This window comes from Diorhabda sublineata, chromosome 5 (genome assembly GCF_026230105.1).
Source record: "Diorhabda sublineata isolate icDioSubl1.1 chromosome 5, icDioSubl1.1, whole genome shotgun sequence".
NCBI classification, from domain to species: domain Eukaryota; kingdom Metazoa; phylum Arthropoda; class Insecta; order Coleoptera; family Chrysomelidae; genus Diorhabda; species Diorhabda sublineata.
In genome coordinates, this window is record NC_079478.1 from 17,935,787 (window position 1) to 18,079,965 (window position 144,179).

The 144,179-nt window shown below is 32.3% G+C and overlaps 5 protein-coding genes across 6 annotated transcripts in view; 2 read left to right on the forward strand and 3 right to left on the reverse strand.

Annotated features, from left to right (window-relative positions):
• Positions 1-13,914: 13,914 nt before the first annotated feature.
• LOC130444166 (N-acetyl-D-glucosamine kinase) lies at positions 13,915-40,294 on the reverse strand. Its single transcript, XM_056779214.1, has 5 exons — positions 40,058-40,294; positions 26,902-27,085; positions 22,569-22,821; positions 14,163-14,720; positions 13,915-14,104 (listed from the first exon to the last, which is right to left on the reverse strand). The coding sequence occupies exons 1-5, from the start codon at positions 40,087-40,089 to the stop codon at positions 14,076-14,078; spliced, it is 1,056 nt and encodes a 351-aa protein (XP_056635192.1). The 5' UTR covers positions 40,090-40,294; the 3' UTR covers positions 13,915-14,075.
• A 1,083-nt stretch (positions 40,295-41,377) lies between these two features.
• LOC130444754 (uncharacterized) lies at positions 41,378-87,509 on the forward strand. The gene is made up of 4 exons (XM_056780035.1): positions 41,378-41,673; positions 78,827-79,165; positions 80,511-80,640; positions 86,553-87,509. Exons 1-4 carry the CDS (start codon positions 41,604-41,606, stop codon positions 86,743-86,745), a joined length of 732 nt encoding a protein of 243 aa, XP_056636013.1. The 5' UTR covers positions 41,378-41,603; the 3' UTR covers positions 86,746-87,509.
• Positions 87,510-101,980: 14,471 nt separating this feature from the next.
• On the reverse strand, positions 101,981-106,487 carry LOC130444243 (transcription factor IIIB 90 kDa subunit). Its single transcript, XM_056779307.1, has 4 exons — positions 105,541-106,487; positions 104,677-105,269; positions 103,205-103,699; positions 101,981-102,927 (listed from the first exon to the last, which is right to left on the reverse strand). Exons 1-4 carry the CDS (start codon positions 106,107-106,109, stop codon positions 102,665-102,667), a joined length of 1,920 nt encoding a protein of 639 aa, XP_056635285.1. The 5' UTR covers positions 106,110-106,487; the 3' UTR covers positions 101,981-102,664.
• A 668-nt stretch (positions 106,488-107,155) lies between these two features.
• Positions 107,156-109,588, forward strand: LOC130443903 (nuclear pore complex protein Nup88). The gene has a single exon (XM_056778794.1). It carries the CDS (start codon positions 107,362-107,364, stop codon positions 109,525-109,527), a length of 2,166 nt encoding a protein of 721 aa, XP_056634772.1. The 5' UTR covers positions 107,156-107,361; the 3' UTR covers positions 109,528-109,588.
• A 1,025-nt stretch (positions 109,589-110,613) lies between these two features.
• Positions 110,614-144,179, reverse strand: part of LOC130443901 (rotatin-like) — a 37,688-nt gene continuing 4,122 nt past the window's right edge. Inside the window, exons 9-28 of one of the 2 annotated variants that reach the window (XM_056778791.1) lie at positions 143,626-143,887; positions 141,267-141,469; positions 140,750-141,175; positions 137,827-138,136; positions 137,442-137,645; positions 136,804-137,077; positions 135,022-135,212; positions 134,562-134,825; positions 128,972-129,222; positions 128,275-128,431; positions 128,044-128,219; positions 127,838-127,958; positions 127,570-127,780; positions 125,109-125,305; positions 114,770-114,988; positions 114,141-114,680; positions 112,633-112,872; positions 112,331-112,542; positions 111,726-111,996; positions 110,614-110,956 (exon numbers count right to left, since the gene is read on the reverse strand). In XM_056778791.1, the coding sequence (XP_056634769.1) occupies positions 110,688-110,956; positions 111,726-111,996; positions 112,331-112,542; positions 112,633-112,872; positions 114,141-114,680; positions 114,770-114,988; positions 125,109-125,305; positions 127,570-127,780; positions 127,838-127,958; positions 128,044-128,219; positions 128,275-128,431; positions 128,972-129,222; positions 134,562-134,825; positions 135,022-135,212; positions 136,804-137,077; positions 137,442-137,645; positions 137,827-138,136; positions 140,750-141,175; positions 141,267-141,469; positions 143,626-143,887 (4,998 nt within the window). In that variant the 3' untranslated portion in view covers positions 110,614-110,687. The remainder of the gene's footprint in view (positions 110,957-111,725; positions 111,997-112,330; positions 112,543-112,632; positions 112,873-114,140; positions 114,681-114,769; positions 114,989-125,108; positions 125,306-127,569; positions 127,781-127,837; positions 127,959-128,043; positions 128,220-128,274; positions 128,432-128,971; positions 129,223-134,561; positions 134,826-135,021; positions 135,213-136,803; positions 137,078-137,441; positions 137,646-137,826; positions 138,137-140,749; positions 141,176-141,266; positions 141,470-143,625; positions 143,888-144,179) is intronic. The other variant, XM_056778792.1, reaches the window with a different exon arrangement.

Sequence of the window (144,179 nt, forward strand, 5' to 3'; positions counted from 1 at the left end):
TTTGACGTAGGGATGTGTTAATAGTGTCCCAATGCTGCTGCCATGTAACTCTGGATTTTCTTTTGAACTGTGATTTTAAATCCTTTCCAATAATTACATTGTCGGTGACGGTATATGTAGCTGCAATTTTTGCCTGTTTGTCTGCTAGTTCGTTGCCTTCGATGCCAATGTGGGAAGGTATCCAAATTAAAGTAACTGCTATTCCTTGGGATGAGATAAGCTGGTAGGAGTCATGTATTGATTGGACAATAGGATGTTCGGTAAATATATTTTGGATGGATAAAATAGAGGCAAGTGAGTCTGTACATATGGCGACGAGCTTATAAGGTGGAGAGATTGAATTGATGGCCTGTAGAATGCTGAATAGTTCACCTGTGTGAACGTTACAGGTTGATGGGATAAGGGAAGATTTTATTGCAATTTGTGACGTTGTAACAGAGCAGCCTACTCCTGTTTCATTTTTGGATGCATCTGTGTATAACACTAAATCAAAGTGGTTATTCATTATTATGTCATTAAAATCATTTATAATTAATTGTTTGGGTGTTGCATGCTTATTGTATCTCATAAGGGATGTGTTGAATTTAGGAATGTTGATAGTCCATGGGGGAGTAGAGGGGATAGGAAGGGGGCTAGTTTGTTTGAGGTTGACGCCGTCAAGCAGCTGGGATAAAATTAAAGGGATAGGTTTTAATAATGGCAAGGCTGAGGAGTTGTGTAACGTGTTAGAATTTGATGTGAAAAGCGAGTAGACAGGATTGAGGGGGTTAGCCGATACGGAGGCTGCGTAAGAAAGCAGAATTTGCTGCCGTCTGATCCAAAGAGGGGGCTCATTAGCTTCGCAGTAAATGCTTTCTGCAGGACTAGATCGAAAAGCACCTAAACAGAGGCGTAAAGCTGTATTATGCACCGAGTTCAGGAGATCGAGATCAGATTTTGTGGCCGAGATATATATGTGACAGCCATAATCTAATTTCGAGCGAATGATGGCCCTATAAATTTTGATAAGGGAGTTTTCGTCTGCTCCCCAGTGGTAATGCGAAAGGATTTTAATAAGGTTTAATCTTTTGCCGCATTCGCCTTTGATTTCTCGAATATGTTGTTTCCAGGTGAGCCGAGAGTCGAATGTTAGACCAAGTATTTTACAGTGATCAACAACAGGAAGGCGGTCATTGTTAATGAGGATAGTAGGAGATAATGTAGATGGTCGTCTACTAAATTTAATAATTCTGGATTTTGTTTGTGAAAAAGTTAATCCTAAGTGAATTATATTTTTACTTAGGGTGTTTACTGCTGACTGAATTAGATTAGTTGTAGTAGGAGTAGACGTGCCAGGACAGTAAATAAACAAGTCGTCTGCATATAAAGCATACTTGATGGGAGGCAGGAGATCAGAGCAAATATCGTTTATTGCTAGATTGAATAAAGTGGGGCTTATAACCGATCCTTGGGGAACACCATCAGTCTGGGCACAGGTTGACGAGAAAATTCCATTAGCAAAGACTTTGAATGTCCTTGAAGTTAAGAAATTCCGAATAAAATGAAATATATGTCCGGAGATATTTAGTGAAGTTAGTTTATTTAGAATTGACTGTCTACTGACAGAAGCAAAAGCACCGTCGATATCAAATATAGCTGCAATGACCTCATGTTTTTTATTAAGGGCAACAGAAATATGGGATTGGAGAAGAACCAGATTGTCTTGGGTCGATCTATGTTTTCGGAATCCCGACTGTTCTTTTGAGAATAAATTATGTTTATCGAGGAACCATAGAAGCCGCTTATTAACCATCTTTTCTAATAATTTGCACATGGTGCAAGTAAGTGATATGGGCCGGAAAGAGTTCGGGGAGGTAACATTTTGCTCAGGCTTTTTAATAGGAATTATCGTAGAAGTACGCCATTGGCTAGGGAATTGATTGGTGATCCATATAAAATTGTAAATTTCTAGAAGCTTGCGTAAACCTGTATTGGAGAGTTTTTTAAGAAATATGTACGGGATGTCATCGGGACCGGAGGCAGTATTTTTGCAGCTACTGAGGGCTGAGGTAAGCTCTAAGAAGGAGAAAGCGCAGTTAAGAGAGGTGATATCTTGCGTTATAGTCGTAGAGCATGGGTAGGTAGTTTTGTCTATAGAGGGTGGTGTGATGTTAACTTTACATTTAAATTTTGATTCAAAGGTTTTGGCCAGAATGTTGCTGATTTCTTCATTTTCACTCACTATTTTATTGTTATATAAGAGAGTCGGAATTTTTAAAAAAGTTGGATTTTTACTTACATTTATTTATCGAAAAAACACAGTACACAGTAACTTCAATAAAAAAAACGTAATGTTAAGCAAACAAGATAATAATAATCAAAAGTTTGATATGTATAAGCGAAAGAATGTGCCCTCATTAAGGTTAAATCCAGAAAAGGTGTGTAAAAAGGCTAGAATGAGAAAGAGTGCTTATACTCTGCTTTAAAGTTGAACAGCAAATATCGTGTCATGACAAAGGTTATGGACTAATAGTTGCATGCTCAGATTAGGCGTATGAAAATGAAAACCTAATAGGTTGTAATATACCATTCGATTTATCACGTTTTTCCTCAAATATTTTTTTCTTCACTTATTGTGGCTCAGTTTTTGAAGAAATTAATTTATTGTTGATCTCCCATTCTGTTTGAAAAATTGAAAAATACCTTCATATCGAATTTAAAATGTCCCTAAAGACATCACCGATGTCCCAACCTGAACCCCAACATCAACATATCAAATTCAACTCTTGTTGAGTTTCGCTTTTCCTAGAAAAATCCGAACTCTTATCTTTAATATACAGAGTGAGTTTTATATATGGAGCGCCTCAATTATATCGGAAACGAAAACAATTGTACGATTTTTATAAATTTTTGTGTACAAGGGTCTTGTGATACGGCGGTATTTACATTGTTATCAGATCTTTCCTTTTCCGGAAAAATAATGAGCTTTGTTATTTCAAATGGATCAACGTGTATATTTTTCGCTTTTCAAAATCGTTAAGAAATTTATAACTGATTAGTTATTAGTTATCCAAGAAAACAAAATGGTTTTCTTAGATACGCAGTTAAAGCGAATTTCATTACTTTTTAGTAAATTTATCATTCACTAAAACTTTGTTTAATGCAATAAATATTATTTTGGAGAGCCGTGAGAGAGAGAAGAGTCTCCAGCCGGGGGAGCAAGATTACAAGTTTCACACTCAACGTAGGGTTATATCAGAGGCAAACTTTTATAAGTATCTACATTCATGTAATTGTTCACTTGCTGTGATTAAAAACAATTAAATTCAATTTAATTGAATAATCTTCATATTTCACAATTTCAATTTATCATCTTCATTAACTATTGGATGAACTAAAACTTTGACAGCTGTCTTATGAAAGATGATAATTCAAAGTAAACGTATGAAAATATATTTTGTGGAGGCCTCAATCTGTCATACCAAGGACTTATTGATCGATATGTTAAAACAGTGTTACCGTACCAACAAAATTAAACATTCATAAGAAAAAATTGTCAAAATTCTAGTAAACTATCAAAACCTTTTCGAACCTCTTTCAAAATTAAAAGTGTTTGACAATGACTTACTATAAATTAAGTTATATCCCATATTGTTTACCTGATATGCCGTTGCAAATCCTATTTCAACCTCTAACTACTTTACCGGTCGTATGTCGACCTTGTTGTCCACCTACCCCTTGTCCACCTTGTCCACCTCCTCGTAGTTGCTAATTCTACTTTTACGGGTAAGTAACAGTTTTTATTTTTCAAATATTCACAAATATAAAAAAATATTACTTGTTGATAAGCTTATACCTATTCAAAACTTAACTGTTCTACACACGCACGTGTGCTTGTGAGTATGCCCGTCTCGTTGAGCATCCACCATAGGATAAACAGGACATTCCACCAGCACTTGGAATTCCGACAGGTGCTCTTCATCACTCAGGTTTAGAGTATAGTCTCCGGTGGTTATACACTCATGTCGTTTCGGGCGTTCTCTCGTCGTAATGTGTGTGTGTGCTATAAAATACTATCCAAGTGGTCCTTCTTCATAGATATCTCCGATGAATAACTTTTCACTTGCTTATGAAGTAAGTAGTTACCGTGTCGGGGGTTATTCTCATTTATTTTGCAATACCTAATCAATAGATGCTTCTTGTTCAGTTTAATTTATATTGTATTCTGGAATGCTGAATGCGAAATTTGAGCAAATGTTCCAAAATTTAAGTACACTTGCGTGGAAAAAATTCTCTTCAATTTAGCTCAGTCATATGTACGTTAAATCAATAGTTTACAGAGATTGAAGAATCTTTCAATTGAGACGAATTAGAAACGATGCAGCGATGAAAAAATGTGTTATCCTGTTTACCTAAATGGAGTGTATTTCGAGCAATAAAAATATAATGAATATAATTTTTATTGAGTTACTCTTTTCTAGCTTATTTGTAACGTTTTTATTTGTTTCAGTAACAACAAGGAGTACAAGAAGCGTCAACAATACTATGTAATGTATATTTTAAGTTGTAAGCCTTAAACTATCCGTGGTGAATATAAAATTGTACTTTTGTAACTATTGTATTCCTTTTTTTTTCTTTGTGTGAACATTTACACCTGTACAATTACAATACGGTCAATAATCATGTAAGATAATGACGAAAATAGAACCATTTGAGAAACTTGAAATAAATGGTGGGGTAAGGCAAGTTGATAGACTCCCAGCGGTATTGTTAACTTAATAATAATAATAATAATAATAATAATAATAATAATAATAATAATTTAAAACTAATACCAAGGGACCGAAGACACAAAGGCTGGAAAATATGAAATATCATATGAAAATATGAATCAAGAAAAGATAAAATATATGGAAATTGGAAAAAAAGGAGGTTCACAAACCAAAACAAAGCAACAAAATTGTCACAAAGTATGAGACAAGACAAAGACAAAGTGGAACAAAATTAAAGAATACACAGACATGTTTCAAAGAGAATTTACCAAATCGATAGAACTAACAATTACAACAATACACTTGAAAATGATATATACAAACAAATTCTTGGGTTGTGCTATGTGGGTTTCTATGTCAAGTACATCCATATGGTACAATTAGTAATGGAAGATCTTTATGAAACTGTCTTAAGCAAATATCCCATACTGTTTTGGTTGTAGATCATTGCATTACTTCTGTACCAAAACAAATCAAAAATTTAATTCTGATTCTAAAATCTAGACGATTTATTAAGAAAAATATAAAAAATGTCTAAGAAGTAAAAAGTAGTCGAATGTATAATTTTTTGATTAATGTTTCTACTAAACTATTTAATGAACAGTTGTGACTTCCTCATAGCTTATTTGGCATGTGAGAAAAGCTTATTTCATATATTTTGATGGTCTCCCGTGTGTGCTGCGTCATCGGTTCAATGGATGGACAGAAAAAGAAGAAGTATGTCGGTTGCAATTCCAATGGTATGGCGAGATCACATCAACTGTTTTGATGATTGATTGACAAAGACATTGATATGACAAAGACTGAAGGTTGTGCCAAAAAGAGAGCAGAAAATCGACTTCACAAATTTGCCATTTGTTTCTCACATTACCAATCTACCAAAATCAACGGCGCCTTTGGATTGACAATATATTATTTTTGAAAATAATAGAATCGTCAGGAAGTTCACATTCACGCCTAGCTCTAGTTCCTACGAGTCACATTTGATTGATGGAAAAGAGTTAAACGATTTAGTGCGTGATTTGAGGTTGTCAGAATTCTGTTTCCCATCTTAAGGACTTCAACTTACCAAAGAAACAGAAATTACAGAAATACCGCGGTTTCCACATTTTACAATATGGAAAATTTATGATCACTATGTGTAGCAAATTTAGCCGAGAAGGTCCTTTTGTCGCTGGTTCATTTTAAACTTGAACCGGTGAATAGTTCAAGAAAGCTATAAATAAAGAGGGTGAAGAATTGAAATATCTAAGACAACTTCCCAAGTTAAGTGACACCTTGAGGGTATTTTTATTGGACCACAAATCAGAAAGTTGCTGGACGATATTAATTTTACAGCAAAACTTACCAGGCATGAATTTGACCTTTGAACTCATTGGTAAGTTTTGAAAGGGGGTTTTAGGCAACAATATGGATGCAAACTTAGCTAGCTAAAGAACGTTACGTATTGCAGCTATTTTCGTTTTTAGGTTCGTTCTACTATAATGTTACGAACAAGTTCTCGAAATGGGTGTACGATTGAAATATCAGGAATCTAAAATTCACCTTTGATGTTTGCTTTTTATATAAATTTTTATATATATATAGCAGGCGATTCATTCATTGATCCTTTGGAATAATTTTTAGGAAGGTCTATTTATTTGTTTGTTTTGTTTCTTTATTTTCTAGAAGTTTTTAGAGTTCTTATGGGATACGTAATGAGTTTGTGTAGGGCAGTTAAGTTCAGTTTATATTAAGTAGTCGTAGTGAACAGACCGAAATAGAAAGTAATCGAAGAATTTAAATAAATTATTTAAGTGATAGGGATAAGTGAATTATTATAATTTAGTGTAGTGTATAGTGTTTAAATAAATTAATAACAGTATCTAGTAATTAACCCCAAGAATAGAAAGAGTATAAATAAATACGAAAAACATTACAATTTTATGCTATTCAGCTTTATATTACAGCAAGTGAAAATTTATCGAAAAATTGAATATTAAATAAGTTATTATTTATATAATATTATCAGGGGTATTAACGTACATTTTGGTAAAGTTAAAATTGTATCCCATAAACGTTACTTTCATTTAACGTTTATTTGTTCATTTTTTTAAATGAAATTTATTGCTTATGTTAAGAAGCATGCAGTCACTGATTTGTTTGACTATTACAATCCATTATTAGTTTGATTTATGATCAACAGAAAGCGTAACTCAATTCCTAGCTTCCCAATAGCTGACTAAGAAAAGAATATCTGAAAAATATTCCCATTCTTCGATTTCTTTTTAGTCCTAAAAGGCAAAAAATAAGGCATATCGTTTCGTTTTCTAAAGATTCAGTTGGAAAACCAGGTTAAAGTAAACAAAAATGTATTATCTAAGAAGAAAGAAGAACAGTATAAACAGCATCAATATTTTATTTTCGTACTACAGTTTTTCTAATATTAACTCACATTAAACCTTAACATGGTGTACATGGTTTTTTACGTGGATTTTCAGGAGGGCACGGACATGGACAACAGCAAGGAGTCATGACTGGAGTTAATACAGCAGCTTGAGGAATGCAGGGAACAGGTACCGGTGGACAGGGACACGGCTCAGATGGACAAGCTGGGCATACTGAAACGGGAACGCAACAAAAAGTCGGATAACATCCTTGACAGTAGGAAATGCAAGTTGTATCACTACAACACGGTTTACTCATCTTTTAGATGTTAATTTCTATACATAAATTTGGAAAATATTGACAATAAATTTGAAAGAAATTATTAATTTGAAAACAAATGGTCGTTAATATAAACAACGTTGAAATTTACGTCATTTTTATTACTATACGTCAAATCATTTTGTCAATATTTTATTTGATTTCAATATATCAAAATTACAAGTATGAGTTGTTGTCCGCCTTCTTCACCAAGTGACAACTGTTGCAACCCTGCACGCTGTCCAACTAGTTGTTCGCCTTGTGGTCCCATCTGTCCCCGACCATCGTTTTATGATAAGTTGGCTCGACCGTGTTTTCAAATACCATATGTACTTCTAGTCCCATCATGTAAATTGGACTATCTTTTAACGCCGTGCTGTCCTGCTCCGGATCCTTGTGCCTGTGTTCCCACTTGTTCGCCCTGTTGCGGACCTTGTTGATAATCATGAAAAAGTAAGTGTGATCTTAATATTAGAAAAATTTTTGAAATTATTCTCGTACTATACAACAAAACGCAGTGAAAAAGCCAATTATATAAAACAACAACTAATATTGTAAAAAACTTTTCTGTTGTATAATGTGTTTATACAGGAATATGGTTTTCGATCCCGATAAATACTTATTCTTTTCGAACAAAATCTTTATCAGTTTCCGAACGTTTCGTTCGTTTTGTCTAGAAATTTCAAACACAATATTCAAAAATTTTTTATTTTTATTAAGTAGTTTACTTTCACACACTAATGCATAACTTTGGGTTTTCTGTATTTATAGAACTCAATTTAGATCTGTAATAGATTTTCAAGGTGTAGTAATTATTTGCTAATTATCAGCGATTTACCAGTATTCATTACATTGTTTTCTTCACTTTGCTTCGTTCTTTGTTTGTGAGCGAATCCTCAATCTCGTGACACATTTTTAATCGTGAGGTACTGTAACACCTCAAAACCTTTTCAAATTCAAGTAAAATGAACGTTTTTCGTTGGTAATACCCTAACTAATTAAAAAAAAACTGAAATTCATTAATTGATTCAAATAAGTGCTGTCATTTCCACATATAAATGAATATTTTTCAACAAATATTAACTTTTGAGGATTGATATTAAGCTTTTTATATTTGACTCAATATTATTTATCATATGTTTAGGACCCACTTCGTTTTGAAACGACTTTAATTTATTTAACTGACTTATTGAAAGAGAAGAATTTTCATATCAATTTCTATACTTCTCAAGTCAAGTTTCCGTACGACTTTGAACTTGCCGAACATACATGAACAGCCATATTTTAACTTTGCGACTAATAATGAGAAAACATCACGGATCTCTATCGGACAGTTTGAATGAAGAATCAAAATTTCTGGATTCTATTATTTCTGTACTAATGTCAAATATCATTTTCATAACGATAAAGAGAAACATCTTGATCATCAATATCTGTTATCAACCACCATGATATCAGGTCCGCTAATCGTCACCTGTCTATCTGTGATTTGCGAACACCTTCTATGGCTGGTACTTGTAGTATTGAGAAGACTTGTTGGCCAGATAGTATTAGCTAACACACTACAAGCAGATATTATATGTTAAATGGTTGAGCTCGTAATGATATGTAACCTCCAATGCATTCTGTGACCATTGTTCCAGCTTCTCAGTAACTAATACTACCTTAAGTCAGATTCTGGCGAGGTTTAAAGGTGAGTAATCCTCATCCTCCTTGGATAAACTCCAATGTAGGGTTAAGTTTCCTGATTTCTTGTATAAAAATTCACGTAGTTTCATTACCTGTTGTTCTAATGGCAGATGACTTCATGTGGTGGTTGCTGTTCTTCGTCATCATTGTTCATGTTAACCTTTACATACCTTCTAACTCTTTTTTACTCCATTTTAGGATTCAAAAAGAGTACGTTAGCCAGACACAGGTGTTGATTACGAGAAATAGTTTGCCTGCATTTAATTCGGACTTCATGAGTGATTTTACTCTTTTTGTGTATTGTACCAATAACCGAGCCTGCTGAACTCCTAGGTATTTATTGGTTTCTCCGTTTTCCATTTCCTGTACGATATCTCCGTAGGGTGGTTACATAACATGCCTATCTCAATAAAGGTCTTTAATTTAGATAATTAAAATTTCATATGTACATCAATGCACAATCGATGTGTTATATCGACAAAATAATTGATTTGACGCTCATTTATCGCGTATAACTTGATCTAATACATGTAGATGAGCTGGGAGATTAACAGCTTTAATGTTAAAACTGTACTTTGTATCATTAAGTATGATAGATAGAGTATTCATTGAAAGGCAGAACGAAAATGGACTCAATGAGTCACCCTGGTATATTCCCCTACTTTATTTCGTCAATATTAATGCAACTTGAGCCGATTTGCAGATATAGGATTGTTAGCCATCCTTTCAAAGTTGTTAAATGAAAGCTGGGTGGTTTTTGTAAATCTGCAACACCTCCACAAGCCAGAAATGCTTTCCTGGTTTGTGAATACACTGATTATTATTATGCGAAAGACTTAAGCACTACTCAGCTTAGTTTCATTTACCTATCACGAATACAAAGTATCAAAATGATGAAGCTCGGATCACATAATAAACTTACGTACTGTGTGGCAAGTGCGAGTTCTGACTATTAAATAACGAGACGGTGCGCCTAGAGGGCGCCCTGGACGGGTGGGGTAAAAAACGAGTAGCGTGTTGAGTATCTAAATATCTTGTCTATGAACTTCCCAAAACACGTTTCCATCACTTTTATAGTATTTGCAGTTGTGGTTTGGAACGAACGTATTTTTTTCTCATGCCGAAAACCATGTGTGACGAAAAACAGGAAAAACGTATCAATCTCAAATTTCTCATTAAACTCAAAAAAATACTCGGACTGAGTGTTATAAATTGTTACGAGAGGCCAATGGGAGTAATTCTCTATCTCGTGCTCGTGTTTTTGAGTGGTGTAAACGCTTTAGTGAGGGCTGAGAGAGCACTGAAGCTGACCAGCGCTCAAGTCGTCGTGTTACTGTTTCCAACTCCGGAAACAGTGACCAAAATCAACCGAATTGTGCGTGCAGATCTTGGAATGGGAATCTAGATGATTGTCGAGGCAGTAAACGCCGATAAAGAAACGGTGCCAAAAAATCTGACTGCTGACCAAAAACTCTTGCGTCAACGGGGCTGCTCAGATTTTCTTGAAAGGTTAGAAAAATATCTGTTTTGAAAGGAATCCAATTTTAGTCGATGGAAACGATAAAGCAAATAACGGCAGAGCTCCTATAGGCCCTCACCATAGAAGAATTCTAGCACTGCTTTGTCTTAGTCACGATGCTGGTTTGTTATATAATAACTGGGACTATTTCCACATTTTCGCTATGCATTCGGTATGGCTACGTCAACGAGAAGAACTAAATTAACTCTTCTATCAACCATCATGATGTCAGGTCTGTTATTCGTCACCTATCTATCGGTTATAATGAACCTATCGCAATAGAGTCTAAAATTGTGATTTTTGAGCACCTTCTGCGGCTAGTAATTGTAGTACGATGTATATAAAGGTATTAAGAAGACTGAACTTATTATTATCACTAAACTTATTAGTGGTATCACTATAGGGTACATCTGTACTAATCCTAGTCACAATACTACGTGTGTCCAATAACACTGATTTGAATCTGTTTGTTAAGACCCATTCAATGTCAATTGCCATTAAGCACTGCTTCATTTTTTTGGCATTTCTCCTAAGGTTCCTATTCCAATTGGTATGGTGGTGGGGGCGTCCATATGCCACATCTCCATTAATTCGTCCAGAAGGGGTATTTTTTTTTTCGTGAATGTTTTCATAATATTTGTCGACATACTTTGTAAAAAATATCAGTCTACTTCGTTATTGTTGCATACAGAAGCATATAGCTAAAGAACCTCGAGCTTTAATTGTTTCAGCAAAATATATCCTCAATTCTTTCTATAGAAATCTATAGTTGATAAAATTTTGACGTGAAATAATTTTCTTTTTTGTTTCAGTGCAACTAAAGATTAAGGAGAAAAGGTGTAACAAGAAGTAATTTAAATACTAGTTTTTGTTTATTATTGTAAATTAGTTACTATTTTTAGAAGTTATACTTCTAACTTATTATGTACAATAAAATTATTTCGTATTTTCTAAACATAATTATTCAAAAAATGAAAGTAACAAAGTATAAGAAAGTTACTCTCAATACGCAACTTTTCATCCTATAGGTCATTAAAAAAACAAAATCTGTTATACAGGTTCAGCGAAAATAATTCAATAACTGAATTGGGGGGTTTAAAAAAAAGCAGGTAAATATGGGACTTCGAAACGTCAGGTAGATATATTTGTGACATTCTATTATACACAATAAAGAAGTATCAACTGTTTTTTGATACCTCTTTGATTGGCTATACAAAAAAAAATAAATTTAAAAAAAATATGCATATAAGGTAATTATCTAAACATCATCAAGAAACCCCCCTATCGACTTGGGGTTGTGGTGGGTGTTAGAGGGAGGTAATTCAATATATGGAAGGTGGAATTAACCGTCGGTCATTGTTAGGTTAGATTCTACTGAAGAACACTATTTCTACAACATTTTTGACATATCCCCTACCACACCCCTTGATACTTTTTTTATCCTATTTTACTATAAAAAAATAGTTACTGAATTTTCAATTAGTCCATATGTATTTTTCTTTGATAAAATAATAATTACTTATGGTTACAACAATTATAATTGTGCATAATTCCACTGAATTAATTTCATATATTTTTCACATATTATTTTGACTATTTAGCTGAATTTTTTCTTATATAATTTCAAATAAACTTTATAATTTGTTTACACACGTAATTCCGAAAATGTCAAATTTTTATTCTTTTAAGAATTTATTTTATTGTGTTCAGTACTCTTTTCTTTATTACTCCTCACAACCCCAAGTCGAAAGGGAGTGGGGGATGATTTTTAAATAATTACCGGATATAATTATACTTGTTTTACAGAATAAATAGGTAGGCAACGCTAAGAAGTGTAACCGAACTAGGGAGCGACAAAAAACAGCAATAAGTAAGAAGTAAGTTTTAAGATGAGAATAAAATATTGGCATCGCCGATAGCAGAGACTTGATAAAGTGCTAATTGTTTAATGTTTTTTTACACTAATGTATTTCAATTAGAGCATAAAATGCTACCTATTGGTCAAGTTCCCAAGCTGAGTGCAGTTTCACTTTAGATGAATAATGAGAACTGTACTCTAGGTTACCAATGAATAAATAGACAGAGATTTTATCATTCTTGTTTCGGCTAAATACAGGGTGTTCTAATTTCACCCCCTCATAATGTAACAGGAATATTGAAAAAATTACCCTTGGTTAATACTTTGAGAGTGCACGAAAATTACAGAATTTCAAGTTTCTAGCCTCACTGAAACTGAAAATTTTTAATTTTAATCACCAACTTTTAAGTGATATCTCAGGAAAGCGTCTAGACATTCAAATATGCTAACATGAATATTGACGGATTTTCACACATATTTTTATCCCCTGTTTATCGTTTTAAGAGTTGAATTTTCAAAAACTCGGTCATCATTTTTTAATATTGAGCCTAGACGCAAAATTTAAGATTCCAACTTCAAACTTGCTGGACCTTCATACAAATACATTTCCTCTACTAACCCTCGTAGGGATGGGATATCAAAAAATCCTTTCTTAATGGAAGGTTACGTCCAAACTTCATGATAATAGCTTTAGTCGTTTCAGTTCTGCGATGACGAATCATTCATTCAGAGAGTATACCAGACAGTCAGTCCGTCATTCAGTTAGTTAAATAATCAGTTAGTCAGTTAATAAGTGCGGCAGACATTTTGTCAATCATTCATTCACTCAACCAGTGAGTTTGTCGGTCAGTCAGTTAGTGAATTAGTCAACGAGTCAGTCAGAGTTAGTTAGTCGCTTAGTTTGTTAAACAGTCAGTCAAATAGTAAGTCCCGTCAATTTGTTAGCAGACGATCAGGCAATGCGAGAGTCGGTCAGTGAGTTAATAAGCCTTCAGTCTTTCAGTCAGTTACTTAGTTAATTAGTCAGTTATTCAGTAATATAATTAATAAATTAGTTAGCCAGTAAGTCTGTCAATCAGTTGAGTTAGTAAGTGTGTTAGTAAGACGTCAGTCAGTCAGTCAGTCGTTCAGTCAGATACTTAGTTATTAGTCAGTACAATTGAACAGTCAGTGAGTTAGTAAGACTTCAGTCAGTCAGTTATTAAGTTAATTAGTCAATTATTTAGTTAATCAAAGAATCAGTTAGTTAGTCAGTAAATGAATAAGTCCATCAGTTAGTGAGTCTACCAATCAATCAATCAGTCGGTTTATCAGTCAGTCAGTCAGTCGATCACTCGATGAGTCAGTCAGAGTCAGGACATATTTTTTTATACATTTAGATGTACTGAAATATTATCACAAAAAAAACGTAAAAAAGTCGAATTTTTTAATTTATTGTATATTTTCGATCTTTAACTTACAAATTTATACGTATACATACATATAAAATACTTTACAATAACCTTAGGTTATTATGATTTTTCTTACTAGAGAGAAAATTTATTCATAGAGTACCCGTTCTATAATCAAAATTTCATGAAGAAACTGTTGCTTCACATTGACCTAAAAATTATTGAGACTTTTAACCTCAATAATTACTAGAAACTATGAATATACTGACCTGGGCACTTATTCTTTTTATAATTATATAAAATAGTATAATTTTTTAAATAATCTCTCTGTAATGGCACTTCGAACTTATCTGATGCTAAATAAGTTGCTCCGACCCCGTGGGCAACTGTGAGTCTTATTAAAGTTAATTCTTCTATAGTGGTCGTCGACATAAATTTCATGAAACCAGGTTTTAGTAATTCCCAGCTGAACCATAACGATCCTACTGCAGTTACATGTATTCCACCTTGTTTGTTCTTTAATTCTGGACTAGCTTTTAATACTACCGCTGATATGGATTTGGCTATGCAGCTTCCAGCTTTTGAAAAAATATGTAGTGCTAGAGGATCCTTTTTTACTGAAGCTAATTCTGATAGATTTTTTGCCAAAGAAGCTATTAATGCTTTGTCAAATTTAATATAGAAATAGTCTAGAATATCAGGCTGGGTTGTGATATTGAAATGAACTTTTACTAGTTTCCAAACTTCGTCTATAGGATAAGGTGATTTCTCAAAATTGTCTAAGTCGTCGAAGCAGTACTTTATAGCGGTGTGGGACACGTACCAAGCTGAAAAATAGGATTTATATCAGTTTTGCTAGATCAGTAGATTAAACAAGATACTTTAACTAATTTCTATGTGTACATAGTAAGTAAGAAAAACTCTTACTAATTCTGACTGTTTGTTTATCCGTTATCTCCTCTAAATAACATCTTGTTTAAGAAAATTGTTTGCAATATTATCCACCTATGTACTGTGAACATTGAATTTGATTATTGAATTACTTATTTTAAAAAATACTAACTGTTTTATTAGTGTAATTTCATTCTGACTGGTTCTACATATTTCTTTCATTTCCCAATTCGTGAGACAACCTATTTAATAGAGTAAAATGGGGTAATAGCGGTCGGTGGCCAATACCGGTCACCCCTATATTTTTTTGAGAAAGATAGATCCGGCAACAGCGTTTGGTAAAAACGACTGCTTTTAAATCCGCAGCATCGAGAGTGTTTGACTGATTCTGCTACCAGCAAGCGTTGACCTGAAATAGTCGGCCATTTGTTTTTCTTCTGTTTCTTCTAATTTCATCATCATTGAAAATAAGCGGTAAGTTCTTATATTTATAATTTTTTAAGAATGTGTGTAGTTTGTCAGTTGAATGGTACATCATAGATTAGTTTTACGTTTTGAAATTAGTGATTTTTTGACATTTTAGGACCTAAATTATTTTTGAATGTATGATTTCATATGAGGGCAATGAACAAAAATGAATTTTTATTTTAGTTTTTCTCTTTATTGCAGATGCAAAGCCACGTGCTAGAGTAACCAATAGAGCAAAGTGGTCAGATAAAAACCTGAATGCCACCATTTCTATGCGAACTGACGCTAAAAGATGTGGAATTCCGTTTTCAACCTACAAGAAAGAATTCAGAAAGGAAAATTTGTCACTCCTATTTTGGGTAGAAAAACTGTTTTTACTAGGAACCAGGAAGTGGAAATGTCCAAACAGATAAAATATCTAGCATCTATATTTTATGAAGAAGTCAGCAGACGCATGGCATTTCAGTTTGCCGAAAAGAATGGCATAAAACATCATTTTAAGGTCGAAATAAAAATGGCAGATCAAGACTGGCTTGTAGGGTTTCAGAAGAGAAATAAAATTGCCGTAATAAAAGCAGAAGGAACCAGTTTAAATAGGGCCACTGCCTTCAATAAAAAGGAAGTCGATCATTTCTTCGAACTATTACAGCTAGTTATAGAAAAACAACTTTTCTCCCAGAAACATCTGCAATGTTAACGAAACTGAAATTTCCACAGTGCAGGAACCAGGGAAAGTTTTGGCGTTAAAGAGTCAGAAAAATTTTGGCTCGATGACAAGCTGGGAAAGGGGCCGCACTATCACAGTTGTTTGTGCAATGAGTGTCGTTGGGGGTTTTATAGATCCAATGTTTATTTTCTCTCGTCATTCATTCAGTTCTGTAGGAGAAAGATGGTTCTATTGGAGCAAAATACGAATGTTCCAAGAATTGTTGAATAACAGAGGATTTATTCGTTAAATGTCTTCAGCAGTTTGTCATCCATGCAAAACCATCAGAACACGAAAGTGTTATTTATATTAGACAACCATAGCAGTCATGTCTCCTTGGCAGCCTATGATTTTTGCAGAGCCAATAATATTATAATTTTATCTATTTCACCCCACACGTCACATAGGACTCAGCAATTAGACGTTGGACCCCTCCAATCATATTATAAGAATGAGTGCAATCTTTACATGAAATCCCATGTAGGAGAAAAAATTAATTCATATAAAATTGACAATTTTGAAAATATTTTGTTTTGGCTGCATCAGTAGGTAAAGGAGAGTCAGGCTTCAATGCAACAGGTATCTACCCAATTGACCCTTCTGTCTTTCAAGATGATGATTTTTCGGCGAGTGGTGCTTTAAATGACCCAGAAGAAATAACAGTCTTTGATGATGGAGGTGACGCTACGATTAAAAAAGATATCTCATCAGAAGGAATTCCAAAATCTACCCAAGAACTTTTACGAAGTTCTCAGCAATGCTGCTCTTCGTAACCTAAAGTTGCTGCAATTGCTTCGACTTCAAAATCAGCACCTTTTCTCAGTTGCAGTGTTGAAGACCTCCTTTCAAAACCAAATAAAAATACCGACAGAACCGAACAGGAGACCTAAACAGCATTCGAGTATTTTAACATCTACACCACTGATAAAACTTTTTGGAAGAAAAGAAAAAAGCAAAACTAGAGAAGACCAAGTTTCGAACAAATAAAGTCTCGATGAAGCCAAAAGAAAAATACTAACCAGCAGCACCAGCGCCAAAAAATCGAGGAAGCGCGTCAATACCGAAAAGAAGAGAAGAAAATAAATTCAAAACTAAAAAGAAAATCAGAAAAAGAACCGATGCATCATCTTCTGACACTGGTATTGAAATGGACGATATCTGTAGTGACAATGAAAATAATGAGACAGATGTCGCCTTTGTGTGTGATTTGTGGTAAATATGGTGCAAATAATGAAATGTGTTACAGGTGTGTGTAATATGTGGATAATGGGTACACTCTCTGTGTTCTGCAAAGGTCTCCCCCACCGGATATATATGTGATTTTTGTATTTGACCGGCCTTACAGTCGTCGACAATTTGGGTATTTGCCATATTTAAAAATTTTACTTCTTATTTATGAATTTAGGTTGTATTGTATTATAAATTGAAATATTATAAATCACAAATATAAATTAATGATAATTTGAATAAAAACATGTGGCAGAAAACATGTTTCTATTGGTTACTGCGGTTGTGACGTAGAAAGTAAGTAAATACTGAAACATGGTCGCCGCATGTCGCCTTTCAAAAGCCATTCTGTTGTTGTGAGTGGAGGTAATTGGTTGTTAAGTGCGATTTGTGTTTTTGTAAAGGTTTCATTGACTATTCTAATTGAAATGATGGCCGAAATAGGATTTATCGAAGCAAGATCGGGCAATCTACCTAAGGTATATGCCATGGTTGCTACGTTCTTTGCTAATAATCAATTATTTATTTCGTCTGAAATACGTCGAGTAAAAGCAGAATCGTGAGTAGTACTAATTAGTCTTCCTTATATTACGTCATTATCACATTTGTTTGCTTGAACTTTATAAAAATGTAGTCATAAAGATGGTAGCTTTGAAGGTTTTTTGTCGTTTTAATGCCATCGGACGAGGTTTTTCACGAAATGCCCTTTTCCGAACTTTCTGGCAATCGAATTTGGTTGGAGCAGCAGTTTTTTTTTAGAATTTTTTTGCATTGAGTTAGTTTCCACATCATATAATTTTCCAAATCTGTTTCAAGCTATAGTGAAAAATAAAAATAAGTTAACATTTTTCAAATAATAGATAAAACTTACATTGAAATGTTTTTAACAAACATATACTGGACTGCCTGCCTTCTTATAGCTTAAAACCATTGTTTACGTCGCTTTTCCTTGCACGAAAACTTTATTTGGTGTTTTTATACTTGTGTTTGTACATTCTGGTGTAAATACACCAAAGATACTTCATCTAGTATTTTACAAAATTGAATACTCACAGCCGTGCGAGTGTTTTTTTAAAAGAATCACAACAACTCTGTTTAAACTGTATTTACTTCTAACCTCACTTAAATCTGTTTACTTACTTTCTACATCACACCTGCGCGTCATTTAGGTATTTAAATTTATTTTTTTTTCTATGAACTAATATACCGTTTTAAAAAATTAAAAAATAGTGTATGATTAAGAACTATATACTAAACATAGTTAAGGTATAAAAAAAGTACGCACTAGAAGTGTCAAATCTTTCGATAAAAAGCTGGTGGCGTCCATTTAATATTGATTGTTTACTCCTTCTGAGTAAAGTATATAACTGAGGCCGAATACCACTTCCTGAGGAAGAATCTCCTTCCGGGAAAGTAAGATTACATAGGAATATAGTGTTTGATTTTTTTTCAGGGATTCAAGTTTTGGATATCACTCAATGCCAAATCTAAAGAATATTCAACTAGTTAGAAGCTTGTATAATGGCGAACTTTTGACTAGGTATAATAGGCACCTGTCACTGTGGCTTCTTTTGGCTACCAATGTACTAAAATCCTGCCTTATCCATCCTAAAATATGGTTAACATGATCTTCCCGATTAAAGTTTTCATTTAGAAGTTTTTCGATGGTGGTGAACTTCGATGTTCCAGATTGCGCCTTGTATACGCCAGTCATGGCGACCACATGGCAAAAAATACCCCCTACTTCAAATGATTCTACTGATAATCATCATTTGTTATATATTCGTCTACGGGTAATTAATTCAAAGCCATGTTAAAGGACAATATACTATCAAGTCCTTCAGAAACTTGATTTCCTAATAATATCAACTCAATAAATACATCTAATTTAATTTCTTCAATTTCTTACTTCTTAGGCTTCTTTTATATGGTTTTGTAAATAAGTTATCTCGATTTTATGTCTCAATTAAAATTTTGTTCAAAAGCATCTAATAACTATTAACGTTTCGACTACTTTTTCTTTATCAAAATAAGATTTGACATTGACAATTTGCGTATTTATATTAATCAATCAGATCACCTACATCCTGAATAACAAAATAAAATCTGCTTAACATCAAAAATTAATTTTTCCTTAGTTTTTACATCTGAAAAATATGTAGAATAGATCCATCGAATTATTCGTAGTTGCATTATAATTCATAAAATAGAACTATAAATTTTAGTTAAATTATTTAAGTCTTTTTTATCATTGATAGCTTTCTCGTTTTTATCCTTGTGAACCACTTCTAAAAATTCTCTTTCCGGTGTGTTTGAATCCGTATAAAAAATTTTCGATATTTTCGGGGACTGATACAGAAACTGGCCTTCCCGATTGGTCATCATCTTCAATGGAAAATTTACCTCTTTTGAAGCTTGCAGTCCAATTTTTTACGGTCGCATACGAAGGACATTGATCAATCACCAAGGGTATTAAGCATATCTAAATCTTCTTACTTGATGATGGCTCGATACTACAATTTTTTGATTTTCACAATTTCGGTGGTTTACTTTTTTGACGTCAAACTTCACACTGATACTTCTAATAAGTTATTGTTCGTTGCTATGGTAACGCAATATTTTGTTTATGCTTGGAACTGGTCTAGGCTAACTAGATATCAATACATCCTGGTATGTCTTTTTGATATTTCGTGGTTCGTTAATGCAATTTTTTTCTTTTTATCATATTGATGACCTCTTAGTCTATTTTCTAAATATTGAGATGTCTCCCCGTGTAGACAGCATCACAGTCATTGGTACCATTTGAATAATAAAGAACGTACCGTATCAATTTATTCACAAACAAGAAGTAGAAAGTCAAATCAAAAGAATGTTAGATCAAAATATCATAAGGCCAAGTCGTTTTCCGTATTGCACCTAAAAAGTCTGATGCTTGATACTTATCTTATATAATATTACTTCTTTTGTTTTTGGGCGTTTTAGATTTTAATTCAGTGAAATATTTGGATAATGTATTTTGTCTTTTATGACTTATACTAATATTATATTCATTGAAATATGTCGATTTCTATTTTGTTTATTAATTAATTATAGTATCTGTTTATCCTGTTCTTGATTATGTTGTTAAACATTTTTACCGCATAATCATTTTCTTTCAATGCACTTTAGCTTTTTGAATAGCTAATCATCTAAATTCGTTATCTGATAGTTGGATACATCTAACAGACAAACTTACTATCTTTTTTGAGATAAAGGATGACATGGATTGAGGTTCAAATATCTTGAGGACCATCGTATAACATTCTGTTATATTATATTCGCGGTTTTTACAAAATGAATCACCCTATATTTTATTATTATTATTTATTACTCTACCTGAAATTATAAGTTCTTGGAATGTTTTGATTTTTGGCTATGATTTATTTGTCAAAAACTGACATTTTATCATTGCTGTTTGGTACTGTAGAGGTTAGATATAAAGAAAAATCGAGTATAATACAAATAAATTACAGGAACGAAATAATAAAAAGCTATCTTATTTGCTATCATATACGTACACGTCTGATTATCACAAGAGGTGTTCGAATGACCTTCAAAACCTTCTATAGACACATTCCGAAATTCATTCCGCATTATCTTCATAATGTCATATATTGTTGCTGGAAATATTTTGTACACTTCATTCTTAATGTTACCTCAAAAAAATAAATCCATTTTATTGAAATCTGGTGACCTTGGTGACCATTTCTTTCGATCCATCTTTCAGGAAATAGATTATTCAATTAATTGATTAGCGTAAGCAGGTGCAAAAAACGAATCCTTTGACGTATACAAAGTGGGACTTTTTCCAATAACACAGGTAATTGGTTTACTAGAAAATCTAAATACATGCCAGCATTTCAATGTTCCTCAAGAAATATGGCCGTACTACATATTCACCAACAATATCTCCCTATACACTCAACGACCTTCTAGTTTGATTGTGTGTCATAATTAACCGAACCTGTGCAATTGAACAGCTCCATCAATCTCTCCAAATTTGCTTTTGTAGGAAAACGTTCCAGATCATATCAATCATATCAAATCTAGTGAAATTCATTTTTGTCCTAGTCCAAATTCTTCCAAAAGTATTTACCATGTCATACCAGTTTTTGTCAAGTAAATCATAGCCAACTCCCAATTAATTCTAACCTAACCCTTCTAAATAATTGATATAGGTACTGTGACGACCACGTCATGTGACCTTGCATTTAAAGATACTTAATACAGGTACACATTTGTCCGAACAAATTCCCTCAATAAAACGACAATCCATCTGTGTGATACTGTGACTAACCGATACTTGACCCAGGAAATTCAGTAACCTTCAATGTCCCAATAGTATAGAATTAAATTAATCCTCCCCAATATACTTGACTTTAGAGAAAATCCAAAAACCTTCTACCCGACCTTTGTTCCATACTTACACGAACCCAGGCGACGTGTTTGGAATCGTGGAGAAATTTATCCTGTCTCGAGGCCGCGTGTTATATTAAGTTCAAGTTATCGAACTTTGTTGTGCCACCTCTCCACTAACCTCGACACTAAGAAAAGCGCCCATAGTACATAATCATTGTTTTGCACAGAAAAATCAAAATATCTCAATAATTAAGTGTGTTGACAGTACTTTTTGATACACACATAAAATACAGGGTCATTAATTTTGAAAAAACCGCGAATATAATATATTAGTATTTTGAGTCACCCTGTATCAGATTCAATTAATATTAACGAAATACATAATTTTTCTGAATTTTCACTTATATTCGAATGCTTTGGCCGTAACGGATCTTCATTTTTGAATTTTTCTTACATTGTACAGGGTATTGAACTTGTTACGATTTTTATGGGAAATTGGTTGTAACTTTTTAAATAAAACATAAAACACATCATATCCCTATATTATTGAAATGAGGAATCAAACTAATTCCAAATATGCAATGATATTAGGGTGCTTTATTTGAAAAAATGTAACTTTGATATGGCACAGCATTCTGGAATACCCTGTAAAAGTTTAAATAATTTTCAAATGTGAAGGCTAATGATGGCTATTATCCCTCAAAATTTATATCTCAAAGGACAAAAGTATGCATTGAACTTTATTTTATTGCAAAGAGGATGTTGAGCTAATCCAAAATAAGTAATAAAATATCGGTTAAAATCAAAAATATAACTTTGATATAACACAGCATTTTAAAGATTGTAAATAATTTTAAAATGTGGACACTAACGATGTCAATAATTGCTTTAGTTTTCAAATTGATGTGGGCAAAGGAGACACTGCATTTTATCACACTAATAAATCAACCCATATGTATCATATTTAAATTTGAATGATACGTACCACTGCCTTCATCTCCAAGTAGATGGCCCCATCCTCCGCATTGTGCTTTAGTACCATCAGGATTTATTAATAGCGTATTTGATCCTGTTCCGGCTATACAGACTATTCCTCCTTTATTCGAGGTGGTCGCTACTGAACCTTCGGTATCACTGGCAACTATAATTTTTTCAGCTAAATTTGGATAATTTGATTGAAGTCCTTCTAATAATTTGTTATTTAATTCTTCTGCTTCACAGCCGCTTAAACTTAAACCCTATTAAACACAAAAAACATTCCAGGATATAATTTAATTCATTGTTACGATGCTTTTTTGATATTGTGTTGCAGTTCTTCCAATATCAATTGCAGAAGACAGTTATGCGAGGAATAATTAATATTTCATAATTACGCACGGCACTCATACCAAATTAAGAAATGAAAAATGTTTACTGCCCTTATGAAATTTAATTTATAAATTTTTTTAAATAAATAGAAATATGGCGTTCTCTAGACCATGGGCGAATGAAGACAATGAATTTGCACAGTATAGTGAGAATAAAGACAGATATGAATTTAATAATAAAGATTTAGATATACAAACACAGCAAGTTATTTAAACTATATTCGAATGTATAAAAAAGGAAAATATTCAGCAATCTGATAATGCAATCATAATAAAAATTGCCGAATTAACTATAGTAAATAAATTTTCTATTATCTATCTATCTATCGAGTAGTCATGAAAGGGGTTGCTGTGGATCATTCACATAACCGAAAAATATGTAAAGAAAAACTGAAATCAGTTGACAAAGCTAATCAAGGTTTTATACGTTGCGACATTAGAAGTAATACAGCAAAAGGTAGCAAATTATCCAGAATACAATCATATCAGTTTGGAAACAATGCGTCAAGTTTTGTCAACATGTGGTTTTAAACAGAAAAAACTGAATAAAAGGCAATCATCGAATCATCAAGGATAGTTCGGTGGCAACAAGATTATTTGGGTCAGATAAAACACTACCAAAATTCTAATAGATCAATGGAGTACAAAAAGGGCTAAATTCACGTCTGGTAGCCTGTTTAAACCAAACTTCCTTACGGGCAGGTATAAGTTCCAAGTAGGACTACAATTAAGTACATCTGTCTAAATAACGGCTGTCCAATTTATAAGGATTCTATTGCCTTTTAACGAATACTTTCTCGCATAAGAAACACATATTTTTAAAAGTATTTATAAGAATAATACATTTATAAAATGAGATATCTACGCCTATGGTAGATCAAACAAAAGGGTTTTTATATAAGTTTTTATAATCTGCAATTGATATTGGAAGAACTTTACATTGTATTGAGTACACAAAATTTAACACCAATAAAATAGTTTAAGAATCAATATTTTCGTACATATTTATTAAACATGACCAATTTCATAGTTTCCGATAAATTTTGAAAACCAGTATACTAGGATGGTTCCAGAAGTACCAGGCGTAACAAAAAACATTTTGGAAAAAAATATATTCATTTTCCAACGTAATCTTTTTTTAGCTCCATACACTTCACCAGCGATGTTCAATATGTTCGATACACTTATTATAATAAGAATCATCAAGCTCCTCAAAATAGCAATTAACTTCCAGCATCACCTCTTCATTGTTGGAGTAGCTTTTACCACCAAGCCATTTTTTCAAGTCTGGGAACCAAAAATATTCCGAGGGAGCTAAATTTGGCGAATAGATTGCATAAGGCCGCACTTCATTAATTGTGGTCATTGGTCATTGCAAGGATGTGTGGGCTGGTGCATTGACTTGATGAAACAACACTTTTTTTTGTTCAAACATTGCAATAAGTTCTTGCTGTTGATAGCTTTTATTTCAAGATAGTAAATGAAAATTATCACACGTGCATCCTAAAAAACCCAATATTTTACTGTTGATAATGAAGGAGCAGTCTCACCCAGAGTAGAATCTAGTTCAGAATATATATTGATTGGGCTAATGCCTTTGAAATAAAAATATTGTGGCACATAACGATGACCAATTTTGTCATTTTTACAGTGAAAACATTCGCTATTGATGGCTGCCAAACAAATACTAAACAACATGGTGTCTTCAAACTTGAAACATATGCTGTATAGATTGTGAAATTTCTAATACATTGGTATTTTTCAAGCAACTACTGTGATCTTTAGGTCAGGCCAGGTACTTCTGGGACCATATTGATGTATACAATTCTTCCGTATGATCACTATAATACGACACGGTGCGAGATCACCATTAAGTTAATTTCGTAAATCCACGATTTTATAAAAACATCGACATCTATTACAATGTCTGTCATTTGCTGTCAAATTAATTATTTATAAAATCCATTAGATTTGATATATGACATATATAAATTTAGAAAACTGTATGAAATTTGTAAAAATTATTTTCCCAGTGCCGTGGCTTCAGGGCAATCTGAGAGTTCTGTATGAATTAAACGAAGGTAATCCTGAGCATCGACTTCAACTTTGTGGAATTTGGTGACTTGTAAATGAGGCCCCACATTTTCATAGACGCTAAAATAGTTTTTGAACCAATATTTTCACCGGATTTCTGGCGTTTTGGATTCATTTTGTGGGGTCATCTAAAATCAAAAATATACTCCACTCTGCCTGCAGATTTTGCAATTGTCACAGAATATGCCAATTATCTGCCCTAGAGCAAACAATTGTGCAGAATTTGCTTGGAGATAATTTCAAATGTATATCAGTATATACAGGTCAGCGGGAGTCATTTAAAACATTTAATTCGTTAATTTCGTCAAATTTTAAATTCAACAAATGAATTAATTGTAACAAAAATATCGATAAACTTAATTCATGAATAAAAAAAAGATGGTTGATGCGGGGCTACAGCTTACCACGTTTAAAACTCTCCCAACAAAATTTGACCTGTTCTTTCTTGAAAAAATCTTGGTTTCTGAATGTTGCAAAATATGGAATGTATAGTACAAGTGATCGATGTGTATAGTTACCTAGCTTCATGTACTTGAAATACTTGTAATAACCAAATGAACTAGAGTACACTGTGCTGGTATTGTTAATTAAAAAAGTACGGAGAATGCAAACCCTCAACATTCACCAATGATTCATTTTATAATATAAAAACTGTATGAGAAAGCTTCCCAGGAGTGAAGTTTTAAATGCGGTGCTGTTTGAGCACGTGAATCTGAAGATACATCCATAAGTACCCAAAATAAAAACTTTTCTCTTGTATTTTGGCATCAGAAATTGATATCATTAATTACACAAACCGATACAATCAGGATACAGAACGAAGAACGGTTATCCCAGCAAATCAAAATCAAAGAGGGAGTGGGACAGGAATGTGTTTTGTCGCCAACCCTGTTTAAAATTGTAACTGATTAGATAATGAGAAAAATAGAGGATAAAAATCAAATGCAAGAAGAAACTAACAGGCCGCACCAGTTGGACAAATATCAACAGCAAAAGAACAAAAATGTTACAACACAGCAAAATTGATACTGAATAGGCCTAGCACAAAACACTTTTGCTACTATATAGATATATATAGTAGCAATCGTTCATCAACCTACCAACCTATATTTGCAAACAAAATAGGACAAGTAGTAAACATCTTTGAAACATAACTGAGGAAGAGGAAATAGAGGTAACGATTACAAAGCGAAAATACACCACGAAAACCAAAAAAATCAACCAAACAAATATTAAATCATAATACAATAGGCAATATAAAAAGAGGTAATTAAATCATAATACAACAGGCAATATAAAAAGAGATAGATCTGTACGAACATGGAGACGAACTATCGAAAAAGATCAGCAACAGATAAACCTAAATGGAGAGAGGCTACAGAAATAGCCAAAAATAGAAGGAAAGAGAGAGCAATAATCCACAAAATTGTTTCGGAAAAGTTGCTGAAACACCCAGAGGTGCCCTTTGCTATACTTTAGACGATTAGACGGTGATGATATAATGATGAATTAGCACAAACTGCACGACAACATTCATCTCCGAAATTGATTTGATTTTGTTGTACATATAAATAAAATCAAGAATTTCAACGCTTCAAATCAAAAATTTGTTAAAATGATTATCGTAGTATGTATAGGTCGACGAAAAAATGTAATGAGCACGTCGCTGTCTAATATCAACTTTGCTTTGCTTATCAATTAGCAGACTAAACTATAATGGACAGTTCTTTTTCCTTCTTATTTTTTCCATTTTATTAAATTTTGAGTTCTTTAAAAACAAGTTTTATTTTTATTGTTCCCTAGTTTAATAATATTGGATTTCAAGAAGCGATACGTGCTCTGGTTGACTATACTTACCAATGCATTCAACTTGGTCTCAGGAGATATACCAGCTTGATTTTTGGCTTCTTTTATAAGTTGTGCTAATCTCTTTTGGCATTCTTCTAAGCCTTGCTGGTATGGATTAGTCGATGGTCCTTTCGCCTGACCAATTATTTTTCCCGAAGAATCCATTATAACTGCATTGGAATGTGTACTACCACTGCAAAAAGTACCGTTGCTAATATAGATATAGAATGGGTATCGGTCATTCCGTCGCGATGGTTACTTCTCCTAATCGGGTAATTAACAACTTCTTAAGGGAACATGACAGTTGTGCACTTCTCCAGATTAGTGGGGCACACTAATCACGGAGAAAAAAGGTACATTTTCCTGTCTTATCAAAACTGTAAATGTAGAGATTGCGTTTTCACGAGGATCATTGGTATTCTATATTAATGGTTCCAAAATAGAAAATATACAAGTAGGAGCATGAGTATATGCCCAAGAATCAAGCTCGCTATACCAATGGGCTGAAAACCTTATGCACAACGCAAAAATTGAGTCAAAGTTACTATGGAAATGCACACAGTATTTGAACTAAATGGGAAAGAATCAAAAAGTTGGTTAACATGTAAGTTGATCGCTTGGCAAAGAAGATCATGACAACTAGTTTCATAGGGCCACAATATTTTAAAGGTTTCTCAAAAAGCAAACAATTTATGGTCATAAGAAAATAGGAAGATAAGAATTTACCAGCATAGAGTAAAGCCCCGGGTGTTCTTTCTTCTACCAGATCGTCTCAAAAAGCCATTTGATTAAGCAAATATGAGCTAGTGGTATGCTCACTGGACACTGCCCGGTGAGCTACCATCTGAGGAGCATCGAAGAAACTCCCAACAGCTCTTGTCATTTTTCCAAGAAACCAAAGGAAAGCACCGAACATCTCCTCTGTGACTGCGAGGGTGACCATAGAAAAAAGCTAAGCTACTTACATTCAAGCTTCTTAAAGCCAGAAGAGTAAACCAGACAGTAAGTTCATTTTGCAAAGTCGTTGCTCGCTAATTGGTAAACAGTCCGGGTACACAATAAGTCAAAGTCTTTCACGTCCTAGCTCATCTAATGTAATTTTTCAAAATTTGCTCCACTTCCGATATTATGTTGAAGATATTGTTGGTGTGTACATCATGGAATTTTTGTTGAGTACGCATGGAAAAATGATGAGCAAACAGTTAGTGGTGTGACGTATAGATAAACAAGAAAAGAAAGACACAATGTCTCAATTGGTATGGACAAATCAGAGTCTGTTGTTATCATTTCTTTTATTTCAGAAACTTTAAAATGTATTGAAACGGAGAATTATTTTTCAAGAACTTTTAGATGCAACTACCAAAGATATTATTAGAAAATCTATTTTTTGAAAAGTACGTAGTTTTCTACCAACTTCGCCACGGTCAGAACAAGTGTTCCACGCTCTGAATAGAATCGTATATACTAATAACAAAAAGGAACATTTTGAGGACTCCTGACTCCCAAAAGAGTAATTTTTTGAGAGCACTAGGTGTTATTTATCTGAATCCAGTGGGGATTTCCCCTAGACAATTGTGTCGATTTATTATACCACTCAAACAAATCGTTACCTCGTTTGAAAATTCTATACTATTAAGAAAATTTGGATTTTCATCACAATGTCTCATGAAGATTTTCCAAAATTCCAAACGTCCGTCCAGACCTTCTTCTAAGAGTTCATGAACAAGTTGCACTTTGTATGGGTACAGTTTTTCTTTCTTTAAAAACTTTTCTACAAATTACTGGAAAACATTTTGTTGCAAGGCAAGTTCTGTTGTAGTTGTATGAGGATCGACTAACGAGAGCAAAATATATAATTTGGAATTCTGCTCTTCCAGATTTTGGAAAACCGTTTCATAATATTTTTCAACAATTCTGCTCACTGTGCTTATAGTAATTAAAGATCTTTCTAAATGTTTCTCGTTGAATAAAGCACATGCTTCTTCATGATTTCAAAGTCTACGGCGGTAACCTACCATCACACAATCTATACAGCATATATTTCAAGTTTGAAGGCGCTACGTTTTTAGTAAATTTGTAAACATGGAAAAAATTGGTCATCGTTACTTGATACAACCAAAATAAAAGCTGAACTAGATTCAACTATGAGTGAGAGTGCTATTTCGTTATTAATAGTGAAATATAGGGTAGCAGAGTTTAAACGAGGACGTACAGGTCGCAAAGACCAGCACTGCAGTGGTCATCCAAATGAGGTGACGAGTCCAGAAATGTTGAAGAAAATCCACAAAGTGGTTACCTGGTAATCGTCAAGTAGAATTACGCTAGCTAGCATACCTAGTGCAGTACATCACATATTAACTGAAAATTTGGACAACAGAAAGCTGTGCTCAGGAAGGGTGTCGCGTTTGCTCACAAACGTTGGTCCATCACTACCCAAAACAAAAGAACAATCAAAACAATAGACTGAAAAGGGAGAACCGGCTCCAAAAGAGGCAAAAATTGTTCCATCCGGGTAATTTCCATTGACTATATTTAAAAAGGAAAAACTATCAACAGCGAGTAATATACGAGCTTATTGTAACATTTGAGGGAAGAAATCAAGCAAAAGCGGCCGCATTAGGCTAAGAAGTCAGTGTTGTTTCATCAAGACAATGCACCAGTATAACACATGCATATTGCAATGCCCAAAATTAATGAAATGAAGTTTGAAAATCATGCAAACTTTTCACTACATATAGCCTCCTCGGATTATTTCCTGTGTTCTCAGACTTGAACAAATGGCTCGGTGATCAAAGATCAAAGGGTATCAAACTTATTGAATTTGCTGGGAAAAGTATATGAAGCTAAAAGAAGATTACGTTGAAAAATAAATATATTTTTTTCCAATTTTTTGTTTTGTTTTCTTTGTTTAGCCATGTACTTCTAGGACCATCCTCGTACAACCACCTAAAGTTAAAATTAACCTTCGCGCCTAAATGACCCATACCCGAATGGTTAATAGTAAATTAGATAACGAGTGACAAAATTCACACGAAGGTGTTTGTTATCTAATTTAAATAAGTATTTTTCATGTTCAATGTCAATTGTTATTTTTTTTGTTACCTTAATTTTGCTCAAGTATTTTATTTGCCAGTAATCACAATAAAACAAATAATCCTTAATCATGTAAATCACTTATTTCTTGTGTAATAATATTGATAATGGCATATATGACGTGACAGCTTGTCTCATTGTTTATCGTTATATGATTCAATGATAAAGTTATCTGAAGAACTTGATAATGAATCTCACATGTGTGTGTCTATTTTATTTCTAGCGATAATATATTTATAGTAAAGGGTCAATGTCAGGATAAGGCGTATAAAATTTTATTCCAGAAGTTAAGTGCTATACTTATCTAACGATAATTAATGGTCTAAACATAATTATGGGGAAATTCATAATTTATGCACCTTTACCATGGAAATTCCACTTCTTTTTGTGCTCATGCAAAACTACTATTTTTTTTTAAATCCACATTATTGGCTCAACAATGAGCACAAAAAAATCGCAAACGACAGTGCCCCGATAGAACTCCTGTTAGTATTGGTAGATTATTATTATTTAGGTTGATACATTCAGCAGATCTACTCTAACTAACTCTAAATAACTATCGAACTTTTTTCCGTTGCTTTTTCTATTATTCTGTAGCTGATTCCACAGAAGAGTTCAGGTCCCATGAAAAGCTTGTCTGCACCCGGTTTGGCGAGCTTATCAGTATTTCATTTCCCTTCGCAGATGTATCCCTGAATCCATTGTAGGATAATTTTATTTTTCTGGTCTAGCTCGTTTAATTTTTTTAGGCAATTCAAAACGAGTTTGGATCTTATGATATTGAAGCTTAGATCTCTATTGGATGCTTGACTATCGGACAAGATAATAATCTCCTGTTTGCGATAGTTCCTCTCTAGATTGAACTTAGCATATTTCTCAATTGCACAGATTTCTGTACTTTATTACTTTACTTTTATCGTCTTAAATTGAAATTCACAATGTTTCAATTTTCAAGAATGTCCTAAACAACTTGAACAGATTCAACATTTCCAGTAACTTAACCATGTTGAGAGATTGTACTCTTACTTACTATTACTAAGAATTGCTTCGGGATTCAGGACTCAACCTTCGTTACAATATAACAATTTATTTCTTAAAAATTATGTCTATTATTTTCGGTTCACAAATTTTGTGATCACTTTATAATTAAAATTGTATATTTCGTATATACAGAGTGTGTTTTATATATGGAAAGCCTCAATTATCTCGCAAACGTCTTGTATGATTTTTATAAATTTTTGTACACAAGGGTCTTGCGATACGACATGCGGTGTATTTTTAGAAATCCTTAAAAAATACTGATTATTTTTCATCTAATGTTTCCTATACCTAAATGCCATAATTTCGGAGTTATAGCTACATTTAAAGTATTTCCACCAAAGTTAGAATAAATATTGTACATTTAGATGGCAACGATGAAATAAACTCGTTTAATTTGAATATTTTCTAATACTTTGTGTGCTAATACAAATCTCGTATCAAGGTTTAGTGTCAGTAAGTTATTAAAAACTGGTGCAGTAAAATATGTATCCAAATCATGGAGCAGAAAACCTATAACAAGTGAAGACAAATCTTTAAATGTTGTGTCATGTTAGAAGTGTGAAGTAGAAAAATTACGAATTTAAGAAAACAGTAAAGGCGATTATTTACTTCAATACAACAAGCCATGCGATTTTTGAAACTTTGCAATACATTTTGGAACATCACTGACTGCTCAATTCTTCTTTTCTGTGTGGTAATCCTATATTTTAATTCCTGAATATCGGCAGGTTTTGTTTTATACTTGTACATGATGGTTTTTGAGTGACCCCACAAAAAATAGTCTAAAGGATTCATGTCGAGTTACCGCGGGGGCCATTCGATAAGATCACGCCTCCTAATCAATCTTCTGGACACATTATTTAGATATTGCCTCACCACACACGCATATTGAGGTGGAGCAGCATCTTGTTGTAGCCAAGTTTTGTCATTTGGGATATTGTTATCGTCTGAAAATTTATAATACAGTTTTTGTTTTAAATATAACTGAAAATACTTATTTGGATTTGGAAATATCCGAACCAACTCAGGTATAATACTATATTCCAATAAATCTAAATACGCCGAACTATTTAAGATACATATTCCAACCCATACATTCAATTTTTCGGGATACTGGGTATGGGATTCACGCATCCAACGAGCATTGTTACGTGACCAGTATCTACAATTATGCTGATATACGTTTCCATCAATACAAAAAGTGGCCGCATCGCAAAACATAACATCGTTAAAAAAAATTGGTTGTAACATTTTTCCATCATTAGGTTTGCAAACTCTTCACGTCTATCAAAATCGTCATCTGACAACTCTTAAACAAACGTTACTTTGTATGGGTGGAATTTATCACGAAAAATTTTCATTATGGATGTTTACAAAATATCAAATTCCCTGGATCTTTGACTAGTACTCAAGTGTGGATCGTCTTCTATCAGGACACAAACATCTCTGACTAAACCAGTTTTGTTAAACTTTTTGACTAATTTACTGACAGTAGATCTTGTTATGGGATTTCGGTTAGAATATAAATTAATAAAGTTATTACACGTTTCTTGTTGACTTCTACGCCTATCACCATATTGTAGCAGTCATAGCCACCTAAATGTATTATTTCTAAGAAACGTATTCAATTTAGCGTAGAAAAATGTTGTTTTCATAAGAGTTACTACAATTTCTGATTATTTTCCACTTTCTGTGATTCTGCTCGATTATTTTTTATTAAAAATTCTAGAAGTAGAAGTGCGTTATTCGATGTACTGGAATCATTTCTTGAATAAGTAATAGACAATTATTCGATTCTCTATCGTTCTTTATCAAGTGTGGGATTATAGAAACACGCAGAAGTGAGTTTATCCCCGGGAAAATCGCTATAATATTCTCCAAAGTTATCAGAAAAGAAAATTGAAGTAACTACTACATTCTCCTCCGCATTCCATAGATCTACAGCACAATTTAAAATAATATCATACTTTCCAAAAAATACATGTACCTGCGAATTTGTAGAAGCAGTTTTAGGTATTTATCTCAAGTTGTTTCTAATTCAGTCGAAACTATAAGTTCAAGAAATATAACTTTCATTATATTCGCGGTAAACCAATTCAAATCAATAATTATTAACAATATATACCTATTCGCCAACACATTTAAGTCATAATACTAGTAGATCCTAATAGAACACACTACATGCAATTATGACTTTTGGAATTTTCATGTTTTTTTATCTTCATACTCAAGTGATCTAGATCGATGACCCTTATTTCCGTTCTAGCTTCATTATAATGGTTTTTATAGAAAAGAGCCCTGTTGCGCTTTCAATTAAAAGGTGGATAATTTAAAAAGACATGCCCTCGTCTCAAGTTGAGTTTACTACAATATATTTCAATTGCAACAATGCATATATATCCTAATTAGGTAATTGTCATCGTATGGAGTATAATAAGAAAAGAGGAAATGGTTGACGCAATATTTAAACTTGAGATAAGGACCAAGTTAAAAGTGATTCCCAATTAAATTAAACAACATAACAAGGTACTTCCTCCTGAGGTATTCTTGTTGAATTAAAATGGTCTCCAATTCTATAATTCTACTTGGTTTCAAATTGATAAGTCAAACAAATTTAACAAGTTACTCTTTAAAATTATCGTACAAAGCTTTTTTTGAGTAAATGCCTTTGTATAATAAAAAAGTCAGCAGAGTCTCTAGTAATTTTATTTTTACAGGTAGTGTTCAACTTTTTTTAATTTCTCCTTCACCGTGGCAACAATTACAACACAACCATTTCAACTTCATCATCATTTTGTTTCTCCAAATAGAGGATGGTTAGGGATCGTGTGTCAACTAATACACAAACTAGGATCTTTGCTCCAAAAAATCAATAGATGGCAATCTACTCAAGAAAAAAACCATTTGACCATTGCATACTACCATTCCAGACCATACAGATAAGAAAGTAAGATAGTGATAACTGATGTCATAGGAATTGTCTAGGTTACACAACATTCTATGGGCTGAAACAGGCAAGGAATAACAAAACGAGTTCGTAAGGGAATCGAGTGGATAAGAAGACAGTCCACAAAATAAAAGCACTTAAACAATGAGCAGGACATTTAGCGGGAAGAACTGACAATGGATGTATTACACGAACAACGTAATGGTACCGTTGAAACAAGATGAAGCAAGAAGAAGACCCAACTTAAGTTGGGATCATTATATTAGAAATTTAGCCGGAACAACATGTTAGCTCAAATAAAAGATGAATATATAAATAAGTAAGGGAAAAATCGTATGAAGAGTTAGCTATTATTTTCCGATAATTCGCTAACTAATCCGATATTGAGAAAAATTAAAATGGTTTCAATGTGTAAAAAATAGACAGTAACATTAAAAAGATTGGACGTTACCGAACTCACTTAAAAATGCCCACATTATGGTGTTACTATATTCATTCATTCTCCAACTAACGTTTCAAATATAATAAGTAATTTTCAATAATTTAAACTTTATCACATTGTACGTTATTATAAACTAAATGACTGATTTTTCAGCTAATTATTAGAATGCCGTATTCTGGATCATCCGTTATGTGTAAGAGAAGGAGAACAATATATGTACCTATAGAAAAAGTGTCCGTCGAAATGCATTAAACAGGGATGGCGTTACATTAGTATAAAAGTAAATTTCTTTTAAATTATATTCACTACATTCTACATTCATACCAGACCCTTTGTCGATACCATTATGGAAGGTTTTTGAACAGTTATTTAACGTAAACAGCTGCACATCTTCCTTACCTTTATCCTCCATAGTATGATTCTAAGGCTAATCACCAAGCGAGTTTCGCACATGTTTAAGTGGAGCAGTTGTTAAGAAAGACAGAAGGCCCCCAATTGATCTGGACCTTCTTTACAATCTAGAATAAGCCTAGAGCACACCGTTTCAGCCGTTCTAGTTTGTACATCAGCTGTCCTATCTGAGATTATGAATAAACTAATGTAAAATATAGAAAAATCCTCAATTTCATACGATTTCCAGATAAATCTCACGTATTAAATTAGAATTACAGTTCTTACAATGTGGTTTCTCAGGATACCTGCCCAAGCATTATCCTTCTTGTGAAACTAAGTCACTACAATTTAACGTGTCAACGATAACTACTCATAGGATTCTCAAGAAGCAACTTCTTTACCTCTTTCACATCCAGAAAGTGCATACCATGGAAATAGAGGATTATCCAGCAATACTGTCCTACGCTCGTTGGTTTCTAGATGTTGATAATACATTTGTTGAAAAAGTACTGTTTACTAATGAAGCTGGTTTCATATCAGACGGTTTTATTAATTTTCATAATGTTCATTTATGAGCAGATGGAAATCCTCACGGTACAATTGAAACAAAGAATCAACAACGATTTTGTCTTAATGTGTGGACAGGAATAGTGGATAATAATTTAGTACGTCCATATTTTTTAGATAACAACCTGAATGGTCAACGATACTTAAAATTTCTCCAAAATGATTTCCCACCTATGTTTTCTGATATTCCTCTAAACATTCGCAGAGATATGTAGTTCAGCCCCTCCCCACTTCCCAAATGATGTAAAACATTTTTCCTAATAGGCGGATTGGTCGAGGAGGTCCATTTACATGGCGACCACGTTTTCCTGAATTACATACAATGCTTTAATTTTTTAGGTATATCCTAACAGTTTGGTATATGCAACATCTGTAAACACAAGAAACGAAATGATCGATAGAATAAACTTCAATTATGATGCTATAAAGCAAAATATTCTGCTCTTCCAAGTTCAAAAAAATATCCTCCGTATACTACGGAAGTGTGTAGAAATGCAAGGAACCCACTTCGAATATTTATTATATTTTTTTTGTTTTAATTTGATAAGGCTAACCAACTAAATTTTTCTACATTTCAATTATTTACTTATGTAAGGAACATGAAGTTCGACAGTATGCTATTCAATTAGAAATGTTTAATTATGTTTTAATACCTTCTATAAGTATTCTCAATGAATAATTACAATTTGTGATGATTTTCTTTAAAAAGTCTCTTTATGGCTAACGGTTTCTTAGATATGTACAACGATCTAAATATCTACATATTTTCTAAACCATAAATTTTATCGAGTTAAACAAAGAGTATCTTTTTGTTAAAAAATCGTTGAAAAATTCATTTGAGCTATCTTTAGATTGTACGAGTGGTCCTTTTAAAAGTTACGGATTTTTAACCATTCGGCATGAGCCGCCTGGCCTTCAGATAGTAGTGTAGAATTATTTATTCCGTCAAACATATACGAGAAAATATTTTTATGCCACAGAATTATTTTCACATCATCTAATAATTTTAGAATTTTTTGCATCAAGTCCCGAAACATTGTATATTACATGAAATATCTGAAAATTTGCGTCATTCCAAAACCTCTGTGTATTTATAATGCGAACAAATTTGATCCGATTGATCAAAAAAAACTGTTTCCGTATTTTAGTACAAATCTCTAGGATCACCTTCAAAATCAAATATGTCAACATTTAATCCAATTTTTCTTGGAATGCATTGATCCTGAACCACATTGAAAAAATCGATGTATCACATTTCAGTACAGTTTATATCATCATATCCAGACTTTATAGATTTTTCATATTCCCTCGTTTCTTTTCTAATATTGCTTTACAAATTATCAATTTTTCTAACAATTACTGTTTAATTCGCATCTGGCTCAATTTCTTTTAGCAATTTATAAGCAGCTTCTTTTTGTCTGCATTCTTTGTTTTTGTCAAATACATAGTGACTGTAAATTTTAACAAAATCCTGCAAAAATTTCTTTGTTTAATCCGATGGCGCCATTTGAATGCTGAATAAATATGTGGATATACAATGCGAGCGACAAAAAAATAGTCTGAGATAATCGCTAGAAAACAACTGACGCAATCTGCACACACGCATAGGTACACCAAACGATGTCGCTCAAAAGAATTCAATTTAGATGTTATGCCGATCGCCTGAACAGATACAAAAACCTGCATAGGTCTATTTCCATAAAAGTTCTGATCTATCTGCGCAGATAGACCTCGCTGGTAAACCGTAATGTGTATGGCAACCATTTTCAGAGACAAGAACCACAAAAATAAAATCTAAAGTGAAAACGCTTCAGTATTATTGTCCCGTGAAAACTTATTAAGAACAAATAATGATTCTAATTTAGTAAAAATTGAAAGGTTCCGAATTTCATTTATTCCTATTTTTTATATGTGTTAGGTACCTTCATAATTCAGGTCGTTGAAAGCTTTTAGTCTGGAATTTCTTTTTACAAAAAAAATCTATTAAATATATAGTGTGGATTTTCAAATTTTCCCATTTTTAAACTAATTGCGCTTAATCTACATCTGAATAACCTCATGCAATATTCAAGTTGACCTGAATGTTGGGTTAATATTGTGAGTTATTCTCGAAAAAACTTATTAAACAATAAGTAATTAACTCAAAGTTATTTCGATCACAAAACTAATTCCATTTATTTCACTCCAAGCCTTTCAGACGTTAACAAAATTAATTATATTCGATTTTAGTAAGTAGAACAAAAAAGTTAATGGCATTTCTCAAATTTGTTAACATTTATATGTGAATCAAAACGAATTACAAAATCTTTTATAACATAATAATTATAAATTAAGTGCTAATAGAGTATAAAAAAACAAAATAATTTATCAAGGAATGTGTATAATAAAATAGAATGTTCTAACAAACAACTAATATTCTGTGTTACATCCATTTGCACAAATCACTGCAGTGCACTTTTTAGTATGCAGCGTCATTAATAAATGCACAAATTATGCTACGAGTTCTGTTTTTAATGAAATATATACTTCACTTAATAAAAATTTTATACGGCTTCGGTATTTTGTGGTTTCGATAAGGCGTTTGATTATGTTAATCATGAAATTCTGGAGTATATTCTAGAATGTATAAAACAACTGGTACAAGCTAATGGTAAAGTTTTTTTTTTTACTTTACCAGTCAGCAGTGGTGTACCTCGGGGTTCTGTTTTAGGTCCAATAATGTCACAGACTTACGAACTAATGGTAAAATCACTTTATTCGCGGAGTGTAACCTGGAGTGACCCAGATATACAAACTTTACATTCTACCATGGGCAAAGATCTCATTACTATTAAGTCCTGGTCTGACGCGAACGGGCTCTGTTTGAACTCTGTGAAAACTTTAGTTTTATTCTAGAAATGAGTTTTACAACTTTCCAAACTCAACAATGACATAATACGATCCTCAAATTCGATCAAATTTTTTGGTCTACATATTGACGGTACCCTTCGATGATCTTTACATGTAGAAAACTTGGCAAAAAAATCAGGATCCGCTTGTTTTGATATTAAAACTGTGTCTAAACAACTCGATGCTCGCACTGCTTCAACAACTTTCTAATCGTTGTTCGAATCGCATCTTCGCTAGGGTTTGCCTTTCAAGAGGTTTTATGGTTTGCAGTGCAAACTTTGCACCTCTTCGAATCTATCTCCAAATTAGTAAACTTTCACAACTCAACTGAGAGACCCATTCATAGTTACCCTACTAGAAGAAAAACTTTGGACATTTACTTAACAAGACCCACCCAAGAATGGAAAAACGGCATGATATAAGGAAAATTACAGAATGGAGATCGCACGAGAAAAGATTGTTGTTGAAAGTTGTGGAAAAATATTTCTCAGATTCTGTACGGTTTCGTTATGGGATTCATATCACGAGACCTAGGTGGAAGCGTTAATTGAAGGGAACCTTGACTTTCCCATTTCTTTTAAAACCTACTCATCTCGATGTAGTGTCGTATTTTTATCAATAAAAATTAACTGAGTGCCTATGGCGACATGAAATTGTCATGTTACCATCCAATACATTTAAACTCAAATTCATGCACAGACCATAACTATACTTCATAGAAAGGGATGAAATTATTGATGCAAGGGTATCAATGGGTCTCGTTTTTTTCTATTATCTCTGGAAACAATCCACCACGAGGCTCATTTGTGATTATCGCGTTCCTCCATTCATAATGCTAGAATTGGTGTTCCAATGCACAAGCTAACCATCATTGCTTATGCACAGGTATCAAAGGTATTGTCCTTAAAAGTTACCTGGATCTTAAATAAGCATTACGAATTGTCATTGTTGAAATCGATAGAGAAACACTTTCGCATTAAAACGTCTTTTTCTCGAGATTCTATAGGTGTAAAGAGGATTTCTACAAGCCGTTATCCCAAGTAACAATTATCAATGACGGATATTACTCTGGGTCTTTATTTTTAGGTAGTTATCTGGAACCGATTAAGCATCCTCGAAATGACATTTTGGGATACATTTAGTCAATTTGTGTCGACTGTGTTGAAACCGATTCGAGTAGTTATTATCGTTATTTGTATCCCTAGCATTAATAAAACTAACCAAACTCCTTAAATATTTTGTACAAACCTCAATATTGTCATAAACATAACCAATTCTGAATTCAAATCCAAAAACCAATTAAAAAAATTACCAAATTGAAACTCATTCAACTATAATAATAGCAAATTTCAATAAACAATTTCGAATAGATCAAAAAAAGTATTTAAAGTAAATAAATATATAGTGCTTCACAACACATTTATATGTACCACTCTGTATAGAATATAATTTCTAGTATTAATAATCACAAGAATGAAGCACTTAAAAATTGCATTCGAGTATATTTATTACTTTATGCTGGAGTGTGCATTGTTTATTTATGGATTTTAACTACTTAAATATTTTGTTGAACGATGTTCGCGCGCATTTTATTTCGAATTTCAAACTATCGTTTAGCGAATAAATTTAAAATTTTTGCAAAAACACTTAAAATCCTTATCCGTTTTCTATATAGTATGATATGATTTTTGAGAATTTTTATTTTTCCTAACTAAAGTAACTGAAAATGTCAACAGTACCGAAAATGTAATAGCTACCAATAATTTATTAAATAACATAAATGTCAAACTCACCCTTCGATACCGCCAATAAGTTTTATAGACATTGTTAAAGTTAATTATTAAACCTTCAAAAATATGTTAGACACGTCGCCACTTTCATACAATTTGTCTCAATACCTCAAACACATTCTAGTCAGTATACATAGAATGTTGTTATGTCAAAGGAACGTGAAAATCGTGAACTTGTACACTCTCCAATATTTCCGACAATGTCCGATTTGTAATACGTCACATTCGGTTACTCGACCATCCGCGAAAACCAGTAGATATTTGCAGCAACTAAAAAATTATGGAGGCGGGCAATTTATATTCGATCATGAAAATGAGATAGTATCTTATCATTGATAATAAAATCAACTAACAAACTCACGAACCCTCATTTTGATTATTGTAATAAAAATTGAAGTTTTATATATTTCCTTAATTACTTTTCTTCATATATTTACTAAAACTGTGGATAAGGTTCATTATTGTAGTCTTTGGTTAGGTACTTAGCAATATTTTTTTTCACTCTTTTGACTTGGTTACATTATATTTTATTGAATACAATTCATGTGACAAAACGTAAAGTACCTATTTATGATTTATAATTCCAAGTCAATTTATTAACTACTATCACATTACTGTAAATATGTACAACCTTGTTTAGAATGTATTATGCCATCTAATGAAATAAAAAACAACTATTATGGAATTCATAAAGAACCCATTCTTTAAATTTTTATAATTCACTATAGCATATAAAAGATGACGCTTTAATAAACAATTGCAGCAATTATAATACAATAAAAATATTTTATCAGCTAATAGACACAATTATTATCAATATTGTTTTAAATTACACATTTTCGTCTCTATATATCCGCGCTGCGTTGCCAACTAATCAGCATTTTTTTTAATTTAGGGATTTATCAGTTTTATGTATGTTTATTTTTTGAGCTGATTTCTTGTCGATAAATAGGTTGATTGCCAAGAAAACTGTCTTCTAGCAATAAACATATACATTATTTTGGCTTGCCACAATTACAACAATTACAATTTTCGTACTTTTTACCGCCATTTTGAGTTCATCTGCATAATTATATTATCTTATTTGTATTCCGAACTACCGCTTAGTAGGTGAGCTATTTAAGGTCTCAATTTTAATAAACTTAATGAATATCAAATGTGATCATTTGAATAATTTTTTACTATTTCTTTAGATTTACTAAACTATATATAAATTATTTGAAAATTATTCCTAATTATGTTCGTATTTTTTAGAAGCTTTTACGATGACTATTTTTAATATTGAATTGTCCTTTTAATAGTTTATTTCGATCGAAGAGCATAGTACTCAAAAGTAGATTTTCAGGTCATAAACTCGGCAACATATCACCGACGTTTGGAATGTTTTCATCGAAATTTGAAATGCGCAAAATCTGTACGATCTTAAGCCAGACAATCCCCATTACATATTTTATTACGTGGTATTGGTATGAGATTCAGTTTGTGAATGTAGTTGAACGTTAGGTGGTTAGTGATTAATTTTTTTTTGTCTGTTCAAAGTAATCGATTTATGAAAATAAATATGTTTACCAAAAACATTACTAATATGTGGGTGTTAGTTTTGTTTACAGTATTAGTAGGTGAGTTTTTATTCACTCCTATAAAATTTTAATTCAATTTGACATTTAAAGAAATCCTAATTTTGAAGTTGTATAAGATATAAACATTTTTTTGGATGCAGATTATTGTCACGTGGTATATGATTTAAAAACTACATCATCAAAACATTTAAAAATATATTTGAGGGGAATTTGTTCCATCATACTTTCATAATAACAATTTATTTTCCAGAAGTGTTTTTTCTCGTGTCATCTGTGAAAGATATATACTTCGCTTAACGTCTAATTAATATATGATGTGAAGAATAATGTTTTAAAATCCACGATTGGAATTGTTTTTAACAAATTATCTATGAATTAACAGGATTATTGAACTTTTATTTTATGATTTTAAAATAATGTTATTATCAGGAGGTATAAGTCGGTTATAAATCGATTTGGTGAATACCTATCCAACATAATAGTTTGTATCGTTGCTTATGTATTATAGTATATAATTTCCGACACAATTCATTAATAAACCATGTATTAACACAATAACAATGTCATTGTGGCAATAGGCCAGTAAAGTAGGTATGTTGTTTTTCAAGAACCCTAATTTTAGAGGTAGGTAACTTGTCAAAAATTGTATTAATACTTCACAGTACAACATTTTGAACTTATATAGGACTAAGATTGGAACAAAATTTCATAACAATATTTCTGCTATGATTTTTTTCATAAGGTCACTCACATGTGAGAACTTCAAGGATGGTATTTATTTTAGAAAAAAGAAATTATTTCTTAAATAAGATGTAAACACTATAATGCTGGAGGTTAGGATGCAGTTATCACAAAAACAAAGTGCATCAGGGCAGACTAATGCTTCACAAGGATAACTCCAATATCACCATATAAATTTAAATATTATACAGGATGATTTTATTTACTATATATAGGATTGAGATTGAACGAAATATATTGCATGAGACATGATGATGAAATCTAATTGTACTATATCCAAATCATTACGAAATAATAAAACAAGGGATTTCTCGAATTTGTGTTTAGTTTGGAATGAACTTATATTTATTTGATACGTATTTTGGAATCCGCTGACTATGTGAATATTGTTTATTACACTTTGGAATCCGCTGGTCGTGTGGCAGTGTCGGAGACCTTTCACATTTCTCCTCCCTCCTTTGGTGTTGGCTTCGTCCTCGAAGTCTCTGAGAACAAATCTTGGAGAATCTGGATTTGAGTAGGTTGCAGTTTGGGACCATATAAGAATCTGGAAATTCTTTTTCGTTTCTTTACAGAGACTGTTATTAAAATGGCTAAAATAATCAAAATTGTAATTAAGGAAACAATACTGAGTTCTACAGAATATTTATTAAAATTTACAGAATAGGGCTAAAAATTTTACTTAAATTATTTAGGTCTTTTTTATCATTTATAGCTTTTATTCTATTGCTATGACAAATTGTTAATTGCTATCATTAGTATTGCTACCTCAAACCTTAATAAATAATTATTTATGTCATAAAAAGTAAAATTAATAACGTACTTTCTACCGGCCATGAAGAAAAATCGTTTACACTACACGGGCCAAAAGTTAAAAACTCGATCCTGTTCATCGGCCCTTATAGTGTAATATACTATTTTTATCAAATAAGCACTATAAGTTGGAGGTTAGGATGCAGTTATCACAAAAACAACATCGTTACTAATAATGTATCAGGGTAGACCGATTAAAAACTGACATGGTTATGGACGGATGGATTCAGTTATTGACAACTTCTCTAGTAGGGACGCAGACGCAGAATTAGTTAACTTAGCTAACATTAAAATTAGTTAACAAGAATTTACTTAATTTGGCGCCCAGATTCACGATGGGAATAAATTGTACGCTACTTGTTCCAGTTCGCCTCATATGCTTAGTTAAACAATTTCATAAACCCAATTTTTGTTTCTATTTTCTATATAAAGTATTGATTCGTAACAAGTGATAAGTAATTTCAAATATTCGGTTCAAGCAGTTCTGGTCTTCTATTAATTCTATACAAATCGAGTATGATTTCAATCGTTCACTTTCTAATTTTTTATTAGTTTTACTTACGTTGTATTTACTACAAAATGGTGATTCCAAGTTTTTATCGAACTTGGGATTGCGCCAAAAGAAAATCGGGATAAGCAAAGAAAACATTTTGATGTCTTTCAATAATATTGTGATAATAAATTGTTATGGAAGATTTCCAAAAAGATGCAGATATTGAAAATATAAAATATATAGATCAATTTCGGCTGTTTGACATACTATATCTAAAATTTAGAGCCAATCTGGCAACAGTCACAAACATTACCTTGACCTCATTCGCCGATAACTTCTTGAGGTTTCATTTTAATAATTCTGTTCATCGTTGCCGTCTAGTTCTATGCAACTATATTCAACGTCATAGCTCAAGTCGTGTTCCACTACCTCTAGAATTAAAATTGTTTAATTTCTACACCAGAGTACGTATAGTTTTATTCACGGAAAATAACGTTTAAATAACAAATTTTGGAAGCTGAATGGTACTCAAAAAAGTTAGAAACACGTTTCAACATCATTTAAATAATCCTTATCCAGACCGTTTTTTTGAGGTGGTCAAAATATTTACAAAATAACAACTATATAGAGCTACTGTAGCACCACAAGGGAACTCTTTTCTGGCTACTCGTATTTTCTCATAAGCCGCTACTCAGTAATTACGAGGATGGTCCTAGAAGTACCTGACCTGACCTATATGTGACATTAGTTGATTGAAAAATACCACTGTATTAGAAAGTACCTACACAATCCATATATATTTAAAGTTTGAAGTGCTTCGTTGTTTAGTATTTGTTTGGCAGCCATCAATAGTGAACGTTTTCACTGAATTTGTAAACATGGAAAAAATTGGTCAGCGTTTCAATATAAAAGCTGAACTAGATTCTACTTTGAATGAGATTGCTTCTTGGTTGTCAACACTAAAATATGTTGTAGCAGATTATAAATGAAGCCTTCCGACCTGCGGAGACCAGCATCGTAGTGGTCAACCAAATGAGGTGACGACTCCAGAAATGTTGAAGAAAATCCACAAAACGGTACTGGATAATCGTAAAAACTGCAAGTGCGCGAGCTAGCAGACATTGTATACATTTCAAAAGTGCGGTACATCGCACATTAACTGAAAATTAGGACATGAAAATTTTGAAATCTTAGCCAAATTCTGGTTAATTGTAAATTTGAACAAATTTATATTTAGATTCTGTCTTTCGCATCTTTTGAGAAGATACTGAGAATCTTCGTAGATTTTTCATACAAAAATGTCTTGATTCGTTCTTGGCGTTATTTTTTATAATGTGTTATTTGTTGCATTTTGGCCATTCACACTATCCTGTGTGGAATTTCCCTAGCTACCTAAGAATTTTTGTATACAATTGAATAAAAAATTTTATTCGATATTAAATTACCATTTGGAATAGTTCTAAAAAATTTGAAAAAAATTTGGGGCTTCGATTTCCAAACAAACGATGGTCTTCAGCTCAAACGTAAACTTGATGAATTTTTTTGCGTTTCAAATCATAATTACATCATAATTTTTTGTTGGTAGAGTACTTATTAAGTATCTTTCGCTATAGTCAAAGAAAATTTGGAAAACTTTTGGGGCTTCGATTCTAAAACGAACGATGGTGATCTGCGTTTAAACGTAAAATTTATGAATTTTTTTGCGTTATAAAAAAAACTTACGTCACAATTTTTCGTTAATAGATTCCTTATAGAGTGTTTTTAATAGTTTGTGATAGTAAAATATTTTATTTTTTTTTTTGGATCTTCGTTTTAGATTCGTTAACTGGGTACAAAAACGCGTGTTCCCAAATTTTTATCTACTTATTCTTCAATTTTTGGTAGTAAAATTATGAAACCTCTTAAAATGTCATTATAGGTCTACTCTATCCCTATTTTTTAGTTTATTTTGTAAAAAAATAATCGTGGTTGGAATCCGTGGATAACTTCATACGGGTTAATGTTTCTTGATATTTATCAAACAATTTGATAATAAAAGAGTGTATTACTTTGATCTATCACAAAAATGTATACGTTCTGTCAACTATTTTGTAAATCTTCTTAAATACCTCGTATACTATCATCCTGTTTTTATTTGTCTTTTAAAATTTTCATTCTATAATGTCTACATGAGCCTCATTGATAAATGTAACGTTAAAAAAATATAGATATCTTTTTTTGGACACACCCAAGTTCAAATAATTAGGTCAATTAAACTACCTAGTCTATTCGTAATATATTCGCTGTTTTTTACGCAATAACAATAACTTGATGTGGATAGCCTTGTCAGTGCGTTATTACCGTTTTAAGGATTTAGGGACATTTTGGAATTGATTTTCAGAACACTGTCTCAAAAGGAGTTTCTTTAGATTTTGCTATACATATTTTTTTAATGAAACTATACAATAATTTTTTGCATAAGAATAAAATCACCGATGAGAAATTTATGTCACTATTATAAAAACATGGGGTTCTCCCCTATAACGTTTTTAAACTAACTTTGCGTTTTGTTAGCAATAAATATAAGTTTGATTCTTTGTCCGGGAAGGAATTATTTTTTCAATTACTAAAAGTTATTCACTGAGGATAATTCTCTAGGATAGCTCACCCGGTAGAGCTTATTTGCCTATTTACCTAAATCGCTCAAAATTTAGTACTCGATGTTATTTGTTATAATTTTTTTCTAGTTTCATTTCTATAGACAGAGCCTGTTCATAGAAAGCACCATTTGGTTTTATTATACAGGGTGCCGCTGTCAATTCTGCATTTTTCGAATGGCCGTGGATACGTAGAAAGTGGGCGAGAAGAGTTGTCAAGGTTACCATTATGCTCCCCACCTCAAAGAATTTCAGTCCCCATGGAACAGTGGTGAAAACAACACCAAGCATTTGCTTTGAAATCGGTTTACCAAATCGGTAGCTTTGTAGAAATTCTGCGTCGTTTTCGTACTCATTTTAAAGTTAGTCGCAATCAGCCAGTGCCTAATGTGAATTCAATAAAGTTGTGGGTGACACATTTTGTAAATATCGATAAAAAAACGAGCAAAAAAGGTGGCAGTACGTGATTCGTACGAACTCCTAAAAATGTTGAACGCGTGAGAGCTGCTGCACAAAAAAACTCACGTCAGCGCGTCGACAGAGTGCCGCACAGTGAGGTGGAATGGCCAAAAAGCGGAGAAAATTCAATATCTCGAGAAAGGATTAACATAGAAATCTGGGGTTGGTCTCATTACACCCACAGCCAAAAAATACATCTTTTAAATTGATTTTCCTGGAATTTCTGAGAAAATTAAAGAGCCGATGAGGAATTGAAAGACTATTGGTAAGATAAATTTCGTGTTAGGTTGTTCTTATCAAATTAAGTTGCAACAAGTATTTGTATTAATTTGAATTGCTTATAATTAAAAATTCAATGAAGCTTAAAAACAGGAGAATTTTGTAAATAAAAAGTAGGGATTCAAAGTCAAAATTTGTTCAATTTGAAAAGAAACGTATGATTTCAAATTCAAGGAAATTGGATTAACAGTTGCTTAGCTGCATCACTGATTTCCAGGTGTTTTTCTTTGGTTCAGGTCTCATGTCAGTGATAAAAGGATCCGAAGTCTCCAGTAGCTCGTGGACCACGTCTTCGTTGGTAAATGTACGAGGTATGTTCTATTATTTCTACTTTTTATGCCTCTTTCGACAAGATTCCGACTTCTGCAGTATCTCAGCAGCATACAACAAAATTTTATGCACTATGGATGGCATGTATTCCCATGGATACTTCTCAATAGCCATCTCTGCTGTTTCTTTCGAAAACATTTTGAATTTTTCTGGGTCCATCATTGCAGTTCAACAAACAAAGAGAGAATCTAATCATCTCCTTTCTTTGCGGTGTTCTGTTGTCAACTTTAATATGTCTAGTTTGAAAATTGACCTTCCACATCTTGTAAGAAGCCGGAGCTATTTTTTTGTAATCATAGCTGATCTCAATGCTCGATTAAAATCATAACTACTAACTTTGTTAAGTGTTCTAGTTTGTTTGTTGCTCAATGTGACAGATTTATAGCTTAGTTGACCATTGTAGAGCATGAAAAATTTGATAATTTTTCCTCCCTCTTTAAATATCAGACAGTTCTGACCAAACGATCTTGAGGTCAGATTTGCACTATAACCCTTATAAAATTCAAGTGGTTCAGGCATTAAACTAAAATTGCGTTGAAGTTGAAGTGAAGTGTGAAGAAACAAAAATCTTCATCAACAACCTCTCCCCTCAGCCAAGGTAACAGTTTGGTGTACCATGTTCTCATCGGGAATCATAGAATGTACGGGTCATTCTTCATTCCTCAACTTCGTCGACATGCAGTGAATAATCAAACCTTATTCCAACAAGACGGGCCATAAGCCATAGAAGCCTCGTGAGCATTAATATCATTAATAATATTTTCCCAACCTGTGTGACATCCCAAAAGGGATCGATTCTTTGGCCTCCCCGTTCACTCGATCTCACACTATGTGATTTTTCCTGAAAAATTAACTGTACGTAGAACGACCTCGTACAGTTAAAGAACTCAAGAAAAGAAACCGATTGGAAATCGTAGAAAAATTATTTTTTAGTTTGATTATGGTTCAGGGCGTGTTTTTTAGATTTATTCATTTCCATTAAACCCATTGTCGTAAAATTATAAACTGTGATATCGAATGTACAGATAGATCTATGATAGAACAATCGAAAAATATCAAAGAACATCATGAGAGAGTTAAATTAGGATCAAAATATCTATCTACATTTAAATGTTTAAATTTAAACCGTAATTTACAAAACTACTTTATATCATGTATATCTATATATATATATATATATATATATATATATATATATATATATATATATATATATATATATAATATATATATATATATTTATTAACTATCAGATCTAACACAGTTTTTGAGAAAACTTATTTGAATATACAATAAACTGCATCTAAATCAGAAATTATTGTCAATAATTTGAAAAAAATACCAGGAACAATCTATTCTATTTTGCACTTACGATACGCAAACGGGTGTCAAACTGAGTTCCAGTACGATACGCAAAATTTAAAGCATTAAACTAAAAAATTAAAAACCCTAATTTAAAATAGAAAATGGGGACAGAATAAAAAAAATTATTACACTTTTTTTATAATACAATTTTATCGCACTCGTTACTCTATAAAATGCGAGCGACAAAATAGTGTCGTGTAAATATATAGGTACAAATTTGTTGATGATTGTATCTAGATTTTGCAAGTCTTGGATTGCGCGCTTACGTTGTTTGCCTACTTATTCTCATGTAAAAGATATAGAAATGAGATATTTTGATGATTTATTGCATTGTCGTCAGTCTTTGACAAGTGTGCAAAGTTTAAATCTGATCACTCTAAGTATGGCAAAATCTAAGCCGAAAAGTCAGTTATACGGGTATAAGAGCGTGTAAATTAAAATGAATATAGGAAGCAATAATAATAATAATAATAATAATAATTAATGACCAATAGTACACGAGGTGGCTCCGTGGAATTTATCCGTCACCTATGTATCTTGCCAATACTATTTTCGTTAAATATAAATATTTTACAACGCTAACGTATGGGATTAAATATTTTTAGATGAATGCATATATCATCGTTCCGAAAGAACATTGACGTAGATGCAAAAACTTCAATGTTACAGAAACAATTTGCATTTGTATAGTAAAAAAGGGTGTGACAGAAAAACCTCTCTAAGGCAGTTACATTGTTACTCTGTTAATTGTCCCTTGTTCTAGAAGGTACTGTTAAGGTTTTTCAGCAATTTCATGAAAATTACGTGCAGGAACCAATAAAAAAGCAGCAAACAAAAACTTTGAAAACTATTTTAATTCGTCTGGTATACATTTACAAAAAAAGTACAATAAAATTAAAAATCAACATAACAAATACAGTACATTACATTTTTAGAAAAACTATAATTGAATAAGAATAATTTTGTTACGATACTCCTTAAATTTAATTAAAATATGATTTGGCCGTATTGTACAATTCTTTGCAATATAAATATTTTCCAGCTAGTCCACCCTGGCAATCAAGTTTTGTCTTATTTACATAAGGCATTTTATTGGAATATTCCTCACTTTTTAACATAGTGGATTTCATATATATTTGTAATATGGAAAAATCGTTATTTTTTTTTTATTTCAGTTTAACGTGCCTCGACAGCGCTGGTCATTGGCACACAAAAACAATCATAAGTTAAATACATTCGAATTAAATAAAAATAAAATGAAAGTTAAATACAGTTACATACAAAAAATAAAATCTGTTACAATGTATAAATTAAATTATATTTTCTTGTACAGCTTGGTGACTTTAAGGAACTGCACGATTTTCCTTATTTCCGTCGGGCAGTTAAGTGTCTCCTGTAGGTTGGTTTTCATGTCAAACTGCTGATATGCGGTAGAGTATTCTCTGCTGTCGGTGAGGATGTGCTTAACAGTCACAGGAACTAGACAAGTTCGGCAGACAGGACGACTTTCTGACGACATCAAATAGCCGTGAGTAAGTTTCGTGTGGTTGATGCGAAGTCTTCTTATTGTCACAGCTTCTCTCCTATTCAGAAAGTTTAGGGAAATGTGAGAAGTAGTTGGGTGGATTTGATGTAGTGCTGTAGTGCTAATGCTCCATGTATCGTGCCAAGATTTTTTAGTGAGGTGTTTGAAAGTAATCTTCAGATCATTTTTTTGTGGCTTCTTTGGCATGACGATCGGCACATTCGTTTCCAGCAATTCCAGTGTGCGATGGAAGCCATATGAGAGAGACTGTTATATGAGGAGCAAAGAGAGTTTGGTAGATGTCATGAATGTTTTGGACTATTGGGTGGTCGGTGAATATGGTTGAGATGGACTGTATGGATGAAAGAGAGTCAGTACATATGGCGATATGTTTATGGGGAGAAGAAATATATTTGAAGGCTTGAAGGATACTGTATAGTTCACCAGTGTAAACACTACACGTCGAGGGTAAACGGAAAGAACTTATGAGTTCGTGGTTTGTAGTGACTGCGCAACCCACACCGGATTCAGCTTTGGAGGCATCCGTATAGAGAATTAGGTAGTAGGAATTTTTATGCATAATTTCCAAGAATGCTTTATCTACAAGAGCGCTAGGGGATTCGTGTTTATTGTAGATGGTTAGTGATGTGTCTACTATGGGAATATTTTTTATCCACGGGGGAGAAGAAGGCAAAGAAAGTGGAAAGGTCAACGAGAGGTTGGTATTTTGGAGTAGAGGTGTGAGCAATTGAGGGATTGAATGGACAGGATTAGAAGGATTGGAAGATACTTTAGCAGCATATGACAGGAGAAGAGATTGTCGTCTGAGGAATAGTGGTGGCTCATTAGCTTCAACATTGACACTAGCGGCGGGGCTTGAGCGAAAGGCACCAAGACAAAGGCGAAGAGCGGTGTTGTGTACAGAGTTCAACAAGTCAGTTTTAGACTTGGAGGCGGACATATAGATAAAACAACCATAGTCAAGCTTTGAGCGTATGAGAGCTCTGTAAACTCTTAGCAGTATAGTTTCATTGGAGCCCCAGTGAAGGTGGCTAAGGGTTTTAATTATGTTCAGCCTCTTTAGGCAAATACCTTTTACATCATGAATATGGTGGTTCTAGTTGAGTCGAGAATCAAAAGTCATACCAAGGATTTTGCATTGATTCACAATAGGTAGAGGGGAGTTATCAAGGAAAATTTGGGGTGAGTGAATAGATGTTCTTCGAGAGAATTTTATCAGCATGGATTTGTTTCGGGAAAATGATAATCCTAGGTAGGGGGATCTCTCTTGTAGTAGATTTATTGCGTTTTGGAGCAGTTGGCATGTAGAGGGGACGTATTTACCGTGGCAATAAATGATTAGGTCATCAGCGTATTGGACATATTTTACGGGAGATGGGAAGTTGTCACATAGCTCATTTATTGTGAGGATAAATAAAGTAGAGCTTAATACTGAACCTTGAGGGATGCCAGTATTTTGTGGATGAGGAAGGGAGAGCTTACCGTTTGCGGAAACCCTGAAAATTCTATCAGTTAGGAAATTATGGATGAATGATAATATGTTACCATGTAGATTGTATTGAGTGAGTTTATTCATTATTGCACCTCTGGATATAGAGTCAAACGCGCCTTCAATGTCGAGAATAGTTGCAATGACGTCCTGATGGTTATTTAATGCAGAGGAGATATCTGTTTGCAAGAGAACAAGGTTGTCGTATGTCGATCGATTACGTCGAAAACCCGATTGTGCGTCGGGAATAAGTTTGTATTTTTCAAGGAACCATAGGAGTCTTCTATTGATTATTTTTTCAAGGAGTTTACAAGTAGTGCAAGTAAGTGAGATTGGACGGAAAGACTTAGGGGATAATGTGGATTTACCTGCTTTTTTAATTGGAATGATTATAGAGTTGCGCCATGCATCAGGGAATTGGTGAGTATTCCAAATAATGTTATAGATGTCAAGGAGCTTGGAGAGGGACGAGTCGGATAGTTTTTTGAGAAATATATACAGGACATCATCAGGACCGGCAGCAGAATTTTTGCAGGACGATAGCGCGAATTTTAGTTCATTTAAACTAATAGGAGCATTGACAGACGCAATATCGAGAGGATTTAGCTGTAGTGCGGAGGAGGGCTGAATATATGAGTTATGAAAATCGGATGCCGGATTATGGATGCTGAAATTTTCTTTAAAATGTTGCGCGAGTGTGTCAGAGATTTTTTGGCTGTCGGTGATAAGCAGATCGTTAGATATTAAAGAAGGAATTTTGATATTAGTTTTTTTGCCTTGAATTTGTGCAATTTTTTTCCAAACTTGACTGGGGTCTGTATTGTGGGTAAGGGATGAAGTATAACTTTGCCAAGCAGATTTTTTACTTTGCTTGACAATAAATTTAGCTTTAGCTTTAAGCCTTTTATGTGCAATAAGGTTTTCTTGTGTTTTGTGACGTCTGAACCTATTAAGAGCATGTTTTGATTCACGTATGGCATTTGCACAATCCGGACTCCACCATGGAACAGCCCTACATGCCGAGGAAAAGACCGTTTTACCAATGTGCACCTCGGCAGCCGCAAGTATGCTCTTAGTGAACATATCTAGCGTATCGTTTATATTCGTAGAAATGATCAAAGATGATAAGTATGCTTCGGAGAGAGAGGTAAACTCAGGCCAGTTTGCATTTTTTATTTGCCAGAAGCTTTTGGCAACAGTTTCTTTATTATAGGGATTGGATATAATAATAGGAAAGTGGTTGCTATCATGTAGGTCATCGAAAACTTGCCAAGAGAGAGAAAGTGCCGTTTTAGGGTCACAGAAGCTGAGGTCAATAGCAGAAAAGGAACCTGAGGAGATGTTAAAGTGACTTTTGGTTCCAGTATTTAACAGACAGGTACCAGTTGAATTTATGACTTTTTCTATTGTGTTGCCTCTAGTGCGAGTTTGGTCGGAGCCCCACATAGTGTGATGTGCATTAAAGTCTCCAACAAGAATGTATGGTTGAGGAAGCTGACGAATTAAGTCTGTTAACTCTTTTTCATCAAGGGGGTGGTCCGGTGGAATGTATATACTGCAAATGGTAAGTTTATTGGGGCACCAAGTAGTTATAGCTACTACTTCAAAGTTTGTTGATAATGGGAGGTGGGATGAGTATATGTCGCTGGATACAAATATTGAAGTACCGCCACTGGCTCTTATGCAGTTGGTACGGATGTAATGATATCCGTCAAAATTTCTCAAGTTGCGTTTATGATCAATTTTAAAATTGGTTTCTTGGAGACAAAGGAAGTCAGGTTTATGGGAGGAAATGATTTTCTGAATTCTTTCTAGTCGAGGATAAAATCCATCGCAGTTCCACTGTATCAGAGAGAATGTACTTGTTTAGGAAGAAGGGAGAGAGTATTTACTGAGATAATGTCGAGGAGTCAGTGGTATTCCCATCATCAGTAATAGACACTTCGGGAGGAGTTTTTTGTTCGGGGTGAAGTTTAAAGTTAATTCTATTGATTAGACGCGTAATACGGTTTTTTTAAGATCTTTCTTTTATATTAGGATAAATTAGGGACAAATCCTTCAGAAGTAGGGTTGTGTCGGAAATAAATTTGTTGGCTTCGGGGAGGGGGTCATTGATGCCATACGTGTTTTCCAGAAACGCAATAAATTGAGTGCCTGTGAGGGAAAATGCTTCAGGAGAATCGTTAAATTGTTTATGTATAACGGAGCGTGATTCAGGGCTTATGAAGTGACAATCGTTTTTAGTCAGTTTAGATTTTTTGGTCTTCTTTTTCGCAGGGTTTCCGGAGCTGGATGTAGAAAATTCGGGGGGAGGCATTGGATCTGGATGAAGATCAGTAGGAGATATAGACTGCGGCGAGTCAAGGCTGCTGTCATTTGAACGGGGACGTTTTTCGCTAGTTTTTGGTAAGGAAATTAGGGGGGGGGGGAAATGTGAAAGGGTGTCCTCCGAGGATACTATGGGAATAACCGAAGTATTAGTAGTGGCAGTAGGGTCAGCACAGGAGGTGGGGATCAGATTGACCGAATCATTTGATTTGGGAGAGGGATCTTGAGGGATGGGAGTGTTGGGGCATGAATCAGCAGGGTGCCCAGCCTGTTTGCAGAGAAAGCATTCAAGTTTGTCGGTAGAAATGAATATTCTGTGCGTTGTATTTTCATGACTGATGACAGTCGAATTTTGCAGAGAAAAATCATTATTGGTTGGTAATACGTAAGTTACTCGGCGGAAGCTGAGCACATGTGCGTATTCGTCATCAGGTGAGCCACATTTGACGTATGATATGGGAGAGGTGAGTGATAACCCTAGGTCTTGCAGTGCTTTCTCAATGACGGAATGGGGAATGGATGGACAAACATTGGAAATGAGTATTCTTTTGGTTGGAGATATAAGCCGACGTATAGGTATCAAATTGGAATTAACTAGGATACTTTGGTTGGTTTTTAGAAGTTCGTCGACTAGAGTCATCGATGATAAATAAATGCATATGCGTCCGTGTGATATTCTGGATGCGAAAATAACATTTTTAGGAGAGACGATGCTACCTATTGATTTGATGTAGTCAAATAGTACAGTGTTGGGGATAGAAGGCATAATGATGGCCTGATTTCGTGAGGGCACAGAAGGGGGTGGGGATTTTGCTGAGGTAGCTGCAGCATATGATAAAGGTGGAGAGTTAGTATTTGGATTGATTTTTGATAGTGAGGGAAGGTTAGACATATTGCTGTGATCTTGGTTGCCAAAAACACAGTCAATAGTTGAAAAGAAAAAAAAAAGAAAGAAAAACGGATGAAATATATAAATAGATCTCAGCTCGAGAAAAACCAAACAGTCTTTGTCTCAGTGATTGGCCTATTGATATCCGGATACGTAAATAATTTTAAAGTATATTTACCAATTTCTATGATAAAAACGCTGCTTCGACAATTTGTGGTATCACATTTTAATTATAACAAAAAGCGAATAATTTATTATTGTTAGGAGTTAACTTAACGATCTGAACCTAACGAGGTATACAGAAAGAATGAAAAAATCGTTATTAAGGGTGGTTACTTTTAATTTATTAAATACTTGTCTAATTGATCAATTGTGTTTGGCGAATCTTTATGTTGCAGCGCCTGTGTGTAGTTAATAAAACCCAAATCAAGAATGTTTAAATCGTGGTTATTTGCCTATTGTATAATTATCAGAAAAATCCATTTGTATTATTTTGCTGCTCGGATTTATATATATATATATATATATATATATATATATATATATATATATATATATATAATAAGAGCGGTCAATTTTAGTAAAATAGAACCATTTTTCATTAATATGAACGTAGTCATACTAATTATAAAAAAGAAAATTTTCATTAGTAGCATGATTCACATTTGACAAGCAAAAATCTGATTTGTCCGTTTTGTTTTTATCCGATAAAGTAGATTTATTTGTAGATTTTCTTGTAAAATATTTTCCCGATTTAAATATATCAAAGTTGATTTTGGAATACCAACTGCGAAAGAAAAACTACGAAGCAAACAACGTCATTAATTATTGCAGCGTGTTTTAACTTTTTCTCTTCCATGTGCAGTAGTAATTTTTCTAAGATACCATGATGTTGTTCTGTGATCAATTTTTTATATTTTAAATCTGTTCTTTCCTTATCAATTCATCTTTTGAATTTTCTCTATGGATTTTGCAGAGGTACCAATTTTGTGATCGTTATGTTTTAAACTAAGGAACATGACACATGACAATTATATTACTTTTAGTATATACTATAATAATATAATGAATGTTATCATTTGTTTTCTATATTCACGATAATCTATAGTTGATTTCAGATATATATAGAGTAATAAAATCTCGTTAAGTATGCAAAAGGACCACAGAGTGACCCAACGAATATTTAAAACATTTTCATAGTTTGGCATTGATTTCATTGTAAAAAAATATTTTTTTTATCAAATGCAGGTAGTACCACCCGGGTTGTGGTCAATATATGGGTTTAGCCTATTGTTATCCATTCACAAACACTGAAAATAGTGTGCCAAAGGCGTGCCGGTAGGATACTCGTAATAAGGAAAGAATAAAACAGAATAAAAATTAGACATTATGTACATAGTATTAGGGACACTTATTCTTTATTGAATATTATACAAAAAATACATTATACAGAAATTAAGTTATAAAAAATCACAATAATCTTCGTCATCTGAGGAACTGTCATCTCCTCTTGACGTTATAATTAACGAGTCGACGGTCCGATCGAATAAGGAGTCAAGATCCCACATTTTCTCCTCTTATTTAATGACATGCTGGACTGCTTTACGCCAGTTCTCTGTTGTCACTTCCTTAATGGCTTGATCAAACAGTAGCTTAACGTCTTTCATTTTGAATGTCATGTTATGTCTTTCATTTGCGCCCATATAAGTTCTATAGGATTTAGTTCGCAACGATATGACGGTGTGCGTAACACAGTTACCCTATGTTTTTCTGCTATATATTTCTCGGCGTATTTCATAAAACGATGATTTTGTAAATTTGCTATAGCTAATAGTTCTTTTTTTATCAAATTATCTTCAAATTCAATACTTTTGGTGATTAGTTGGAGTCTTCTCTGTGCGTTGGTCGAGAATGATAACTTGCGGTATACATAACTACTACTGAATCAGCCGGAAAATATTTTATCATTTCACCAAAATAGTCTTAAAAACATCCCAATCCATGTCTTCGTGGTAATCTCCCGCATGGCACGACTGAAAGGTTAGCAAACCTTCTTTTAAAAATCCCTCTTCGCTTCCAATATGGACGATTATTAGTCTTTTCCCTTTACCTGAAGGCATCTTAATACCTGTTGACAGGCCATGAAAGCTTGGCGAGAACTGGTTATATTTTTGCCTTACCAAATTTTTGGTTCTGTATAACCTTCATTAATCCACGTCTCATACAAGATTTTCTGTTCTGCTTCTACTTTATACATCTATTTTCATCGCCAGCAAATAATTTCATCGCTTTCCAGTAAAAGTGCTTTACGGTTATGCTTTTCCCAGGCAAAATTCATATTTCTCAAAGTGATCCATAAAAGTTTTTTAGTTATTAACGGAATACGGTCATCATGGCCAGGCTCCATTAAAATCTTATCTAGGGTGGGTACTTCTTTTTTAAAATAAAAAGAGTGAACTTTTCTCGAATTACACTTTTGGTGTCTTCATCAAGAACTTTTACTGGTCTGCCTGGACTTTTCTTGGGAGGTTCCACTTGGCCTGCTATCTTTCTCCCCCGCAGTAATTTAAAAACGATTTTCCAACTCCAGTCTTTCGGGAACATCGCTCGACAGTTTCTTGTACAGTAAATTTCGGGTAATCGTATTTTATGCAATCGTATACATTTAAAATAAGTTTTCCAATCACTGATAGTGGAGGATTATTGGAACATCTTTTCGTTGGTGTAAATGTCGCCATTTTATTACTAATCTTATGAACACTGTGAACACTATTTACGGCTTAACAGCAAATACTGCGTTAAACTAAACAAATATACTTATAAAGGTCTAAAAAAAATTTTGGGTAAGGCACCATTGCCCTTACGGCGCATGGTTAAGCCGAATCCGAAATAGGGTTGGAATTAGGCAGAGGGTCTAATAGAAAGTTAAACGGTACCTGTTTAACGCAAAACGTAACTGTATAATCTACTACCTAAGTAATCCCTACACAATATTTCAAGACCTACGCTTATGGCCGACACCGAAATTGAGCCAAACTGGACGGAATTCCCTATTTTATTGCTCTATACATTTCTGAAATAGACTATAAGATTTTTTTTAATGTATACCATATTTTCGGACAAAGGTGTCCATTTAAAGAATGCACGCTGCTCGAATCAATTGTGAGTCAATCCAGATTTTCGTCAGAAATGACCCATGAGTAACTGTTATTCACATGTCACTTTTTAGCGCAACTAAGTCATGTGATGTTGTTTCATTGGATGAAGGTAACAATAGTTGATATTAAATCACTCAATAAGTCGTGTGACTGATAAACAGATGACGCTGCCATTGTCAAACCTACATGACGTTTATGAAGTGCCAACTTTTAAAAGACTATGTGTAATATTTTGTGACATTTCGATTAGTTAGAAAAAAGTATTAGCCATTTAAGTGAAGCTACTTTTGTTATTTTCAAAAAAATTTGGTATGTTAATTTCTCATTGCTTTTTGATGGAAAAAAAATACTATACAAGCCCAACAATAGCTTCAAAAGTGTTATCTGAACTCTGCTCGATCGAAAAGAACCATTTGTTATTGTTTTGCTGAATTTAAACTTAGTCGTACAGACATCGAAGATGGGAAACGTGGTTACTCCAGAAAACATCAAAAACAAATTGGTTTTTCGATCAAAAACAACGTGACCTAATAAATAAGAGTTTTTGCGTCGGTATGTGACAATGGATGATACATGGATCCATCACTACACTCGCGAATCAATTGGGATGCGCATAGAATATTGTTCATTGTTCATCGACTAGCTCTAAAAGTTGTTGGATCGTTTTAATACAAAAATCGGGGAAAAACGGCCTCATATGTCAAAGAAAAAACCACTGTTTCACCAAGACAATGCACCGATTCACAAGTCGATGGCAACGATCAAATTGACCGATTCACGCTTCCTCTTCCCCCGTATAGTCCAGATCTGTCCCCCAGCGACTACTGGCTATTCGCTGATCTCAAAAAAATGCTTGTCGGTAAGAAATTCAACTCAACTGAAGAAGCAATTGCTGAAACTGAAACCTATTTTATGACAAAAGACAAATCCTTCTACAAGCTCGGCATCGAGAAGTTACAGAAGCGTTTGAATGATTGATTACATTGATGAATAAAATCTATTTCTGTCAAAAATATGTATTTATTTATTTCCATTTGACACATTTTTGAAGTTACTTCCATGTTCTTCTGGAAAAGCGATTTGGGAAAAACAACATACAAACCAACACTTTTACATTCAAAAATTTACCACATTAATTACTTTCATTGTAAAATTTGTCGATTGATTTAAATTAGTTCATTATGTTAATAATAACGCAGATAAAATATTTAGTGGGCAGAAAAAATAACAAAACTATTTTTATTTCTCCTCTGAAGGTTTTTATACCGATTGGTTGATGAAGTACATATATAATACCAACTTTTCATCCTATAGATTCTAAAATTAGAAAAATGGATCTTGTCTGACATTCGAGAAACATAGAGGTCAAATTTTACCATGGGACAAAGTACCAAGTATCCAGTCGCCGGTTGGCGCTCTTAACGAAAATATTTGATTTTATCGTTATTTGATCATAGTTCTACAAACAATTGGTTTCATTATCACAATGTTAATGTGTTGCGCAATTAAAGTCGATTGTAATTTATTTGTTGGTTGTTAGGCGAAGTGAAATGAATTCTGTCTAGAAATTCTTCGTGATTTTATTTGAGTATGGGTAACCGAACCATTTTTGCGTATTAAAGCGGAACGTCTGTAGAATTTTAAATAAAAATATAAATAATATATTTAGGGCAACTGTACTATAGTCCAGCAGTTTCTGATACTCTGGACTAACTGAAATAATAGAATTTTTTCATAGTTGCCACTCGAATTCTGTGAATTTAACAAAATGAATAAATTTTCACAATAAGATATTCACATATATATATATATATATATATATATATATATATATATATATATATATATATATATATATATGTATTGAAATGATCAGAAATCTAAAAGCAAGTAGGTACATAGGTACATAATGAAAATTTATAATTTATTGAGATTAGTTTTACTAAAGATAATAATTAAACTAAAGGCAGAAAATCGATAAAAAAATAAAAGAAATTGAATTGATATTTGTAAGTTAATTAATTATAGTTATTATATATATGTATAAGGAATTATTTATTAAAAATGATATATTCTAAAAGGATTGCATATGTACAAATCATAATTTGTATCATAGAATAATGTTATTAATTATAAATTAATATAAAACTTAATGGAAGATTGATTTTTTTTTAAAAATATATGAAACTGTTGCCAAAATGACCCATAATAGTGAAAATTCATAAACTATTAATGAAATAAAAGTTTATTTAAAAACATAAATATAAGAACTGACAAGTGTTTGAAAAGTGAAGGACATTGTGAGGAGACAAGAGCAAAAGTCTAGTCAGTCATATTATATGGTTGCTAAGGAAAAAAAAAAGAAAGAGGATTACTTGGAAAAAGAGTATCAGCAAAAAAGAGAATGGGGAGTGCAAAGTTATAAGAAATAGAGTTAAATTTGAATCAAAATACAAAATAATTGCGAATTATTAAAGATGAATGGAAGATAAATATCTGGACTGAAGAAAATCCAATGAGTTGAAGATTTGTTACTAATCCAATGAGTTGAAGATTTGTTACTGACAATTCACAGAAGTATATGCAAGTTTTAGATCTGATATTGCAAGATATTATCATCTCAGGTCAGTTCCTTCACGTATTATTGGCCAATAATAATAATAGTAACAATATAAAATAATTTAAAAAAAAAAGGAATATTACCTATACTTACGTTGACAATGAATAAAATTCCTTATTTGTGAGGTTAAGATTCCTTTTCCGTAGAAATAATATGAATTGTGTAGTATAATTAAATTTTGTTCAATGTATCATATGTAATCCTTCCACAGAAATAGAACTTCTTGATTATATCATATAAAATTGACATAAATTTTTAGTATTTTCCTTATATTGTACATCTAAATAATAGAATATTCATCTGAGTCGATTTATAACAGAGAACTGTGTAGAATTATCAAATTAGAGGAACGGCTAACTTCAGGTTAGACTCATAGGCGTACTCAACTACATTTTATTAAACTTTATTTGAATTAAAAATAATACAATTAACTTTTAACATAAAAATTTTATTGATTTGTTAAAAGGAAAAACATCCATAAGTTATTTATTTATGCCAGAACTCAAAGAGAGAATGAGTTTCATGCCCGGCAAATAACGTGCTAGCGACAACAATAGAAAAATAAAAACAATAATAGAGGTAGAAATAAATAATTACAATATATATATATATATATATATATATATATATATATATATATATATATATATATATATATATACAGTGCTTTTCAGATAAAAGTATCCACCTTTAATAACTTTTGTAATACTGGTATTTAGAAAAAATCCAAAAACACGTCAATTTATGTTGGAAGGAGCAAGCATTATGGCTTATTTAAACTTACTGGAAAAGCCACCCCCTCACCCCTAGCAGCATCCCCTTTATTTTTTTAAATTACTTTTCATATTTTTTATGTAAAATTTGGATACTCCTCTTTGAGCTGATTTCAAAAATGTATAATACTTGTAGGTTAAAGTGGTTAGTTTATGAGATAAACAATTTTTCTTTTAAGAGCACAAATTTTACTTATTATTTACTTTCACCTTATTTGCCTGTACTAAAATGGGTTGTACAACAGTTCAAACTCTTTAATCTTTTAAACTGTGCTATTTATTCTACTTAAAAAATCCAAACAACAAAAAACTCTACTTTTTATTAAAGTTTGACATTGTCAACTAGAATTTGTAGTCACTATTGATAGTGTAATTTGATACATTATTTATTTTGTTTCTCTGAAATGGTTTACTCTTTGCAAGAAAGAATTGAAATTGTAGGTTTATACTACCAAAATAATAATTGTGCAAGAGCTGCTGCTAGAATATTTAACGAATTACACGACGGAAGACATGCAACTCATAAGTATGTAATTCAACTGAAGGAGAAATTTACCACCACAGGGTCTGTTTGCAATAAAGTGCATAAACGAGAGGGACTCGTAAATAACGAAGCAATCCAAGTGGCAATTTTAGGGCAAGTCAGCTTAGAGGCTCAACAACCCCAATCGTTGTCAACAATAAGTAGAGCGATCGGTGTTTCATCTTCTACAGTTTTCCGAGTTCTACATAAATTCAAGTACCACCCATACAATGTTAAGTTGGTGCACGAGTTGAATGAAGATGATTTTGATCGTCGTCTAGAGTTTTGCGAATCAATGACGCAAATTATCAATAACAATCCACAATTGTTAAACAATATTTGCTTTTCTGATGAATGCTCATGGTCATTAAATGGCTTAGTAAGTAGGCATAATTGTAGATATTGGGCTGAAAGTGATCCACATATTATGCGTGAATTCCATACACAACATCCCCAAAAGTTAAACGTTTGGTGTGGTATCCTAGGTGACCACATTGTCGGACCTTTCTTCATCAACGGAAATTTAAATGGTGAATCATATCTTGAGTTACTCAGGGAAGGGGTTGACCCACGTATTACAACAATAATAGAAAATGATGATAACCTTTCCGAAGATTTACTGGTATTTCAACAAGACGGAGCTCCCCCACACTATGCTATGCCTGTCCGACAATTTTTAAACGAAACATTCCCCGCTCGTTGGATAGGTAGAAGGGGGCAGATGATGGAGTGGCCACCTAGGTCACCGGATTTAACACCCCTAGACTTCTTTTTATGGGGGTATTTAAAAACAAAAGTTTATGCTACCCAACCAGAATCTCTGGATGATTTACGAGAGAGGATAGAAAATGAATGTCGACAATTAAATCCAGCCGTATTAAGCAATGTCAGAGAGGCATTTCAAAATAGATTATACCATTGTATGGAAGTGAATGGTACTCATTTTGAACACTTTGTAACTTCATAATAAATAGCACAGTAAAAAAGATTAAAGAGTTTGAACTGTTGTACAACCCATTTTAGTACAGGCAAATAAGGTGAAATTAAATAATAAGTAAAATTTGTGCTCTTAAAAGAAAAATTGTTTATCTCATAAACTAACCACTTTAACCTACAAGTATTATACATTTTTGAAATCAGCTCAAAGAGGAGTATCCAAATTTTACATAAAAAATATGAAAAGTAATTTAAAAAAATAAAGGGGATGCTGCTAGGGGTGAGGGGGTGGCTTTTCCAGTAAGTTTAAATAAGCCATAATGCTTGCCCCTTCCAACATAAATTGACGTGTTTTTGGATTTTTTCTAAATACCAGTATTACAAAAGTTATTAAAGGTGGATACTTTTATCTGAAAAGCACTGTATATATATATATATATATATATATATATATATATATATATATATATATATATATTGTTATGGTATGAATATATTCAAAATAAATTATTAAATAATAATAAGATATAAATAAAGCAATAAGTTCAGTTCTGTTATTCGGTTACTTAGAGCAGTTTATCACAATAAAATAAATAACATTCTTTATATTAAGTTTTGGCCAACACTATATTCTAAATTATTATTTAATTTTGACAAATCCTGTATAATCAAAGAATTTAATCCATAAATTGACAGATAAAAACAGGAGCACCAACTTCAAAAATTTGTGTGACATACCAACATAAATTTTAAGGTTATAAATGATAAAATATAAAAATTTTGACAACTGCAATGATAAAATTAATAACATAGGAATGAAATAAATACAACAAAGAAATTATAGAATAATATTATTTGAATAAAGTCACAATAATTAAAAATTTAGAAATGACAATTTAGTAACTAACTTTTAAAATAAATATCATTGGTTAAAAGAAAAAAAAAAAAGTTTGTTTAAAAAAAAGGAAAGAAGAAAAAAATGAACAACGAAAAAAAAATTTTTTTTGGCAAGAGAAAAAAGAGTAAAATAATTTAATTGAAATTTAAAAAAAAATTAAAATCTTGATAAAAAAGGCATAAAATATTCAAAGGATTGATAATTAATAATTGTATAAGTGTAGTAATAAGAAATTAGTGAAAACAATTAAATAAAGTGAAATAAGTGAGAATACTCACAAAGGGACAATTTCCAAGATAAAGAAGTTGTGAAAAGGAAAAGAACAGGAGTGGAACTACAGCGGAGTATCTGTTTATTCTGCAAGGCCGTAACAATTTCCAATTAAAAAAAAAAAAATTAAAAAATACAACATAACAAACACTTAAGGTACTGTTCTATTAAGTTTAAGTATTTCTTTTAGTATATAATATTTGAGTTCACATTTCCATATAATTTAGTTTTATGAATGTAATTATGAGTATGAATGAATGAATGAATGTTTGTAAAATAAAATAATTGTAATAGCTAGTTAAGAAATTGTATATTTTGAATATTTTATTCATTATAAAGAACAGACCCGGTCTTAAAACTATTATAATCTGACCTTATAACCATAACAATTTATCGCAATAAAATTTTTTAATTTGACCTCACAATATAATACCCTGAGAATAAAAAAAATAATAAAATACATATAATACATATAATAAAAAACATAATAAAATAAAGAAATTCAAATAATTATTAATGGCGCCCAAATTAAAATCTGATTTTATTTAAAATAAAAATTTTATAAAAATAAACATCATCACACTATTAATACCATAACAATATATATATATATATATATATATATATTGGGTTTTGATTGGGTTATATATATATATAACCCAATCCCAATGGGTTTTCATCCGAGTGATAGGTCCAGTTTTACGGAAAATTTATTAGCAAACGTCACATTTTTCATAACCTTCATATGTTAGTTATGAAAAGTAGTTATGTAAAAACTTTACATAACTGTTTAAGTTTCAAAGAATAATTTATTAATTACTGTAAAAATTAATTATTTTATTATTTAAACTGTCATTTAAGTCATTATTTTAATTCAATAGTATTTTATGATTTACAAACATTGAAAACATTTTTTATTCAAAGTAAGTCCATTGTGTGGGTGAACTTCTCTTGAACTTCTTGTCTAATGTTAATTTCATTTGAAGCTGCGACATCTACATGTATGCCAGGGGCTTGGCACTGAACTTTTTCTCTTATTTTCTAATGAATTCTCAACATAGCCTTCAGCTACACTGTTGGATTTCCATCCTAAGGGTTTATTTTCAAAATGTCCGCTAAGGTCTAATATTTCTATACTTTTTGAGGGGGTCAACGAGATTAACACCAGCAATATTTCCAGCAGTGACCACAAATTTGCGAATACCGTGGGTTTTGCTTTCTGGAATTGTAATTTTTAAAAAAGTGCCTTCATCAAATACGTATCCTTCTCTAGAAACGGTAGTTCAGACTTCCTGCAGGCTCTTGCAATCCCTATTATCATTGCGACCTAAGGAACAGATTTATTTAATCTTAAATTATAAACATATCGTAAATTAAGTCGTACTTCTGCAAATAGAAACACTCTTTCAACATTCTCCTTCGTCAATATCTCCTTTTTTTGTATGGTATCCTGCTGACTGTCTCTTCAACCAAGACAAAAGCATAATGTACTTCTTGGTATCGACATCAAATCTCAACATTGAATATGTTGTCCATAAAGTAGACGCTTTTATTGTTTTTAAATTTTCAAACAAAGCAAATAGTACCTTTTCAATCATGTTCTTTATGTTTTTTAAAACGCAAACTTCTTGATTTTTTAAGTATTAAACTACCCACTGCAGCATGTGCAGACTTTCTCACTTCAAATGGAATGTCTAATTTCCAATCAGAAGACATTTCAAGTAATTACTTCAGACTTGTTTTGACTTATTTTGAAATATCCTTGTTTGCTTCCATAGAAACAATACTTCAAGATCTGCTTCCATAGTAACAATACTTCTAACACCATTTGATTCCACATTAATATTTTCATTGTAATTGAAGATACTATTAAATGTTATAAAAGCGCGGAAGTAGATAAAACATTGTACGTAAACACGTTATTTGGTATTGGTGTTATCAACTAATTTGTTAACCGAGTGGTCAAAATGTAGCGCCTTTGTAGCTCTAACAAGCCACACTGATTTTTTGCAAATATATTAACAAATTTAAATAAAAGTGTTTATTCAATAACATACAAACACATTTCAAGCTCACATCAAATTGTAGGTAGCCAAAACTTCACTGAAGATGGCAAAATTTACAACGATGTGACTAGTCTCTTTTCGTATTTAACTATTATTTTCACTTAAAATGATTTCTAACAAGCCTGCGACGTACTTGATGTAGTGGCGCGTAACCACTCCATTTGTCAACCACCTATTATTAAGAGCGATGTTGTTCAACAAGCGTAAAATTTGCCAAAACGAGCGGCAGCTAGTTTTGCAAATTACAAGAATTGAACAATATCGCTCTTTTCATACCTAGTTACGTAAATATTCCTTTACTCTACCTTCTACCGAAATTGCCATTCATATTGCAGATTGTTAATTTCTATCGGTTTGCAAAATTTTTCTAAAATTGACACAAATCAAAGTCGTGTTATAATTGAACGCCAAAATATTTGTGTTTCTTGGGTGACGCTATATATTTTGAGATTCAACAAAAATGTTTTTACAGAAGGTGTTTTATAAGTAATGTCGTTTTGTCATCATACAAAAAGATAAGATATTCGAAATATAGATTGTATTCAATGGTTTCAACCCAACGTTCAACAAACTCTTTAGGACTACATGAAAAAAATCGTCGCATTATATTTTCAGCATCTTTGGTTTCAAATTGTTCCCGCGCAAGAATTTTACCATGTATCTGATATTAAATAGTAATCTGACGGTGCAAGTTCCGGACTAAAAAATACTATATATGCTAAGAGTTCAATACCACCAAATGCTTCGATCTTATTCTTCGTAACTTTCGCAGTATCTGGTTTATCACTGTCTTATTATAGAACCCGCTTCTAAATGACGATGTATGGTATCATTAGAGAATCCAATAATCGGCAAGTGATGAGATTTGGTTGGCTTGTTTTTGCTTTTCTTTCGACCTCAATATCCCCCCTTTTCACATATTTTCCTCTGCAGCTAATTTTTATTTCCAATAATTTATTAACATTGTATGAATTTCATATTTATCGCTCTACCTACTGCTTACTGCGCCGACAATAAACAAGAGAAAATGATCAAATGAAAGTAAAGCAATTATTCTCTTCTCTCACATGTTTCATTGAGGCGTAGGAATTTTCATGTATGAAAACCGACATTACTAAAGACACCCCCTCTGCACTTTTCCCAAATAATTGACAACTATATCCGTTGTTTCACCTGACTGCTCTCGAAACTCTAAAATATTAACTTTAACGCCTTAATAAGGTGAAAAATAGCGAATAACAACATGGAATTGTTTTATAGAGATTCATCCATCGGCATAGGGACCAACACATCTTCAATAATAGCCTCATGTTGTTCAATTAAATTAGAAATGTAGTCATTTGTACAAAAGCTGTATTTTCCGTGCACTGTGGGATACACCCATGTGCCTACCGCTATCCAACACTAAAATCTGTGCGGCACTTTTCACACTTCTGATTCATCACTTCTTTGTTTGATGAATGGGTAATTATTTTTCAAATTAGTTTTAAGTTTACGTGCGTGTCGGTATTTTACTTTAATTTTTTGAATATAAAAATGTGGAAAAACTTTTTCATAAGGGTCATGCACTGGACTATGTAATTAAAACAAAATAATGCTGAGCGTTTTACATTCGATCGTGAGGCCCAAATAAATTGCGGCCTACGTAAACAACTGTAAAGCTATATTGTCTTAATAACGTTCAATATATCAGTATTCGTGGAATTGTATGGATTCGCGTGATTTACTTGTTCTCTTCATTTATCGTCTATCCCGTTATTGTATGACATTCACTTGCACACGCTTCTTTTTGAGCCTAATCTCCCCATCTACGCTGCTCTCTTCCGCGTGATTTTAGATATATTTTAGGGTAGACAATAGCTGCTTTCCATTTTCATTCAAACTGATCTGAAACAACCAGTTACGTGAGTATCTCAGATAATAACGTTATTGCTCAGTGAATAAAAGGAACGTCTAAAGTGCGTTAATATTCACAATAACCACATAAAATTCACCATTATCATTGGTGATCCAACCGTCTGTTACTCACAGCAGAAAAAAACGACATTACTAAAATAATACTAGCTTTTACCCGCGGCTTTGCTCGCATCGAATCCATTAAATAAGTATCAGGAATCATTATAATAGAAAAGAACGAACTCTGTAGCTATATTAGAACCTGAGATATAGATCTTTGAATGTAGAAAAATTGCCAAAAACCTACAAAAATCGATAACTCCACATTGAATGTCCGCGCCTAGCTCCTCTCCAACTCAACCGATTTAAGTGTTCAAAAACTCAAAAGAAAGAAGGTGTTTCAGCGAGTGTTCTTAAACCAAAACGAAGTCTCTTATCTTGAATAGAACCAGGGGAAATTGAGGATAGAACGTGTGTATGTGAAAAACTCCCATAAGTAATGTACAGGGGGAAATCGCATTTGAGTATAACTTGAGAATGGTGAAAATTAGATGAAATCCGATGGTTGATGGCTGATCTGTGCATCGATACCTTTCATTGAAAAAAAAAATTAAGCAAATCGGTTGGGTAGAACGCCTGAACGGACTCGGAATGGAAATCATCAATTTTTTTAATGTATAAGATTATTGATAAGATTATTTATCAATAACTGTTTACAACAATTTAGTATTGTATAATTACTTGCTTATTTTGATGACAAGATCTGACAAAGTGATGTCCACAACTTTACTTTCAAAGGCACACGCTTTTAAGCTTGTGAAGATTGCGGGTAAAAACTTAGTTAGGTTTCACTTGTGATACTGGAAAGGAACGTGCATTGAACTGAATTTTGACGTCGCAAGTGAGAATATTCTGATTTTAGGTGTAAATGGAAAGCAGCTAATGATTAAGAAAGTATATAAAAGATTGTAAAAGCAGGACATTTGTGTTATCTTCGATGACGGCGGGACAGACAGTATCAAAGCGAGAAGTGGAAATAATTGTCAAGTACGAAAATAAAACTAGTCACATCGTTGTAAATTTTGTCATCTTTAGTAAACTTTTAGCTACCTACAAGTTGATGTGAGCTTGAAATATGTTTATATGTTATAGAATAAACACTTCTATTTAAATTTGTTAATATATTTGCGAGAAATCAGTGTGGCTTGTTAGAGTTACATAGTTACAGATCTCAAAAATTTTTGTAATTTCATTGCAGTGGAGAATCGAAATCATTGGTCGAGACTTGCGCGTTTTAAAGTGGGTCTTTCACATGTTTAAGCCTCTTAAAAGGTACTTATGCGAATTATTCCGTTAAATTGTTATCGTTAATGTCATTCTTTAATGATCCCAAGGGAGAACTCTGGCTTTGGTTCCTTAACAATGTTGTATCTTTAACGTTTCATGATGGAAGGGGGTTTCATTGCACGTAGCTCATAGAAAAATGCACCATTTAGTGAAAAAAAATTCCTGACAAACATCATTACATTCAAAGTCCAAAAATAAATAAATATTTGCTGAAACATTCTGCAATACAACAGAATAATGTGTCTGATAAAGCAATAAAAACTTTAGTTGTAGTTGTTTACAAACATATATTCCAAATTTGACTTCATTTGAGACTATATAAAAATAATAACTTTTGGACGGAAACCGTCCACAACAATATGATTTCTTCTTATTGTAAAATACACGTTTAAGCATAGAGATAAGATGAACAAAATCAATATAATTGCATCCCGAAAAAATAACCAAACTTCTTACCGAAGGTTGTATTTATTCTTATATAAATTAAAACACTCGCTCTCAACTTCTACTGGCGCCCGTCAGGCGACTAGAAAAATGTTAAAAAACATCAACACAGTTGCCCTGGTGATATGAGTCATCTGAAAGTTACGAAGCGTTTAGTATTGACGTTGTTGGTAACGGTTTTACCACCTGTATTTACGTCATTTCCCCTCATACCGTCATAAATTAAAAATCATTCGTTTGATACCTATTATCACTGTGATTCCGTAGTTGCGTTCAACTTGTTATACACAGCCATAATGAGGAAGAATAGAGATTGTATTTAATTTATATTATAAATAGTCGGATCAATATAGACATTTAAAATAACAAAAATTCCCGGAAAGCCAAATATTGGTGGAGAGCTGGTGTTTACCATTACACATGTGTGCTACAAAAGTTATTCGGGGTCAAAGGTCAAAATTTTAACAAAAAGAGTCCTCAAGCCAAAGATGCAGATCTTGAAACTTCTCTACAAAAATGCTCTTCATGATCAAGAGTTACCATTCTTGAGATAACGCGATTCAATGTAGTCTTCTCGGCGCGATTTTTACCGTGGTTTCCCCGGTAGGCCTACTCCATTAAATGTCATGATAATTTTAGGATAATTTAACGGAGCAAAACCCGTTCTAGATATTACCTTATTATTGATATTGCTATTGATTATTGGGTTAACTATTGTTTTGATTTCTTTGAATATTTTAATCAGATTCATACTTTTGAAAGTCTACTTCAACAGTCATGTCTTCTTCTTCCTCTTGCTGGATGTTCATAAATTGTTCAAATGTGGCACAGTTATTGGTCTCTTCATTAAAAGCACAGGAATCTTCCTCTATTGTACTCAACTGGACATTTAAGTAATACTGACGTTGGCAAATGGTACACGCCGGAGAACACAATAACCGGACTATTTTACAGTCACATTTGGAACTACAAACTTTTTTGCAATTGCAAAAAATTGAGTTGAGTAGTTTTTCTAGAGCAGGTGGGAGTAAATTTTTAATCGGTTACAGAGTATTACCTTTCAATTTCCAACCCCAGTTTCTGGGTTCAGTTGATTGCTTAGCCATGTTTTAACTTGATAGTATACTCGATACAAGTGTTAAATAGCAGATGCCTATGTTGAAGGAAGACGTGATAATTTTACTTGTTTCTTCTTTCGAGTATTTTTTAAAAAATTTGAGTTTCAATATTCGATATATCGATATCGATCAATGCTAGTAACTTTTTTTGCAGCTCCATAAACCGCAAAAAAGCGAATTCCTTCCGTAATTATTGTTTGAGGTGTAGAATCAATTTCTTCAAATGCGATAATAAATAAGAGAAACAAATAATTATTTATACTTGTCTTAAGTGCCTGACGACATTAAATAGCCGTAAATAAGTTTTGTGTGGTTTATGCGGAGTCTTCTTATTGTTCAGTTTCTTTCCTACTCAAAAAAGTTAGGGGCAGGTGAGAAGTAGGTGTTATGTAATTCTCTGGTACTCTTGCTCCATATATCGCGCCAATATTCTTCCATAAGGTTTAACTCAACACAATGTGCGACAGTATGAGTTCAATTAGAAATGTTCGATAGTGTTAATAACTCCTGTAAATATTTTCAATAAATAATTACAATTTATGATAATTTTCTTCAGTATATCTCTTTATGGCGAACGGTGTACAACGATCTAAAAATCTCCTAAACCATAAATTTTACAAAAAGTAAGTACAGTTTCGTTAAAAAGTTGATTGACAAATTCATTTTTGCTATTTTTAGATTTTACAGGTTGTCTCGGTAAAAGTTACGAATTGTTAACCAGTGGGTATGAGCCGCCCCTGGTCTTTAGATAGAATTATTTATTTCGTCAAACGCACTACATGGACATACGTAATCATCCATTAAAAATTCATAATGCTCGAATGTATAATTTACAAAATATACTTAAATATGATTTCGTAACTTTAAAAGCCTATAACTCAGAAACGAGGAGTCACCAACTTACTTATTTATTTATTACAAACATATATCAATTCCATTATCCATTAATAACAAGTTTGTTTGTCATCGGTTTCAGAATGTATTGTGGTTGTCGAAATTTTTGATAAATTCCCATCTTAGATGTAATCCAATTACGTAGTGAAAGCTACTTGAATAGGCTTTAAAATATATAGGTTATTCCATCTGAAGTAAAAAAGAAATTCATGTTTGAATTTGGCCAACGGTGGTAGAAAAAATTCTTAAAGCATTAACAACAATAAAAACATTGTTCGAGGTCAACTGCTTCAAAATAGAACAACGCTTTTTGGCAGTCATGTCACGGCATTGTCTAACAAGAAGGGTAACGCTTGGGGTCGCCTCTGGTTGTGGCTGAACGTAGTGTAGCGCTGCCTCAAATGTACAAATTCGTCTGTGAGATTTATCACTATTACACTAGTTATCACTTCCTTTATTTGGATCATATACAATTTTGATGATAGCAGAATCAGTCACTTCTTTTTTCTCATCATTGTTTAACCACTCAGCAGCGCTGCTAACTCGTTAACAGTTAACGCCCAATTTATTTATTTTTCAAACGATTTTAATGAAGATTACAGAAAATAATTGGGAGTATGAGCCTATAAATATGTATTATGACAACTGTATTAATGAAGCACAAAAAATGTAATATAAGACTTATATGTACAATTTTCAGGTAAGGAACTGTAATTTGCCTCCGGAAATCTTTTATGATATAGAGTTTTCACCTTTTACTACACCATTACCACTTTTTTCCTTTGATTGATATTGAGTGCTTTTCTAGCCACGAATCTACAGCTACCATATGTCGTTTGTAATTATTCACAACATTTGATTGTACAAATGGTATCCGCTCCTTCCTTTGTCGACTAGATGAGTATACTATTGATGAAGGAACTACTGTGTCAAAATCGGAAGTTACTGACACCTTTATTGCTATTCTACTTCAAAATGAATATCTCATTTTTCTCATCAAAACTGTAAACTGTAAACTACCTCTTTCAGACTTTTGGATTTCTTTTGTAGTTTTGAAAGAACACTTTTGAATTTCTTTAATAGTTTCCGTTGATCGCAAACCCAAATTTTAAAAGTGGCTACTGAAGAAGTTGTCGAAATAGACAGCGTGGCTTTCGGTATTTTCTACAACGGATAGAGTCTTAGAAACGACCCTAATTCCTATAGGTTCACCTGCAGCTTCACCACTTTTTTCCACCATACAAGGAGAAATTGTAGCGTTATCCATCGACTCCTCACGTTACCCAAAGTTTGTAGCCAAAACGGGTTTGGCTTTAATAATGATTCATCTATTGATATCTATTTTATATGAGTGGACGAATTTTGAAACTTCTGTCTTCTTTTTTCTTGGCAACTTTTGCATTATCTAAAATATTAAGCATTCAAGATAATCATTCCTACTAAAAGCGTTATCGGTACACCTAAGTCTTCATCGTCGGACTGATAGTCTCTTTCCGTTGGAAGTGAGAAATCCAATAAAGATTTTTTCAACGCAAATGTCGTGCTTATTTTTTTCAGCGGTTGCCTGGCGACTTGTTTCTTCAATGATCATATCGTACACAGCGGACGAGGACTACAATGTGGAGGAACTTTTTTCTAGTTAGACAAAATTATTTTTGGTAATTATACACTTTCACGGTCACCTGGTTCTTTGGCTCTAGAAAATCGAAAAATGGATGGATTTTAATGATCTTGGTCACAAAATTTTACGGCGGATTTATAAAAAAAATTAGTAGAAATAGCTGGAATGAAAATTTCTCATAGTTTTACTGTTTTAAATCGTAAAAAAACGATTTTCAAAATAATCCTTTACAAAAAATTATCTCATTATCAGATAAAGTTCTTATATTTTTTTGTATTCTACATAAATTAATAAACAATTTTAAAAAAATCCAAAAAGAATGATTTTTTCAGTTTTTATAACTTAAAATGAAATCGATGAAAAACAATCAATTTTCGTGAATAGTTTCGTACTATATTCTTCAATGTTAATAGTTTTTGGACCATTAAAAATCGAAAAATAGATAAATTTTATAATTTTGGTCTCAAAATGTTCCATTTTATGACGAATTTATTAAAAACACGGGGGTAGTGGCTGAATTTGCGGTTTTTAATAGTTTTAAACCTTAAATAGTAGAAAAACTTTTTTTTTCAAAATATTCATTTTTTTATGTAAATTGCGAAAAAAATATACGAACTTGATTCCACGACGTTAGAAACAGTTACGAAGGATTATATGTAGAAAGTCATTTTTTTTGCATTTAAAGTCATGAAACTAAAAAATATTTATTTTTTTTAATTTTCGTATTTTTTTTATAAATCCGCCGTAAAATGGAATATTTTGAGATCAAGATCATTAAAATCCATCCATTTTTCGATTTTCTAGAGCCAACCTGACCTAACCTAACCTAACCAAAAAACCAGGCGCCCGCGAAAGTGTATAATTACCATAATTTTTTGCAAAACCGTTTTTTTTTACGATTTAAAACAGTAAAACTATGAGAAATTTTCATTCCAGCTATTTCTACTAATTTTTTTTATAAATCCGCCGTAAAATGGAACATTTTGAGACCAACATCATTAAAATCCATCCATTTTTCGATTTTCTAGAGCCAAAAAACCAGGTGACCGTGAAAGTGTATAATTACCTTATTTTTCTTTTCTTCACACTTTGCGAATAAGTTTACGGTGTTACAGAGCAAAAGGTACATCGTCATCACTACCAAACTGATCATGACTCCAATCCAATCGAATTCAATATGATCAGCAATATCGCAGACATTGGGAACTTCCATATCGCAATCATCAACATCCTCTTCGTCGGTGAGATTGTCAACCGCGAGAGATAAAGCGATTATGTCGGCCTCGATATATGCCGAGTATAAATAAATCACCTCTTCTTCTAACTTCTTGAAAGGGTGTTCGTCTACCACTCGCCCTGCAATTTGTCCACTCGTCCAGTAAAAGACCACTTTCGGGACTTGTTACGTAAACTACTATTTTTCATACTGTACTATAAACTTGACTAAACTAAACTAACTAAACTAAACTGAATTAGTACTTTACTAATTTTAGTTCGAAAAATGGCACTTTACGGTATCCTTGTACTTTACGGTACCAGTCGCAAAACATAGCATATTATTTTCCGAACCTTTCGAAGACTTAATTGGAATAATTTGCCCTACTGCTTCCGCAGTTATCTCAGCAATTTTATTTGAATGATCGGAAAATATTTTTTGTATTTCTAAAAATTCAATGTCTGCCTTTGTTAACAATAAATTGTCAAATATGAAATTTCATATTTGAATATAATTTTACTTTTTATTTAAAACCGAAAACAGTATGAAAAAAACATTATTATGGTACTCGATTAGTTATTCTTGACTCGGCTCCTTCGTCGCCTCGTCCATAAACATTTATCTCGTACCGTACTAAATCACTTCTCGGAATAATAACGTAAATAACTATTAGATGGTAGCCGTAATCGATATGATAGAAATACAGGTGACTCACCCTGTATGGGTTAATTAGATATAAATTTATTTTAATTATTTATCACTTTAATTTTATAATTAAATGATAAGTTTATTTGAGTATAAAAATAACACAACTCGAGCTTATGACGTAAACTAAACCGTGGTTTTTTAACAATTTTTGGTCATTCATTTTTGGGTCAAGACGATAGTCGAAATTTGTTTTGTACAGCTATTCATTACTCACTTGCATTGATTGAAAATATACATAGTTATTTATCAAACCATTTCTAATCACAATATTATAAAAATTAATTTTTGTCTATAATATTCATGTGTATGTATACAGAGTGAGTCGGAGGAGTGCACCAAACTTTAGGAGTGTATTGGAAAAAACTAATATGTTCTTATCCGTTTTTCATTTGTTTCAGTTATAGCATAGTAACAAATTATCATATAAAAATTTTCTTAATTATATATATATATATATATATATATATATATATATATATATATATATATATATATATATATATATATATATATATATATATATATATATACCCTCCGATAAGGAGAGAATATTTATTTTTTTGCAAAATCATTATTTCAATAAGAAAATATTTTCAATTCATTCGAATTCATTTATCAACGCTTGTATACAAATTGTCGACGTTTTTTATCTTGTTTACACAAAAAACATATGTATAATACAGTGATTAGTATTTTAATTTGATATGTATATATTAGCTAATTAATATTCCACATTATTGGATGTTGAAGTTTGTCCCCCAAGACTTAGACAATCAAGTATTCAAACTTCACATATACGAAGTCCAGGGTGTCTAGGAACCTTGAAAACCGGGAAAAAGGCGAGAATTTTGCAAAGCAGGGAAAAACCGGGAATATTCAGTAATTTTGGGTAAGCCAATCGGGCATAGCAAATTGGTGTTGCTATAACTCAAAGACCTTCCGACTGATTATCGCATTATCGAATGAAAACATTAGTTGCTTTCCATTTATACCAAAACTCAGAGTATTCTCACTCAAACGTCATAACTCAGTTCCATGCATGTTCTTATTCAGTCTCACAAGTGAAACCTAACTGAGTTTTTACCAGCTTGCCAGCTTGAGACCGTCTGCTTAAGTGAGTTTTGTGAACTCCGATTGAAAGTAAGATCGAGGACATCACGTTGTCAAATCTTGTCATCAAAATAAGCAAGTAATTATTGATGTAAATAGTGTTATAAATAATATCATTATATTTATGTTGTTTCTTTTGCTGTGATTAACAGACGATTAGATCACGATAATGGTGAATTTTATGGGGTTATTGTGAATATTAACGCACCACATTACACGTTCCATTTATTCACTGAGCAATAACGTCATTATCTGAGTTTTAAGATACATAACTGAGAGTCTCAGATCATTTGAATGTAAACGGAAAGTAGCTAATATATTGCACATCTTTCTTAACTACAATCTTAGGGGCACAAGTATCTATGGTTGCCTAACTAACGCGTTCTGATGTCGCCTGATATCGACAGAGGTTTTGGCATTCCCCTAAAGCTTTTAAGGTGTTATGTTGTTTTTTAAAAAATTCATTTTTAAAGTGAAGCTTAGATTTGGTGCAAGGTTACCTACCAATAAGTTTTAGTTATTTAAGAAGTGTGAAAAAGTTTCAAACATTTGAAACACATAAACAAGCGTTTTTTTCACAAATTCTGTACTTAAAAGAAAAAAATCATAATCGACTATTTAGAAATACATTACGTTTTTAAATTACATTTTTCTGCTATTTAAATAAAATAGTGGTAGAGATCAACTGGAGTCATTTCGGTTTTCCAGTCGCCCTGCATCTGTACCAAAAAATATTTTGTGAATGACTCTTTAATTTTTTTTTAAATTCCTCCAAAATACATAGACTTCTCTCAGAAGAGGCTGTTTTTCTGAGTTTTTTGTCCCACTAGCACTACACTATGTATCTAAATCTTATGCTGGAATAGAAACGATATTCGCCGAGTATCTGTCTATATGGCTAACCCGCAGAAACTGCAGCTATCGTTCTCTGTCATGCCTAACGTCTTAAAGTGGTATTTATCGGGGCAGTGACCTTTCAGAAGACCTAGCACCAGTTCATGTCGTTTCTGGATATCTTGAGATTCTCTTCATACTTCTTAACTGATTAGATTATGAATTTTATGGATTGTCTTAGGCACGGAGTTTTTTTCCAGTAAGACTTCGTCTAATCCTTCAACAATGCATTCATTCAGTTCGTTATTGATGTGACCCCTCACGAGGCCACAGTAGAATCCCAGTTTAAAATATGAAATCGTTGCCTTTTTGGAAAAGCTGTCTGCATTAGGGTTAGTTTATGTTGGTTAGCTAGTACTTTCAGAGTTTGTTTACACTCCCATGCTAATTTGGACATGCGCTCAATATCTTCCTGCACCTTCAAGACCGGTTAGCTATTCGCTCCGAGTGTGACTGCAGCGCCACAATAACAATAAGGTTATGGTACTACTTACTTAAACCTTAACTGCAGCTATCCACCGATTTCGTTGATTTATTTTCCATGTAGCGGTTGAAAATTTATAAAATTTGCACTTACTTTTTCTGCTAGTATTTTTACACTTCACTACACAACAACTCTGGTGAACCATTTTTATTTATCATAATTAAAACAAACAAAAATTTTTAAGGTGTATTTGTTTATAATGTAATGCTCAAAGTGACCACTACAAACGCTTCAGTCGATTTAATTTCCCCTACCATGCCTTCCCTCAGAGCGAATAGGAGGTAAATGTGCTTTCTAACGAGCACACGTTTATTGCTAGCAACGCAGCCTAAAAAATAGTACTATTCCTAGTGGTATAGATAGCTTGCATTTTGCTCTAAAAATTCCCAATCCACCTATTGCTTCGGACCATCTGTATACGAGAGAGAAGCATTTCGAGCTTGCAGAATATCTTGACCCATGACCCATGGTTAGCGATCATTGATTACCACTTGGTAATGGGATATCTATATCAATCATGCCTTGGATAGTTACTGCATCTAGAATCCTTAGGTAACCTTTTAGATTCCTTGATTTTAATTTTTCTGCCTGGATTATCCTGCAGGCGTCACTAAATATCTCTTTTTCACTATAATATAAAGGAGAGGCAGAGTTCCACCCAAGCAGAATAGGTATTATTCCACAAGATTTCAACGGTGGATCCACTTCATAAGTAATCAAATATTTAAAAGTATAGAAATTAATATTAACTGTTAATGTCATTACAAATATTTGATCTGCTTCATCATCATTTATTTTCGCTTATCAGATCATTTATAATTGGAATTTCATATTTTTTTTTGTTTCAGGCTTAGCAATGGCCCAAAACGATCCATACCAAAAACTAAGCGATCACTGGTTCAACAAATGCTTTAATCAAACTCACGATATCAATAATTTTGATAAATTGTATGCAGACGGTGTGGAATTTAAAAGGTATCTAAAATATGCTTTCAAATTCATCCCCGAAGGAGAGAAAGTATTTTGTGATAGAGAACGTTTTATCCTAGAAAACAGAATGAAAGAATTCGCGAAGGATTTGAAGCCTTGTTTAGCACAACAAGAAAAATTTTTGGAAGATTTCCTCAATCGGAGTTTCAAAGAACTCCTTCATTTCTTATGTCATAATGATGGAGAACATATTAAAAGTAAGTATTATAATTTAAAGCTTATTCGAGATATTATTTTTTATATAAAATACTTTTCATGTGTTTCAAAAGGTACTTTTGTATCAATATCAGAATTTTTTATTAAAACTTCTTAAGCTCTTCGATTTATTTTTATTTATAGATTTATATTTATTTGCCTTTTATTTTATCTTGACGTTTCGCTTCTGACTAGAAGCATAATCAAAACACTTATAATTGGAAATAATTAAAAAATGTTATATGAAATCGATAAAATATGAAATAAAATTTTTTTTATTTTAAATTATATTTTAAAAAAAATTCTAAAATTTATAGAAAATGAAAAAACAAAACAAATAAATAAACTTTCTTAAAAACTATTCAAAAGAAACAATGTTAATAAACCGCCTGCTTGGGTCGAATTTTAAAAATCCATTAAATCCAGAGAGGGCCAACCCGCAGCACATCACCAGACCTCATGAGCCAATAACAATTTGTATTCGACACATTTTACATAAGCTTAGACCATATTTAGCTTAAAAATTTTTTATTTGGAGCATAAAATCTCATTGAGTAATTTGTTTTTTAAAAATATTTTAGTTCCAAAGCATAGGTTTGCTAGGAAAATAAATTTAAAATCTGAGAAAATATTGAGAAAACAGAAGCTTGATTGTAATAGAAATAATTAATAGAACTCATGTAGAAAAGGTTAAGCATTATATTTCAAGTGAAATTAATCTGTCAGTCGTAGATATTGTATAGTATTATACTCACATTTAAAGGCATTTATTTAATCAAAACCTTAAAAACTTCATATGTATATATAAATAGTGCTAGTTGAATAATGTAATGTTTTTCTTGTTTCTTTCTACGATTTCTATTCGTCGGTTGACTGTCTCTTACGTTCTTAATTTATTTAAATACCTTATACTACATTTAACTAATCTATATAATTCACCTTATTAACTTAGATGATTTATTCATTCTTCTGTTACTTTTCTATTTCGTTCCGTTCACCACGACTATTTATTATAAACTGAACTAAACTGCACTACAGAAACTCCTTTATATATCACAAAAGAATTCTCAAAAGTTCTAAAACATAAAAAAAACAAATAAATAAATAGACCTTCCTAGAAATTACTCAAATGAAACAATGTAAATAAACCGCCTGTCGAATAAAAAACATCAAACGGATTCCGGGTATTTCCAACGTATATCAAAGGTGCCGCGCTTCTGCCGAATTTTAGAATTCCACTACAATCGGACAGGATCGACTCTAGGATCCATATTGCGTTACAATAATATACCGTTTTTATTGAAATTGCAGTAATAATACTAAACGCTAATCAACGTTTTCTTCCAGCTTTCTACAGTTCAAAAGCAGCTGAATGCCGTACCAAATTATCCAATACTAATTACCCCAATTTAGATAACTGTTTTGCAAAAATTATCAACCCCACATCAAGGGTTCTAATGAAAAAAGACATTTGCAGGTACGTATTTGATTGATTATTTATTTTGTGGGTGATCATTCGAACTCATCACTAAAATGTGTCCATTTTTCCTGTTACGATTTTTTTTTCATTCTCATTTATAAATCAATGGGACAATGAGCCATGGTGAAATATTTCAACAAATCGTTGACACGAACACATTTGGTTAATCACGAGATTAAGCGAGGAGTGCCACATAATAATTCACATCATTGTTGGTTAGTTTATATCTGATAGTGATTCATTTGATTCATTACGTAATTCATTAACAGGGTAGCTCTTTATGAATTACCCCTTTCTTATGATCAATAAAGAAAACACACAGAATTTAAAACCCACGTCAAGATGAGATACGCTCTGTGGGGAGAATGATGAAACTGCAGTTCTTCTATTGTAGAATGCACCCATATGGCAAGCATACGGAAAAAATGTTTCAGGCAAGAAACCTGTAGAAGTAAAGATCTCTTAAAGCTAGCACAGTAACTCTGATAGCCCAACCAATTTATAAGCTGAACTAGATTCTATTTTGGGTAAGACCGCTTCTTCGTTATCAACGGTAAAATATTGGGTGACACAGTTTAAATGAGGCCGAACGACCTGCAAAGCCCAGTATGGCAGTGGTCGACTAAATGAGGTGAGGACTCCAGAAATGTTGAAAAAAATTACAAAACGGTACTGGATGATCCTCGACTGAAAGTGCGCGAGCTAGCAGACATAGTAGGTATGTAAAAAAGCGCGGTGCATCATATATTAACTAAATATTTGGATATGAGAAAGCTGTGCACAAGACGGCTACGGCGTTTGCTCATAATGGAACAAAAACAGCGTTGTGAAGAAGTTTCAAGATGGATCAAATGTGGGTTCATCATTTCACACCCGAATAAAAAGAACAATCAAAACAATGGACTGAAAAGAGTGAGCCGGCTCCAAAGAAGGTAAAGACCATTCCATTTGCAGCCAAGATCATGGGATGCGCGTGGGATAATTTTCAATGACTATCTTGAAAAAGGAAAAACTATCAAAGGCGTGTATTATACGAACTTATTGCAACGTTTGAGCGAAGAAATCAAGCAAAAACGGGTTATTGCAATGGCCAAAATCAAAGAATTAAAGTTTGAATTGCTACCTCATGCACCCTATTCACCAGATTTAGCTCCTTGAACATGACTGGCTAAAAGGAGATTATGTTGGAAAGTGAATACATTTCCAAAATTTTTCCAGGTACATCTGGGACCATCCTCGTATATAAACTAGACTAGACCAACTAAGTTGAAGCAGAAAAAACTTATGCTAGGTAATATTGCATAATGCAATGGCTTCATTCATACATAACAAACATATAAAAGCTCATGACTAATTGTATTTTGATCTTGCTCGAGAATGGATCTCTCCTCAAATTATCCGAAACACATTAGCAAATGAGGCACAGGAAATGCAGGAAGTGAAAAAAATATGGATTGCTATAGCAGTAAAAACTTAGGTTGCATATATTTTCGCCAAACCGGTGACAAATTTGGATGGATCCACTCAAGATTTTCAGTCTGCTACTATAACCAGTTCAGTCAGATCTCGTGTTTGCATTATCTGTCGTTATACATGAATCTTCAACAACGCATTATCTATAAATTTGCTTTCAATCTAAGCTTACTACAAGTTGTATGAGCGATTTAAAAGTGAAATTAGGTCCTTAGATCCTGAAAATATTAGAAAATGTGCAAAAAGTTTGCACAACAAACTTGTTCGTTCAATATCGATTGATTATTTCAAATCTTGTAAAGACTTAAAATCTCATGTAGGTTTGTGCAAAGCATTTCAACAAATGATTTGCGAATAAGATTTTTTCCTAGAATTTTAATTGGTTGGATTTTTGGCTAAGAGACAAAAATTAAGAGTTCTCAATAGAAAATCCACTTCTCAATAAAAAAGACCAAGATCTATTAAAGTCTAACATCAAGTTATTGTCGATTGCGAGAGCATAGTGCAATTGGAGTTGATACGGAGGAACAACTGTAAATTCTGAAATTCTATAGGATATACTGGAACGTTTATAGTTCTTCCAATATCAATAGCAGAAGACAGTTATGCGAAAAACAGTCAATATTTCATAAATATGCGCAGTACGCATACCGAATTAAGAAATGAAAAATAATATTTACTTCCCGTATTTAAAATTCGGTAAACATCTAAAAAACCAACAGTTCACGTGGACTCATCATCTACACTGTTTACCAATGAAAACATCGCATTATAAACATAAATGCAATTCTATTGGCCGAAGCTGTCGGAAAGCGTATGTACACAGTTTCTTCGAAATATTCCTACCAGACAATAAGTGGCGTCGCTTCGTGAGATTAAATTTAATTATGTCTGAAAAATGCCCAATAAACAAAAAATGGCTTACTATTATTGAAGGTCTAAAGTTAGAGAAAATATATTATATTGACCAACTGTGCAAAGAACAGGGTCATTCTCTTCTCTGACTTACTATTGCATATTTATCCTTATAGATCTCGGTGTTCAGTGAATAAGAAACCTTTATATTTAAAAAATTTTCTACTTTTGGTTAAAATATCTAAGCAACAAATTATCGAAATTTAATTTATAAAAGCTTATTTTGAAGATTTTTCAATTCTCTACAATATTGTCCATAGTAACAGTCGAGTCTTGCATAGGTTCAGCGCAAAACGCAAAAAACAAAATTTGTACCGTTTTTGGTGTTTTTATTGTTTAGAAAAATATCGCATAGACAAAAAATGTTTGAATTTTATACACATAATTTTTATTTAACCCCTAGAACACGATGGCGTTGTTTTTTCTAATATTAATTTTTGTAAGTTCCCTGGCCTATGAAGAAAAATATATGAAAAAGGAACTGACTGCTTTCTTCTTCATAATAACAACGTGCCGAGTCACGTCTATTCACTTCGTTACTTACCATTTTTAATAATGTAATGGTACATTGATTTTAGTAAAATAAATTTTTATTAAACCTTGTGTAACAGGCAGCTATGGCAACACACAGACCACCATGCGGTGTCATTTTTTACTTGGTTAATATATTTCTAAATATCTTAAACCCAAAACTGTTATCAGCAAACTCTTAGTAATAGGATGTATTTTGGTAAATTAACGATTTAATTGATATTGTATTTATAATTGTAAATATTTTAGAAATAAATCCACAGGAAAGATGAGCAAGTGTCAGTTTTAGTATGTAGCAACAAATGCTGAATTTGATAAATTAATTAAACGAAAATATTTCTCATTTTATCTTATTTAAGCATTAAAAGTAAATAAGATGAAAGATAATCAAACTTCACTATAATTACATCACAAAACTCAAACAAGATATACAAAATGGGAAACCAAAAGCAAACATTATTTTAACGTTTGATTTTGTTTAATGGAAGTTGTAGTCAAGGCACAAGTTTTAATCTCTTTTTAAGTATATAAAGTAAAAAAAAATTTATAGGTTTTTCCTCATTTTGAATCATAGCAGTAATTTCTATTGTTTCCAAGTTGCATAAGTGGCAGTACTAAAGTTGAAATAAAAAACTAACCAACATATTCTAAACAAATGAAGAGGTCAATTTCTATTATAGCTAATTAATTATATAAGCTTCATACAATTAATCATAATTTCTATTATTGCTCGACGCTCTGCCTACTATGAGCAGAAGAGTTCTATGCGGTGATTTTAACATTGACTAATTATTGTGCCATTCGGAAGTCTCTGGTAAATATTTTAGAGTCATTTCAGCTAAAAATGCACGTGGATTTACCAACTCGAATTACTAAAACAACTTCCTCAATTCTAGATTACATTCCTCAATTCTAGATTACATAATGTTCGACTTCCTACCTTATGATGTGAATCACTTAGTAATTAATTCAGGTCTCTCTGGCTATGAATCTGTTTTTGCCGAATTTGTAATGCCTTGTAAATCTCTTAAGAAACACACCCATTTGGTGAGGATTTTTTCTAAATAAAACTTCACCAAATTTCAAAACGTATGTTTAGCAAATGATTGGATGGATCTTTCTGACGATATTGACTCGAACTTCTCGATAAAGCTATCAGGGGCTTTAATACATTTTTTCGCCCTCGTAAAACTAAACATGGACTATGATAGAAATACGTACTCCATTCAAGAATATGAGATCACTCTTGTATATTGAAAAGTTCACAGACCATCCTCACATACTCAATTATATCAACTATAGATCATTGTAGCGGAAAACTATAAAAAGGATTAAACAAAACCTACAATAATCGCCTCTCGAGAGCTAAAAATTCGTCAAAATAAACTTGAACTTGATAAGTATTTCGTGAACGTTAGTAAGAATATTAGCTCTAAAATATCCCCAAGTTTTAATGCTCTTTCTTTTCTCGTTTTTTCTAAAAGAATCACTGACAGTCTCATCCTTAGACGTGTAAATAGATCTGAGCTAGAGCAAACTATACCAGCACTTAAAACAAGACTTCCTACGACATTGATGGGTTATCCAGCTAAGTTATTTTTGAGTTTTCCAGAAGTGATGATTAACGATTTATGTCATTAAATCAACGAATCCTTTGAAAGGGGGCTTTTTTTTTTCTAAACATGAAATCTTGAAAGCACAACAATTTGGTTTCCTACCTAATAAATTAACTAATGACGCTGTGTTTTCTGCTATTATTGAAATATATACCTCACCTAACTATAAATTTTATACGGTGATTTGTGATTTTGCTAAGGCCTTCGATTGTGTTGATTATGAAATTTGATTAACAAACTAGAGTAATATGGCATCCGAGGTATTCCTTTAAAATGGTTTGAATCTTATCTTGAATGTACGAGCAAAAGGTAAAGTTACAAGTAAATTTGTAGTTGGCAGTGGTGTACTTCAGGGTTTATTTTTGAGTCCAGTTTTTTTTTGATATTTATTAATGATGTGACAGACTCACGAATTAATGATAGATTCACTTTATTTGCGGATGATACAAGTGTAACCAAGAATGATCCAGATATACAAGCTTCACATTCTACCATGGGCAAAGATCTCATTACTATTAAAGCCTAGTCTGATGCGAATGGTCTCTGTTTAAACACTGAGAAAACTTTAGTTTCATCCAACAATCACTTAATACGATCCTCAAATTCGATCAAGTTTCTTGATCTAGATATTGACAGTACCCTTCAATGGTCTGTACACGCAGAAAACGTAGCAAAAAATTATACTCTGCTTGTGTTGCTAATAAATCCGTATCTGAACAGCTCGATTCAACTTACTATTCGTAGTTTGAATCGCATCTTCGGTATGGTTTGCCTTTCTGGGGGTATTGTAGTTTGCACCTCGAATCTATCTTCAAATTACAAAAAAGAGCTATTCGTTATATTTATGGTTCCAGTAGTAGAACGCATTGTGAATTCTGTTTTAAAAAACACAAAATTTTAACTCTCCCTGCTCTTTTAATTTTATAATCTGTTTGGTTCGCATATACTTTCGCAAGAGAGAGACCCATTCATACTTACCCTACTAAAAGAAAGAATTTGGACATTTGCTTAACTATATCCTCTTCTGATCTGGTAAAAAATGCCATCATCTTCAGTGCCAAAAAATTATTCAATCGGCTACCTTCAGAATTAAAAATGGCAAATACATTTAATAAGTTCCGAAGATTGACCAAGGCATTTCTGCTTGAAAGACCTTATTATTATGTGGCAGAATTTTACAATTTACCATAGACTCAAAAGACTGGCATAATCCAATTTAGTATGAAGTAAAATATTATATGTATTATAATCACTATTATTAAGCCAAATTGTTATTTTATATGTTTATATTATCTAATATAAAATTGTGTCGCTTTGTCCATAAAATTTTCTTATGACAATAAAGCTTATCTCTCGCTCTCTTTTTATTTTTAGTGATCTTGGAATAGTAAAGAAATGCTTCGCAGAGGCGTTGGAATTCCAGTGTCCTTCTTTTGGATCCTACAAGAAACTTAATGAAGATTTTTTCAGTTACGTTAGCAAACCATGTTCGGGCTGTGTATTCAATATCAACTCTTTGTTATTTGCGGCATCTTTACTAATCTCGTTAATGTTCAGTAGAAAATAATATTGTTTCTATTGAAAACGAAAATAATTTCTCGGAATACTTGCAGTTGCTGCAACTAAATGTTTATATATTATAAGTATTTCCGTTATCTTACCTCACACTACTGAAAACAACGACTAGTTTGGTGGTAAATTTGAGAATCTGTAACCCCAATAACAAATAATTACAAAATTCCCACCCGTTTCCAATTGATTGCTTTTTAAACAAAACATTTTTTTGTTGTTTAACTTTTTTATTTTTTAAATGAAATATGTTTTAAACTCAGTTTATGATCTCTTTTGGTACAACAATTATAATTGTAGCCAGTCTTGTATTGTTGAAACAAATTATTTTACAATTTTATTAATTACTCAATTGTTTTGTATAAAACAACGATAGGTGGATTATTTACATGGGCGTTAATATTCTCAAATATCAATTTACATGGAAATGTTTTTAAATTTTTTTGTATATATTAATCATTATCAAATCCATAGGGTTTTTAAATATTTCCAAATAATAATAAACACAAATTTTGATATAGTGATAACTATAATATTTTATTTTTTTATATCACATTATTTTCACTGTCTTAAGTTGAACTAGGTTCCTCTTTATGTGAATCAACTTTTTTTAGTATTTTGGTGCAAATTTAGGTATTAACATGTTTTACTCAATATTAAAAAATCAATGTTATGAGAAGTGGTGTAATTAGACCTACATAAAATATTTTATGCTAAAAATAATTGTTACATTTTCCTAAGAAATATATAAGTAGACAGACATTATTAATATTTATTGTGACCTTTTATGAAAGAAAAAACAATTGCTTCTCTTACTATGTACTTAGACAAAAAAATATTTTTGAATAATAGGAGCTATTAGTTTACTAAACATTTATATTAAACCTCCAAAGTTAATAAAATCGTGTTTCAATAAACAGGTGAATATTTGAGGTCATATAAGCAATAATATTATAGAGATTGCAACATTTCACATGCTCTATGATTTTGCAGTATTCTAACATTAAAATTTCTAAAAGGTGACCTCTATAAAAGTTTGTATAAATGTAGTATGTTAATTAGTCTGCAGTAGAGCATAAAAAACTTTTATGATATCAAAATAACGATCGCTCCTTTCTGAACATACTGTTTACTACACACTAACATTGCCTGACACACGTTACAACTACTTTATCTTTTCCAAAAAATTTTGTAGTCTCTGATTGCAATAACTTTGATCAGTTTATCAACTCTGGACTCTAAAGATAATCAATTAGATATGATAAAGAGACTTGTGAAGAGCGTGATGTAAATCAACCCCCCGTCGGCAAAAACATCCCCAATAGATCGCAATTGCAAGGAGAAGCTGTAACTACTGATTAGTTTCGACGTTATTACGTCTCATCAGAGCAGTTTAACAACCCTGCAATTGCGAGCCATTGAGAATGCTGGTATCGACGGGGGGATCGATTGACATCGCGCTCTTCAGAGGAGTTGTAGTTCAAAATTCGTCGAGGCATTGGCCAGGAGGCTAGTTGCTTTCTCGTTTGAAGAACGGCAAAGTGCATTTTCGGAGGTGGATAGCGGAGGTCCTTTCTTTGTCAATGTACCTGCTGCTGCAACTTTCGATTACTTCCTTTAATGAGGGTACTTGAAGGTCTTTCTTCTAGAGATGCTGATGTAACATACCATGGGGTATTTACTGTAGCTCGGAACACTTTGTGTTGAAATGACTGTAGTATTTCTAGGTTGGAATTGCTTGCAGTCCCCCACAGTTGGATGCCATAAGTCCAAATTGAAGTATAGCAGTCTTGTACAACACCAGTTTGTTTTACAAAGTCAGTTCAGATTTACGGCCAATCATCCAATACATTTGTTTAAATTTAATGCCAAGTTGCTTCCCTTTCATAAGTATATGTTTCTGTCAAGTTAAACGTCTGTCAAGATGAATACCCACGTACTTCGTATCAGTTAACTGGGTTAATTGTGTAACATTAATTGTGATTAGTGGACATGGTTCACGTTTCATTGTGTAAGTTATATGAGTGGACTTGACTTCGAATGTGGCAACTTCGGTATGATTGCTCGCTGAAGAAGGAGATATAGATTGGGCCACTTCCTTGAGGAACCACAGCTTTGATCGAATACAATCTTGTGAATTCATCTTGCTGTTTTACCAAAAAATGTCTCTGTGTTAGAAACGATTTTAGGATAGGTTAAAAGTAATGTAGTAACTGTTTTTTAAGTTTATTATATAAGGTTTTAATGCCATACTCTATCAAACTTTTGGCTAACATGTAGGAAAGCTGCTGAGAGGTAGGATTTACTTTCCAAAGCTGAAAATATATTTTTCAGTACTTCATGTACCTGTTCAATAGTGACATGGACAGATCTAAAATCTAACTGGTGGTCTGGATAAATTTGTATATGATATGGTTGATTTCAGCAATGACTCTGATATGGATGAACTTTTCTCTACAGAGCTGGGGTTTTAATTATTTTTAGAAGGGCTTTCTTTCAGAATGTTTTCAATTCATTGCGTGCATGTTCTCGCCTACCACCGCGTGAGGGATAAATAGAAAAAAAAACTGAAATAATGGGAGCAAAAAATGGAATAATGAACCCAAACAGAGTTATATATAGTAATTAATTAGATTTGCTTTGTAGTGGGGGCGGCTAAGGAATCGGTTATATTATTCCCTATAACAGACCATTTGGTTGAGGAACGGGTTCACCAGGTTACAGGAAAGCCGGGAGCACCGACAATCGATGAAGTGGGGTTTCGGAAGGGGATTCACCTTATGGCTATGGGATAAATATCGAGGTAGGCAAGGTAATTTTCCGGAAGATAACTTGGATGTCAGACAATGTAATTGTAAGCTTTATTGTAGTTATAGTAAACTATATGTTTAGTATGAATATGTCCAACAGTTCCATACCATAACTTCCAACTTACATTACTCATACCAGTGGTTTGTTTTCTATTGAAATGATTTATACAATATAGAACATTTAGATGTTGGTTTAAATTATTTAAGATGGATTCTCAAAAACTAGGATACTAGAGGGAAATCATTGTTTGAAAATGTTTAACCCTTATTATTATATACCGAGATTAATTTTTAAAATAAATGTATTTGATCTTTAACTGATTAAATTTTAACTAGAAATCCGTCGTAAATGATTTAAATTTAATTTTATGTAAATGTTTCAGGTATTTCAAATTATTGGCTTAATATTGTGCCTTCATATTGTACATTAATTATGATCAAATAGAACCCAATTTATACAAATAAAATTAATATTGTGTCCTATAAAAAAAGTGATATGAAGCGTCCAATTACTTCTTCTTGCCTTAACTTTAAGGTTAGATGTCAGATTGGGTCTCCGTGTTCTCCTTTATCCTTTATTTTATCATGTTTTTTTGTCTGACAACTATTTCTGCCTTTATTTCGTCCAATTTATCTGGTCATCTATTATCTTCTCGGTATTATTTGCTTTTTTCCTTACCTATAGGAGAAGTTGGGGCAAAGTGGTCACCTTAACAAAGCCTTCCTATAAATATTTTTTTAGTAACTGAGAGAGTATTTTGGATGACTGAAGTCTCTTCTTCCATGATTTAGCTGTTGTTTACCGACATATCCAGTGATTCTAGACCAGAGCTATGAATTTATAGAAGAAAAAGTGAGTTAATGCAAAATATCCGCTTTGCCCTCCCAAAGCTTCCTTGAGAGGACCAAAGACATGGAAGTCGCAGGAAGACAGGTCTGGACTGTATGGAGGGTGTTCCAGTGTCTCCCAACCCAGTTGCTCCAATTTTTGTACTGTCAGGGCTGCCGTATGGGGGCGAGCATTGTCATGGAGGAGAATCACTTTTCTCATTGGAAGGTGTCGTCTTTTGCGGCGATATGCAAGTTTGACCTCAGTCATAATTTTGCAGTAGTACGCCGCATTAATTGTTCTGCGCTCAAGCAAAAAATCAAGGTACAGCAGGCCACAACTGGTCAAAAAAACGGTAGCCAAAACCTTGCCAGCCGATAATCGTGACTTGGCTTTCACTGGTCCGGTTTCTCCTTTCTTCCTCCACTCCATACTCGCTTGTTTCGACTCAGGGGTGTAGTGATGCACCCACGTTTCATCACAGGTGACAATGTGAGAAAGAAATGGGTCTCCTTCTTCCCGAAATCGAGCAAGAAGACGCTCACACACTTGAAAACGATTCAGTTTCTGGTCAACTGTCAGAAGACGAGGAACCCACCTGGCACACACCTTGCGATACCCTAGCTCCTCTGAGAGTATAGAGTAAGTGCTCCCATAACTTATTCCAACCTTAATTGCAATATCCGAAGTTGTTAGACGCCTATCACCTTCAACAAGTTGACGAACACTGTCGATGTTGCCCGCTGTAATGCTGGTGCGGGGTCTGCGGTCATGGCTCTCATTTTCAACACGTTCACGGCCCTCCACGAACTGTTTATGCCAAGCAAACACTCTAGCTCGCGACAGCGTCTTTTCCCCGAACTGTGCAGTCAATCTTCTCAAGATTTCGGCCGGTTTTACACCTTCTGCAGCTAAAAACTTTATAACAATACGTTGCGCAATAGAGGGAGGTACATCCTGCTCGGACATCGTAACGATGGACACTGAGCGAGTCTATGATGATGAGTCACGTGCTTCCCCCACTCCTGACAAACCAACCTAACAGCCAATAACAGCGAAACGTTCTTCCATCACTATTGCGCGCGCAGGTCCAAAAGTCTCGTTTATATTTGATTCACCCTCGTATCAAAGAAAACCTTAAAAGATTGTAGGCTTTTTACTATGAAGCACCACTTATTATTGAAATGAAAGAAAAATAAACATTTCCTCTATAAAAAAAAGAAAGGAACAACTGACATAAACATAAAGATATTCCTAATAAAAATTTAAGAAGGTTATTAACAAACTTTAATTTTTGCGTGCCTCAAAATTTATTTCTACTTTAACTTTTTCTAAAATTTCGTTAATAACAACTACGCTAATGTCTTTCACTTCAGGGAAAACAAAAATATCTCTCGATTGTCTATATTGTCGCAAAAAGGAAACAATAATCTTAGGTTCAGAGGTTTTTTCAATGCTAACTATTTGGGCAAGAAACTTTTTTTTTGTCAATTTGTCAGATGTTAATTCTGTTAATATAAATTCATTACTATTTAGGTTTTTGATGTCAACCTCTTCAATATCGAAATCCTTTGTCTTAGGATAAAATTCTAGATCGCTATCTGTATCACTTGAATTTGCCAACTCAACCAGAATTGAACTGTCTGACGACGTATCTTCATCCGTGTTTGTTCCCTTTTGTATCTTTGTTTTCTTCGTTTTTACCAATATTTTTTTAACCGCTTCTTTTTTGCCTTTTGATATTTTAATTTCTTTTGCAACTTTTAACTCTTCATAATTAGGGGTTGATGTTAGCACCATGGTTTTCCCCCTTTTTAATTTTCTTTTGGGCGCTCCTACATCACTCACTTTGGGTAAGGGTAATATGTCTTGCGGTGAATAATATAGGTTTCCAGAGATTTCTTTTGAAATGGGATCTACAGCTTGTGATTTTTTTAGTACTGAATGGACTATAGGAGACGGGGATCTAACTCTAGAGGGCCTTGGTTGTGGAAACTGATTTATTTCATTAAATATATTCTCAAGTAGAACTGATTGCGGAGTGTTTGGACGCTCATCCTCTGGTAGTCTGTCAGTAGTCTCTGCCGGTTTGAATAGTTCCTCTGGAAATACATCCGGATTATATGGATAAATTCCAGTGGCTTTGAAGCCATTAATAACATTTTGTGCAGTTGCGGCCCGTTTAAATGCGTTACCAAACAGTTCTCCGACTTGATATAATGTTATCACCTTCCCAGGATTATTCAGTAACTATTTCTTCGTTTCTTGTTCATAGTACGTATTGAGCGGAAACATGAAGGCAACATCTAATTGCTGTAGCCGGTGGGATGTATGTGGAGGTATTACAATTATGTTTACATAATTTGCCCTTGCCTTTTCAACTTTAAATTCTTAGTGTGCGTTGCATGGCCATCAAGAATCAGTAACACCGGGTCAGTCTCAGTGGGTTTGGTATATTTCAGGAAGTGATTAAACCAAACATCAGAAAAAAACTCACTCTGCCTCCACCCACTCGGGTAATATTCGACGATCGATTCCGGGGGAAGCCCGTGCTCAAGGGCTGGGCATTTTCTTATTCGCGGGAAAATTACTAGTGGAGGAATATAGAATCCAACGGCATTGAAACAAATTTCTGCAGTAGTTAAGATGCCTCTTTCCGCGGAACTAACACAACCCACCTGTTTTTTCCTTTACTGGAGAATATTCTGGAGGGCCTATTTGGTACCGTAGACACAACTGTTTCGTCGCAATTAAAAATTCTGCTGGGTGGATATTTATGTTTCTCGAACATTTCTTTCAGAAGCTTAAAGAATGAACTTACATTAAATTTGAAAGACGAGACCCTAGCAGCTGACGTATATTCTGGCAATCTTGGAGAAATATTTTTGTTTCTGGTTAAAAACTCATAAATCCAATCACGCCCTGCAAGACCTTTGATGGCAAGATTATGAGCAATCTTATTTTTTTCTGCAAACTGGAATGCAAGGTGCCTCAGTTCCCGCGTGCCGAGGCCAAAAAGCCTACTTTCCATTTCTATGATGAAACCCGCAAGTTCCTTTTCTTGCTTTGCCGAAAAAACAGGTCTAAATCGCCCTAGATATTTTCTTGAAGCTGCTTCAAGGTCCTTGTTCGATTTGACTCGTCTTCGAAGTGTTGTCAAATAGACTTGGTACTGACTTGCTACCTTTTTTGCACTAAGTATATTATTTCTGACATCCTGTATAGCTGCTATCATACTGTCTTCCGACCAAGATTGTTGCTGAGTTTTACGTATATATTTACGCACCATTATGGAAATTCTGAAAAAAAAATTCAACTTAATTTTTCTATAGGGCCAAAGTGGAACACTTTGCCCCATAATAGGAAACCCACTTTGCCCCAATACGTATCGAAGTAGTATTTTGAAAGTAATAAAAAAATTAGCTTGTTTTGTTTGATTGCTTATATGTACGTCTCAGATATATATAAAATGTCATTCTAACCTTATATGATACCGAACAAACAATTTGTATTTTCAGCTAAACTGCTACTTTACTTACCAATGAATATTACAAGCACGTGGTTCAAAACTTTTCACTTCACGAAAAAATTGCGTACAGTCCCGACCGTGGTTAAATGCAGATTAAGTTAGCTGTACATACGTAAGGGGAATGATATACGCGAAGATACCTATAGATGTCGTAACCATGTTGGAAATACCATATAAAATCACTTTGCCCCGAGGGGCCACTTTTTCCCAACTTCCCCTACTATACTTTCTTAACTATTTTTGGTTGATTTATTTGGGTGAACTTAAACTCAAAAAAATAATAGGCAGTGCCACCGTTACACAGGTAATCGCTTTCTGAAATTAATATAATCAAAGCTGTGAAACTTCTACAATAATTGTTGACTAATTGGAGATGGAAATTTTGCTTTTCCTTAACGTTGTAAATCACTTAACCAGCTAACTCAATGAAGCTATATGCGAAAAGAATATACAAAGAAGTAATATGATATCAAAATTGTAACAGCAATTTATGAAACGAGAATCAGAGGAGAATAAAAAATATATATTAGGTTTTTATGGCCAATAAATTTAGAAGAGCTATAGAAATGCACTTATCCTATAGGAGATATAAAATACACAATTTGAGATAATATGAGAATCAAATTTGTTACAGTAAAATCATATTAACTTGGCAACTAATTAATATAGTACCATGTTGAGATATAGCACCATGGAATTTTGAAGAGTGCATACCATAAGGATGTAGAAAAACTTCAAAAAAGCTAAAATGAATGACTAAAAAAAGACATCTCATGAGGAGAGAGTAAAGAAAAGATCCCTTGATATTAGAAATTGAACAATATAATCTAACACAATATGATGATATTGGGATTTTAAATTCTTTGAATTCTGATTTCGACTGAAATGATTTTATAAATTAATATGTGCCAATGATAACTCTTTTATAAATATAGTAGTGCCTAAACTAATTGCTGTGATAATGTCAGTAGCTTAAATATATTTTTTGTGAGATTTTTTAACTGTTATGTTTAGGATATCAAAAATATCCAATACTGTCTATTCTAAATGTTCTATTTTGTATATTATTATAATATTTAGTATATAGCAATCTGATTACATTGCAATAATTATTAGTAAATGCTGCATGATAATTTTTTTGAATCATAACTTTGTACAAATTTTGCCAAATTTCGAATATCTGCCAAATTTACAAGTTTGTAAGAAAGCACACATACCTTAACTTTATATGAGACAAAAAATAGTTGCTTAGAATTATTCTGGTTGTTTTTCAACAATTTATCAGTAGATTGATTATATTTGAATATATTTACTACTCCAAATTTTTATATCTTGAGAGAATCTACTGCGCGTCGGCGATAACGGCCAACCCCAAAAATTTGCGAAATTATCCAAATGTTTACATGTAGTTTATCACTGCAGTAGTCGCATCTCTATATGGAGCGTAAGTAGTCGCATGACAAGATGCCTTTTCTATTTTGTCTAATTATACTCTCAATACTACTTTAACATTATAGATTATTGGTAAAATGGTTGAAATAATTAAATCTTAAGGCCAGGATGTTTATTTAAAAGCTTTGTGAAGAAATAAGCAAACATGTTGAATGTATAAAATAATGAGGAGAGAGGTGATTACAAAAAATATTGTATCAAACATTTCACAGACAAATAAAAATTAATATAAAGTATAAAAACTTTTATGTCTATATATTTTATTTACATTGCAAACTGATTATCATTAATTTATTTTCGTAAAAAAATGTATGTCTTTTTCACGACTACACCTATCCGCACAAATAAAGGAATAATGTGCACTTATTGAGATCTCACCCGGTATCAAAACTAGGACCCACATAAATGATTTATTATGAATTAGGAGTAGCAAATGGAGATTGTTACAAAAATCGATTGAAGTAAATCCTGACTCTGTTGATAAACTAATTAAATGCATATACCTGTTGCAAGATTATAATTGCTAGAGAAAGAGAACAGGTAACTGGTGCCTTCGAGCAAATTTCCAAGGAAACCGATTCACCAACAGCAAATTATGGCACCCTAGGTGAAAACAGAACCGCCAGCTCAGCTTATAATATCAGAGATAAAATTAAAGCTTACTTTTCATTTCAGTAACTGAATAATTCATCACTCCAAACATTTGATTCACTTCCATAAAATTTATGCATTTGTGAACAAATCTCATTATGTTGATAAAAAAAGGCGTTAATTTAATTTATTTCACTTAGTTGTCCGTACCATTAGCGTTTACTTCACCTGCTACTTCTTGCCACAATTTTCTTTGTATATCCCTCATGGATAGGGTTTATCACTCATATCCCACAAAGGTTTTCTGTCATTAACTAAGCTGATTAATTTCTCTACTTCCATTTTTAGGCTAGAACGTAATAACAATCGTCAGAATAACTGCGAAATATCCCAGTTTGGCGGATACATGATTTTGTCCGAAAACGGACAAATGATTCCGACGCCAAGTACGACAATTCAATTACAAGAAATTGGATTATTCGCCGTTATTCGTACGATTTCAGACGAAAACGCATCTAAAGGACGTCCGACCTAATTCTCTTGACAAAAATCATGTCTCTATCGATACCAACAAGAAACTCCTGCTACCATATGTTTGCTACCAAAGCACTTATCAAAATCTTTCGATTTGTTGACGACTTTATGTTATCTATAATGACAACATCACAAGGAGAGCTTACAAATTTAATTCTTGTTTTCTTAGATTATTTTGATGTGCTTTATTTTAAATAAGATCTTAAATTTTCAAATAAATTTTATGTTATACTACGTTTTAAATGTTATATGATTAGGTCTCGCGTCTATAAGAATTTGTATTAAAAATACTATAAGAGAATTGAAATAGCAAAATAAAATAATTGACATAATTCTCTGAATGATTCTCTCATTTTTTATCTAATTATAAATTAAAAAACTTTTTCGACCGTATAATATTCACAACTATTTTTATTTCTTTTACTAATATATTATCCAATGTAAATGATTAAGAATAATTTTTTTACAGCTTTCATTTTAAAAGCGACATTGTAAAATATATTAAGCTCATACGAACAGTTGTTAAAGAGTGAAAATAATTAGTGTATATAAAGAGCCTTACCGTTGGTATAAGCTTAATGTATTTAGTAATTAAAACCTCAAATCATTTTAGTACTTAACCAAATTCGTGTGTCAAAATCTTTGCTAAAATTTTCCAAATGCAGCTATGAGATTATTTCTGGTACTACTATACTTGTATTTTTTATACCTATATACAAGAGTATTTTGTATTGCATACAGAGTATAATTACCTCTTAAATGTTATTGAGCTTTTGCAGGATTGTACATATTTTTATCATTAAAACATATGTATGTATATGATTAATTTAATAAAATATTTATGCTCCTTATCCGCGGTTTTCTATGTATTCTATTTTATCTAATTACGTTTATTATTATTATTACACATCACAGACTATGAAAATATCTGGAGTAAAAATTAAGTTTAATAATAGTCTGGAACCTCGACAAATAAATTCTGCGACTCCAAAATCGCAAATAATAGTTTTGTGTTTTTATTATGATTCTAAACCGGGTAGCTACGAAGTTTAATTGGTGTAATAATTTATATATTGACATGTTCACTTAGGTTGAATTTCATATGTCAAACAATAATTTTACCCTCGGTAATCAAAACGTATGAACCCCCCATTAGTGCCATCCCTTTCGGATCTATTTCAAGTTTAATTAAAGAAAGGGACTCAGTTGGAATGTACTATATGTATATATGGCTTTAAAATAAGTATCGGCCGCTCTTGGAAAGCTTCTCATTCATTTTTCAAAATTGATTAATCCGTATATTCTATTTACTTATTTCTACTATAGAGGGAAGTGGTTTTTTACCTTGCTTACTTTATTTATGTTTTCTGTCTCACTAATTCCTTCCAATTGGCTACCTAGAGTATTTTCAGATCATATATTTTGCCTACCAATCTGGATTTCGATGATCCTCTCGGACTATTTTCCACTTTATTATTGTTTCTAACAGGAATGAATATTCTCATTTTTTGTATATGTCCGAACTATTTTAGTATTAATGCTTTTATGTACTTTATTGTGTCTTCTTTATCCATCTAGGTCCTCATTTCTTGGTTCATAAAATAACTTTGAATATTTGCTTGTAGATTTTTAAAGATTGTTTGAAATTTTGAAATTTTTCTTTCCATTATTGTAAATTTCTTTTTTTTTTCTACTGTACTATAAAGTCGAATTTACGGTACTAATTTGAGTCCGGAAAATGGCACTTAACGGCATCCTTGTACTTTACAGTACTCTTAAATTCTCCCAATCCCGTTTGAAAAAATTAGAAATAAAAAATTAATTAACAGTAATGGTGGAGACACATTTATTGTAGGAATTACTGGTTGTACCACTTTATTTTCAATAATGCTGGAAGATGTGTGTTTTTGGTTTAACACTTGAACAAAAGTTTCCCTTCTATCATTCTTGCTATTTTCTTTTTGCTCTCAACGGATTCTTCCACATATTATTCAGCCACTGATGAACTAGTCTATCCACCATGACGTTTTAAAACATTGATATCAGTCCCTGCGTTGACCAACAGTTTGTCCTCTTGAAGCAATGTCCGGTGTACTTTTCTGGATGCTCAAGGGATTCAGCAATTGTTTTAGGTACTCCGCCAAAAGTGTATATTCCAGCTCTTTGACCTACGCATTTTCCTTGTCTGTAGTCTACCAAAAGTGTTTTTAGTGAAAGGTGCTTTCGCAAATTTTCGTATTACGCTCCACGCTCTCACAATCGTGGAAGTCTTATCGATGGTTTATATAAAGCTCATAATTGCTTTTACTCTGTTGACCCTCATACGACACATCTCTGCTACACCCATTTCAACTGGTTAAAACGAAAAATTTTCTGACGTTAGGTTTAAATGTTGTTTGGAATAAGTGTCATATTTGTAACGTCCAAGAGTTAACATATACAAAATGGAGAAAAATGAAACTACCTCACGCTGGTATGTTTTCTTTACATGAACTAAGCAAAATATCAACTTGGATGAGCTTTCTGCAGTCCAGATGAAATCTACGATCTGCTAGACGAAATCGGATCCGATTTTGAGGATGACGATATTTTTGAACTTTCAACCGTTGTTTCTGAAAACACGGACGGAGAAGAATACGAAGAAAGTAGCAACGATGAAAAGTAAGGTCCGTCGAATGTCAGTAAAAAAGACCTACCAAAAAATATCACAAATGACAATGTAGCCGAATTTTTTATTCCTTAGGGTTACTTCAGCAAATATTTAAATGACGATTTTTGCTATCACGGGTTGTTTTAAATTTCCTAGAATTCATCTTTACTGGAGCATTAAATATCTGCTACCAATTATTGCCGATGTAATGAATCGGGACAGATTCTATAAACTTAGTACAAATTTGCATGTAGTAGATGACCTTGCAGTCTCCGAAGATGTCAAAAAACTGAACCACCTGTGGAAAATTCAACCGATGATTGATCGAGAAAAACACATGTAAAGATATTGTCAGGCTAATTAGGGGATCTTCCTCAATAGATGAGCAAATGACCCCATTTTTAGAACGATGTCCAGAGCGGCAGTTTTGTAAAGAATAAGCCAAAAAAACTTTGTTCTACAACGTCAGATAGTCTGATACTAGATTTTGAGATTTATCAAGGATCCTTGACACCACTGGAAAACAAAGAGTTTGGTTTAGGGCCATCAGTCGTTTTGCGTTTAGTAAAACTTTACCACAAAGCTCAATTTTTTTTACAGATACTTTTCACCATTACCTTTGCTTTATAAATTATTGGAGTTAAAAGTAGAAGGTACAGGGACGATAATGTCTAACAGAATGAAAGGACGTATCTTCAAAAAAGATTCAGAGATGAAAAGAAGACAGGCAGAGGAGTATGTCAGAAGTGACAAAAAAATATGTGTTACAAAATGGAAAGATAATAAATCCGTTATTATAGTTTCTACGGACTTTGGAATAGCTCCTGAACAAAATGTGAGGAGGTAAAATTACGAAGAAACATTGTTAATTTCATCTGGTCCTTCTGTCTTATTTAATTTTAATGGTTCTATAATTTGGGTGAAGTGGAACTATAGCTATTTTTTAGAGACAATATTGAACATCCACCAGGTTGTTTTAATTATTCATTAGCACCCCTTAAGGGACATAAATCAAGGTTCATGATTTTCTACTTTAAATTTGCATGATTCTCCAAAGTTGTCAGTTTCCTCCGTCTGAAAGTGCACTGTCTAATAGTTAATCTGATTCTTATTGAATACAGTCGAAACGTTTCACGATATTGGATAACTGCGTAAAATCCTAAATGGTGAAGGCCAAGTTACAGGGAAAAAAGAATGAAGGAACCAATTGAGAATTGAGGAATAATAAAACTATGGAGTATAGAGAAGGAGGAACATCTCTTATGGACGGTACGTTTAAAATATGGTCTGAATTCTGTAGGGATAATACGTGGCGCTGATTGTACTATGGGATTGAGATCTGAAGTTAAACACTTACTATATCTGAAACTAGCTTCAGATTCTATAAACTAACGAAAACAGAATATTATATAGGTGGTGAAAAGAATTAAAAAATAGTAAAAAAAGAATACAAAAAATCATGGTGAAAACTTGTTGTATTTCTGGATGTATAAGTGGTTCTTTAAAAGATCGTGGAATTCGTTCATCTTAAAATATAAAACAAGCAAGTCTCTTTGGAATACCAAAGGTAAGTCATGTTTGAATCTGTTAGAAAGCAAAATTCATTAGAGGAAAATCAATAATTATTTATCCATGTTCCCAAAATATTTGTTGATTAACATTGATTTCTCATTAAATTTGAAAAATAATAAGTAACACAGTGACGTTAATTCAAAATCATTAAATTTATTCATTATTGTTACATGATTCTACTTTTTTTTCATATTAGAATATATGTATTATCTAAACCAAATAAATAGCTAAATAATAAAGTTAATTTAACGAGATTCTGTTTTGTTAATCGTTTAATTATTTTAATACTACTAATTTCATTATCACGGTACATTATTATATTACTATACAGTTATTTTCAAATCAGCGCGTAAAATTCAAGCGAATACCCTCTATAATCAGCGCCACCTATTTTCCCATCAAAAATCAGCTCACATTTTTTAACCCAGAGATGTTCCTCCTTCTCTACACTCCATAAATAAAACCTTAAAATATAGAATGGTAATTGTAAATAGGTAATAGATTTATCACATCCTTTAGATAGCCAACTCGTGTTCACGTTTCAGCGCCATCATGTGGTTCTTTAGTAGTACTAAATGTACATGGAAAAAAAAATAGTTTCCTTTCTGCTTTTGGCAGCATATTTCAGGTTCAAATCTTTTTGGAAAAAATTTAATGGAGATGAAAATAATACAAAATAAACATATAGGTAGATACACCGCGACCCTAAAGATATATTCGCTTTTATTGCTGCGATACTAGGAAACAGTGTTTACAGCTAATCTGTTAATTCCACTCACCTTAGAAAGTACAAAATGTGGGATTGCTGTAGCTGGTAGAAACTACTATTTTATGCAGATTACCTGGTTCTAACTGCAGGGGAAATGAGTCACATAATATAAAATCCTTGCAGTTTGTGAGGATGCATACAATGTAAAAAATAACAGGTTGATTTAGTACAAGACAGAGAGTCGTAAAATATGAATTTTTTCAAATTTTTATTTTTGATTTCAATTCCAAATTGATTTTTTATTTTTATGATTAATATATGTTAAAATTATAGAATTTTGGGATTTATCTTAATCTAAAAGATGAATTTATTACTTCGGTATGAACAACATTCAAATTTCTCATAAATATTAACTTTTTTCCTGTATTTTCAGACATACGCATAAATCATTGAAATTTAAACTCTCTCTAGGTTGTGTTACAAATTAGTCACAACAAATAACATAGTGAACTATCTAAATCTAGGTGACCAGTAATATATCTCATAATGAAACAACATTCAAAATACAATAAATTAATTTATTAAAACAAGGTTTCGACAAAATAAGTAAAAATATGTCAATAATAACAATAAAAAGAATTTTCAACTTGCAACATTTTGGGCTATTTTGTTTGTAGTCAAATCACTATATAAAACATATGTTACATAAATGCAAGAATAATACAATGGTTTTTCAAACTAAATTCTTAAGTCCTGGTACAAGAAATTGAAAAAAAAAAGTAGAGAGCTGAACATTTTTAAAGGCTATAGATAAAATCCCTTTTCGCCTATCAATTCAAATAATTATCTTCCAATACAAAATCAATCTAATAATAATTCCAAATATACAAATCACATTTTCAATTTTATATTTTTTTAACTAAAAACTGATTTACCAATACACCAACACTTATAATTACATGGAAGCTCAAAGGACCAAACATTATAATTTTAGGTACTGGTAGTAGGTAGTAAACAGTATTGTTCAGTATATCACCAATGGTAACATAGTAAAAGTAGAAAGCCCTAATACCTATTGGTTATATATTCAGTCTTGAAAATATATATACATTTTTGTTAAAAAATTGGATCACAAGTATTAATGTAGTGAAAAAAATATATTTTCATAAATAAATATTATCTATACAAGTAAGCCATCACAAAAGCAGTTTTGAAGCTAAAAGTTGAAAATACTTATATTATTAATAATCTGGTTCTTCGAAGTACCCGAAATTATAATCAGCTTCATCCTCGTCCTCCCTATGTTGACGAAGCATCTGAAGTACTCCAATTTCATTAACGGACTCTTCAACATCTTCCCCTTGTTCTTCCTCATAATATTCTTCTTCATCTTCAGATATATTAACATCATCTTTCTTTTGTAATGATTCGGTTTTAGAATCTGCTTTATCCTCAGTTTCCTTCTTTTTCTTATCATCAAATACTGGCAAACCAATGGAAGCTCCTAGAAAGATATACTGATATACAATTGAAACACAAATCTAATTTATTAATTAAATTTAGTATAATTTATTCTACTGAAACTTATCTACTGCTAGATTGTAATCCTATGTTCCACAAAATATTTTCTAATACTGTATAATAATTAAAGACTAAAGGAATTGGTTATGAAGAATTTAACTGAGAAAGGGCATACTAAGAAACAGGGATATGTAAATAGCAGCTGGAGAGTAATGTAAAACAATGTGTTTAAAAGACTAAATATATGATGAAAAACCAACCTGTCTTCCGTTTTGATGTTTTCTCAGATGATTGTTTATGGACTGAAGAAAGCCTCCTTCGTTTAATAGATTCCGAAGTAGTTATATCTTCTGCATCAACAGCAACTGTTTCATTTGGAACAGAGACTACATTCAGACTTTTAAGAACATCATAATTAATTTTTGTGGAAACTTTTTTCTCTTGAAGAATTTTTTCTATGGCTTCACTAGCAGAATTTGCTGGTCCTATAATTTTCTTTTTTGATACTCTTCTCCTTTTCTTGTCTGGTTTACCTTCCTCTCTCTCTTTTTGCAATTTATCTGCTTTAATTTTTTGTTCTTCTAAATATGTTGCATTTCTTTTATACCATAAAGTTTTTTTACTCTCAAATTCATGCTCTGACATTATATATGTATCTAATTCTTCATCGTTCAAATCATCAAAATTCATATCAAGATCTAATTCATCTGGAGGATGATAAGCATTAGATGTATCTTCTAAAGAATTTGGCAGACCTGCAATTATGAAACAAATAAGAGAAATTGCAAGTATACATAAATATATCATATTATACAGTAGTGGAAAAATTTTTAGAGAACATAGAACTAACTTACTTTCAATCTACCTGTTTTAATAGATCATTTCAATAAATTATAGTAAACTTAGCTATTGCATTGAACCTCCCCTTGACTTCACCAGAGTCTAGTGGGAATGTGTGAGTCAAGATTTCTTGATTGGCTTGCATTTGCTTTTGATGATTAATTTTAAGGTTATAGTGTCACAAGTCAGGATTTTGTAATTCTAATAGATGACATATTGATTACTTTGTTCTAAAGTATATTTAACCCAGGTACAATTTGCCAATTATAATATGAAAGGTATGGAGTTTTGTAAAATTTTGATTCAAACTAAAATCAAAATTTTCCCAAAACCTATTGTTTGGTAATGAATGTACAGTTTCAGTGAAAGTTTGTCTTGTTCAAAATAAATATAAGTTTTATATATAAGAATTATAATGTATGTATGTATTGTTTTAAGCACGACACGTCTCCTCAGTGTCTGTCTTGCGCCAGTGTTATGAAAGATACTAAGCATGTGCTGTATGTGTGCCTTCATTTCGAGTAATTCCAGTTTTTGGGAAACTGTGTTAAAGCAGGCGGTTGAAGAAGAAGTAGCTGTGGACTTTAAGGACCTGAAGGAAGAGTATGATTACTAGATCCTCCCCCTGCAAAGTAATTCTTAACGGCAGTCTAAGAGAGAAAGTAGGTTTTTAATCAGTAGGGGAAACGAGTCCAGCATAGCAGTCATAACATCTTGTACCGATGATATGTAAAAAGTATTTTCCACACCTTTATGAAAAAAAAAACACACATATATGTGAATATCCATATGTAATTTTCAGTTTTTGTTAACAGAGGTTGTTAAAGTCAGTAAGATTGTTAGTGTAATTAGGGTCTGTTGAAGTATTCATTTGATTTTTTCAAATACTTACCAATACTTGAAATATCTGGCCCCAAACCTCCACCTGATGCATCAGAAATAATTTCATCATCCATCAACTTTTGTAATGTTCCTAAAGTAGACTCTTGAATAAATAAATCTGTTTCTAATTGTTCATCAACTTTTGAAGTCAGTTTCATTGGTTTAATTCTTTTTCTTTTTTTATTTTCCAGTTGTAACTCGATTTCTTTTTGCAAATCTGTGAATTGTTCACCTTCCTCCTCCATTAACTTTAGCAATCTCTCCTTATCCTTTTTACGGGCAGCTTTAAAAGATGGAGGATCCTGTTCTTCTTCTAAATCTACTGTCATAAATTCATCTAAAGTTAATGCACTACTTGGGGTTTCTCCAAACTCCATTAGTCTTTTTCTTAATGTTGATTCATGTACTTTAACTATTTTTACTATATCAGCTGGTGATCTGTTGAATTCATGAAGTCGACTAGCCATTAATAATGCTGCTCCACATAATCCTGATGGTCTTCTTCCAGAATGTATTGAATCTCTTTTCATCCTTTGAACTAATCGTAAAGCAGTATTAGCAACCTGTTGTGTTTTTGATCCAAATTGTAGTTTTGCTGCAAACCTTTAAAAAATAACTATTTATTACAACATACAAATATTAATAGTCCAAAATAGAAGTAAATATGTAGAATCACTTACAATTTTGTTGGAAATACAAATAACTTACTGTTGTATAGATCATAGGCATATTAAATATTATTAGTCATTATATTTTTCATTGAGAAAAAACTTAATGAGATTAAATATAAGTAAAGAAATGGGATGATATAAAAGCTAACCAAATAAAAGTTTTAAATATGATTTTATGTAGCAAAATAATAATTAAATCATACCTTAAAATGTATAAGCAAGGATCCACTGCTGGTATATTGATACACAAGGCTTGAGATAACCTTAAATATGTTCTTCCAAGTTCATAGCAACATATTTGTAGTACGTCACTTATATCTATAAGTAAATGTGCTGTACCTTCTGTTCTACAAGTTAAATAAACACATGCAGCATGTACATGAGTATACCTCCTGCCTCTAGTAAGGTTTCTGGATAGGGCCATTTTAAAGAAACTACATGCTGTATCTATACAATGTTGATTTAGCCTTAATTGATTGCACAGATGTGTTATTCCTGTTCTAGCCTTTTTTATTGTGATCTCCCTTGATTCAACACTATCTCCAACATGAAATGATGCTCCAAATTTTGTAGCACCTCCTTTAGATTCTGTGGAGACAAATTGACCAATAGCACTGCTGGTGCCATGTCCACTTTCTTCAAATTGGATTTCAGCAACGATAATACTATCTTCAAGAACAGATCCACATGTTGTACAAACAGCATCCCCTCTAGCTGGATCTACTTCAATATCTGAACCCCCACAATTTTTACATTTCCGACCAGATGACATCTTTACTTTTATAAGTACTTGAGAGATTAGATATTATACTTGAATACGGATTGCCAATATTTTCAGTTAATAATTTTTCTATCTAATGCTCTAAATATTGCTTTTCAATGTGAATCTTTCAAGTAAATCAGAGTTTACTTTTAAAACATGCGATATGCATATAGTGACAACTATATACATACTAAAGGAAAATGAAGCAATATATATTTAAATTTGTTACCTCTACCCTCATACAAAATAAAACATTTATTTCAATCTACCACACATATAAATATGTAATCTTCTCCCTTCCGTCCCTTTGCGGTCACATAAATAATGAACTAACCCTAACCTAATTTTTGAAGTACTTGAAAATATCGATATATCGATTCTTCTCACGAAATCATTCACAAGTTCGATTTTAAATTCACATATGGTCCATTCCACTAAGCGTTCACGGTGCCTGAAATACAATTTTGGGCGTTCCACATAGCGACTACGATTGTTGTGGTCACGGCGAGCCGTCATGACTTTCACGCCGATCATTGTCAAGAGGTAGATCGAAGTGAGCATTGAAAGAATTGGCGAAGAATTTCCAAGACTCAAGCAATGCAGATTGCAATCATGAGAATCTAACCCATTATTTGATGCGGTATGGGATAATACAAGTACTTTTAAAGCATTCTTGTGATGTTCCATTAAAAATTCAATAACTTACAAATTATAACCTCTTAAAGCTTTCGCTGTATTTTTTCAGTTTTACTATTCGTTAATATTTATCTCAACACTCAAAACGCCTTTTGAGCCATTCCAATTTGGTTTATGATTATAATGCTCTGGAATAAATGAAATGAGAAAGATCGTCGTGAACGTGATTGTGGTGAGTGGAATGCACCCATAATAATTATCCGTTTACGTATTTTCAGCGTTGGTTATGCGAAAAAATAATTAAAAATAAAGCTTAATCATGAGATAATAAAATATTTACCATTATCCTGTTAGGTTCATAGATAGAGAGACACAGTAACGCTATTACATGTCTATGATCCCATATAAGTGCCATAGCTATTTTGTTTATCTATGATTCTAGCTTTGTATAAGTTATAACCTTCAATTTAAATCTTTCGTTTAATGTTTGTATTTAAGTTACAATGTTTTATTATATGAAAATTGTAATTTCTAAGTGATACATGCAGACAAATATAAAAGTGTAGTCATTGTTTGGATAGGTTGAACTTTGCTGCATAACAAAATTTTATGAACTTTCTCAAAAATGAATTCTACAGACTTCCTTCGGTTAAAAGAGCATAAGATATTTAAGGAAACCTGTGAATCGTTGCCTAAAAATATTACAAAAACATTGGACTTACTGGTAGTCCATGATAATATACTCTTCAGTTGGGACTTCCAAATTAACTGTGTGTTAAGTCTGAACTTGAAAGCAGCAAGAAGTAAAGAAGGGGACAATGTTATCCATCAGAAATTATTACCATTGCATCCACCTTTATTTTCTGCAGAGTTTTTAATTATCAATGATATTGGTACACTGCTAGCAGTAGCAGGATCCAGTGGAATTTTAGTATTGGAACTTCTCCCAAGATGTCCCCCTTATGGAGCATTTGATAATAATAAAGAAGTGGTCTATTGCACAACTCATAGCTTAGATGAACGTTTGTTATCGTGTAATGAGATGATTGAGCTGAGACAGGCAAAGTTTCATCCAGGAAGTATTAATCACAATCATATATTAGTACTAACTTCTGATAATATGTTGAGGTTATACCAAATAAAAAATGGTGAAGCTTTAAAGGTGGCTGTATATACTGTAGGAGAAAAACCAACAAGTTTATTTCCGGGCACCAAGACTCCTTTTTTGGACTTGTATGGAGAGGTAGCTGTTGACTTTGATTTTGGACAACCACAAATTATTGATATTCTAGAACAGAATGAAAAATCACTTAAGCATCCGAAAGTTGAAGAAAAATATATTAATGCTGAAACACAAACTATAGAAAGGATAGTTCCAAAAACTTTTGAGAAACCAAAAATTGAAAAAGATGAATATAATTTAGTGTGGCCAGTTTTCATCTTGCATAGCAATATGAATATCTATTATATGGAAATTGATTTACAAAGACAATGGAAACCAGTTTTGCAAGGGCCTTTGCCATTGATTTCATTTGAAAATGAACAAGTGGAAGCATGTTCACTTATTTGTCTTAACACACAACCACAAATAGTATGCATTGCAATATCAGATGGTACTTTATGTCATTCTATACTGTTGGATGATACAAATGAATTTCAAAATAATATCACACAAAAAACTAGTAAGCAGCTTTTAGCTTTTGAAAGTGTCGAGTTGGAATTGGGATTAACAATTAGTGAATGTATTGGTAATAAATTTAAGTGCCCAATTATATTGAAGAAAGATGAATCAAAATCTGACAGATATTATGCTACCCATAATGCAGGAGCACATTCTGTTACACTTTCCTGTATTAACGATCTTCATGCATTTTTAAATGTGCCTGAAGATTTAATTTCTATAGATGATATTTTTTTGAACTCCAGTAAAGCAGAATATTTAGTTTGTACAAAGACAGCTACTTCAGAAAATAGTAACCCAGTAATAGGGTTTGCTTTGTACTATGAACCTCCTTCAATTATTACCCTTCTCAGTGATGGCAGTGTGGTTACTCTAGGTGTATTGTTAGGCAGTTCTTTACCCAATGTGGAAGATATAATATTAGAAGAGGATGTAACTTCCCCACTAAAAAAGATGCTGCAAGAACCTTTTGAAAAATATATAGAAAACATTTTGAAGAAGACTTCAACTCAACCAATTCTGAAATTACCAAACGTAAATGAAAATAATCAAGAAAATTGTTATGAGCTCCTTCAAAGAACGGCTCAAGTTTTTAGAGATGAATATTTTAAAAATCACATCAAAGCAAAAGAAGAATTGGAAAAAAGAATCCAAACTTTAAGTATGATGAAAAGAAACCAGCTCAAAGAAATAGAACATATGAGAAAAGAGAGAGATGTCTTGAGGGAAAAAGCAAGTAATTTAGCTGAAAAGTATGAAGATATACAAGACAAGCAAGATGAACTTTTAAAGAGGTCAGAAAATTTGTTAATGTTGGTATCAAGAAAAAAAAGTTCACCTTCTGAAGCGGAACAAGCATTTGTTAAAGAACTGGAAAATTATGGTGAAAAAATTGGTCTCTATGGGGACAAAATTGATAGAATTAAAAATAAAATGAAGTATCAACAAATTCAGATGGAAAACTGGAAATTACAGGAAATTAAGAAAATCTCTACAATAAATGAAACACATACCAACACGATTAAAACTAATCTTCAAGAGACAACACAAAAAATTACCGAAATGATAAAACAAATTAATAGCTTCAAAAAAAATTTAGATTTGAAATAACTTATTTAAGAATTGATATTTTTTGTATTGAGAAACGAAATTAATAAAACAATCTATTTGTTATTTTATTTTATTTAAAACTTATTCAAATATAATTATAAACTTCCAACAATCTGCTGTCTGCAGCATTAGTAAAAAGTTTTATCAAATTGAAATTGAATGTACAATATAGAAGATATAATTATAATGAAGTTTTGGCAACTAAGTTGAAATTTCTATCCACATTTACTCTATTTCATGTGTTTTTCTAATCAATTTTTACATATAATTGTGTGTTAGTGTACTCAAAATTTTGTTGTGTGGCATGTTTCAATAACCCAAATAGACCTTTAGTAGTCTCTAAAGAGAGTAATAGAAATGCGCTTCATACAGTGTAATTGTAAGTGAGGTTGTAATAGTAGTAAACAGTGGGTAAGTATATGGTAAGCTATTTTATATTGAGCTGCAGAATAGAAGTGATACATAACAGTGGCTCCCGAACTTGTTTATCTTACAGCATCAGAGCTCCATATATATTTTTTGTAAATTCAAATGAGAAACATAAATTTTTCGAATTATGAAATTTTATTATATTCAGAGTAGGATATACAAAAATAATTGAAACAGAAACCATTTTAATGGGATGTACCTTATTTTGTATCCGAATTATTGTTAAAAAATTTTGATTTTAACTTTCAATTAAACATTTCTCCTCCTGGGGTGGAAGAGCTCACTTTGATAATAAATGGTATAGATATAAATGTTGACAAGTTATGGAGCTTATGTGTTAATAAAGCCTCTTCTCTTGAATTTTTGGTAATGGTTCCAATTAATTAAGTTCCATACCAAATTATTCTCTCCAAATTCAAATGCAATAGTATTTCCGAAATATATCTAAGATATTAATTTTGAAAGCAAATGGGGAAGTAGGAATTCTATACACATTACAACACCCAATAGAGATACTAAGATCTGGTGAATTGAAATCTGGAAAAAATGGTTTATAATTTTGAATTGTAATTATCCAACTGAATTTCAGTATTTTGAAAGCTATTAAAAATATTTTTGGGACTCTAGGGTTACATTTACAATGTTAAAAAAAACAAATATAAAAAATTCAAATTTATTTAAAATATAAAAAATAAAAAAGATATATTCATTTGATTGTACTAATATAAATATCACCTTATTTTATCGTTATTGTCTCTTAACAATCCTAACACGTAAAACATTCTATCTATATCCTCAGCATTTAAAACTGACTCTTTAGTTTTCAGCAACTGACAATGTTTTATTACGTTTTGAAGTTTGTCGTCCAAATGTACAGATTTTAAAATTATTTTAGCTTTTTGACTGTTGGCAGCTAATGCCCACATTATGATAACGACTGTATTTTTCTCTTGATCGGATCCATTTGATAGTTTGGTCAATAGAACATTTAAGAATTCAGCTGAAAAACAAAGAAAACCCAATTTTGAATAGGTATTGAATTTAAAGTAAAAAGCTGATAACAGAAGCAGAAGAGATAGGCTTACACTTCTACTAGGTAATAAATGCCAAGAAGAAAAGGAAATCGAAATAACAGCTGTGCGGGCATCTTTAGAGGAATATTAACATCGAAAGATCGAATTTATAAGACAATTTTGAGACCCATCCTGACATACGCCTGAGAAACCTGGAAAGTGATGAGTAAAAATAAACCGAAATTGGAAATCTGGGAGAGTAAAATACTAAGAAGAATTTTTGGAGGGAAGCAGACAGAGTTAGGATGGGAGAGAAGATCAAACCATGAAATTTACACACTTTTCAATGTGTCACCAATCAGCGCGTTTATAAAGTCAAGAAGGGTACAATGGCTAAGTCACTTAGAACGAATGGACAACGAAGACTCCTGAAACGAGTTGCATGGAAGATACCAGACGGCAAGAGGAAAACCAAAAAAGGGTGGAGGGAAGTAGTGGTAGAAGACCTTAGAGAGAAAAACATCCAGACTTGGACAGAAAAATCAATAGACCGAAAGAAGAGAGAAATTATAAGGCTATGAACCTAAATGGTCTGCATATAATATATTGAATAATAAGGAAATAAGGTTTGACTGAAAAGCAAGTACAAAAAAGAAATACTTGATTAAATCTCAATTGATAGTTCAATGAAGAGCATATATTCACACTACTGGTGAATTGTATTATAACCTATATTTTCAAATGGTAAATATTCACCTGATCCTAACAATCTTGCTTTATTTGGTTGATAAAAAGCCAAATTTCTCAACACCAACAAAGCCATTAATTTATTTTTCATTTTTGAACTATTCGTCAATGTTAAAATTAATTCCAGCACATCTGGAATTTTGGCTATTGAAGCTTGTCCTTCGGGGTGAGCAGTAAAAGTTTGCAGAAAATCTAACCATATTAATTCAATATGTTCCCAAGGTGTTTGGCGTTTTGTGATTGCCGGATGTAACCGAGAAATACTCTGGAATAGATTACTCTGAAACAAAAAAATTGAAATAAATATTAGATAAGTTGTCTCCTGAACAATTTAAGTGGATAAGTAGTTTAAAATATTACCAACTGTGTTGGAATGTCTGGAATCGTTGGTGATATTCATACTACCAAGTTATCGTCTTCAGAGACTGAAGGTAACCTAACGTAACCTTCGGTCTCCGAAGACGATAACTTGTTTATCAAAACGCGCGTCAAACAGTGTAATCGTAAGTGGTGGTGTAAACAGTGTATTCAGTATTACCAATTGTGTGTAAGAAAATCGCAGTTCAATTTCAAGAATTTAAAATATATATCAAGTTGATAAAAAATATAATTACTTTAGATATTAAAACGCGACATTCCAGTGACTGACAGGAATTATGTAGTATATTAAAAGACAATTCTAAAATGTTCCTATCATGACTTTTACTAATCTGATCCATTTCTCGATTTATCAATCCCATTATCGCATGAAGTAGTGATACAGTTCCGGGTGATTTTCTAGGACCGCCACCAGCAACAGGACTTGTTAGAGGCAATGATTGACATGCTGGAATAAATTGATTTATATAAGGTTTCAAAATTTAATGGTAGTTCTTTATAATATATCTAACTCAACACGAATTTAAAAAATACTTACCGATATCACAATTCGTTGTAAAAGTGCAAATCAGTTTTAATACCCTAAGCAGCATTCCATTCTGAACCAAAAACCAAATCCATAATTTATGCACCACGTCTGCCAAATTCAAAGAAGCTGCTTCGACCTTAACTGGTTCATAGTCTATCATAAAATTGGTAAGTAGACATATTGAATCTTCTAGTTCTTTTAGTAAAGGGCAAAGTCTCTTCCTATCTGCAATTCTTCGTAAACATTCAACTAAAAGTTAGTAACATTTATTACACCTGTATTTCCATATACAGTATGATCAAGTATTGTGCGTTTATTAGAGGAAAAGCAAAAAAATTGTTCACACATATAGTAAATAGTGAGCTTCAAATTTCAGATTTTAGAATTATCTGCGAAGAACCTATCAAATTTTTTAACGAATCACTGTATATTATTTCAAATTACCCTTCACAACAATATGAAGTTGTAATCTGTTATATAAGGTATTCAAAAAGTTATAACTAAATTGTATCAAATTCAATTCCTTGTATAATTGAAAAGGCACACAAGAACAATGACAAATAGTAATAGTAGTTTTTCATAGATTGTAAAAATTTCTAGAAATGTTCGGTTTTGCTGATATTCTTCAAATCTTATACTGGGTAAGTCAAAAAACATTTTTTGATAAATCAGTTGATAAATCAGTTGAGAAAGAATTGGGTCTAAATTAAATTGAATTTTCTTGTTACAATTTCTACAAAAAGCAACTATTTTTATGTGTGATCTTATAAAATCTTGACACCATTGTAGCATAATTGCTATTCATAGCAACCATATTAGCTATATGAAAACATTCTTGGTTATAAAAATAGGATGAAGGAGAGGTTGACAGAAGTGGTCGGAATATGGAAAAAACTATTATTAGTATCTATATATTTTTAAAGAAAAACAAATTTCATTAAAAAAATATTGTAATACATTGGGGTTTCAATTATTTTCTATTACTTTGTACTAATTTATTTGTTTTTTCCATATCCTTTGCATCCTTTGCTTAAAAGCAAGGCTCTTCCACTAGGTCTAATTATAAGACTTTCATAATTGTGTCTATTAGAGGTTGATAGTTACACAGAATATATTATAGTTGCCTCCTTTATCCCCCCCACAATCCGGATGGGAGACCCTTGCCTGTCTGAAGGTTTTAACTTGTGTGCAGCCTTATGACTAAATCCATGCCTCTGTTTTTCCACAGCTTAAGAGATTCCCACTGCAGGTTTGGACCCTGTCAGTGGTTTAGTGGCTCTAAGCCTGGCCAGGTCTTTGGTAATTCAATTGCATCCGAGGGATCCAGAGCATCTCTACAGTTATTTCACTGAGTGCCTTATAACATTTCAGAATCAGCATTAATTCGGTAGTCATAATTTGCAGAGCCATTAGTGCATACTAATGTTAGTATTAGTATTACAGGGTATAAGTATAAATTAAATTTTAATTTAAAAAATTAGTAAATATTAAATAATGTTTTGTATATTTCAACATACCTGATTCTAATCCTAATCGTATGTGATGGTTTCGTAAAGATTTTAGTATCACAACAACCATTCCTTTTTCTAAGGCAAATTTTTTTGCTTCTTTGGAAATACTTAATAGAGTGGATAAAGTTTTAGTTACAATCGATTTTTTACTGTTGATTACATCGTTTTCTTTCAAATCACAAATATCATAGAGATATAACAAAATTTTACATAATTCAGCACCTAAAGTAAGTCCTTCGTTAGGATTTTCTACAATAGTAACTTCTATCTCGTCATTATTATTTTCGGGAATTGGAAATACTTTTTCGTAATAAATTTCTTCTAAAAGATTTAGTTTATATGTTTCCAATGATTTTTTCGAATTTTTCGTTAAGTCTTTGTTAGAATTATTTGATATAACGATGGTTCTTGATGTTTGAACCGAATCAAGTAAATGTCGAATGGATGTATCTGAATCCGTTTCAGTAAGGTTGGCAAATTCAAAAAATCTATAAGCTTCGATCCTTAACAGGCAGGTTAATAAATTCAACGCAGATTTTTGAAGATCTAAAAAGAGGTCACACTAATATATGTAATATTTCAATTCTTTAATAAATAGTTTATTTCATGTAATTTTTAGGTTATACAAAATATACCGTGTGATCCTAAAGTACTGATTGACTCGCAGATGGTTTCAAAAAATGGCCCGTTGCCTAAATCAGCAATTGTGTCTGTAAAAATATTAATAACTTCTATAGATCTATCAGTCGATTTTTCACTCGATTCTCTGCTGCATTCTACCAAAACAATCAGTAAATTGAATATGGATGTCCATAATCTATTTCTGAGATAAATTAATTGCGGGAAATTCATGTCTGAAAAAAAACAATGTTAATATAAAGAATATTTATTAGCTTTTTGTTGATCTTAATCTTAAACAATCATGATGATTTCCTGATCTTTTTTACTAGGAAGTAGGAAATTCTGGAACCGTTAGCGATATTCATACTGAATGCACTGTTTACACCACCACTAAACCAACGCTCACAATTACGCTGTCTGACGTGCGTTTCGATAACCAAGTTATCGTCTTCAGAGATTAAAGGTAAACTAAAACCTAATATCTTGAATTACCTTTTATATATTGAATTTTTCCATCAATACAACTTCTCCCACGAAAATTAATTTCAGCTGGAAAACCTTGTTGGCGGGAATCTTCACATTTATTCCTTGACTACTAAACATTATTAATATTTATATCATGATTATGACTGGCAGCGTGATTGACAATCGATTTTTCGGTCGGTCCATATTTTAAATGAGCTATGTACTCTTTAAACCGGACAATAACGGACCTCTTAGTCTGCCCACTATTTTCCAAATTTGGTATTCTATCTGGAATGATTTATAAATCCAAAAAATACATTAACACAATTGTGGGGTAATCATAAGGATAAAATATCAAATTTGGAATAGAGTGGTACCTATTAAATTAGCTGTGGTAATTGTGATGGGAAGTATATTGGAGAGAATAAGAGATCCGTTATTGTCCGGTTTAAGTATTGCCAATCACGCTGCCAGTCATAATCATTATATACATGTTAAAAATGTAAAATTGTTAAAAAATGTATCCAATAATAAATTGTAGGATGCATTTGAAAGCGTTGAAACTGCTAAATGTAAGAAAAGCTTAAATAAGGACAAAGTGCCAAATCCTGATAGCCGACTGTATAGTTTAGTAGTCAAGTAATAAATGTGAAGAATATCGCCAAGGAGTTTTTCCCCGCTGGAATTAATTTTCACGGGAGAAGCTGTATTGGTGGGACAATTAAGTATAAAACATGTTAGTCAAGTTGTTAGTTTCCAGTTTACCTTCAGTCTCTGAAGACAACTTGGTTAAAAAGTTCAGACAGTGTAATTGTGAGTGTTGATGTAGTGGTAGTGTAAACAGTGTGTTTAGCATTTTTTACAAGTGGTAAGTTTAACTGTTACTTTTCCTTAACAGGTATAATAACTATTACTGTGATATGACTTAACAGGTTTTAACACTGAAGTTATTAAATCAAGGAGCCGGTTTTGTAATCACTTTTAACACCTATTAAGATCTCAAATGTATAACGCAAAATAAAAATATTTTCGATTTTAAAAATAAATGTATACTGCTGTAGTAATGTTATTACACATAGTGGCAAATGCTGAACAAATTAATGTAATTGTTTCCTCCTATCAGTTACTATTTGTTACTAAAATCTTTGTTTTTATGTATTGTTCTTCTTTCCTTGTATTATTTTGATTCAGGAGCATCAATTTTTGTGGTAATATTGCTTAGTCCCTTAGTCTATTTCTTCTGCCAGTGATAAATGTACCAACCTTTCATAAGGAACGGAGGTAGCTTGACAAAAAAAATATTTCAAAAATATAGCTTTTAAGGTACATTTTTATGAACACCGGTTTTTATATTTTTTATGGTTGAGTTTCATTGGATAGAAAAATAAACGATGAATTTCTTCTCCAAAAAGACTACTTCAGTGTGCCTGTGTCATGCACGATACGAAATGCAAAATTTTAGAGCTTCAAACCTCTGTGGACCATGTCAGCATGGTTTTTAGCCTTGAATTGCATTAGAAATGTACCCTTAAGTTGCAGCCTCCAGTCTTCCACCATAACAAAGTGTCGCTCTTTCTATCAAGGTTATCATCTTAATTATTTCGGTCCCCCTCCCTTGCTGCGATACCAGGGAACCCAGTGTTTACAGTTGATCTGTTAATCCCACTCCTCTTAGAAAGTTCAGAATGTAGCGGCTTAAGATTTTCTTTTTTTATTTTATACGCTCTCAAGTGTAGTCCTCTGGAGTTCCTTATTGTTTCACATTTCGAGAGAATGAGGATAGAGGTTTCATCCTCTGCGCTACAGAATCTGCACGCTATATTATCTGCTAAGTCTAGCGTCTTCAGATATCCATTGAGGCGACAGTACCCCGATAGGACTTCTGTTAGTATTCGTAGGCTGTTTTTACTTAGGCTGATACTTTCAGCAGATCTTCTCTGGTTATAGTGTCCCAGGAGAATATCTGCTCCAGTAGGTTGTCCCAGTTTTACCCCTATCTACTTTCTTTTCCAATGCTTTGTCAATAGATGATTTATTCAATAATTGCTCAGTTAAATTCTTAGCTTAATTAACTAACTAAGATTTAACATCGTTAAAGTTAATGATAAATTACTGAAAATATTTAGCTAGTAGTTCATTCCACTTTTCATAACCCTAGTAAACAGCTGATAATATAGGTAAAGGTCTTTATAAAGCTAAACAATATTTAGTTTTGACGCTGCATCAATTTAAAATGACGCTGCATCAATTTATAATGACGCTGCATTAATTTATAATAACGTTCCATTCAAAATTACACCACATAACCTCATTAGAAGCTTTAAGGAGGCGTCGAGCATCAACATGAAATTGCACCTTTCTGAACACCCTTTAGCAGTTAACATATCACAAACAACCACAAGTATATTTAAGTATTGAACGATAAGAGGAACAGTTCCATATTTTTCTCCACTCACAGTAAAAAATAGTTTCAAATAAAATATTAAGTGAGAAACTATTTTCCTTTCATGTTAACTTAAAGATAGAATCTTGGCTAATGAGTACATTTGTTGCCCTCGAAGGCATGTAGCAGTAAGATGTTAGACTTGTAAAGGAAGAGGTTCCAGCAACTTTTATGAACTGTGAAAGAGTAGCAGTTCTTTTTTGCAATTACTACTATCACGCCCCAATCCAGCAGAACATGGAGAACTTCACCCGCTTTGGTACAAAATGGCAAAGATAAATTATTTAATAATCACTGTTGAGTTTTGGTCTATTCCATACCAATTTAAATGAACTTCTGTCACTAAATGACACATTTTTTTGGACAATTCTAACCTCATCATTTGAAGGTTATTAACCTTGTACCCAGTGGCGGATCTACGGCTAAGAAATTTTTTGTCAGAATGCAAATTTTATACAAATATAATAAGTTTGAAACTCGTAAATTATAATCATTAGCAAGAATGAGCTAATTCCACTATTACGTCTTCAATTGTATGATATCCGTTAATGCTTTAATACTTTGTATAATGTTTACATGCCTTCAGCCTTCCCCAAAATAAAATTCTAGATCCGCCAATGCTTGTATCATATTCTTATAGAAAATTGCAAATTGAATTGAAAAATCGAATTTTTTCATCATAATGTGTATAATTGAGTGTATGATAAATTTGTGGGTCACTTTCTGGACACACTGTATAGTATAATGACTGGGTTGCACATCAAGTTTAATTAAATCTTCTTATTTCCGGTCACAAAATTTTTGTAATAATCTAATTTCAATTTATGCCGAAACAGGAATAGGCTTATTTTATTAAATTTTGAATGTGAAGGACACAAATATAAATCCAAAAGCAATTTTTCAATAAAAATTTAATGGAAATTCACTTTTAATATCAGCACTTCCGATCAATATAATCCGTATAAAACAGTCGCTTCAGGAATTGTAATAACTATATCTAAAATAATGTCTAGTAATAAACATTTTCTAGTGCTATTTGTTATTACGGTAAGTTGGATTATAAAACTAATGCCAATAGAATTCATAAGTGGATATTTTATTTAAATGTTTTGATGCAGTTTTGACTAATTTTAATAATAACTTTTAGACTTTATCACAATCTACCAATGTAAATTTCAATAAAATATATTTCACTGAATTTCCCTTTTCTATATTTTATTAGCATCGAAATCCATCGGTATCAAAACAAAAGTTGAGAAGTGTACGTCGAGTCCACAAAAGTGAGAATATTCAAACGGTAACTTATTGAATAACAAAAATATACTGTGATAAAATATTTCAAAAATAATTCAGATTAAAAACTTGTTAGACCTTTATGTCATAATCACTAGGTATCAAGAGAAAAAAATCAAACGAATATTCCAAAAATAAACTTGAAGATAGTTCCAAAAAAATAAAAATAAATATGAAAAACAATAAAAAACACAATGTTACCGAAAAAGGCTCAAATATCGCTTATCAAAAAGACAAGTCCCCTACAAGTACTCTTAACTACATAGAAAAGGCTATTGACAGCAAAGATATTGCTCTAGTAGTCTTCATTGATATAGAGGCCGGTTTGACACTTCATATTGATCTACCAACAGTGTATTAGATAAACGGGAGGTGGAAATCCCCATTTTCAAATGGACTTAGGCGATGGTACAACAAAGTATAGTAAAGATAGATAGAAATAAACGGAAACATCTCCACTATTACTAGAGTAATATGTTGTCCACGATGCGGTAGCATAGTATCTACTCTGCGAATGTCGTTCCCATTTGTTCCAGGTTCTAGCATCATTCGGAATACCTAAGAAAATACTACATTTGGTGAATAACACCGATAATAAAGTTGTCGAAGGAAGCCTTTCGGAAAATTTTGAAACAAAAAGAGGTTTAGAGTAAGAAGACCCACTATCAACAGTGCTCTTCAACCTTTTACTAGATATGATCCGGAGAAGTAATGGCATCCGAACCCAGGGGATAATATACAACACAACCTTCCTTCGCAGATGATCTACTTATAAGTAGAGCTAAAAATGTTTCTACTTTTTGAAAAGAAAAGAATATGGACTACACATAATTAAAATTATATTATATGGAGATGGGATTTGAACAACTTAAAAGTGACGACAGAGCAAAACAGGAAGTATAGATTTGATAAAGTCCAGGAGTTGGAATACCTGGGAGTGACAGTGACAAACGGAGGAGATGAAGCCAAGGAAATCAACAAAAGATTGGAGAGAGGGAATAAGACAGTTGAAGCCCTAGATGGACTATTGAGATAAAAAGATGTTTAAGAGCCGCCAAGTTGCGCATTTATAAGACATTTATACAACCAACGGTACTATATGACAGCGAGTGCTGGACCATGAACAAAAGAGAAGAGAACAAAAAAAAATATATAGGAGAGAAAGGTATTAAGAAGAATCTTTGGAGGAGTGCAAGACCAAATGTGTGGAGGAGAAGAACGAACGCAGACATCAAAGCACTGTATGGTCAAGCTAAAATGGGATATGTGGTTAGAGCAAAAAGCTTCGTTGGATGGGGCATATAGCCAGAATGGACGAGGATAGTTGGGTGAAATGATCCTAATTAAGGGGATAAATAGCGAAAAGGAAAAGAAGGCGTACATGGAAAAAATGGATAGAAGCATGTAGAAAAGATCTAGAAAGTATAGGAATTGAGAACTGGTGTGAACAAAAATAAGGCTTGTTCACGTGGAGAGTGGCTGAAAAGCTAAAAGAACAACGCAAGCAATCTTTTCTTTGTACTTGTTTTGATTTTCAATCATAATTTCACTACATAAAACTTTGCAGGTTATATTTCAGTTTACAATGTAATATTAACATCTAGATTTAAGTATGTTGCAGAAGTAATGCAAATAATTTTTTTTTCATATTTGGAACACAAAATGTTTTTGAATTTACAATTTCACTATTTACCTTTATTATAAAGTTTATAGCAATTGAAAAAGTGCTTTAGATTTTCCGAAGGGGAAAAGCAAGAATACTGTATAATAGTTATTGATCAAAGTCTTCGAAAGTGAACTACAAAACTTTGTATAAAAAAATCTGCAATTTTTTCCAGTTAATTGAGGGCTTCCATATACACATAGATAACTTTGAGTTATGCGACAAAGAAGAACAGCTCATTACGTTCGATATAAATGTTAAAAACGATGGAGACAAACAAATATTAGAATATGGACTTCTTGACACTAAAATTGATATGAATAATGATATCCAGGTAAATAACATTGTGAAAAATTTACTTAATGATAAAGTAGCCCAAACACACAGTGAATATTGTATTCTTTCAAAGATACTTCACATTTATCACAAATACACGAGTAGAATTTTAACGCTATCAATTGAAAATTTCTGTTTTTCTCCAATTATTAAAATATAGGATTCATTCGACTGCATTGGTTTTAAAAGTTGCCAAGGAATTCACAAGAGTTTTTCTGGACTATAGTGCGAAGAAATACAAATACAAGGTGTCTCAAAAGAAAGTTTACCTTTGTATTACTTATTGCGTGGACGCAACTATTCGAAGGGGCGCTCTATGGAGCGTTTATCAGGAGCGGACTGTGTGTTGTACGAGCGCGAGTTTTACAAAAACGGTAATTCGGCGACTGTAGCGCGTAGACAATTCTGCAATATTCGGGCCTCAGGGTCTTCTACAACGATCGAAAACATAGACAGTGCTACTCGCTACTTTGTTCGTGATGAGCCTAACTTTAGACGTGCATAGAGCATAATTACTTCGCATATTACACTTGCTTGTCCGTTTATAAAATTCAGTTGGTATAAAAATTCAACCATTAGGATGTTGGTCAGAGGCTTGACTCAATTAACCAGATGATTGAGGGCTTTCCAACGTTTACCAACATCTTTTTTCGGATGAAGCTGATCTTCAAGTCAAGAAGCAAATGGTCGCTACTGGAGTGCAACCAATTCAAAACACAAACATCGGAAGCCTTTATATTCGCTTTAAGTGACCGTTGATGTCAGCGCGAAGAAATTTTCAAAGATTAAAAGGGGACCCAAAGTTACAGTGAATTCAGAGCATTATGTGCATATATTAGACGATTTCTTTGTGCGTGAACTAAAACACTTTAATATATATAACCAAAGAACATGGTTCCAGTAGGACGGACGGAGTAATTTCACACACTTCCAATAGATCTCTGCCATAAATTGGACATGTGGACGATATTGATTTCAAGAAATAAATCTTTAGCTTTCTTAAATCTTTTTTTTTTTTTAATGAGAACGTCTTTTGAGACACCTTGCCGCTGTGTTCAAGAGGCGTTTTCGGGAATCAGGGCTATTGTTTCAAGGGATTACTCGTAGAATAATCGAGCGTGGATAATAAATATTAAAAAACCCGAACACGAAGAGCCAGCCGCAGAGGACGAATGGTCAGAACAAAAGAAAGCCAAGATCGTCGCCTTACGTAAGGTGCCTACGTCAGGTTGTTGATGCCGGAGGATGTGGCCTCCTTGCTCCTCTTTCTGTGAAACTCCAGAAGTCACGTACGCTTAGGTTTACGGTGTTCGATCCAAAGAAACCTTTTCCGCATCATCTTCGGAAATGGTGCAAACTCAGCCGAACAATCAGATGCTTCCTGCCTCGTATGCTCTTCTCGTTTTGTGTGCGGCGAACGGTCACCCGCTTATTCTCGAAACATCATTCAATGTTAAACTTTCTCCGTGAGTGCACCATTTGCTTTTACCCAGGAGGCTGAAGTTAGGATCATTGAGATAGCTAGCAGTTTCTCCATCGCCTTTACAGCAAGGAAAGCTCTAGGTTGAAATTAATGACGAAGAAAAATCAGTTTGTAACTTGAGCGAGTCCTTCCGAACAGTTCAATGGTTCAAGTTAAATTGCGCCGGCATATTAAAGGTACAAAAGAAGAGCATTGAATTAGCTACTTTTTCACTCCACCGTGTGAGGTGACTTTACTTGGAGTTATATACAGTCTTCATCTAAAGCAATATGAATGCACATAGATATAGAAATTGGATTCTCATGTGCTTATTTACCTCAGGACACTTCAAAATTTAAGTGTTCAACAAGATATTACCAGAAAAATATTCACCAAGTTCTAGTTCATCTTTTATTTTGGTCCTAAAAATCCCCGGGTTTATTCTCATTACACATGTATAGGAGATAATTGGAAGAAAGTTACAGTATCCTCCTCAAACTCTTGACATTATGTAGAAGTGAAATATGAGATACCCCTAGAGGATATTAATCACATGTTTATAAGCATGCTTAGATGATAAAAGATAAGAAATCGTGGAGCTTCAATCCATTATTAAAGTTGGTGAGTAGAAAGTGATTATTCTCTATTCGAGTGAAATTTCGTTAATATTTATCATCTATTTGAGACCCCCCTCCCTAATAAGTATATATTACTAAGATAATTTTCATTGAGCGTTCGGATTGCTATATCACTTAATATATTTTCAAATTAGGATGGTAATGATGAATATCTGTTCATTGTTTTTTCAATTTTTTAAGAATACAATAACGTTATACAAGCACGTAGAAAATGGATGGCACTCTATGATTAGCAAAACAGATCCAGTTTGTATAATGGTGGAAAACATAATGGGAGATTTAGCAAAAAGTTTGGAAAATACTGTCGGACTGACACAAGGTTGTCCCTACCCAAAGGTAAAGTTTATATTTACATAAACGTAAATCCGCAGTTAATTCAAAATTATATTCATATTATCAAAATTTGGAAGTCTGATATAATGGGGCACATTAAAATTGAAAGTACTGATGAAAACTGTAGATTCAAGTTTTTATATAAAATTTTACAGACTTCGAAGCCCCTATTACATCTGATTAATATTTCTAATCAAAGTTCATTAAAAATTATAGTTCTAAATAAAAAGTATTGTGTATGCTAAAACAGAAAGAAAAAACATGAGGGAAGTTGCTCTATCTACAAGAAAGAAGATAAGATGGTTCAAATTACAAAGGCAGCGCTTTGCTATGTACAGCCTACAAAATACTTACTACCAAAAGTTGGTAGAGTACATGGAGAAAGAGGTAGGTGAGTATCAGTGCGGTTTCCGCCGTAACCGTTCCACTGTTGATCACATATTTACGCTCCGTCAGACCCTAGAGAAAACCTACAAGTACAATGTCGATATTCACCGCCTCTTTATTGACTTCCACCAATCGTACGCCAGTATCCTTAGAGACCAGCTGTATGAGGACCTGGTGGAATTTGGCGTCCAAAAGAAGCTGGTGCGTATGGGTAAAATGATAATGAGGAACGCCTCTGGTAGAGTGAAGACATCGGGGTCCTCTAGGCACAGTTTTTACTGTGAACACAGGCTTGCGACAAACAACACTGTTCAATTTCTCACTGAAAGGTGCCGCAAGGAGCATCTGAACGAATCCCGAAGAAACTATTTGCAAAAGGCACACACAGCACCTCGCCTATAAGGACGATGTTGACATCATGGCACGAGCCACTTCGGTTCTTTCGGGAGCGATTAAGGAGTTTGAGCGATCAGCTGAATTAAGACGACTCAAAATCAATGAACAGAAAACCATGTACATGAGGAGAACCACATTCCAAGTAGGAGAACATAGCTTCCCTGTGGACCACCAATTTAAATATCTTGGGGCCTAGATAACTGAAGATAATGACGTGACAAAGAAGATCAAGGCAAGAGTTGCTGCATTTTTTTCCTCGTAAGCATCTTTCAAAATAGTTATTACTCAATTTTTTTGATACATTTATACCTTCAAAAAATCAGAACTAACTATGGAAATTCAAGCACCCTCCTGTTGTAGAGCTTCCCTTAGACCTCTAGGGATACACCTGGACCACTTTGAGAATCACTGGTGTACATGATACCCTAATATACATAACATCCAACATCCATACATATATATATATATATATATATATATATATATATATATATATATATATATATATATAGATGTATATATTATAGAAATTAAAAATATATTTTACTAATCTCTTCTTCAATTTTTCAATTCGATTTTATTCACTAGAATTATACAAATCTAAATTTTTAGGGCAAATATGAGGTCCAAAACTATCCGTTAGATTTTGAACAGTTTAAGTACAAAGAATTTCCACCTGGAAAAAACAAGATGAAGTCTGAATTTTTTGCAAAAGATGATGATAAAAAACGTATCGGATGTTATGAGGTCGAATTTACAGTAGAGAAATAATACAAAACAAACTTTGTTGCATGTATGTTCTTATTAAAATATGATTAAAAGGTATTGAAAAAAAAATTGTTTATTATCGTCCCGCACTCTTCCATCAGTCAAACTTTCAACCGAAAAATGAACAAGCTGTACAAATATGTTGTAGCATTGGTAAAATCATACTTACGGTACAATCTTGGATTTAGAAGTGACAATAACAAATTCAAACAGTCTTTAGTATGTAGTATTGTACCCAAACAAGTTGAATTTGTACTCGCCAGTCTTGATAATACACAACATATAGTAGTATCCATATCTAATAAGTCACAATACAAAGAAAGCTCCCTGGTGTTTGTAATGTTTATATTTGTATCATGTAACGCTCTAAAAAAGATTTTATTATCATAAATTTCGCAATATACAAATCATTATACTGAACACATTGTATATAACTAAACCAACATTTACAATTACACTGTTTAACGAGAGTTTCGAAAACCAAGTTATCATCTTCAGAAACTAAAGGTTAACTGACAGACTAAATTTGTTGTTTCAGTAAGGATATCACCAAACGGTTCCAAAAATCCCAATTTAGTTATAGAATATTTGTCTATACACATCAGATTTACTGTTAGCTTTGACTTATCCCAAGTCCTATAATGGATACTGTTTACTACCACTATAGCAACCCTTACATATACACCATTTAAATATTTGAACCGAATGTGAAAGATTTCACAATTGTTAAATTATGATATATTCTGTGTTATTATGAATCGTTTCATGGTCATTCAAATCTGCAATGTGCAAAAGTGTCTGTTGAAAGGAAGCAAATTAAGATAGCGCTATAGTAGCAAGTGGAAGAATTTTAAAAAGAGCGCCACAAACTATAAGAGTAGGATAGTAAATTCAATTCTTTTTGAAAGTCATAACTATTTTAAAGAAACTATTAATATACAAATTCATTCCAAAATTGTACATAAAATGTATAACTGCTAAATTCATATTATTTCCACTTGCTACACTAGCGCTATTTTGGCGACACTTTTTCAACTAATCCCCCATACAAGACGGTTCTCCTTATCTCTACCCTCCATAACCACTAGACCATTATGTGAGTATTGAAGGTCAGCATAGCTGTATAACTAAATAATGCTGAATATATATTTAACATCAATCAAATTTAACACATGAGATATTTTTTTGCTATACAGTTTGCTTTTGTAATAGTTATAGGAATAATACTCATTATCAATTTTTTTTATAAATTTCAATCAATTATAATACATTTAAAAATACTGCGAGATCAGAGTAGGGTGCCTCCAGATGGCACACTGGTGATAAACAACGATCAGATGTTTTGTACATATCTAGAAAATGTCAAAATGCTGACGCATTTTGTTCTATATTTGGTCAATTTATTAAAGTTCGAGACATAAAATATGAATTAAAGACATCTCACGTTCTCTGTGAAGCCTACCAAGCATATTTTGACTGTCTAGTTCGGAAGACAAATCAAGGATTCACATGTTGCTTGAAGTTATTGTAAAAGGTGTTTGGAAGGTGAGTAATTTTTAATTTATCATTAAACCAAATCTGATAGACATTACTTTTTATTTCTCCATTTCAGGTTGGTATCGAGGTGAGAAAAAGTCTATGAAATTTGGAATACCAAGAATATGGCGACAACCGAAAGACACATTCGTCAAGTAAAAGATGTAGGGGAAAAGGTAGCTCATCTCTTAGTTCTAACAGAAGTAATTCTGATAAGGAATTTTTACCTACATCAGAACCACCAAAACACCATATTATATATTCAACGGTCATGGCTTGTAAGAACAGAATTTTGTGTCGGAAAATAAAACGTTTAATATGATTCGATTGCTGAAGCGGAAAAAGTGTTAATACCGCGCCTCTGCAGATTAAACTAGGGTTAATAAAACAATTTGTTAAAAAGATCAATCAAACGTCTGAAGCTTTTGGATTCTTGATAAAGTTTTTTCCTAAGTTATCAGAAGTAAAGGTTAAAGTTGGGGTTTTTGTTGATCCGCAAATTAGACAAATTTCTGCCGATAAAGAATTTCCAAAGTTACTGAATCGTACTCAAAAAGCGAGTTGGAACTGTTTTAAAGCAGTAGTTTCCGGATTTTAGGAAACAATAAATCTGAAAACTACGAATAGTTAGTTGAAGATAGGTTAAAACATTTTAAATTTTGTGGTGACACGTGAAGAATAGTAACCTCAACATGTTAATATCAAATATTAGATTTTATAGTTAATAATAAGAATTAAGATACAATATTACCCAGAAGATAGTAAATTTAATCAACTGAATTATTCATGACATAGTTGAATGACAGATTAGAAACTACAAGATAGTGGTATATAAATATATACAAATATAAAAAAAATATTTTTTTTTTATTTATCACACAAATATGAGCACAGATATGATTCTGTAAAATACAGTGTTATTGTGAGTGTTGGTATAGTTGTAATAAACATTGTATTTAGTATGAATATCACCAATTATTCCAGAAATTGAGATATTATATATAATAAATACATGTTATGTGATTTTCCCCCCATACCGATATATTTCAACTCCTTTAACATCTAAAACATATTTCGAATTCAGTATTCTGTACCTAAATAACAACTTTGTAAGGCCCTGCTCTTGAATTTTTTGCGTCACCGATTCGGAATCGAGTGCTATACAGTTATACAAAAAATGACACAATGATGTAACTAGACTGGGAGTGGTTATGGTATCAACGAAATTCCTGATAATATTGGTGTCACAAGAACTAGTCGTCCACGATTGTTCTGTGTCAGAATTATTTCTCTGCATGTGAATTTCTGTAAAACATCACAGTAAATACTATTATTGAAACAAATAATATGTAATACACTTACTCTCTACATTTTTGAATCTTCTACTTGGTAGATTCATAGTGAATAGATCGTTCAGTATTATTTCTGTGTTGTCATAAAAGTTGTATTCATCAATTAAATTTAGCAATGTCATACTAGTACTCTGAAATGTAAATTGTAGAAGTTATTGATAGTTTGATTAAGTAAAAATATTAAGCACTGTAAGTAAAAAATAACAGCGGGATCACCTTTTTTAAAGCATAATTACATGTAGCGTTCGATTTATCTGAGCCCAAAGGACAAGAATGTGACGTTAAATTTGCCAGCAACTCTGCTGCATTTTCTCTAACTGCACTAGCTTCTGTATGATCAGTAAGCACTTTAAGAGCTAAATCCCAAATAGAGTAGCTGTCAACTGTCAGTCCTAAACAAAAAAATGTAATTATAAATGTAATAGTTTTATATTAATTATATTTTACCGTGAACCACTTCTATAGCAGCTCTAGGTGAAGATGTTAAACCTGCAAATAGCTGCAGGGAAGCTGCTCTTAAAACTATATCTCTGCTCGCCCATAATGCTACAAAACTGTACAAAGGGCTGTCATCTATATAGTCAAAAAAACAAGGTTCCCATTCCTGAAAAATATATTAACAGTTATATAATGATAGCTGTTTATGACACAAAAAAGTATAATTAATTCAAGACAAATGAGAATATGGCACTAAATCTGGAGGCTAAATATTTTAATTCTACAATTTACTTTGGAAAAGTACACTTCACTTAACTTAAATTGAATGTTTGTAAGATTTTTATTATAATGTTCTTGTTCAGCAGTAATTTCAAATAAAGATGTATTCTAAACAAACATTAAATGCATTTGAAGACTTATTATTTGGTAGAAATACCATTAAGCAACATGCAAATTTGGCATAATTAATAAAATTAATTCAGAGCATATAACCAACTAAATATAACTGATATATGTTGTGTGTGCTACGATGAAGAATTTTTTCTTTAGCAAGACTCCAAAATTATACATGGAAAATATTTATCTATATCCAAACCTTGTCTCTGAACAATAACTGACACTTCTATACGGTTTTATAATTTCATCGCCAGTCTATTCTGATTCATATTCAATGCTGTATATTTACTGTTTTATTCTAGCCACTTACTTTAATTTTTGCATTTTTTATTTCGGCCAAAATATGATTTAGCACTAAGACGACGTGCCTCGTTATGCTCAAACCCATAACCGATACTGCAGCAGTGGGACCTTTTCCAGAATGAAATGCTTTTACTAAATCACAAAGACTTATAATCATTTGAGGAATAGGTTCTTTAGGAGCAGCATTCGGTCTACTATCACTCCAACCTAAAGAAGCTGTCAAGTGAGCCAAGCATGACAACAATGAATCCAAATAAGCTAAAATTTAAATATATTATTTCAATTTTATCTAAAACTGTGCAATATACTTGGAGAAATATTTCGTTTTCAAATCCCAAACAGAGTTGTGCTGTGTGAAATATATTAAGTATAAAGTAGCTCCTCCAAGATCATAGGATAATTCTAATATTATTTTTTTTCTTTCTTTCACTTTTCACTTTGTCTTTAAAACTTAATATATTAATAATTGGGAACAAGAGAATCGAATATCAAATTCGAAGAAAAGTACAGAAAAATAATTTGAAATACAGCTCTACATTGAGGTTGATTTACATTAATACAGTAGCTGGCATTAGCATCACTGGATTCCGGCAGCTCACTGGCACTGGCTCGCATCATTTATACGCGTCCAGTAGCCATTTCTACTGTGTTGTGGTGTCTAAACGTTTGCCTCCTAAAAAATTAGTGTTTCACATAAAAGAAGGCAAATTAAAATATTTTCTAAAAATCTGCATTATTAATAGTCGTGCTGACAGATATTTAACTGAAGAACAATTGATTCAGAAGAAGCCAATATATGTGAGAAAATGAATAAATGACATATATTTCTGGAGAAAATATTCTATTTATGAACAAGCTCAGATCAGAAAACACCAAGGAGTACAAATCAGCTGTTGGACATCAGTCCACATGTCATCTAAAAAGATGACATTTGATTGTTGGACAAACAAAACGCTTGATAACTGTATGATTGAAGGTACATTCCTAAGTGATGGTGCATTTTTTGTCATTATAAAATATTGAGCCCTTAACTAATTCTGAACGTGTAGTAGGTAGATAAAGGTCGTTCCTAAGTGAATAGCCGTGCAACGATCTTTCTGAAATTAGAGAAGCTTACGAATTAGGCAAACGGATTCAAAGATGAATAAGCAAGAAATACTTAGAATTTTTAATCTTTTGAAAAAGTCCCTGCAGTGAGCTCTGCTGTTTAGTCTGAGTAAATATCTTACAGCACTCTTTTGTAGTTTAAAGATTCGCTCAAATTGAGTCGCGCCACATGTACCCCCAGAAGGAAATGGCATATCGGAGATGCGATTCAATAAAAACATAATAAATTGTTAAGGAGGTGGGCAAGTTCAGTTCTTTGGAAACTGATCTCAGCGCAAAACAGGAGAAACTTTTTTAGATAAGGCGACAATGTGTAACTCGCATTTCAAGGAATTGTCCACAACCAGCCCTAAGAATTTTACAGATTCAACGACGTTAATGGTGGTGTTATTTAATAAACAAGGCAGCAATGTATTTTTATACGATACAACTTTAATTTTAGAAACGTTGAGACAGAGAAAATTAGAATTGCACCCTGATTTAAGGGAGATTAGGTCACTAGAATAGTCCTAGGCTAGAGTAGACATTATTTAGGAGGGAGAATATAGCATCATTTGTGCAATTGTTACTTAAAAACCCAAATTGATGGGTAGTAAGTATTTTATATTTAAACAAAAATGATAAAAGCCTTAGATAACGTGGGAAGGAGTGCAATTGGGCGATAATTCGATGCTTGATTTTTATCTCCTCCTTTATGCAGAGGTACAATTATAGCCATTTTGAAATGAAACGTTAATTAAAGTGGTAAGGTGATTTAATGTGCAATTGGGCAGACTCGAAAACATTTTTGATGTAAGTCCATCAGTTCCCTATGATATTTTTGATGTCATTAATTGTACTGCGAAGCTCTGCTAAAGTGTTAGTTAGCATTAGCATCAGGAATATATGAAAGCGGATCATGAGGAGTTATAGAATTTGATGAATATTTGGCTACATTCACAAAGTAATTATTGAGGTTATCAGGTGAAGTAGAGATTAAGCTCGATAAAGAAGCCTCATTTCTTAGATAATTCACAATGGACCATGTTTCTTTAGAAACATTGGCGAGCATGCTATGTGTAGTCTTTCATTCGTTCAGTATCATAGCCAAGATATAAATTGCTAACAATCATTTAAAAACAGTACGATTACACCCAAATAATTGATTATATACAGCAATAGTCATACCACATTTTCTACTTAATGAGTGAAAATGATTGTGTAGAGCAACACAACTAGGCAATTCTCATACATTGATATCAGTAACTCCACTTGTATTGACTTGTATACATGATTTATTAATTTTAGATTCATTTCCCTTGATATTATGTAAGTTAGTATTAGCATCAGGAATATATGAAAGCGGATCATGAGGAGTTATAGAATTTGATGAATATTTGGCTACATTCACAAAGTAATTATTGAGGTTATCAGGTGAAGTAGAGATTAAGCTCGATAAAGAAGCCTCATTTCTTAGATCATTCAATATGGACCATGTTTCTTTAGAAACATTGGCGAGTGTCCTATTATAATAAATATCTTTGGCAGCTTTTATTGTCTTATAATAAATTTTTCTGTATAGTTTCACATAATTTTTGAAGAAGACACTATCCGAGAATTGGCATAAGTGAGAGAAAGATCGCATGTTCTTTGCAGATATATGTAAACCTTTAATAGATCAGGGTTTATTTTGTTTATTTTTAAAATGCCTGAGGGGAAAAGAATTGGATGCCAGACTAGTTAGTGTTTTTATGAATCTAGAAAATTCGAAGTCCATATCATCAGAGAGCATGTTCCAGTCAGTTGTTTGACAATGGTGCTTGAAGTTTTGAAAACCTTTTTCTGAAAAGATATGGCATAATTTGCGAGAAGCATTTTTAGTAATGGATTTTACCGAAAATTTTATCAACACTGCTTCATTATCAGAGAGACCTGAATTAAAGACAGTACAGTCGGTAGATTCTGAATCATACGATGACACGATATAGTCTATAGTACTAGAACTGGTTTTAGTTCTTTTGGTTGGAGCCGTTATATGCATGACTACACCAAAAGAATCAAAAATTGACTGAAGTCATTCTTGACCAGTACACACACAGTGTATTAAGATCGCCATATAGAATTAGTTTGCTTTTTAGAGGTAAGGACTCCAGTAAGGTCAGTAGTTTGTTACAGAAAGTACGCACGTCAGCGTCAGGTGTTCTATAAATACAAACAATATAGAGGTCATAAGTCTTGTGATAGACGATAGAAAATTTGAATACTTTCTCAGATATTATATCATTGAACTGTGTTAATTAGGAAAAGTCGTTATTTGTGGACATAATCAAAGAACCTCAATGCGGTAAATTAGTTCTATTGAATCTGACTACTGTGATATAGTTTTTGACAAGAACAGGCTCATTATTATTTAACCAATGTTCAGCGATGGCAACAATTTCTGGAAATTTAAGCTCCTCTAATAAAAGATACAGTACATCTGTTTTGTGTCTTAGGGATTGAATATTAATAAGAAACAGGACGAGCATGCTATGTGTAGTCTTTCATTCGTTCAGTATCATAGCCAAGAAATAAATTGCTAACAATCATTTAAAAACAGTACGATTACACCCAAATAATTGATTATATACAGCAATAGTCATACCACATTTTCTACTCGATGAGTGAAAATGATTGTGTAGAGCAACACAACTAGGCAATTCTCATACATTGATATCAATAACTCCACTTGTATTGACTTGTATACATGATTTATTAATTTTAGATTCATTTCCCTTGATATTATTTAAAAAAAAAACATCATTATAGTCTTAGACTATAATGATGTGCGAGTCAGACCTTCCTATCGTACGTAAATGTGAAAGTTCTGCCATGTGTGTCCCACACACCACAGGTAAGAATGATGCCCTTGAAACCTGGATCGTTGTTCGTTTAGCATGTAATAGGTAACAAAGGTCTACGAAATTTTATATTAATTCATCAAGCTCAATTTTTTTATATTATTCTTAATAGCATTAAAACTCGCCATGATCATTGCCAGACACATAGTATGGTTACAGCCTTCTCCAAACATCCCTAAATTATAATTTTTTGTAATTCTACCTACCTTATTTTATGAAAGCTGAATTTTATATATGTTATTCAAAAAATTATTGAACTGAGTTTCTTTAGTTGCCAGACCAGTTTTGTGGGTTCTATCATCCTACCAGATGCATATAAAAGGGAGTGAAACAGAGTGTTCAGTCCAGTGCGATCTTTTATTAAACATATACTTTCGCTTATTCTGAATCGTTTAGTAATTTTTTTTTCATAATTTATCAAGAAATTCAATGAAATAAATTGTAGACCCATTGATTCAGAAAACGGAGTAAACTGTGATGTCATTCTGTAAGGACAAGTGAGATTTATCTTGAGATTTTGATGGTTGTGCATCTATTACCTGGGACTGTAATATTTGTTGAGATGTTGTTGAAGACTCTGAGATTGGAACTGAGTTAACAGTTACTACATCACTTACTTGTTTTTTTTTACAGGTTCAGAGCTACAATATTTCTCAATGCTGTATAAGCTTTATAACATGCCCGGTGATAACAATTGTCTGTATGCTCATCAGGTAAAATTACGTCTTTATATTTGAGGTTGTGTATTTTTCTAAATTTTAGATTAGTCTGACCATTTCCACGGAAAATGTTGTCAAGTCTTCACCACTTTTGTTACAGATAAAACAAACTGATTTGAGGTTTCCGAAACTCATGATAACACTTTATTAAATCACATTTATTTCATTAAGTACAAAAATGATCAATATAATGTTTATTACGAGCATACACTTTCAACAGATAATACAGAGTAATAGGCAGCTGATGCACAGTTGCTGCATATGATCCCCACTCTCGCATCTATTAAACACTTTCAATGCGTCTGGCAGGATGATAGAGCCCACAAAATCTGGCTACGGAGGAAGCACAATTTAATAATTTTCTGAATAACATATATAAAATTCAGCTTTCATAATAGGTAAAAATAATTACAAAATATTATAGTTTAGGGGTGTCCGGCGAAGGGTTATAACCATACTATGTGTCTTGCAAGTTTTAATGCTACTACAAATAAACAAGAAAATTGAGCATGTTAAATTAATGAATTTGAGAAAAGATTTTGTACACTTTTGTTACCTGTTACCTTCCATAACGAATCACGATCCAGGTTTCATGAGTGGATATCATTCTTATCTGTGGTGTGTGGGGCTCACATGGAAAAACTTTCACACTTACGTAAAATACAAAGGTCTGGCCCTCATGGGCTCTTGCTCTATTATCATTGACTTATACTGTAATAACCTAAATCAGATAAACCCAGATATGTTCGGCATCTGTTTGTATGCAGAGCTAAAGAAAATGTTATAGTGGAAGTGATTTTTCTAAGTCACCAATAATTGTGGGTAACCTTCAAGAGAACATCTATAATACAGAAACATTAATTTCAAAGTTTCTCAATAAACATTAACTTACCTAAATTATAAAAATGCTGTCGGGTGCAATTTTTTAAATTAGTAGCAATAATTTTCACTACACCTATCCAAGATTTTGTCTTTTCTTGGACAGGAAGATAATAGTCCAAATATTGTTGTTCTTGTTTAACGCACACTGTAATTAGTTTTAATAACTCTTGCGCCACAATTTTAATATCTTCATCCGTTGTATTTTCTATGTTCAATAAATCGAATATACAGTGATTTGAATTTTTCAAAAAATTAGTTATCCAGCAACTAACATCTACAAAATAAAGTGCTCAACCATATAACCAAGATCTAGGCCTACTTTTTTGAGTAAATTTTCATTTTGATTTTTTTTGTATAATTTGGAGATATTTAAGAATAAAATGAGTTCAATTAGAGACACTAATAAGTAAAGTGAATTAAATTTTAAGACAATTCATACATTTTGAACTATTTATAAAATCATCAAATACCTGATGATGGATAATAAGACATCAAGATGCTCAAAAACTGTAGTACTTTTTTCAATATAATTGTATCGTTTTCACTTGATGGTAAAACATTCAAGAACCTTAGAAAAGTTTGGTCCCATTGATAGTTTAAAAAATCTTCTTTCTTGTATGTATCATTTAACTGAAAAGCTAATTGATGCAAGTACATATACCTGAAACAATTATGAATTGTATAAAAACTAACTTGAGATAATTCATTTGTATTTGTTCAGTAAAACTGTGACAGAAAAGCAACAACATAAATCGATGCAATTATTATGCAAATAAATAACGAAATGAGAAGTAATGAAAACAACAGAAAAACATTGAAAACAGAGAAAATGGTTTCTTATTTGTCTCCAAATTCTAAGATACAGAGTTATAAATCTGAAAATGAATTCAGTCTCTCAAATAAATAATAAACACAATGAAAAAGGTACTTTGCATGGTTTGAGAAAAAAATAATGGTGGTTAGTTTATATACAACTTTTATTATATAATTTTTTAATTCTTCAATCAATATTTATAGAGAAAAAATTATTGATAATTCAAAAATTTTGTAGGTAGTTTAAACATTTCAGTAAGGCCGACATATTGCGTGACGTCATAGGTATAAAATAAACACTGAATATACGATACAAAGTAAATAAGACATTCTCTCGATTATTCTAAAATAAGCATTATTATTAACCTTTGATTAATCTGAAAAATGGTATTTAAATCTTGTTTTGTATCAGGATGTAAATATAACACGACTAAAACACCTGATAAAAGTTTTTTTATGATGCCAAGAAATTCGAATGTATAACAAAAATGGTTTGAAAGTGTTGGTCGTTTTGACGATCCTGCGAGATGTAATTATTTTTGTTGCCAGAATCATTTTAATGTAAGTAAGATTCAAATTTGACTTATTTCAATATTTTATTTTTATTAAGTTTATTATACTTCTAATTTTTAACGTCATTATGTAATAATGTAACCCATAAAAGAATTATTCATTTTATTCTTATATATAGAAAAATATTTTATTTATATGTAACTAATAAATAAAAAGTGTATTATAACTGCACACGCTACGTTGTCGGCAACGATAACCTCGTGATCATCAAGCTGACATCTGCTCAATGTTTTTATTAAACCTATGACGTCACAACTGAAGATCAATGAGAATCGTTTTTTTATGTATTGTTATGCATTAAAAATTTGAAATTTTCATGGTTTTCAATTAAATATTTATATATTATTTTTTCACTTTTAATAATATATTTTAATTTTTGACCTTATTTCATATTAGGAACTTATAAAATAAACAAAAAAATAAATACTTTTTAAAAAATGCAAGTACCCTGTTAAAAAATTGAAAGATGCATGCCAAAAATTTAAAATAATATTGAAATATACAAATTGTGCCAAGAAAACTGCCAACTCAGATATTTGACAGTGCTCACTAGACCAAAAAAAATGCTGAAAGGGGACATAAATATTATTTAAACATTTCCTTGAGATATAGTGAGTACTATCCGATAAAACAAATAATGGAAAAGGCAAATTAGCACCACATAGACTAAAGATACTCTTCATCGATTTGCAACAGGCGAGAAGGTGTAGTCACGGATTATGAGAACTGATTCATCTTAATAAAATGATCTAGAGAGCAACCTTATCAGTATTATTATATGGTAAGCCATTAGTATTATTATATGGTGAGTACAGCCAATGTAAAAGGTGGAATGTATACACGGATACAAGTATTGTGCTACTTACAGTGTTAAATTGTCTATGGATTCCAAAGCCATGTCATGCGATGTAGCATTTTGGATAGTTGTCAAATACAGTTTGATACAGTAATCAATCGAAGAGTTTTTTATACATTGTAAATCGTATTTATTGAGTTTTAAAATATCTACAAAATTATAAAATGGATGATCTTCATAACATATCTCATCCCATTTCATAAGCTGATTGAATCCACCAAAAATTTCAGCATTCCATTGAATTTGTATAGAACTAAGACACCATCGATCAGATGTAATAGATTCTAAAATAAAATATTTATAAAAAATACTTTTTTTACAAACCTTCAATTTATACCAGTTGGTAAAACTATTCAATACGTAATGTAATCCCAACATATTACAGAAAATAATTACTTTTACAAGATTTTCAAGTCTCCAAACTAACATAAATTTAATGTTTAAATTTACAAGAAAAATCATTGCAAAACTGAATAACCTGATATATTAGAATACTTTTTATGAAATAACTACTAATAATAATTGTTGAAGAGGAATGCAGTTTTTATGATCATCAGTGATTGAGGTCTGGAAGTATTGCTTGTTATCACTCATGTGAAATCGTAGATTACATATAGATCAATTTGTCATCATCATATTTGAACTTACCTCTTAAGCTTGCCTCTGTGTATTCACTAATTGTCCAATGCGAATGACAGCTAAATGGAAGATTAATTCTGGAAACTATTATTTGAGGAAGGCTAAAACTTGCTCTTGAAGGAGTACCATATATAAAATCTTTGAAAATTAACAAGAGCAGTAAGGTTATAGCATCTTGTTTAAATCTTTCTTCGGTAAAAAATAAAAGAAGTCCTGGAATACAAAAAAATAACTATATTACATTAAATATATTAATAGAAATAGTGATAATAAAATGTGCACAGAAAGAAATGAATATTATCATTTTTTCTGGAAAAGATCAAATTACTCCAATGGAATTTTCATAATACTTAAAATGAGTTTTCAATAAGAATACCAATTATTTATAGCTTACCTCTCATAACAAAGTAAAACATGTCCACATCAGTACTTAATTCTTCTCTAACACTAGCGTGATACAAAGCAAGATTTTTTATAATAGATATAACAGGAATGATAGAATCTGGATAATCTCTATAATCTTTTTCTGTTATGGCTGTTTTCATAATATTTAGCATTAAACTAAGGCCGTTAGCGTCCAAAAATAGTTGATGAAGTAGAGGATCTTCCAGCATCACACTAATTTGATTAAGAGCGGATCTTTTTATTACCGGCTCTACGTTTGTGGAGTTCAATACATCAAGAACTTGATATAAGCTGCTTGGCTAAAAAAAATAAGTTTGTTTGTTACACGTGAAAACTACTTAACCGATCATCATGAAACTTTGTATACATATTCTTGGAGGTATTATAAAAAGTATCCTATATTACTTCTATTTTTCACGACATATAAAAAAAATATTTGTCAAAAAATTTCAAAGTCTAGTTTCTTTAACGCCATCTAGCATTCCAATTATGAAGTTCCAACCCATAGTAATAGTTGTAATACCGTTGCACTGACGGTCACGTCAATATCCAATCTTATTGACTAAAGTTTCAGCTATTTGGAATATTAATTGTTTCTTTTTCTATCATTATATATGCAGTATAAAACTATTTTAATTTTTGAGATTAGGTGTATTCCCACTGACCTTCCATTCTAATTCAAAGTTTCCTGTCAAACTAGCTTTGCTGTTACTATAAACAAAGCAAAAGGGCAGACATTACAGGTAGCGGGAGTGCATTTAGACAAGCCATGCTTCTCTCATGGTCAACTATATGTAGTCTGTTCGCGTGTGTCTAATGCCCGGAATTTACACATATTTGTACCAGATGGAAAAACTTATAATATAATATAGTCCACAAAAATATCTTACATTAATACTTTGCATTTAAATTTTTTCAAATTGTTAAAATTCAATATTATTTATTATTCTTACAGAGAAAAATATTTTAACGGTTGTTGGTGTATTTCAATAAAATATATTCTAAGTTTTTGAAACTTCATTATATGTAGAAATTTTTAAAAATTGATAATCCCAGTCAAACAATAAAATAAAGTTATCACATTGATTCATTCCTATGATCTCTGATACTTATTTAATGGCTTCAATGCGAGCGAAGCTGCGGGTAAAAGCTAGTTTTTTTTTATAAATATGTTTAGGAACTTGACAATCCCCATTAGTTTATTTTTATGATTGTTAGACTTAGGCGTAAGGAATTTGTTCGTGAACTGTGATATGAAAGATAGAAAGATTGTGTCCCCCTTTTGTTAGAGCTAAGCTACAGCTCTTCATACACTCCTAGAGCATTGATGAATGCTATTATTTTAGACAGCTCCAGGTATTTCATTCTCTTTGTCATAAAAGTCGATATTTTTTTTCAATTTTTATTCCTTCAAGTTGATTCCAGTGATCATGTCACGTCAGAAACTCTGTGAGAACGTGTAAGTTGTTCCTCATTAGTTCAAAGTATTTATTAAACATTTCTCTGTCATAGTTTCTAATGAACTTTATGATTGTTGGAAACTGTTTTGTTTTAAATTATTAAAGTTTCTCGGTTTAGTTCTAAAACGTTGTACCTTAGGTTATCATGGTCAAATTCTGCCCTAAACAAATATTTCGAGAAAAATTTCTCAAATTTTCCAATTCTTAAGCCTATCTATATTAAGTTTCTAAAATATATGCTCTTAACTTTAGGCCCATTTCAATAAATAATACAATTTTTTTACAATTTTGTTCTAATTTCAGGCTTTATCAATATACTGCCTGGCAATAATAAATTTAATGCTGTTCAAATAGAATAGGCATTTTAATGTTTGGAAGATAGATTGAAATGTAATCAATATGAAAACAATGAACCACAAAATAGCAAAATCATCAATTTAAATAAAAAAAAATACTTGAAACAAGTCAAACACTACTAAATTTTTTGGAAATGGTCATATACATAAAAAGGAGAAATCCATCCATGATGGAATGGACCTTGAGAACATTGAGCAAAATTCACAATAATTATATGATTGCTCCTTTTCATATGCTGACATTTCCATTTTGAAAATTAATAACATAAAATATTGTATAGTTAAAACATATTCAAGTTTGACATTGTCAGACAATATAATTATAAACACCAAAATTAAGTCATAAGCGTCAAAAATAAATTGTGTAAAAAAATTAAAATCTAGAACATATATCCAAGAAGAAAAATTTATTTAGCATAATTTTGATGTAATTTCACACAATCTACTTGACTATAAAAAAATATTTGAATATCTAATATCTAAACTAAGTAGTGGATTTTGTGTCAAGGTGGATAAGTAGACTCCTAGACAAAATTAACGCACCACTTTAATTAATCTAAATATTTACAATATAATCACACAAAAAACTAAGTTACTTTGAAATAATAATGAACACCTACAAATTTATTGAATATGATTTTAACATATGCTTAATTTGCCTTATTTTTTCCATATAAGTTTGTTTTTGCGGGTAATGCATAAATAAGTTTGCGGTACATTCTCCTATTCTTCAATAGCGACCTCTATGAGTTGGTTGTGATTAGAAACAGGGGGACTATGACTTCTAATCCTCTTTTTGAAATAGTCCCATAGATGTCCTATAGGATTTATATCCGGACTGTAAGAAGTCACTCTTATAAAGGGACATCATGTAAGTAGCCAATAACCAATAACCATTACATGTTCGACAAAATGAGGTTTAATACGAATTATTATCAAAAGAAGATTATGTGATACCATATGTAACTTAAATAACAAATGTCACTATCAAACAAGGTCTGTGTCCTACTTGTCGTATTATCAATAAATATGAGTGGTGCGTCAATTTTGTCCAGGAGCTTATAATAATTTATTATATTTGAATTATTTGACTTACTTGATAAAAATGATCTGTTCTTCTAAATTTATTAATGTCGACTATTTTCTTTACTTTACAAATTCCAGTTAAAGACGTGTCATAAAGTGTATTAAATCCCGGTAAAAGTTCTCTAGCATTTTCCTGGCTGGATAACAACCAGCAAATCCTAGAAAATGCTTCTTCTTTCCAATGAGGATCGTCTAAAAATAAAAATTCTACGTTGCATTTGACCATTGTCACGGTCGGTAATAAAGATTCTTTAGCTATATCAGGATCGGCGAGAGATAAGACGGCTTTTCCTAGAATAGAGTTTTTGGACACTTGGCAGGTTATTATAGGTAGAGATGGAATTAAGGCTTGAATAACTTTGTTCCACACCGAATCCGAAACTAAAATCTTACACTTTAAAATGTAGGTGAGAATCTCCTCAGAATACTTTTGAATCTGAAAAACACAAATTATTTAGATTCGTTGGTCACTGAATAAGATACAACCTGTTATTACGAGTTCCTTAATCAAATTAACAACTAATTACCTCTAAATTGTCACAATTTAATCCAAAACAAGAAATTTCCACCAAAATCTTAGCTCTTAATAAAAATAAAACTTGTGATCCCACAATTCCAGTCGTATCATTTATTTTTGGACCTATATAAGCAACTATCATTTTGTGACACAGCCTATACATTTCTTGTCGAATATCCATCATAGCATGGTTAAGAAGACGCAATGTTACTTCTACAAATAAGATAATATTGTATGACATAAAACCGAAGGATCGCAGAAATAAAAGTGTCTAACTTTCTTTTTCATGAAAGAAATTCTACATATGGTTTCAATCAAAATTTTATGAATAGTTCACGAAAGACTTCAGGTTGAAACTGAATAACATAAAAAAACAATCAAAAGCTTTTCTATAAACATGATGAGGAAACAACGGAAAAATAAAATTTAACCCCAAATAATATAAAAGATAAAAAAGGCATAGTAATCACAGAGGAAGACCAACTCCTGAGTGGTCAAGACGAAGGTGATAAAAAAAAGAAGATTAAAACGGGCGGAATAAAATAAATCTGGAAGAGGAAATCACATTAGAAAAGATCACAAATGGTGTTGTGGGCTGAGGACTCGAAGGTTCTGTTTCATATGTATTGTCGATGAATTTGAAAAAACCAGGTCATCCCTTATATTATTGTCCTTTGTAGTACGAAATTACATATTATATATGGAACAGAGTCTTGATAAAGATCAAATCAAGGATCGAAACGTTGAAAATTGAAGAAACTCTTGGACAGTTTTATTTCGATTCCTCAACCCAAATGATAATGATAAAAGCACTACTGGAAATGGCTATGAGGTATTTATAACATTTATAAATTTCATAATGAAAACCGGAATTGCTCACAAAGACTGGCAAATAGGAATTATATCAACAATATTTAAAAAGTAAGACAGACATTAATTTAGTAACTACAAAGGCATTACTTTATTAAGTAAAGTAGTGAAAATATTTGCCAGAATCATAGAAAAGATATTAAGGGAAAAACTAAAAATAACCCTAGAAGACACCCAGTTGGGATTCCGGGATTACATCCCAATAGAGGAACACAAGACGCGATATTTATGCTGTGATAAACAGCGGAGAAAGCAATAGGAAAAAAGAGGAATTTATATCTGCTTTCCAACAATCTGGAGAAGCCTTCAATACAATAAACATGGGAGAGATTAGAACAGAGAGAAATAAATCAAAAATAAAATATTCAAAACAAACAATGGAGGAAGACAGAGTTGCATATCAAGTCCACTGCTATACACAAAAGTCCTTGATGAGGTTATAAAAGAAATGAAAATCAGTCCAAGAAGCTATAATGTAGGGCACTTAAAGACGGACAAAATTACACTAACAGAAATATACTACGCTGATGACATGATCATAGTTGCAGAAGACGAAGAAACACTAAAACAAAATCTCGAATTGTACAACCAAACAATTAAAAAATATAGTATGAACATAAACATAGATAAAACCAAGATGATGATTATAAGCACAGAAGCAAAGACACACGACATGAAGATAGGAAATAGACAAATAGAATATTTCAAATACCTCGGTTTAATTATAGCAATAGATGCAAAATTAGAAAAATGCAGAAAAATTATTTAACACGATAAAAACGTCTATTCTAGGGAATAATGAAATAACGAAGAAAATAAGAGTGGAAATTTATAAAAGACTAGTTATACCTATACTAACATATGGTTGTGAAACATGGACAACTACTGAAAGACGCAATAAAAATATACAAACAACGGAAATGAGGTTCCTCCGGAAAATTGAGGACAAGACTAGATTAGACCACATCAACAACTAAATATACAGGCAAATATTAAATACAATAATATATTGAAGAAAACCAACCGAAATGGTTTGGACATGTGAAAAGGATGAGTGAGAAAAGGATTACCAGAAGCCAGAACAATAAAACAGCGAGAAATAGAGAAAGACCTAGATAGAAAAAATCACAAAGCAATTCCAGAACTTTTTAGAATACTTGAGGTTTTTCTAGAATATTTGATAATCATATAGACAAAGGCTAAGTTATAGAGGATAAAATTAAACAACCTATCTAGCCTCTTTATAATATATATTTTCATTGTTAGAAGCATATGATGTAAGCTTTTGATTTTAATTTTCTATTAGATGGTCTCAATAACTAAACAATTGGTATAAGAAAATGGATGGCACAACAGATGGAAATTCTTCATTTTCTTAGGTGATATTTTGCACAAATCAGATTGTTCTACATTTCTACTCTTCCATAGGTCTCTCACTTACCCAACAGCACACCAATTGTGATTTATACTTTAAAATTAAGATAATAATATATACGAACCTTCAAAAATGTCTGTTTTACTTGTATCATTATATATTTGAGGGAAATATTTAGCGGATACATCTACATAAACTTTAAGAAAATCAAAATTTTTATGAAATTCAATGCTAGCTACAGAATCTGAGGCAAGACGGATATTTTCGGAAATGGCTAAATTTTTGTATTCTTTGAGGATTTGCACGGTAGCTGACATCCCTTGACATATTTTTTTAACATCTTCGTATTTCTTCAAGTGAAATTTATCTTCCCCCTCAGAGAAATTCTGAAAAACACATTACAGTATATACGGAATGTTTAAAAACTTTCCTACCAAATTACAAACTATAAATACTAGATTTGATTTTACGTTCATCTAATTTACCTTGATTTTAAACCTAGTAGACATACCATTTTATATAACTTATTTATTTTATTACAAGAGTTATAAAGTTGAAAAACATAAAATATATAAGAATAAATTAATTGACAGTGAATTTTAAATTTTTCTATGAAGAATTGATGTTAGAAGGTAAAAATTCATTTTTAAATCATGGAAACATATGGAAAAATATTAT

Coding starts and splice junctions, on each gene's coding strand:
- LOC130444166 (XM_056779214.1), bottom strand. CDS start 40,089: ATGTCTATAAAACTTATTGGCGGTATCGAAGG. Junction 27,086..40,057: donor CTTATTGGCGGTATCGAAGG/GTGAGTTTGACA, acceptor TACTTTTTGCAG/TGGTAGTACACATTCCAATG. Junction 14,721..22,568: donor ACTTGGAGATGAAGGCAGTG/GTACGTATCATT, acceptor CCTATTTTTCAG/CTTGGTACGTGTCCCACACC.
- LOC130444754 (XM_056780035.1), top strand. CDS start 41,604: ATGAAAATAAATATGTTTACCAAAAACATTACTAATATGTGGGTGTTA. Junction 41,674..78,826: donor TTTGTTTACAGTATTAGTAG/GTGAGTTTTTAT, acceptor TTTTTGTTTCAG/GCTTAGCAATGGCCCAAAAC. Junction 79,166..80,510: donor TGATGGAGAACATATTAAAA/GTAAGTATTATA, acceptor GTTTTCTTCCAG/CTTTCTACAGTTCAAAAGCA.
- LOC130444243 (XM_056779307.1), bottom strand. CDS start 106,109: ATGTCATCTGGTCGGAAATGTAAAAATTGTGGGGGTTCAGATATTGAA. Junction 103,700..104,676: donor GCCAGATATTTCAAGTATTG/GTAAGTATTTGA, acceptor TCATAATTGCAG/GTCTGCCAAATTCTTTAGAA. Junction 102,928..103,204: donor AACATCAAAACGGAAGACAG/GTTGGTTTTTCA, acceptor ATATCTTTCTAG/GAGCTTCCATTGGTTTGCCA.
- LOC130443903 (XM_056778794.1), top strand. CDS start 107,362: ATGAATTCTACAGACTTCCTTCGGTTAAAAGAGCATAAGATATTTAAG.